Here is a 131202-nt window from a genome sequence, read left to right on the forward strand (position 1 = left end):
GGCTATACTATGACTGCCTTCGACAAGCAATACTATGACTTTTTTCGACATAATATACTATGACTGTTTTTTGACTTTTTTCGACATGCTATACTATGACTGTTTTTCACTTTTTTCGACAGGCTATACTATGACTTTTTTCGACATAATATACTATGACCGTTTTTCCCTTTTTTTGACAGGCAATACTATGACTGCTTTCGACAGGCAATACAATGACTTTTTTCGACATAATATACTATGACTGTTTTTCACTTTTTTCGACATGCTATACTATGACCGTTTTTCACTTTTTTCGACTGGCTATACTATGACCGTTTTTCACTTTTTTTGACAGGCTATACTATGACTGCTTTCAACAGGCTATACTATGACTTTTTTCGACATAATATATTATGACTGTTTTTTGACTTTTTTCGACATGCTATACTATGACCGTTTTTCACTTTATTCGAAATGCTTTACTATGACCGTTTTTCACTTTTTTCGACAGGCTATACTGTGACCGTTTTTCACATTTTTCGACATGCTATACTATGACTGTTTTTCACTTTTTTCGACAGGCTATACTATGACTATTTTCGACATAATATACTATGACTGTTTTTTTACTTTTTTCGACATGCTATACTATGACCGTTTTTCACTTTATTCGAAATGCTATACTATGACCGTTTTTCACTTTTTTCGACAGGCTATACTGTGACTGTTTTTGACTTTTTTCGACATGCTATACTATGACCGTTTTTCACTTTTTTCAACATGCTATACTATGACCGTTTTTCACTTTTTTTGACATGCTATACATTGACCGTTTTTCACTTTTTTCGACATGCTATACTATGACCGTTTTTCACTTTTTTCGACAGGCTATACTATGATTTTTTTCGACATGCTATACTATGACCGTTTTTCACTTTTTTCGACAGGCTATACTATGACTGCTTTTGACAGGCTATACTGTGACTGTTTTTTACTTTTTTCGACATGCTATACTATGACCGTTTTTCACTTTTTTCGACATGCTATACTATGACTGTTTTTCACTTTTTTTGACATGCTATACATTGACCGTTTTTCACTTTTTTCGACATGCTATACTATGACCGTTTTTCACTTTTTTCGACAGGCTATACTATGACTGCTTTCGACAGGCAATACTATGACTTTTTTCGACATAATATACTATGACTGTTTTTTGACTTTTTTCGACATGCTATACTATGACCGTTTTTCACTTTATTCGAAATGCTATACTATGACCGTTTTTCACTTTTTTCGACAGGCTATACTATGACTATTTTCGACAGGCTATACTGTGACCGTTTTTCACATTTTTCGACATGCTATACTATGACCGCTTTTAACTTTTTTCGACATGCTATACAATGACCGTTTTTCACTTTTTTCGACAGGCTATACTATGACTTTTTTCGACATAATATACTATGACCGTTTTTCACTTTTTTCGACATGTTATACTATGACCGTTTTTCACTTTTTTCGACAGGCTATACTATGACTGCTTTCGACAGGCAATACTATGACTTTTTTCGACATAATATACTATGACTGTTTTTTGACTTTCTTCGACATGCTATACTATGACTGTGTTTCACTTTTTTTGACATGTTATACTATGACCGTTTTTCACTTTTTTCGACAGGCTATACTATGACTGCTTTCGACAGGCAATACAATGACTTTTTTCGACATAATATACTATGACTGTTTTTCACTTTTTTCGACATGCTATACTATGACCGTTTTTCACTTTTTTCGACTGGCTATACTATGACCGTTTTTCACTTTTTTTGACAGGCTATACTATGACTGCTTTCAACAGGCTATACTATGACTTTTTTCGACATAATATATTATGACTGTTTTTTGACTTTTTTCGACATGCTATACTATGACCGTTTTTCACTTTATTTGAAATGCTTTACTATGACCGTTTTTCACTTTTTTCGACAGGCTATACTGTGACCGTTTTTCACATTTTTCGACAGGCTATACTGTGACTGTTTTTGACTTTTTTCGACATGCTATACTATGACCGTTTTCACTTTTTTCGACAGGCTATACTATGACTATTTTCGACATAATATACTATGACTGTTTTTTGACTTTTTTCGACATGCTATACTATGACCGTTTTTCACTTTATTCGAAATGCTATACTAGACCGTTTTTCACTTTTTTCGACAGGCTATACTATGACTATTTTCGACAGGCTATACTGTGACCGTTTTTCACATTTTTCGACATGCTATACTATGACCGTTTTTCACTTTTTTCGACAGGCTATACTATGACTGCTTTCGACAGGCTATACTGTGACTGTTTTTGACTTTTTTCGACATGCTATACTATGACCGTTTTTCACTTTTTTCAACATGCTATACTATGACTGTTTTTCACTTTTTTTGACATGCTATACATTGACCGTTTTTCACTTTTTTCGACATGCTATACTATGACCGTTTTTCACTTTTTTCGACAGGCTATACTATGACTGCTTTCGACAGGCAATACTATGACTTTTTTCGACATAATATACTATGACTGTTTTTTGACTTTCTTCGACATGCTATACTATGACTGCTTTCGACAGGCAATACAATGACTTTTTTCGACATAATATACTATGACTGTTTTTTGACTTTTTTCGACATGCTATACTATGACCGTTTTTCACTTTTTTCGACTGGCTATACTATGACCGTTTTTCAATTTTTTCGACATGCTATACAATGACCGTTTTTCACTTTTTTCGACAGACTATACTATGACTGCTTTCGACAGGCAATACTATGACTTTTTTCGACATAATATACTATGACTGTTTTTTGACTTTTTTCGACATGCTATACTATGACCGTTTTTCACATTTTTTGATATGTTATACTATGACCGTTTTTCACTTTTTCGACAGGCTATACTATGACTGCTTTAGACATAATATACTATGACTGTTTTTGACTTTTTTCGACATGCTATACTATGACCGTTTTTCACTTTTTTCGACAGGCTATACTATGACTGCTTTAGACATAATATACTATGACTGTTTTTTGACTTTTTTAGACATGCTATACTATGACCGTTTTTCACTTTTTTCGACATGCTATACTATGACCGTTTTTCACTTTTTTCGACAGGCTACACTATGACTGCTTTCGACAGGCAATACTATGACTTTTTTCGACATAATATACTATGACTGTTTTTTGACTTTTTTAGACATGCTATACTATGACCGTTTTTCACTTTTTTCGACATGCTATACTATGACCGTTTTTCACTTTTTTCGACAGGCTATACTATGACTGCTTTAGACATAATATACTATGACTGTTTTTTGACTTTTTCGACATGCTATACTATGACTGTTTTTCACTTTTTTGGACATGCTATACTATGACCGTTTTTAATTTTTTTCGACAGGCTATACTATGACTGCTTTCGACAGGCAATACTATGACTTTTTTCGACATAATATACTATGACTGTTTTTTGACTTTTTTCGACATGCTATACTATGACCGTTTTTCACTTTTTTCGACATGCTAAACTATGACCATTTTTCACTTTTTTCGAAATGTTATACTATGACCGTTTTTCACTTTTTTCGACAGGCTATACTATGACTGCTTTCGACAGGCAATACTATGACTTATTTCGACATAATATACTATGACTGTTTTTTGACTTTTTTCGACATGCTATACTATGACTGTTTTTCACTTTTTTTGACATGCTATACTATGACCGTTTTTCACTTTTTTCGACTGGCTATACTATGACCGCTTTTCACTTTTTTCGACATGCTATACAATGACCGTTTTTCACTTTTTTCGACAGGCTATACTATGACTGCTTTCGACAGGCAATACTATGACTTTTTTCGACATAATATACTATGACTGTTTTTCACTTTTTTCGACATGCTATACTATGACCGTTTTTCACTTTTTTCGACATGTTATACTATGACTGTTTTTCACTTTTTTTGACAGGCAATACTATGACTGCTTTCAACAGGCTATATTATGACTTTTTTCGACATAATATACTATGACTGTTTTTTGACTTTTTTCGACATGCTATACTAAGACCGTTTTTCACTTTTTTCGACATGCTATACTATGACCGTTTTTCACTTTTTTCGACAGACTATACTATGACTGCTTTCGACAGGCAATACTAAGACTTTTTTCGACATAATATACTATGACTGTTTTTTGACTTTTTTCGACATGCTATACTATGACTGTTTTTCACTTTTTTCGACATGCTATACTATGACCGCTTTTCACTTTTTTCGATATGCTATACTATGACCGTTTTTCACTTTTTTCGACAGGCTATACTATGACTTTTTTCGACATAATATACTATGACCGTTTTTCACTTTTTTCGACATGTTATACTATGACCGTTTTTCACTTTTTCGACAGGCTATACTATGACTGCTTTCGACAGGCAATACTATGACTTTTAATTGACTATTTTCGACATGCTATACTATGACCGTTTTTCACATTTTTCAACATGCTATACTATGAAGGTTTTTCACTTTTTTCGACAGGCTATACTTTGACTGCTTTCGACAGGCAATATTATGACTTTTTTCGACATAATATACTATGACTGTTTTTTGACTTTTTTCGACATTCTATACTATGACTGTTTTTCACTTTTTTCGACATGCTATATTATGACTGTTTTTCACTTTTTTTGACATGCTATACAATGACCGTTTTTCACTTTTTCGACAGGCTATACTATGACTGCTTTCGACAGGCTATACTATGACTTTTTTCGACATAATATACTATGACTGTTTTTTGACTTTTTTCGACATGCTATACTATGACTGTTTTTTGACTTTTTTTGACATGCTATACAATGACCGTTTTTCACTTTTTCGACAGGCTATACTATGACTGCTTTCGACAGGCTATACTATGACTTTTTTTGACATAATATACTATGACTGTTTTTGACTTTTTTCGACATGCTATACTATGACCGTTTTTCACTTTTTTCGACAGGCTATACTATGACTGCTTTAGACATAATATACTATGACTGTTTTTTGACTTTTTTAGACATGCTATACTATGACCGTTTTTCACTTTTTTCGACATGCTATACTATGACCGTTTTTCACTTTTTTCGACAGGCTACACTATGACTGCTTTCGACAGGCAATACTATGACTTTTTTCGACATAATATACTATGACTGTTTTTTGACTTTTTTAGACATGCTATACTATGACCGTTTTTCACTTTTTTCGACATGCTATACTATGACCGTTTTTCACTTTTTTCGACAGGCTATACTATGACCGTTTTTCACTTTTTTCGACTGGCTATACTATGACCGCTTTTATCTTTTTTCAACATGCTATACAATGACCGTTTTTCACTTTTTTCGACAGGCTATACTATGACTTTTTTCGACATAATATACTATGACCGTTTTTCACTTTTTTCGACATGCTATACTATGACTGTTTTTCACTTTTTTTGACATGCTATACATTGACCGTTTTTCACTTTTTTCGACATGCTATACTATGACCGTTTTTCACTTTTTTCGACAGGCTATACTATGACTGCTTTCGACAGGCAATACTATGACTTTTTTCGACATAATATACTATGACTGTTTTTTGACTTTTTTCGACATGCTATACTATGACCGTTTTTCACTTTATTCGAAATGCTATACTATGACCGTTTTTCACTTTTTTCGACAGGCTATACTATGACTATTTTCGACAGGCTATACTGTGACCGTTTTTCACATTTTTCGACATGCTATACTATGACCGCTTTTAACTTTTTTCGACATGCTATACAATGACCGTTTTTCACTTTTTTCGACAGGCTATACTATGACTTTTTTCGACATAATATACTATGACCGTTTTTCACTTTTTTCGACATGTTATACTATGACCGTTTTTCACTTTTTTCGACAGGCTATACTATGACTGCTTTCGACAGGCAATACTATGACTTTTTTCGACATAATATACTATGACTGTTTTTTGACTTTCTTCGACATGCTATACTATGACTGTGTTTCACTTTTTTTGACATGTTATACTATGACCGTTTTTCACTTTTTTCGACAGGCTATACTATGACTGCTTTCGACAGGCAATACAATGACTTTTTTCGACATAATATACTATGACTGTTTTTCACTTTTTTCGACATGCTATACTATGACCGTTTTTCACTTTTTTCGACTGGCTATACTATGACCGTTTTTCACTTTTTTTGACAGGCTATACTATGACTGCTTTCAACAGGCTATACTATGACTTTTTTCGACATAATATATTATGACTGTTTTTTGACTTTTTTCGACATGCTATACTATGACCGTTTTTCACTTTATTTGAAATGCTTTACTATGACCGTTTTTCACTTTTTTCGACAGGCTATACTGTGACCGTTTTTCACATTTTTCGACAGGCTATACTGTGACTGTTTTTGACTTTTTTCGACATGCTATACTATGACCGTTTTCACTTTTTTCGACAGGCTATACTATGACTATTTTCGACATAATATACTATGACTGTTTTTTGACTTTTTTCGACATGCTATACTATGACCGTTTTTCACTTTATTCGAAATGCTATACTAGACCGTTTTTCACTTTTTTCGACAGGCTATACTATGACTATTTTCGACAGGCTATACTGTGACCGTTTTTCACTTTTTTCGACATGCTATACTATGACCGTTTTTCACTTTTTTCGACTGGCTATACTATGACCGTTTTTCACTTTTTTTGACAGGCTATACTATGACTGCTTTCAACAGGCTATACTATGACTTTTTTCGACATAATATATTATGACTGTTTTTTGACTTTTTTCGACATGCTATACTATGACCGTTTTTCACTTTATTTGAAATGCTTTACTATGACCGTTTTTCACTTTTTTCGACAGGCTATACTGTGACCGTTTTTCACATTTTTCGACAGGCTATACTGTGACTGTTTTTGACTTTTTTCGACATGCTATACTATGACCGTTTTCACTTTTTTCGACAGGCTATACTATGACTATTTTCGACATAATATACTATGACTGTTTTTTGACTTTTTTCGACATGCTATACTATGACCGTTTTTCACTTTATTCGAAATGCTATACTAGACCGTTTTTCACTTTTTTCGACAGGCTATACTATGACTATTTTCGACAGGCTATACTGTGACCGTTTTTCACATTTTTCGACATGCTATACTATGACCGTTTTTCACTTTTTTCGACAGGCTATACTATGACTGCTTTCGACAGGCTATACTGTGACTGTTTTTGACTTTTTTCGACATGCTATACTATGACCGTTTTCACTTTTTTCGACAGGCTATACTATGACTATTTTCGACATAATATACTATGACTGTTTTTTGACTTTTTTCGACATGCTATACTATGACTGTTTTTCACTTTTTTCGACAGGCTATACTATGACTGCTTTCGACAGGCTATACTGTGACTGTTTTTGACATGTTATACTATGACTGTTTTTTTACTCTTTTCGACAAGCTATACTATGACTGTTTTTTGACTGTTTTTGACATGTTATACTATGACTGTTTTTTGACTTTTTTTGACATGCTATACTATGACCGTTTTTAAATTTTTTCGACAGGCTATACTATGACCATTTTTCACTTTTTTTGACATGCTATAACATGCCGAAAAAAAAGTTAAAAACGGTCAAAGTATAACATGTCAAAAAAATTCAAAAAACAGTCATAGTATAACATGTCAAAAACAGTCACAGTATAGCCTGTCGAAAGCAGTCATAGTATAGCCTGTCGAAAAAAGTGAAAAACGGTCATAGTATAGCATGTCGTAAACAGTCATAGTATAGCCTGTCGAAAAAATTTAAAAACGGTCATAGTATAGCATGTCAAAAAAAGTCAAAAAACAGTCGTATATTATGTCGAAAACAGTCACAGTATAGCCTGTCGAAAGCAGTCATTGGAAAGACTGTCGAAAAAAGTGAAAAACGGTCATAGAATAGCCTGTCGAAAAGAGTCACGGTAAAGCCCGTCGAAAGCAGTCATAGTATAATCTGTTGGAAAAAGTGAAAAACGGTCATAGTATAGCATGTCGAAAAAAGTGAAAAACAGTCATAGTATAGCATGTTGAAAAAAGTGAAAAATGGTCATAGTATAGCATGTTGAAAAAAGTGAAAAACAGTCATAGCATAGCATGTTGAAAAAAGTGAAAAACGGTCATAGTATAGCATGTCGAAAAAAGTGAAAAACAGTCATAGTATAGCATGTTGATAAAAGTGAAAAATGGTCATAGTATAGCATGTCGAAAAAAGTGAAAAACGGTCATAGTATGGCATGTCGAAAAAAGTGAAAAACGGTCATAGTATGGCATGTCGAAAAAAGTGAAAAACGGTCATAGTATGGCATGTCGAAAAAAGTGAAAAACGGTCATAGTATATTATGTCAAAAGCAGTCATAGTATAATCTGTCAAAAAAAGTCAAAAAACAGTCATCGTATATTGTCGAAAGCAGTCTTAGTATAGCCTGTCGAAAGCAGTCATAGTAGCCTGTCGAAAAAAGTGAAAAACGGTCATAGTATAGCATGTCGAAAAAAGTCAAAAAACAGTCATAGTATAGCATGTCGAAAAGAGTGAAAAACAGTCATAGTATATTATGTCAAAAGCAGTCATAGTATAATTTGTCGAAAAAAGTGAAAAACGGTCATAGTATAGCATGTCGAAAAAATTGTTTTTGACATGCTATACTTTGACTTTTTTAACATGTTATACTATGACTATGTCTCTTGCAAGACGGGGGTTTCCCACCTGGACATTGAACAGTTCATCAGAATAAACCTTGGACCAGCACTGCCGTGGTGTAGAAATGTGGGAGTATCTTTTGTAAGGTCTTTGTTCAGAGGGATTCAAATCTATAAAAAATGTCCTCGTTTGTCCCGATACGTTTTAGATATGTTATCCTCGGACATCTAATAAAGATGAGTGAGCCTCATAATGCTACTTAATGTAGCATTATGTCTTTAATTATCTTCATTATTACATCAAAACTTTGCTGTTTTCTTATCTCTGCTTATTTATGAACACATTTAGAAGCAGCTGCTCAGATTTGTACTTAAAACAAATGTATGCGCTAATAAAGGAACTTGGACCACAATTGGGTTTCATCATTGAATTCTTTTCTTTACTGCATTTGCACATAATTCACTGAACACACAGAAGTCCAGAACCATCCAATACATAAACCGACCGATGAAAACAAAAAAGTAAAAACAATACGTCTGTAATAAAATACACTTTTATGTCCTTATATGCATAATATAAAAACAATAAAGGAAAATATTTAAATTGCAGCAATTACTATTTACAAAAGGCATTTTCTTTTAAAAGAAAGGAACTTTTACAACTTCAGTACCTAAAATAAATCAAACTATTTGCAGGTCAGGTGCAGTAGTACAAAAAGGCTTCGATATCAGGAGAGTAAGGTGACAGTTTTACAGCAGGACAGAAAGGCGGGATAAGGCCTGACGGACATTAGGCAGCTACATTATCAAACAGCAGCACATTTAGCAGCCGCAGTGTAAAGAGACGTCCTCTGAGGATTCAGAGTGTCTGCCTGCACTTCTTCGAGTCACAGGAACAGGTATCTGGTCAGGCGGCGGCTCTGCAGTGACCCCTACTGGCCACTGACGGGGACCTCCTGAAACACAAAACACAGGTACTGTAACAGCAGAGCGACAACAGGCAGGCGCTAACGAGTCACGTTACGTTTCTGGCCTTACACATGCGTGATGACGGTTTGTGCTAAAAGGCATAAAAAAAAAAGAAGATGAAAATACTGACATTTTACAACCGCCTGCAAGCACATGCGTCTGACATCTTGTTTTAAAGGAATAGTTTGACATTTTTGGAAATGCTTTCTTTCTGAGAGTTCATACCGGTCTGTTTAATATCGAGCTAGAGCCAAGAGCCAGTTAGCTTAGCATAACACACAGAAAACAGAGCTCAGTCTCCTAGCTGTAGCTTTGTATTGAACAGACAGATATGAGAGCATAAGTCTTGGCAAGACGAAGCACATTTTCCTAAATGTTGAACTACTCCTTTAACCAAATGCCTCTTTCAAGTAGGAAAAGCTCATCATGCATCATCAATGCTGATTTTTCCACACAGTCACTTGAACACAACACGATACATTTCCAGTTTATTAGCAGGGTATTAAAATGTGACAATCAATTTAGCAACAATTAAGGCTCTTAATTAAAACTATTTAGGACAACTGTTACATGACATCACCTCCCGAAGCTTAAAGTTTCATATACTACCTTTTATCAAAGTTCAAAGATTTTTGTTCAAATACTGGTTATACAAGTATATGCTCCAAGATCGCTGATGTAACTGGTTAGAACTTGAAGAGATGAGGTCTTAAAATGTATTAAATTTAACTTCATCCATTTATTACATAACTGTTTCCAACCCAATAAACTGGCAAATCTGAGTATCTCACGATGATATTGAGGTATGCACTTCATGCAACGGATAAAACCAAATCATCGGGGTCTCATGCAGCAGGCCGCTCTCAAAGCCCGTGCGCCTCTACCACACTGACCTGCGTCTGGTCCTCCAGACGGGCCTCTCGGGCCAAAGAGGGTGCAGTGATTTGTCTACCATAAGTTCACACGGAGGATGAGAGGGAGAAGAAGAGTGATTCACAGACGGAGGATTTACCGCTACGGACAAGAACAGTTTGCCATTTAATATCCGGGGAAGGTCTTTCTTTTTTTTTTGGTAAACTCACCTCTAAATTGCCCCGGGCTTTCTTCAACACTCCGTGGGTGAGATACACTAGATAAGGGACAAATAACTTGCATTAAATAATCACAGATCGCAGTTTATTCTCAATTTACAATTATAAAAGTAGCAAATCCTCACATTAGAGGAGCAGACAATATTTGACGTTTTGCAGTTATTTGAAAGTGAGATGCCTCCTTGTAAAGAGGCCTCTTCACCAGGTCACAGCACAGTCAGATGAGATGCTCTTACACTGATCGATGATGACTCTTTCCATTCCCTCCTTGAGCTGGTTGGTGGTCCGGAGGCGTTTAACGGCTCCACTCAGCATCCTCTCCTGCTGCGACAGCCTGCTCTTCAGTCGGGAGATCTCGTTGTTCAGCAGCTCATCCTGATTTTGGGGAGGATAAAAAGATAAAAAGTAAGACGTGGCTCCGTGGGTACTTAACCGGATTAGGCAGATGCAGTGTACGTGGATCTGTGCACCTGCTGGTTGTTGAATGCGTCCCCTGCCGTGTGACCAGCTGGCAAAGAGACTCTCCAAACCAGTTTGAGCATCCGACCGGCCTCTTCTAAAACGTGCTGCATGGTGTTCAAGCTGCCCGACAAGCTCTTCAGATGCTGCTGTTCCATCGCCTACGAAGACGCACACATAATGGCATTAACGACAATTATTGGTTGTTAAACGAGCGGTATTAAAAACCTTTCGATTTCATACATTTCATTCGTTTTACACGCCACAAACTGCAACTAAAGCATCTCGGTTGTGATCGGCACCTTGCTGTCAGAGGCCTGCTGTTGGAGCGCGTGCAGACCGTCCTGCAGTTGTCTGTCCATGCTGCGCGACAGTTTACGCCCCTCTGAGATCTGCTTGCGGAGGGCGTTGTAGTCCTCGATCAGACCCAAAATGTGCCGTCCGCTGCGATTGGCCCACATCCGGTGGCCCGGCACCAGGCGAGAGGGAGCGCTGGAGCCGCTGTCACCAGAGCTGCTGCTGAACGACCGGCCGTCCACCTCGGAGTGAGCGCGACATTTCTCATCTGAAGAGACAAAATAAAACACTGTCATTAAACCACGCCAATCAGGGCTCGTATCCATTGATATGATTCAACACGATGAGGTTTTCTGACCAGGGAGCACACTGGTGTGTTCGTGGTGACTCTGAAATGAGTGACGGAGAGGATCGCTGCCTTCCCGACCCGGTGACCTGCCTCCTTCATCTAAGACGGACGTAAAAACCAGACTGATGTGACCTGGCGGGTTCTTGTTTACATGCTTCTGTTGACCCGCCACAGGTAAGTAGCGTGTGAGACGGCGCCTCGTGTTTACCTGGAGAGGACAGCAGGTAGTTGATGTTAATGGTTTCCGAGCGGTTGGGTCCTCTGAGCAGCTGCTCCTCCAGTCTCTGTCGCAGCGCCGTGTTGGTCTGGATGCTCCTCTCCAGCTGCAGCCTCAGGTGTCTGATCTCCGACAGCAGCTCTCCCAGGTCCACGGCGCCAGAGGGAGGGCCAGAGACGAGCTGCCGGGTCGCCTCGCCGGACTCTGCTAAGAGGAGGAATGAGTCTCTCGTTACAGAAGACCACCAGGAAACAGAAGCAAACCAGGACAGACTGTCACGTAGCACTGATGCTACATATAGTCTGTCTATTTATTCTCTTTTGCTTTCTGCAGTACCGTTGTGTTTGTGAGCTTCGGTCTTGATCTTTTCATAAACTTGCAGCTCCACCCGCAGGGACTGCAGAAGATGCTGTGAGTCAGACAGCTGCTGCATCTGTAGCTTCACCTCACACTGCAACCTGCGAGCAAACAGTGAGCACGACGCAACACAATCACAAACCACGAGCGGACTAGTGAGTTGAATCGACACCTCTCTGAAACAGCTTCAATGATGGTGGCATCTATTACTGGACAACTTTATTAGCTTTTTTAATGTTAGTCAAGTGCACTTCATAAAGAGTCAGAGGTAAAGAAAGGGAGAGGAGACGAGATCTGACGGCAAACCAGACTCCAGGTTTCAGGTGTCAGCGTCACTCGTCTGTGTCAGTGAGAGCACAGGGCAGGAGGTCACACTATGACATTATGGTATGCATGCATTCACGCGTTCAAGGATGAGCCGACAAACGATTAGATCATGTTTCCCAGTCATACTACTAGTATGGAATAATGGCAACAGTAATGGCTCTTTAGAATGGTGATTAGTGGCCTTGTGTAGTTTCGGGTTGCATGAAGGAGAGAAGCAATGATAGTGTGTGTGTGTACTGCGAGGAGACGTTTAGACGTGTGTGTGTGTGTGTGTGTGTGTGTGTGTGTGTGTGTGTGTGTGTACCTGTGCACAGACTCCTGCAGCTGGGAGTGTTCTTGGCCGCTGTGCTCCAGCCTCTCCTGCAGTTGGTTGTTCTCCTGCATTAGAGCTTCACACTCCCTCCTGCTCTGCTCCAGTTTGGCCGTCCGCCTGGCCAGAGTCTCCCGAAGCTTCTCGCGCTCCTTCTGCTTGTCTGGGGGAAAACAAAAAACAATTTAAAGTTAGTAAGAGTTAGTAAAGTTAAAGCTGGTTTTAAGCACAGAGGCAAAACAGCAGCAGCCAAGACGGAGCATCATGATCGTCTCTCTCTTTTTATTGGTCTACCGACTGAAAAGACGTGTTGGTGATTATGGGTTGAGGTGAATCAGTTTTTTTTACCTTTAGACACCAGGCAGAGCTGGTCCTTCAGGACTTTGTTTTGTCCCCAGAGGAATCGCACCTCATTGGCCAGCTGACCCTGCTCCTCGTTACCATGGATGAAGATGTTGGTGGCTGCTGAACATGCGCACAAACACTCTCATCAGGCAACAAATAAGAGATTTTACATTTTTCTACAAGCACATTATTGGCATACAGTACTCCATGAACCCTAAAGGTCACACTGACAGGGAGAGAGAGATGATTTCAGGCGCGTACCTGGATCTTTCTCCACCTCTGCTAGTCTCTTCTCCAGCTGCTCCCTGAGTCGGTCGTTGGTGTTGATGCTCTCTTCCAGGCGCTGTCGCAACACGCGGATCTCCTGCAGATGTTCTGCCAGCAAGTCTGACGGACACATGTGCACAAAGCTCAATTTAAGGGGGGCGCTTAAAGAGGATTTAGTTTCGCACTGCAAAAACATCAGACCCTACGTTTAGTTTGGAAGACAGGCTTTCTGGTAAAATGCTCCAAACCCAAGCCAATATAAACCCGATGACATCACCGTGCCACATGTTCACCTGCGTTCATCGTGCGAGGCGGTTCGGCAGCCTTCTTCTGTGAGCCAACGTCTCCGTCTCCTTTATGAGACAGAGTCCGAGGCCCTGACCCGTCCCGCTCGTGATCCTGCTCCTGATGGTGGGAGCTGGTCTGGGCCATGATCGAGCGATGCAGGTCCAGCTCACTTCGCAGGGTGGCGTTGAGGTCCTCGCTGTCCCTCAGCTGATCCTGTAGTCGGCCGTTCTCCCTCCGCAGGCCCTGCAGTCTGCTGGCGGCGTCCCTGTGAGCGGACGCACCGTCCTCCCGAGCTCCTCCTACAGGAGGGACGTCCGATCCCGTCCAATCAGAAGGCTGTCTCTGGCCTAAACATGCACAGGGAGACAACAACAGATAAATGGATTCAAAATGAAAACATATATTCTTTTTTTATGTGGTCTAAAGGGTATTTTTTAACATACTTTTTGACACTCATTATTAAATCCATAAATGAATACTAGTTCAGGTTCAGGGTTGTAGCAGTAAGGGAAATGTGAGTTTGGGTCTACAGGCCCCTCTCACATATCCACATGCTTCACTCGTCTCGGTAATGGCCTTCACTGTCTCTTTTCTCCAGGGAAACACAAGTTGCAGATTGAACCGGATAGCTGGCTCTGAATAATGCAACTTTAAGTGGAGGTGGATTGAAAGTGGACACCTGCTCTGCCCTTGGCCCGCGAGCTTTGTCCCGCGGGACGCCTCACTGCACCAGAATGGATCCGAGTGGAAAATAAGTGCTGTTACAGGCTGCGACTAGACCGGCCCGGCCCGTGGACAAGAACTAATCTCAATGATATACCAAACTGTGACAGTTACGTCTTTGTCTTGCCCTTTGTGCCCAATCACAAAGAAATGATTTATGTGATCGTTGTGCTTACTGTCGGCTTGATCGCCACTTTGCGTGGTCGGGCTGCTGTGGCAGGAGGAGGAGGTCCTGTCTGAGTGGCACAGATCAGAGTGGGAGCTGTGTTGGCTGCCGGGGCCTTCGCCTCTGACCTGGCTCTGCAGACTCTGGATCAGACGGTTCTTCTCCTGCAGCTCCTTCGTCAACCTGGGAGGAGGAGGAGGGGTTATGTTGACAGCTGAATTTGATCATCACATCATCTCGCTGGGCGGTGGGAGAGCAAAAACAATGTAAAACAGGGAAGATGATTACACAGCACCCGGAAAAAGAGACTTAGACAAAGAAGACTTGAGGTGTTCCCAGAGGACTTCAGCAGAAACACACAGCTGGAAAATATGGAGTTCACAGCAAACGGCATGCTGTCCGTCTGGATCAAACCCGCTCACAGGTCCAGCTGCTCCCTGGTGCACTCAGCCAGCGTGAGGTTCTGCTGGACGAGGAGGCCGACGTGCTGCTGCAGCAGCTCTCTCTCGCCCTCTAGCTCCAGACGCAGATTATCTATCTCCTGCTGGATTCTAGCCGGACTGTCAGGAGGATCTCTCAGTGACTGTGATCCCTGCTGAGGCTCCCCGAGACTTCCACACCAGTAATAACATAGATTAACATCTGTCGCTACCAGCAACTTTCATTTCTAATACGATGATACAAGGGTGTCGTTGAAAAGTCGACAACAAGTCAAAATAGAAAAGCTATTTTTTAAACCACAGATGCAATGATTTTACTATCGTTCTCCATCAAACAAAAGGAAAAACTGCACTTTTCTGGTTATTTGTTTTTCTGTCAATGGTAGGAAATAAAAATGTCAAAATATTGATGTTTTAAGCTTAAATAGCTTTCTGCATTATACACACATAAATTAACATTGACATTTAAATGTGTGTTCCCCTCTTCTGTCTCAGAGACCCCAGTGACCCAGTTGGGGCGCAGTGTAACCTTAATGTTTCGGCTGTCAATGAGAAAATTAGGTCAACAGCAGGACACTATTCAAAACCAACAACACACACACACCGCCTGGGGGTCAAGAGGCATTTGGCTGTTGGCTGGATGGAGGTGTGGGGGGGGTGGGGGTGGTGTCTTTAAAAGGGTCATGAGACAAACAGCACAGAAAACAACCCTCAAATCTCAAACATGGACAATATGACCCCAAAAAAAACTATCCCAGTAACCTAACGTGTGACAAATAAGAGCAAATGAAATGAGACATTGACAATAAGTGCAGTGTGAGAGTTTGAGACGCACCTCCGAGACAGATCCAGGGCCACCGCGTCCTCATGACCCAGACGAGACTCTCCTGGCACAGAGGGAGAAGATGCTGTCAAGGACCAGTCTGTAAAAATCAGTAACGAATGGCTGCTCTCTTGTGTTCATCACTCTCAGCTCTGCTGCTGCTGACTCTTTCTAGAAGCCTATTTCCATCCGTTATTTGCATGTGTGTTGGGTGGAGATTTGTGCGTTTTGGCACAGTGCTGTATCAAACATCAAACATCAAATCTACGTTTCTGCAGTGTGGTTGTGATTTGCAATATTTCCCAAAAAAAACAACAGGTGCAATTTAAGATCGTCGGCGCCACTACCTTTGTCCAGCCGTCCTTCGAGTCTGTCCAGGATGCTCAGGCTCTTGTCCAGCTGCTCTTTGACCGCCTCCCCCATGTAGTAGTCGACCTTGCCGGCCCGCAGCAGCTCCTTGAAGGCCTTGCTCAGCTCATCGAGCTGCCGTCGCTGCAGGGCTCCGAGCCTGCGGCTCTCCTTGATCTGCTGTCTCAGTTGCGACAGCTCCCTGGCCTGCGACTGCACCAAAGAGTCCAGTCTGTGGAGACGTCAGAATGGGGGCAAGCGAGGGGTAAAAAAAACAAAAACAAAGTCAAGATTAGATGTTTCTAAATGACTCGTATAATATTGACTTTGCATTGAGAGAGACTGTTGACCTTGCAGGTGATGCGGAGCGGCTGCGGGTCTGCTGCAGCTGTTCACTCATGCTTCTGTTCAGAGTCCTTTCTCTTTCCAGTTCCATATTCAGAGAGCTTGTCCTATCATTCATCGCCTGGTTCTCACCCTCCTTGTTCTCCCTTAGCTGCCCACCTCTGTAGCTCCTATCGGGGCTACGGTCCTCCCGCTGCGTCCCGTCTTGATCCTTGACAGTCGAGGGATCAGAGGCGTTGGCGACTAGGTCACTGGAGAGAGAGTTCCTACGCAGAAGACTCTGCATTTGGAGCATGAGTTTGGTCTGGTTCTCCAGCTGGAACTTCAGCTCCCTGACTTGTCCCTGAAGCCGCAGCGGGTCCTTAGAAACGCCGTACTCGTCATAGACCTGCAGGCTTTTCAGACTGACCTGAAAACAGACAGGAGAGCGTTCAAAGTTGACATGCAGTTAGTTAATTAACGTAAATACGGAGCATCTCTCTTATTACAGTCATGTACTGTTCAACGTGTCGAGAAATCCAATGCTTGACCGACTTCTTATGCTTAGTTAACGTTTGCTCAGCTATGATTGAATGATCATTGTTTCGGGGAGTCGTTAAGCGAAGGGTAAGTTGTTTACCTTGGCTGAGCTGAGAGCTGGGGAATTCGGGTACGGGGTGCTGGAGGTGGAGTCCAGGTTTTCGGTAGAGGAGAAGGTGGCCTGCTCGTGATGGGACGGCAGGCTAGAGGCGCTGCAGCTAGGGTTCACGCCAACCTCTAGATCTGGCAACACAACGTACACAGAAACAATCAACGGGAGGAACAGGGAAACGTTACACGGTGTGGAAAACAAAAAGGTGATCGTGCCATGTGAGGAAACAAACCATGTGAGATACAGCCGGACTGTGAAATAAGACAAGAACTACAAGTGAAAGGTTAATGAGTGCTCGAAAAAAAAGACATTCCCAAAACGTCAGAGTGGAAACATGCAAGAATTTGTCAATGCGACATATTGACAGTCCATTCAGATTTGGGAATAGTGCAGAGAAATACCAAGTTCAGACCAGTAGTAGAGAGTGTAGTTACGAGACCCAAACAGTGTGTTAAAGTCGCCTTTGTTCACTCCTCATGCAGACAAATAGAGAGAATCGATCCACATTTCAGATTAGTGTCCACTCAGCAGACAGACATGCATCGTCTGTCTAAAAGCCGTCTACCTGTGCTACTGCTCTCTTCCCTATCGTTCTCACTCTTGCCACCGGTTTCGTAACCCAGGTCCTGCAAATCCACCTGCACGCCTTTGTCATCCTGCTCCAGAGCTGGCGTTGGAGGCAATATATATATATGTCGGGTTAGGAAGGAATCATCTGTACAGTATCTCGTCTCGATCCTTTATGGTGTTCATGGTTCACAAAATGGTTTAGCTACAACACATTCATGCTTTTACAGAATCACTAAAATTATTAGAAATTTGAATTTGCTCATAAACAAATAAAATGCTTGAAAGCAGAGAAGTAAACTTTTACCTTTCCGTGCAGTTTCCGGTGAGGTAAGAGCAGTGGCCAGTTTCTCCTCCAGGCTTTTACACGCCTTCCTCTTCTCCCTCAGTGCCTTGTGGAGGGTCTCCAGCTCAACCTGGACACTTGGTGGTAAACCCTCGGCTTCCTGCACCGTCCCGTGGACCTCGCTCTCCTCTCTGCGGCCCCTCTCTTCTTGTAGGGAAGCCTGGAGATCAGAGATCCTCTGATGGTGATCACCGAAGACCTTGTAGAGGCGGCGGAGGTTGCTGTGGAGCTCTTGGTGAAGTTGTCCGTTCGTTCCAGATGAATGAGTGCTGCTGGATTTGGTGGTTGACTGGGTGGGGTTTCCCAGCTCCCGCCTCTCTTGCAGGGCTCTCTGAAGTTTGTCTAAATTCATCTGAAAGTCAGGACTGGTCTGTGAGGATCTACCAGAAGCCAAGGAGCCGGTATTTGTACAGTGTGCTGCCAGAGAGGCCACAGCAGACTCTGCTGCACCGAGGCAGTCCATCAGAACTTTGGTCATCTCCTGATTTAAACTGACATTATCGTAACCACCAGTGATGATCCTTAGATCCTTAGACTCCTTTTCCTGAAGTGATTCTGCTGCCATCTGCCTGGAACATTTACCATCCTGGTCCTTGTTGTTGCCATGTCGATCAGCAGCATCTGCAGCCCTCAGTTTCTCCTGCAGCTCTGCATTAAGCCTGTTCTGCTGCCACAGTGCCTCCTGCAAAGAGTCTGTGTGTCGTTGCAACTCCTGCATCGAGTCCTCTGTGTCTCCAAAACCACCTCTTGGGCTCTGTCTATTTGAAGATGCGTTCACCTGCTGCAAGGCTGTCTCTATCTTCAAACATAAATCGCTGATTCCTGTACTCCTTTCTTGGCTGTCGGTGGAGGCGAGTGCTTTCTCTGCCATGTTCAGAAGCTCCATAAGCTGGTTGTTGCGCTCCTCCTTCTCCTGTAGGGCCTTTTGCAGCTCCATGCATCTGCTGGCAGAACCTGTACATGGACTGGCGTGCGACCCGAATCGCCCCTGGCTGTCCAGACTGCAGGCAGTCAAGTAGGCGATGGTGGATTCTGCAGCCTGTAAGGCCTCCACGTACTGGCGATTGAGCCGGTCCTTCTCCTGGAGCTGAGCGCGGAGCTCTTCCCAATCAGCTAGCTGCTCACTTAGTTTGTTGATCAAGGTCTCTTTCTCCTGACACTCCTGGTGGAGAAGCTCCAGCTGAGCGAAGAGGGCAGCGTTGGCCTGGGCGCGATCCAGCGTTGTTCCGGCTTCTTCGTAGCCCTTGTCCGACTCTACTGGACTGCCGCTACGATGTGCATATGTGGGCGTGGATGAAGTGGATGAAGGGGAGGCGCTGTGCTGGGGTGACGTGGTGGAGTCTTCATGCAGCTGCTGGTCTGAACTATATACACCATCCAAATGAAGTGCATCAGTATTGAGATGGTCAGAGCTCACAGACTGCCTGCTGCTGCTGCTAGCCTCCACCCTCAGCCTCACAGGCACTGGGAGGCGAGATTTGGCACCATCCTACAATGGAAACAAATGGAACAGATATTGAAGACACTGACAATTAGACTTGATGCAGGAAGCATTTCTTCACACTCAATACAACACTTACCCCATGCCTTGTAACATGCGGCTTTGTACTCTTGCTGTGTGACTGGCCTTTAGTTTGTGGACTCTCCATCCCCTCTGCGGAGCTGACAGGGTTCTCCCCATCCGTCACCTCCACAGAGGCCTTCTCTCCCTTGTCCTTCGACAGATTGATGACCGCAGGCTGACCGTGTGACTCGGCCTGCAGTGTTTCCAGACTCCTTTTCAAATCAGCCTGTCCGTCGCTGCTGTTCCCCGAGGCGTCCGTGCTCTCTTTCTCTTTACACTCCGTAGATTTCTGTTCCTTCAGGAGACCTCGCAGCTCCGCATTTTCTGATCTAAGTCCGAGCAATTCCTCTCTGCAATGAGGGCAATCTGATTAGTTTAGTGTTCGAGCGACTGATTGATTCTGAGAGTGAAAACAAGGAGAAGTATCCGGACACCGCTAAAGAAAAGGCTCACCTAAGGTGCAAGACTGATGTGGCCCCACAATGAGTGAGCAGGGATTTAAGTGCCGTGACGTCCGTGTCCCTCTGCCTAGAATCTTTCTCTTCAGTGTCCAAGGTGTTGTTGCCAGACTGAGCATGCTCTCTACTCTGGCAAAGGCCGCTGTCCATACTTATATCAGCCAACAGCTTTCCAGACACCATCTAAAAAAATGGTAGTTTAGATATATTGGTTGAAGTTACGTGAAAAAGGGAATTCCCCATAGTTTTAACATTGCATTTCAAAAGCTATTCATTTGTTTCATACCTGTCCTAGTTGGACGTCTGTCTGGCTCTCTTTCTCCTGCATCCTGTTACTGTGAGCCACAGGCTGCGTCTCCTCAAGCTGCTAGAGTAATGGGATGGAGGCGAGTATGACACACATGGCTCGGTAAAAGAAAACTTAATGTGGGAACAGAATTCATAAAAACACTGAAAAGCAACAGCAGAATGGTATGACGTGTCTAATGTGGCATGGCAAAGAGAGAGCATTTCATGGGACACAGAGATAAAGAAAACAAACAAAGAAAGAAACAGGGACTGATTAGGAAAGGTGAAGGAGAAAAAGAGGATCTTCTACTAAAGACAAGAAACACACAGACATTAGTAACAGGCTAGACAGAGCAAAGGTTAAGATGTAGGTTCTAAGGTTAGGAAGGAGCTAATATAGGTGGGTGTTAGACAGTGACTCAGACACGATTCATCGAGGATCTGTGGACATACTGTGCAAACATCTGCTGATCAATGACAGAAAGGTGCCATTTTGGAAATAAACGTTGGCGCCTCAGCTTCAAGTACAACTCCCTCCATTTGCAGCTGTCGTTTGCGGACTCTAACCTGTTTCGAGGGGCTGCTGCCGCCCACGTCTTTGCCTTCGTTGTCGTAAGCGTCGCGATCCGACCTCTCCATCAGCGACGGCCGGTTCTGCAGCTCGTCGTTTACGGTCTGCAATCTGTTGACACGATCCTGCAGCTCCAGCACCTAGGGCCCAAACAAGACTCCTTTATTCCAATCTGCACGATTGTCTTCCTGCTTGTCATGTTTTGCCAACCAGCTAAAATCTACTGTTATATTCACAAGTTGGAAAAAGACCTCACCTTCTGCCTGAGCTCCTCTGTAGAAAGTAGAGACAGGCTGTCATCCTGCCCGTCTGCTACACAGATGCTCATGTAGGAAGTCTGGTCTCCGATGAAACTCAAAGTGTCACCTGAAACATATTTGAGTCACGTGAAAGACTCCCATCGACCAAAGCTCTGCAATAAGAGAGTAAGAGTATTTTTTTTCTAATCTTACCGCCATCATTAGCTCCACCAACCCCTCCTCCACGGTTCTGAATGGCTCCTAAGCGAGCCTGCAGAGAGGCGTTCCAGCGCTGTGCATCTTCAAGCTGATGTCTCATGCTCTGCAGTTCTTTAGGGTCAATCAGGTCCATACCTGAACAGATACACAGAGGGTTATATATACATACACACACACACACACACACACACACACACACACACACACACACACACACACACACACACACACACACACACACACACACACACACACACACACACACACACACACACACACACACACAGTATATTTCTGCGTAGGTAAGTGCTCTACGTCAGAACCTTTCTAACATCGTTTGACAATGATTCCCCTGCTGCTCTGCTGGTAGCTGAGACTTTGTGTGATCTTATGTGAAAGTGATTTTCATAGCTATAAAAACACTGACATGCACAGGTAGGAGGCACGTATTTTACGTATGATGTCACGCAGCTTTAGAGAAAAATTAAAAGCCCAAAAATAGAATTTGAAAATTCTTACTTCACGGCCATTTGAACCTGTGCAAAATCTAACCTTTGATGATTGAAACACTAATACTAAATGTCATGCAATTAAATAAATAAATAAAAACTGTGTACTGTGTATTATAATGAATATAAAACAAAAAAAAGAAATATGGAGATTCTCTCTCAGTGGTAATTACTGCAGCTACATCTGAGCCTGTTACTTACAGCTGACCTATTTATACACCTGGCTCTCTTCGGGGGGGGGGGCATGCACTTGACATGCAGACACATGCATGTGGACAGTTGCTCAAGTGATTTGGCTTAGACCCGGTGACACGTTTAATTAGTCTAAGCTGCGTCGTGATCTGTGCTGAACTACAACTGCGTGACGTCATGAGATGATAAACGTAGGATTCTTTATCAGAATCTATTTCAGCGGAGCAGCAGGAATAATAACGCGTGATTCTAAATCAACCTTTAATAGCACGCTTGAAGGTTGTTATATAATGACATGCTTATGCAATGAAATCCAACGCATGCGACAGATGTTTGGATGGGTTTGGTTAATAAACAGAGGGCTGTTAGAGAGATGATGCAATCAACAGACAACAACGCTTTAATGAGACAGTGAAAACAAGCAGACAGCGAGTCGAAAGTGACAGACAGGATGATCGGCCAACAGAAGCCTTTATTCACAGATATATATATTTATGAAAGGACAGACAAGCCGAGAAACAGTGTGAAGCGAGTACATTTAAAGAGCGATAGAGAAAACAGGAAGCTGTGTCTATTATGGACAAAACATGCAGATGAGGAGGTGATGATGTAAAGAACAGTGAACATAAAGAAGAGGAGCAGAAGGAGCCGGTGTTCATGCTGAATACAGTGACAGATTAAGAAGTGGGGATGTAGATTAGTCAGCGGGAGATATTATTAGAGGAGACAGGTGTGTTCAGGGCTGGGCAGTAATTCAACATGATAATAGATCATCTTTCAATGGAATTATATCTTTATAAAATCATATAGTGAGGTCTTAATTGATAAAAAACAAGATCATACTAACTAAAAATTCTCAGCATTATTGCTTTACCTTGTTATTTGCCTCCATGTGCTTTAGTTTCCTAACTCTTCTAAAAAAAAAAAAAACCTTAAATGACAAACATGCTCTTTCGGTTTATTTAGTTACCCTCGTCGTTTGCCACCCAGCGTGTTTGCACCGCACCTTCTCCGAGTTTGGCTCTGTGCGCCTCTCTCTCCAAGTCGTCCCTTAGCTCCTCGTTAGCTTTGATGCCGTCCTCCAGCTGCTGCCTGAGGAGCTGCACTGCCGTCAGCTCCAGCTGCAGAGCATGGAGACGCTGGGCGCTGCAAAGAGAGCAAGCTACTCAGAATAATCTTTTCCTTTTTTGCTAATCGCAACGACGTCTTTGTGACGGCGACCGTCAGCCCTACCTGTCCTGCTCCTTTACGGTCCGGACCAGGCTGGAGTAGAGCTGCTGTTCGGCCCTCAGCGCTTTGTTCAGAGCATCGTGTTCCTGTTGCAAGGCTACAAGGTTTGGCAAAGCCTTGAGGGAGACAGAAAAAGAAAGGGACGATGGTCTTAATGTGTGTAAAACATGTTTTCTTGTATTTCATTCAGCAGAAACGTTGGTAACGCGTTTAGTTTACTTCTTGCTGGCTATCTCCGCCGATTATGGTTCTCTCTCTCTGAGGGAGGCCTGGGAGTGATCTCTCCATGCCAGAGCCAATGACCTGATCCTGGGTATGATCGGCCCGACTGTCCCCTCTCTGACCGAGGCGCTGGTGCAGAACCTGCTCACATAAAACACAACATGAGAACCGCTAAGACGAGAGGCTGCTGCGTTCATTGTATTCAGGAGAAAAGCTCCTTCTCCAAAAGCTGCTGTGTGAGAATCGGGGAGCCCTTACATCGATGATCTCATCTTTGGTCTTCAGAGTGGAAGTCAGAGACTCAATGTTAGCAGCCTGACCTTCGTTGCGACCCTCCAGTTCGGATAGCAATGACTGTAGCTCCCCCAAAGAAATCTGCGCATAGAGAGAATAAAGTAAAGGATCGCACACAAGCGTCCTGGTTACTGACAAAGTAGAATGTTTATAACCAACTGACCTTCAGTTCATTCTCCCTCTTCAGTGCTCTATTCAGGGCCTCGGTTTTCTGTGCTAGCTCCTTTTTCAAGATGACGACTGTCTTCTTGGAGGTCAGAATATTCTCCGCATTATCCTCACTGCTCCTCCGGGACAGCTCAGCTTCAGCGCAGACAAAAATACAATCAATTGTGGGATCGATATTGTGATGTCCAGGGAGAGCGTTTAAAACCTGTAAAGGCCTCACCTTCCTTCTCGTCCATCTTGTGCTGCATGATCTGGATAGTTTGTCTGAGCTCCAGGACGTGATCGGGCTCCTCTTTCTGCCTCATCTCGGACAGAAACTGGTCCCTCTCCTGACCACGCTGCAGAAGCTTCTGCACATTTACAAAGACGACAAGTTAGCTCGAACATGTACAACTGTCACCTTAAACGCCGTCAAAAATGTAAAAGACAGAGAGGAGGAAATGAGTATTATTGGTGTTATTCTCCTTGGGAGTTTCCTCTCCTTGTTAGGCCTCTAAGTCGAGCACATTTTACAGCTGAGTGACTGCGTTCCTCCCGGAGGAACTTACATTGATGATGCTGTCTTTCTCGGCAAGAAGGGCTCGGAGCTCCGCCGTCTCTAAATAACCCTCCTGGGCTGTTGTGGAGCTTTGCTTCTCAGCGGTGACAAGCTGCTGCTGCCTGTCAGACAGCTGCTTCTTCAGTTGCTGAATCTCCTGGGTGCGCTCAGACAGCATGCGGTTGTAGTGCTCTGCAGACTCCTGGAGAGATGAAAGAAGGAAGCGATGAAGTTAACGAGCACATATGTTCATACAAATGGCTTTTTGGTAGAGCTGTCAATGTGAATAAAATGCACATTGTATGTCTTTATATTGTGTTTCTAAAATGTATTTTTTACTTCATAATAATTAATATGTTGACCTTGATGAGCTGGTCCTTGCTGCTGATTGTAGCCAGCAGTCCTTCCACAGCGCTCTCATTGTCAGCAACCAGCCGTTCTCTGGCCTTCACAGCCTCAGCCAGCATAGCCTCCGTGACCTTTAACCTCTGGCCCATCTGTTCAGCCAGGTCACGCGTGTGAGTCTGCGACTGGCTCAGCATTGATTCGGACATTTCCTACAAAAAAAAGGTTGACAGATTTAGAAACAAAACTACCGCAGAAGCATCTGAGGAAAGGTGTTTGTACGTGTAAAGTTCATGGGTCAGAATGGTGAAAATACAGCAACTAACCTCCATATCCTTCGCCTTGCCCTCCAGGGAGAGCTGCAGCTGGCTAATGATGGAGTCCTTCTCCCTCAGTGATCTGTTCAAGTTATCTTCTACTTCTTGCTTAGCTCTCTGCAGGTTCTTCAGTGTGTTTACAAGATGCTGCAGCTCCACATCCTTCTCCTTGATCAGACTGTCAAAGCTCTGGAAGGAGAGGAATGAGCAGAGAGAAATACCTCGGATTGAAGTCCAACCTTCCAAAACAATTTCATTACTGATTACTGGAAACGGCAAATGTCTGGCCTCAGTTTCTGATATTTTTCCCCTTCTTACGTTGATGGTTTCCTCGTTGTGGGAGAGCAAGTTGTTGAGCCTCTCCAGGTCTCTCTCCTTCTCTCTAAGAGACAGCTGCAGCTGGTGAATCTCATTGTCTTTCTCCTCAATGGCAGCAAACTTCTCATCCAGCGCTTGCTGCGAGAGAGCAAACGGAACAATGTCAGAAGCGAGTTACAGTCACTGTGGTGAGAAGAGAACACAGAAGGAATGCTTACCTCCAGGGCCTTCTCCTTTTCCTTCAGCCTGTGCCGCAGCTTGGAAAGCACATTGTCGTTTCCTGCTGGACTTTTGCTCTGCTCAAAGTCTCTGACCATGTTTATGTAATCCTGATGAACACAGACAAAACAACAATGTCAAAGCAACTACCTGCATATCTTCAATGGAACAAAAATATATATCTATGCATACATGCAGAGCTACATGGATGGTCCACCCATCCATGTAAACAAAGCACAGGTAGACATCACTCCACTGTATCTGAATGAATCCGTGTGTATGTGCTCGATGTCTTTGTGTCACCTGCAGCTGCTGCTCTTTATCGGCCAGAGTGGATGTGAGCCGCTGGATGGTGACCTCGTGGGTCTGCAGTTTTCTCTTGGTCTGATCCAGCAGCTCCTGGTACTGCTGCTCTAGAGCACTCTCCCTGTCTCCGATCTCACCGCTCAGCTTTTTGAGCTGATTGTTAAGATCCTGGAGGGGGGGGGGGGAGTATTTGAATGGTGACAGAAAACAGAAAGGAGGATTTAAAATGCCCGATGGCTTCGTTCTACAGACAATAACACAAGTGTATTTACTAGACAATCACTGTCTTACATTCAGGGCCTTGTCTCCTCTCTTCTTCTGCTGTTGCAGGTCCTCTAGTTCCACCTCCAGCTGGTCCTTCGCCTGCTGCAAGTCAGCCAGCTCTTGCTCCTTCCTGTCCAGGCCACGCTGTAGCTTTTGGGCTTCAAGCACCTTGGCATGATGATCCCCCTGGAGCTGGGCAAGCTCTGTTTGCTTTGCCATTAATAGATTTTGGTGCTCCTCTACTCCCTGAGGGATGAATTCATCAATGAGGTCTACTAAGACTACTTCTTTAGTATAATGTGCACACACAGAACAAGGAGCCATTAACATTCTCATATAAAGTCAAGGGGTTGGCTCTCTATAAACAGTGCAGGACTTGCCTGGTATTTCTGCAGCTGGGCCTTGTGCGCTGCCTCTCTAGCCTTGGCCAAAGCGTCGTCCCTGTCCTCAATCTCATGACACAGCTCTGCAATCTGTGCAACCAAGAACAAGACAGAATAGTGAGAGCGCAGATAGTTTAAGGCTTGTTGATAACTGTCTTTTTTATGACACCCGTGATAATATGAATTGTGTTAGTAGCAGTATAAGCCTTACCTGCTTTTCCTTTTCTTTGAAGACCTGAGTAAGCCCTTGGATAGTTTTGTCTCGCTTTAGAGCATTTTTCTTCTCAGAGTTGAGTTCATTCTCCTTCTCCTCCAACTTCCCTGACAGGGTCTGTTTACACAAAGAAGTGATGTTACACAAAGAAACCTCTCAATCTAATTAAAAAAAAAAACAGTCAAAAGAGCTAACTGTCCTCTCCATGTACCTTGTTTTGACTCTGGGTTTCCTCCAGTGTTTTAGTTAGGTTTTCATTGGTGCTTTTGATCTGCGTGAGCTCCTCAGTCAGCTGCTTATTGCAGGTCTCCACTCGCCTAACCTCACTCTGCAAATCCAGAAAACGAAAGAGAACGAGTATTAACAAAAGCAATATTAAGCAGCAAAGCTGCGGTCTGTCCCTGATCATTGCCAGTACAATAACATTCTGCCCAGCTAGGATCACTGAAATGAACTACCTTCACCACTCTGACAGAGTTGTATTCATCATCAAATTCCTCTGTAAGATCATGCAGAGACTTCCATTTTGCCTCTCTGTGTCTGTGCTTGGCTCGGGGGTTGAGAGGGCCTGTATTTAACCTCTTCAGGACGGGGATGTGGCTCCCTGCGGGGGCAGAGACTTGTTGCTTGGAGAGGCAGCGCAGGAGCTGGATCAGGTCAGAGATCACAGAGGGCTGACTTGAGGAACTGCGGAGCAGCGCTCTGGCCTGAGCCTTTCCTTCTAGGTCATCGATGGCACCATGTCTTGCGACAAACACCTTGGGCTCTCTGAGTTTTGGTTTGGGTGGAGGGCCTGGAGGGGTGTCGGAGGACAAGTCTCTATTGAGGGACTGCAGGGATGTGGAGCGACCTTTGATTCCAGGTCTAGGCAGAGTGCCCTTCCGTTGGACCAGGTCGAGGTACATGCTCTGCGAAGTGTGGCGCGTTCCTCGGAGACCGAAGTTCTTCATAGAGCCATCGAGTCCTGCCGCTGAGCCCAGCCTGCTGCCCCGGAGGCTCGGCCGCCCTAGATAAGCCCCTTTACTAACAATTCGATCCAGACTCACGCACCGTCTCATGCGATTCTCCACGAGACCACTTCCACTCTCCCTAAACGGCTGTCTTTCAGAGGCCAGCTCACACACGGCCTCATCATCAGGACTGCCCGCCCCAGAGGACCTGAGCGGAGTCTTGCAGCTGTTGCTCTCCACGTAACTCTTGTACAGGCTTGGGTTGTTTTTGTTGTAGATGTGGATGATGCACTGGATCAGGTGGTCCTTCTCCGCCTGCATCTTCTGAATCTGACTGTTGTGTTTGTCCTGCAGCTGGCCGATGTTGACGTCACAGTGCACCACCTTCTCCAGCTGGAACACACACTTCCCACAGAGGAACTCTCCCTGACCATCGCGGGTCACCTCCCTGCCGAGCACGTGGGACAAGATGACTTGTAGCTTCCTTTGTGGCGTTGAGCTGAAGATCCAGCGACACTGGCTTCCCACCAGACGAACGCCACATATACGACACGGGTCCCGCATGGCCCCTCAGATCTTTACATTCCAGATTCACCGACTTAGAACGAGTCCAGAAGGCCTCTCACTGGAGCACAAACTGTGACTTAACGGTCTTCAGCCTGCCAAGCATGGAATAGCCATCTATCATTTTCTCTCACTCCATCAGCAAGAGAAGCACAGAGGAGAATGACTGAGTGCAGAGCAGCGTAAGCCCTAAGCCCTCGATAATCCCTGCTCCCGCCTCTATTCCACTCTCCCCCACGCATTCAATCAGATCAAATCCTCCAGGACTGCTGCACTGATCTGTGTCACGGCCGGTGTCAGACCATCTCTAGAAAACCTCCTCCTAGATACCAGATCCGGGATGAAGATCGACCCCATACAGGTGCTTCTCCAGGGGACTTGAGAATATGGAAGCAGCCAATCACTCCTATAGACTCTATCCTGCCTGACGGTGCATCTAGAAATCCGCTTTGAGATTAAGAATCACATTCCATTACACCTCTATCCAGGAGAGGCCACTCAAAGACATCCCCGGTAGACACATTGTCCCCAATCTTTAAAAAATATTTTTGCTACACATGATGCAGCACATTCGTTTTACAGCACTGACATGTTGCGCCATTTTCCCTCTTAAATAAAGGATGGACATAAATAACTCTCAGACAAACTCTCCAGACAGCATGGTAATCCAGTCTTAACACCGTTGCCCGAGTCCAGACGAGGAGCCATGGAGCCTGTCCAACTAACGGTTCTCTGTCAGCCCAATCAACAGGGTTCACGTCTGATGTTAAGGATATGCATCATATTTAGTCACCAAACCCACAGAAGATACAAGCATTTAGCTTTTCATAGAGGATATGGATAAGAGAATTATTCACGGGGAATACCTCTAATAAAGGTTTGCTGTCATTTAAAGCATCATCGGAAATTGAGAAAGAAACAAAACAAGCGATGACCAAAGAGCACCAGCAGTAACTACTACACAAACTCCTTCCTTCACCAATAACTTATAGTGATGAGAGCTTCCTGTGAAACCAACATTAGACAACTCATTAAAGCCTCAAGACTACAACAACAAACCAGAGTGCTCCTCCTCTTTACTGAAGCAGGGGACAGAAATGAAACCACACCAGGAGGCACACAGAGGGAGAAAAAAAGCGAGTCATAAAACACGGCAAAGTACATTTCCTGTGGTTCAACAGAAGAACGCAGACAATTCTCTGAAGTTGAGAGCGCCTTAACACAGAGAACACGGCCTGTGTTCATCTGCTGGTCTGGGAGAGTGCTTGAGTTTCAATGGCTCGTCACATTTTAAAGGAGTTAGTTTTGCCTCAAACCAAAAGCTATTACTGGAAGCCGCATATGAAAGGATGACGTAAAAAGTCTCACGGTGGGCAAGACAGAATCGACGACAAAAGATCTGAAAAGCACGGATAACACCAACCTGATCGCCCGGTGTTGTTTTGTCCTTCTCTCTGTGCAGCTCGTCCCTCAGCGCCTGGGAAACAGACAGTCAAGAGTCATTCAAATGCCTTTTAATATTGCAAGTAGTGCACAATAGTGTCATTACATACTGTATGTACTCTCAAAACATGGCAACAAATGACTAAAAACATTTTGTAACTCTGTTAAATTAAAATCATTCGATACATTTTGGTATCATTACAGCATGAAAGCTCCAAAATTACATATTTTTAGCAACATATGAAAGTTTTACCTCAAGTTCCTGATCTTTCTTGGCAATGAGATCAGACAGCTGTTTAACACGGTCGGCTGACGGTGCATCCGTCTCTTGATCTGCACTTTTCTTCTGATGGATCAAAGCTTCTTGGTTCTTTAGTGTGATCTTGAGCTGCTCAATGATACTGGTGAGGCAAAAAAAACAACAACATTGGAAACATTTAGACCCCAATACAGATAAAAAACATATCCATGTGTCGTCTTATCTAATGTGTCCCTACTTGTCCTTCTCCTGCAGGGCCTGCTGCAGGTCTTGGACTGGGCTGGGGACAGGGACAGGGTTAAAGGTGCTCAGAGGACCCAGGGCTTGGAGCTTCTTTTCCATGTTAATATTCTTAAGCTTCTCCTGCTCAGCGATGGCTGCCATCTTGTCAACCTCTTCCTCGGCTGTTCGCAGAGACTGAAATTGAGGCAACAAAAAAAACAACAAGTGAAACAGTAAGACCTAGGGGGGAGGAAACAGAAAACGACTGCTCTCAGGGAGTAAAGGAAAGTAAAGAGTTTAGACTCACCTGTTCTACCTCAGTTATTCTCTTGTTGAAGGCCTCTCGAAGTGCATCCATCTCTCTGTGAGCTTGCTCTCTCACGCGCTGAGGCTCTCCTGCTTCTCGACCAGCCAGACTCTCCAACGCTTTCCTGAAGAAGATGATTAGTTCAAAGCTTTGATACATTTTCACCACTGGGCTTCCAAGACATCTTCCTGCCGACTAAGATCTTGTGTTTGTCTGAATTTAGCCGACACTGGACTTCACAACGGTGGGACTCTGTAGGGAAGGATACTCACGATGCGGACACAAGTAGCTCCTGTTTCTCTGCCAGGTCTCGCTTCATGGACTCCAGCTCCACCTTCAGCTCAATGTTCTATAAACAGACAACATTCAGCCCGTTATAGCACATCTGGAGAAAATCAAATATCACAGAATCTCTGACTAAATACCTTAATATCAATATCTTGGTGATACTGTAGGTTTTTACTGATACACAGAAAAAAAAACACTGACAAAAATATAAAGAAAATATATAAAATAAAGCTTGAAGTGTAACTATTTATGTGCTTTCACAAAATATTTACACTATGAGATTATTGCTAGATAATGATCAGTAATGTGGATATGATTACTAAGTGGTTAAAGGCAAAAAATAGAACAGATGTAAAAAATGACATCACTTTACTGTAATACAGCCTTTAAAAACCAGGATAAGACAATGCTTATCCAAAATCTAAGACGATATCTAGTCTCAACTCAAGATATCAAGATAATATTGATATACTGCCCGGCTCCATCTGGAAAACACTAGCACAAAACAGCGGCCATATATTCAAGAGATTCCTATAAATCATAATCCCTGATGGTTGCATTGCTAATATCACCAAATGAATAAATCTCCAGGATTATCCTGACCTGGAGTGTGTCCAAAAAGATACAATTCTTACATGACACGTCACCCCTCAACAAAATAGAAAAGAAGAGAAGAAGAAGAGAAGAAACACCAGCAGGAGATTCCATTGTTCTTACACCTCCCTCGTAAAAAAGAAACAAAACAACGAAAAGACAAGACAGCTGTTCTAGGATCATAAATGTGGGCTTTTGGTTGAACCAAATCCAGCTGTTGTTGTCAGTGATCTCAGTGAGTGACGGTAGGAAACACCGAGTCACACTGACCGCCATGCATGACAAAGACAAAAAGAGTTGAATGCACATCTTTGCAGAAGAAAGTGAATACATCACCGTTTTGAAAATGTCCTCAGTGGAGTCGTCACATTTCTGCTGCATGCGCTCCTCCATGAAGTAGATGCGCAGCTTCAGGTTGAAGTTCTCCTTCTTCAGAGCCGTGATTTGCTGCAGATGATTAATAAAAAAAATATATATTTTAATGAACAGGAAAATAACTGAACAACAAATATTGAAAAAGTTTCATCAAAACAGTTTAGTCTCTGACTTATAATTAAATTCACGTATTTATTTTATTCAATGATGAGAAAATAAAGTATGAAAAATGATTTGGGACAACATGTTTACATAGCAGAACAGGATCCTGTGGATGGTTATTGTTAAAATGAAGGGAGGCCTTCATACGTCTCTGTGTGTCTGTGTGTGTGTGTGTGTGTGTGTGTGTGTGTGTGTGTGTGTGCGTGCGAAGTTGACTGTGCATCATTGTGCTGCAGGCTCAGAACAGCATACATCTGGGAATGGGGGTTGGGTAGACTGTCAAAGGGAGGCAGTGGAAGTCTGAACCCGTCTGCAAAAGTCTAATCATGAAGCGAGCCAAGCAGCAAGAAGCCAAGGAAACATCTGAGCGTGCATTCCACTCAAACGCTGAAAAATAGGCTTCACCTCACTCCTCCTCACACACACTTCATCACCAAATCTCCATAAATGGTCAGTGTAGCTTAGTTTTAGACAAGACTGAGGATCGGGTTTAATAAATCACAATACCCTGTGTGTAGTGCTGGTGTAAAGCAGAGTGCAGAACCTTAGACTGACACGCTTTGTTTTCATGTAAAAAAAACATGAACTCACATTCTCATAGTCCTTCATGGTGAGAGCTTTGATCGGGGACATCTTGTCAGGGAAGGATGGAGCTGTGAAACAACAGATTGATACACTTTCACTTAAACCGACAAAACACACACACACACACACACACACACACACACACACACACACACACACACACACACACACACACACACACACACACACACACACACACACACTGTGTTCTCTATAGCGCAGAGATCATTCACTGCTTACAAGAACAACTCACTCTCCCTGTCTTCAGGATTGTGTTTATTTTAGGGAGATAAACAGAAAGCAAGAGTTCTTTTCACCGTAAAGGCGTCAGAGGTGAGACAGCTTCTGGTGAGCTGCCATGCTTAGACCAGTTGAAAGCAGCCCACAGCTGATCATGTAACACTAGTCAACACATTTCACAATACTAACTGAGGAGTCACAGTGTGACGCTCTGACAGGCAGAGCTCCATCACCCCTCACACTTTCAATATCAGTTTCTACATTTAAAGAAATGTTGCTTTATTGCCGTTGGACTGTCGATGTAAACATGAATCTAGATCTCTACAGATGGTATTTATCCCCCCTTTAGTTCCTGAATCTAGTATCTGACACGACTACAAAAGTCAGAGACTAGCCTTACAGTTTGATCTAAATTCTATGATTAAAGTAGAATTCTGGTTATTTTCAGCATGGGCCTCGTTATTCTCTTCATCGATTTCAGCACAGGCTTCATTTGTGTTAAAGTAAGCATAAGGGGGAAGAAGTACAGAGAGACTTCAGCTGATATGTAGGGTTATTTATACTAAATGTTTTTTTAAATATAGTTTCATTTTCATATCTCAACCTCAGACCCGATAGTGTCAGCACAACTCAGTTAGCTACTGAGCTAGAAACACATTTCAGAGACACAACACGAAAGCCACAGCTGCTGACCTAGATGTAGAAATCATTTGTTTACTGGCTTGTGTGTATTGTTGTAGCCCTGAGTGTATTGTTGTCACACTACAAGAGCAGGACAATGAATTAGAAACAGGATTAGCTAATTAACATCATACAGCTAATCCCTCGTCATCACAGCTTCGGGGACACAACCGTGGGAGGTCACAGCAACGATTCAACAGCGGTATTAATTAACACACAAGGGAGACACAACTTGAGCAAAGAACAAAAAAACAAAGAACAAAAAGAAAGTCTTACTGTACCTGTCATGCTGTCTGGGGAATATTCTCCAGCATCTATGGAGTCTGGCAGTCTGCAGCTGTGGACAAAATCATTTTGTTAGCGACGCCGCCTAGTCACCACAAATATTTGGGAAAAGGAATCAAAATCACAGAGACCAAAGCAAGCTCTCTATCAGTGCACACAGTGTAAGCGCACACTCTGAATATGATGGTTTTACATAAATGCGCCGTGTTTATGTATTACTCACGCTGGCCAGTTCAACTGAGCCCCAAGAACAATCCATAAATAGCTCAAGAATGACTCTTCATTTACATCCACTCTGGAAGCGCGTCCTTTCTGTGTGTGTGTGTGTGTGTGTGTGTGTGTGTGTGCGTGTGAGACCATGTGCCAGTGGCAGCCCAGCTCTCATGTTCAGACAGACAGGACGGCCGACAGAAAAACAGAGAAACCAGTGGAGCGAGAAGGCTTTCTTTGGTAGACAAGTAGACGTCTGTGGCTCTGATCAGCTAAGCAGCACAGAGTGATGGGACAGTGGCGTCACTCGCACCGTACAATGCACCAAACATCAGCAACACACATCTGGATCACAATGACACAAAGGGAACTAGGATTGTACTGACAAAACACAAATCTAGCATTTGCGCGTGTCAATGACAAAAACACGAAGTATTTGGGTCCAAGCTCATGTCGCTCAACCTCGACCCTCGTGTCTAATAATATATATATAATTCTAGCATTACATAACTAGGCCACTTCCCATACCTCCCCTGGCAGTGGAAGCTGCTGCCGCTGTTATAGTTCACCTCAGCAAAGACCAATGGGATTCTTTCCAGCATGATTTGTTTACGTTTCATGTCTACACATTGATACGTTTTATGTTCTTTGCATGTAGAATTTAGCAGATTGTGCTTTAGCTAAGCATCATCAACATTATAATAATAAAATGACTTAAAAGAATAAGAATAATATTGAAGGATGGGTGCACAAATGACAGTTTTGTGCACATTTTGTGCAACATTTCTATTGGTGTTTTGTATTTCTGTAGAAAATTTGATGAGTCGGATTAATATGACTTTTAATACATTTCTTCCAATTCAATTCTTTTTCAATACGCTTTCTGTGACTCATGAATATTCTTCTTCTAATAACACTTCCACAGTGTCAGCCTGCAACAATAAAACCATAATCACAGCGCTCTTCCCCATCTTTGTTTTGCTTTGACACAAAGTCAACACAACAAAGTTAACTAACATAAAGCACCATAATTCAGTGCAATACAGTGGAGACAAGAAGACTCTGTGCCAATTTCAACCACAAATCCCTTTTGGATTTACATCACAGTGGATGAAATTACTATTTTTGACACTGATCAACAACAACAAAAATAAAGAGTATTTTATGTCAAATCGGTCAAGCATTCCCTGTGATACACTAAACAATGGAAAACCTGCGCAGCAGGAGCACAATAATCCTCCACAACACACTGAAAGTCAGTGAAAATGTGTTGCATCACTGAGGTTTCATATGCTAAGCAACCCCTTCCTGTGTAAATGGAGAGGAAGCACCCTACAACAAGAGCCCTGATGAGAGTAAAGCATAAAACATAAAAATGTGAGACAACTTCAATAGAAACCGTCACAAATGAAACTCTCTCATACAGAACAGACGACATAAAACCACATCTGTCAGTGTTATTAACGGAGAAACCCCTGCAGCACCCAGTGGAAACAATGTAAGAGCCTGTAAACAGTGACTTCCTCTTTCTTCTCACTTTGTTCAATTGCTTATGACAAACATGGAAGCGGCAAGGCTCACAACAATATTACAGTTAATAAGAAAACAGCAATAAATGAAGCAACTAACAGTACAAAGACATGCTTTTTTTTTTATACGTCAAGGGTAAAATGAATCAGGTTTCAGAATTACCAAATAAGTAATTCACACCACACATATCAGCTGACATCTTGGATTACTGAGGCACGCTTACCACCTGGATCACCGCTTTAACACAGGACACAGCTGAGCTAGGTCGTTTAAAAAGGAGACGAACCAAGGGCACTACACACGTAAACACATAGGAGCTATAACTAGCCTTTCAGTGGAGCAGAGAGAGCTGTAGATCAACGTTAGATAAACTCTATCCAGCAAGTGCACTGAAGAGCAGAGCTAATAATGCACAGTTTACCTACCACGGTCACACTCTTCACCCATGGCACGTATAGCACGCGGGAAAAAAGCAAAACAAGTATGACATGTTACTCCACATTTTGGTGCAAAGAGTGCAGGGAGACGTCGCTGCTTCTGTCTCCACTGACAAAACTGGCTCTGATAGTTTCCGCTTTCTTTCACAATGACAGGTCAACAAGCCGACCTACCAATCACTGTCACAGCAACGTTCAACGAGCTGAATATGATTTCTAACGGAAAGAACTACCGGTAGTCTACACACGATTGGTATCTGCGCCAGTGTCTCGACTGCACTTTTCTTTTTCTTTTGGTCTCTGTTTCTGGGTTAAGTAAAAGTGGCAGCACCAAACTCTGATTCTTCTTCTTTTTTTTTTTTTTAGGTATAAATGCTATTATTTATTCTAAAAACCCATAGGTTACTTCAGCTAAAAGGTAAAAAACGAATTATTTGCATTAGTGAGAATACTGTTCTCCATTAACCAGCGTTAGTTAAAGTCAGGCTAGTCATTCAGTTGCTGCAGATAATATATTTATAAATAAACCAAATAAATAAATAAGTCTATGTAACGTTACGCTAGCTAAGGTAACTAACTACATTTACCACTAGCTACCTAGCGTAACTTAAGTTTTGTAGATAGCTAACGCTATGTCAACATTATTTTAGATGTTTTATCCAAATGTCATATGAACTAATAACGTTACCACCAACAAATAAACAAAAGCATTTTATTGTGAGACCTAACGATAACGTTAAAAAGCTATACACACAAAGGGTAATGACGTTGTGTATCCCACATTAATTACGGGTAACGTTAGTGCACTTAACGTAATTCAGAATAACGTTAACGTTATAGTAAATGTGTGATAAGTTGAGTGCTTATGTGTTGTTCCAGTTAATAGTCAGGGTCCGTGTAGCAGTAACTAACCAGGACATAGACGTTACCGCGGCTAGGTATAACGTTCTCTAACATGCTAGCGTTAGCTCGCTAGCTATAAGTAGCGGAGTTTACCTTCCATTGATGTCAACGGGGAGCGTCAAATCGGCTCCCAGGACGGAATCCATGACTGAGGCACACTTATCTCGTGTTCTCTCCAGAATAACAACACATTTTACAGACTAGACTTAACGCAAAGTTCAAAAAGCGGGACGGAATTCAAAATAGTCCAGGCTACCGCCATCACGATAAGGTAAACGTCACCATTGTGGACGTTGGAAACTGGTGATGCCTTCAGGCTGCGTGGGTAACATTTGAAAGTACCACCGAAACCCCACAGAAGATGCCTTAAAAAGATGAATATGACGATGTTCAGTATAAAAACACAGATTGTGTGCTATGGTTGTTTAAGAACCAGCCCATAAAGTGTTTGTACACGATGCTTAAATGCAAAGCTTATTGTTTACGACGTACAAATAAAGAATTTACGAGCAGGATAAAGGCAGCATGGAACAGGGTGGATACTGGGAAAAAGCGATTGGCCAAGACAAACACTTAAGGGAGGGACGTAGAGGCTCAAAAGTACTGAATTTGGTCCTTCGGTATCCAGTCATGTAGTCGTGTTACCGTCTGTCTCAACACACTTTTAAGAAAAAGGGGACGTGTGGTTATTTAGTCAGCCCGTCACTCTATTCATTCTTGGCATATATGCATCATCACAGTCTGACAGGGTTCATGTAACACAAAATAATACCAAAACAAGTATAGAGCATAGACTGTGTAGAGTTTGCAGTCTTGTTGCTTGTTGCTAAAGTGCGATATAAATAAGCAGCACACCGGTAATAACATCGGTTACTCGAGAGGAACATAGATTTGTGTCAAGTGTGCGTCATGCATCCTTAACATAAGTACACAAGTAAAAAAATAATATAACTTTTATCAGGGGTTTGGATCATGTTGTGATTGAAACTGAAGCAATACAAACTATTTGCCAGAGCGTCCTTTCAGTGCATGTGTGTGTGTGTGTGTGTGTGTGTGTGTGTGTGTGTGTGTGTGTGTGTGTCTTGTTGACGTATTCATCAGAGTATGTTTAAACATAATTTGTATGTGTGTGGCAAGTGTAATGGTGGGTGTTTCGCATGGTGGGACGGAATAATTAACACTTACTGCTGTGGGCTAAATATAACATTTAGTAGGGAAAAAAAGTGTACAGTAACGACTATATTTAAATATTCCATCCATTTAGCTGAGCGCTAAAGGGCTGAGAGATCTATAACTTCTTCGGTGTAAACTGGTGTAAACAGCTGGTTCAGCGCCAAATTCAATTTATCCAGAGAACAATAGCGACATCAAGCGGTGAGACTCTTCATTTCAACCGGGCTGGGGCACAGTTTCACGGTGTGCAATTAAGGCGTTAAATGGTCATTCTTTTATTGTAAGAATGTGATTTTATCTTGCTGATCATGATATATTTTTTTCTCCACAGATGCACGGTGTTAGTTTTTCATCCACCGTACAGATGTGCCTCAAAGCAGCTGTTGTACTTAATGTATGCAAGTTTCAGTCCTTTGTGTTGCACTTTGCACACAACACTCACTCTCTATACACTGGTGTCCAAGGCAATGGTGTGAAACACCCAAAACTCCCTTTTTCTCCAATAACTGGCTCAACCAAAGTAGGATTACCACTTGAGCAACGTGGGGCCCCAGACTCAAAGGGGCCCCAAAAGCCTCCGGTTACTGCGCATCAGTTGGTTTTGCTAATTTAACTAATTGCAAATTTGTTTACGGGATTAACACGATAAGTATAAGTACAATAGTAACTAAGTAGGATTCTGCATTATTTGGGAATTTAAGGTCCTTTCATGGAGATGAGCCCCGTGTCAAAATCTAGTTAAAAAACTATTAGTACTTTTGTTTATATTGTAGCACATGGTACATATTCTTAATACAGTTTTAGTCCAGCATAAGAGTACTGGTTGCGCTGGACTTAAAGAAAACGTTGCAGACAGGGAGGGAGGATTAGGGTCATTCAGGGCCAGACAGCACATTTTTGCCCCAGGGCCTCCCAACAGATTACATCCTCAACCCCCAACAACGCAATCCTTGTCATTTTAGCTGAGTATCCTGGGACGTGAGCTCTCTGTTGGGTCTTGATCTGTGTTTCTGATGTGACTGCTTGAATCAACATGGTGTGTATCTCTCAGCTGCACCAGTTACACCATGTCTGCCGTCACACAATCAAGCAATAACGTTTAACGTTTGTCTCCTAATGAAAGTTTCAAAATCAGTGGCCATCATCACAACCCTTGTATATTTAGCACACCATATAAAAGTATTCAGACACCACACCTTGGGTGAGCAGGATGTCGAATTTATGTTAAACATATACAATTGTTAACTGTACTCTGACTTTAATGCATTAGACTCTTAATAAATAGATCGGTAGATCCTTGCATTTCTTTTAATCTGTCTTCAAATATTTGTGTAAGTTATTTAAAATTATTTTACACACCATGTTTTTCATTTGATATGTTTGTGGATATTCCAGCCATTCAGCCACAATAGAAAATGAATAATCCACACACAAAGTGAAAGTATTTATTGAAGTAGACAGATAAAGGATGCTGGTGTTGTTTGACTGACTGCATGTGGCTGATGTTTCCAGACAGGCTTTAGTTCTAAAGGCAACAGAAAATCTTTGCTCCAAGTCATGTGTAAAAATGTGAGGTATTCTTAGCTCGTTTTAATGTCTACAACAGATTTACAAAAAGAAGAAACAATGTTCACATATTTGCATAATTATTTAAAACACAAGTTATAGAATAGCACAGAGTCCTGGTACAGTACATGTTTGATTATCATAGAGGAAAAACAACATAAAGCAAATGAACAAAAATTAAAAAAATAAAAGATAATTAACATTGAAATAAATTTGTTCTCTGGAGCCCCAAATTTACACATAAAAATCTATAAACTCCAAGACCAGTTGGGCAAACTGATATATAAAGTTGTCAGAATGAGTAGTATTGCTTCAACCAACAGAACTTGCTCAGTCAGCAACAACGTTAACAACATTAAATAACATTAAATTAGCAAGAGGGGATCGACTGTTTACAGCAAGGTTTGCACAATTATACAGACTTGTGACCAGCTACAACAAAGAGACTTTTATTGAATCAAAACTATCTCCACTAGTTGTGTTTCTAAAAAATATTACATACAGCTGTGTGTGTGGGGGGTGGGGGGGTGGGGGGGGGGGGGGGGGCTTTGTACAGAGTATAAGATAATTTTATTGTTAAAAAATACTTCAGACCCTGTGATTTATACTGGATACAAAAGGAGTAATCTGTTTTTAGTTTTTATAGTTATCTCTAAAATGTTTTTAATCAGAATACGCTTCGGACTATTAGGGGAACTATGTCATTTGGGATGGGTGTTATCATTATAGTGCATTATGGAAGCTATGGCAATATATTATATTGACTTTTTTTTTGTATTAATCTAAGCAAGCATGCACTATGAACATCAGAATATTTCAGCAAAGTGGTGTAATTACAGCACTATGGTTAGCACCTTAGATCATTTACTTAGCACCATGCGTTAGAGAGAGAGAGAGAGAGAGAGAGAGAGAGAGAGAGGATGGGACGGAAGATTCCTTTTGATTGGTGGACCCACTCTCCTCTCTCCTGTGGCTCAGTTGTCCTCTAAGGAATGCCTGTACCTGTAGTCTGTGGACTGTGAGTGGGCTAGAAGAGGAGGAGACTCCCGGTACCGTGTGGTGTCTCCTGTCTCCTATCCTCCTTAAGGAAGGGACTGATCCTCCATAGTTGTAGAGAAATGAATAAAACACTACTGAAAACTAGAGCTCCATACTCTTTTTTTTAACCTTTACAACCACAGATATTCTCCCTAATCATCAGTGGCATCTTGTTCAATAATGTATGAATAATAATAAGTATAGGAATAAGTGTTTAATGCACTGACTGCTCCATGTGGACGGCTTGTGTGCGTCAGTGTGTGGCTTCAGACGTCACCACTGAGAGTTTAGTTTTACCACATTTGAGATGAGACTAAAAGCCGTGAGCTCCCACTTGGAGCGCTAGTAAATACGGATGTGATCACTGCTCAATTTAAGCAGATGAGCCTGCCTCTGGATTCATTCACACGTGGGCAAGATACCATGGAGATTAGCACCAAAAGGAAAATAAAATGGCACCCCTGAAAAATCCTTCCATATGAGTTTAAAATATCAAATTATCTTCTCATTTTGTATTGCACTTGAAGATTATTTCTTTACATAAGATATACATTTATAAAAGTTAATAATAAGCATACATATATATATATATATATATATATATATATATATATATATATATATGTACATTTAACGGATCCCAATTACTTTAATTCTTCTCTCCTAACAGAACTGAATTCCTGGTATTTAAAAAAAAAAAAAAGTACACACAGTATACAGACTGTATACAGTTAAAAAAATAAGTTACTATAATGTCCGCTGATTAACTTGGCCTTGGTCTCCCTTCACTTAGCAATGTTTTCGAGAGATTGTGTGGCATAGAGCCTTTTTTTTCTCCCAGCGGGCGTACATATGGAGATCCTTCTTGAAGAGCTTGAAGAAGCCTTTGCCATATGGAGAAGCTATTAGTGCAAGAACTCCCCTGCTCCTCCAAAGCTCTTCTTTGGCCCTCCAGCCCCCCCCCCCCCCCCCTGTGCTTCCTCCCTCTGTGTCTGCAGTCCAATGGGAGTTTGGAAGAGTGAAGCAGGATCTGTTTGGAGGGAGGCTTGTACTCGCTTGGATTATTTTGCCATGGATTTTGGAGGAGATCGCTCCGATCTCCACGCCCCGCATGAGGGTGTCACCGAGGGCTGGTGATCCGTCCCTCCACGCTCAGAAGACTTCCACGGCAGCCCTCACAGGAAGCATACGGGACCTACTTCTAGGTGGTAATGTGAGCCAGGTGTAGTCTTGGGGAGGTTGTAGATGTCAACCACAGGGAGCAGAGAGGGATCCAGGAAGTGGAACACAAAATGGGTTTGGTGCCAGCGGCCATCTTTCACCTGAAACCCGGATACAACAAGACATGTTATAGTCTAAAACATAAACGTCTCAATCGGGGCTACACGAAATGTCAGGAATGATGTCAACTAAAGGGCAGTGAGCCAGAAGACATGTTGTCTGTCCTACCCAGCAGGAGTCTTCTATGACCTCTGGCTCAAGCTCTCCTCCCGCCTCGAACACCTCCCCACTCCACGATTTGAATCTCACAGAGCTCTGAGCGGCCGGCTGATCCTCAGCTGACCTCCAAACCGAGACGTTCAGACAGTGGATGATGATGTGCTGCTCCGCCTCCGAGCTCAGCAGGTGCAAGAAGTTCATCTGGACACGACCGACGCTGACGGTCGGCTGCTCAAACGGGCAGAAGAGGCGCCGATTAACAAGTCTGGTATGTACTCATGCGTGTAATATTTCTTTGAATTGTATAATCTTTGCTGATGTCATTATTGTGTCTGAAATACCTTGGATACAGTTATTGGTTTTAGGCAAGTCTGTCCACCTCCAGTAAAGTTGCAGGAGACTTCTATTGTATCTGACGAGCAGCCCAGGTTGGGGTCCATCCAATAAGTGCCTGAAAATGCAAACACATTTAATAATAAGTCTATCTAAATATGAAACTGCTCCCTGTGTCTGTTTCCAACACAACACACAAACACCCTCACCATCGTTTAACTTCTGTTCACAGCTGTGCAGGTCCCTGCAGATGCGGGCGGGGTTGTCCCGGGTGCCCAGTGGGTTCTTCAGGCTCTGGATCAGGTTACTGAGGTAGTGGAGGGTCTTAAAGATCTCTGCGCCCTGGTCCAGCATCGGCAGGTCCATCACCGGCTTATTCTGGAGTACAGAACCAAGAGAATGAGTCTGCGCTGTTCGCAAAACATTAAAAGATAACGGGCGACAATAGAGATGTTGACGTCACGCTCCACTAACCTCAGTCCTGAGTGGGGTGTGTGAATCCATAAACAAGAGACCGTCTTCCTCCTGCAGAAAATAACGGAATCTTAATTATCTCACCAGCGTCATTTCAGTTTATGTTGGATTTAGTTAAATCGGCAAACAAAACATGACTTACAAATGATAGCGGGATACGCGGGCGACCCTAAAGAAAAAAAAAGAAAAGGTTATTTTTTTGCAACTTGAAAATGACATTATGTTTGTTTGACAGCTGCTTAAAAGGTGGACAACTTACTGGAAGTCCAGGGAGTCCACGAGGTCCAGGAGACCCCTAATGAAGAAGAAAAACACACGTGCAGGATGAGGTTTTAATTAAGTGACCGTAGAAAATACAAATGATCTGCAGCAACAGAAAATGACACACTATGCAAACATACCTGTGGGCCTTGAAATCCCTGCGCAGAGAGAGAAAAGAGATATTTTCAGCATGGATATCGTCATTGAATCTGCTTTTTACACAGCGGACAATGTAAACAAAGTGTAACACAAACTGAAAAGAGGAGATGTGGTTAGAAATCGAGACTTACAGTCTCTCCACGATTGCCCTTCTCTCCTCTAGGACCCTGTAAAGAGATGTACGCAGTCAGTTGGCTGAAGACTAACAGCGGAGAGATAAATGTTAAAGCTGTTCTTAATCTGTATAATACATACTGCGCTTCCACTGGGACCAATAATTCCTACAGGGCCAACAACTCCTCCTCTGCCCTGATGGAGAGGAACAGGAGGAAGACAATGAAATAAGAGGTTCAGTACATTTCATCAGAGTAAGCTGGATCACAAGCCTACTCACCATCGTGCCCTGCGGCCCCTTCGGCCCCCGTATGCCCTTTGGCCCAAAGTCTCCTGGAGGCCCCTGAAAACAGCAGAGACACATATTTTAAAACACCCTCATCGCACACTCACCTGTTTAAAACGACTCCTACCTCCTAACTACATCTAGGTCTCGCTACGGAACATCTTACGCCCCCTAACTGTTTCCATACAGAAGACAATGTTTCCAGCTGTCTTCAAAGATTTTGGCGTTGGACTCTGTGACGTGATTTCAATAGAATCGATTCTTTTTTTTACAGCCCCTAAACCGCACACAGTTGGAATGTGTTTGTGGAACATAATGGAAACTTTGGAGATGGTGGGATTGTTACAGAAGGTAGCAACACAAGCAGGTGACGGGCAGGAGGTGAGGAGGACATTTGTTTGCTTCACAGTGTGCCGTTTGTAGATGGGATCCGGTGATGGGACCAGAACAGACCCTCATTTTGAAAGACTTGAGGACATTGAGTGACTCTCAGTGTTTCCTCACTGAATAGCTATAGATGAGCCAATGCTATTTAATTTGATGTATGTCTAAAATGGGATATATATGGTTGTATAATAGAAGACTGAGAAGTAGAAGTTAACTTCTTAGAGAGTAATCCACTTCCTGGACAGATTTCAGTGTGTGTAACGTTTTAGTCTGCAGTTTAGCAAAACGCTACAAACGCTCCATCGCCCTCCTAGACTGAGTTGTTCTATTTGAAGGTGAAGATTTGGGATCATAACACAGGCTGGTTTTTAATGGACGTGTGGGTTTGTCTGTGGCTGTTGTGGAATCGCATGAACATACCCGTGGTCCAAAAACTCCCAGGATTCCTGGAAAACCTGATTCCCCTGTATCACCCTGAAGAAGAATTAAAACCAACAATCAGTAACACAGAATCTCTGAAGTGAAATCATTCAGGGTATTGATAAGTCGTTTCCTGTATTGCATTTGCTACTCACAAGTTGTCCTTTAGGTCCTTGGTCTCCCTGTGGCCCTGGTAGTCCCATTCCACCTCTGAAGCCTCTTTTCCCTGGAGGTCCACTCTGGCCTCGAAGACCCTGCTGACCCTGGATGGACAAATAAATGGTGAAATGACTGAAGATCGCTCATGGAGAGTTAATCATCACTATACAGCATAATACTCATCCCTCTTACCTTTGGTCCGAAGGTCCCCTGCTCTCCCGGGAGTCCTGGACCGCCAGTTTTACCACGTGAGCCCGCTTTGCCAGGAAGACCAGCCTCCCCGTCATCACCATGCTCTCCCTAAATAAACATCATGGAGGCCGAATGAATACGATTCACCACAAAGATGAACAATCCGTTAACAGTTCTATTTTAGCAGGAGCTAATGATGGCGATTCAGTCAGCTCCTTGTCCTCAGAGCTCAACAGAGGATGAGGCCTTTGTTCAACTGTTAGATCTATTCGTCTGTCTCACCGGCATGCCTTTACTGCCATCTTTTCCCACGACTCCATCCATCCCGGGCACACCCTCCAGCCCCTCTCGACCCACCACACCTCTGGGACCGGAAAGACCTCCCGCACCCTGAGGAGAAGAGAGGACTCATCAGGAATCCGTCTTTCACTCGAGTCACAATCGTCTAGTTTAATCCATTTAAAGCTTTTGTATGGAGACAAACTCGTTAAAAGGCTGAGGTTATGCAAAACATCTGCAGAGTGAAAGTAAATACTGAAAGTCACCGAAGCCGTGTGGACGTATGGAGACTCGTTAACTTACCTCCAGTCCTCTGGTTCCTTTTTGTCCCGACTGACCCTTTTTGCCTTTTTGACCCTTAAGAGAGAGAAAATGTAAAATGCAATACAGACAATAAAATAGGAGTGCATATCATTCAGACCCCTCAAACATGCACACAAAAAGGTTTTGTTTTGACATCCTTACTTGATCTCCTTTGGCCCCTTTGGGTCCTTGTTGCCCGCGAGGTCCAGCATGTCCCTGAAATGACCAGTTTTGTTAATGAAAGCACACAAAGACAACCTGTGTGAGCATGCCTGCTGTTTGTTTATGTAGACCACACTGTGTATGGAAACCCCAAGTTTTGACACTCACAGGTAGTCCATGAGCTCCAGACCGGCCTCTCTCGCCATCCAGACCAACCTGACCCTGAGGAAGAGCAACAGAATATAAACCACACAAACCCAAATCAATTATTTTAAAATCGCTTGAAGTGAGGGTACTTACTTCATACCCCGGATCTCCTGATTCTCCTCTCTCTCCTCTGTCACCGGGAGTGCCCTGTTAAAACAACACATAAATGAGTTAACGGCAAATTAATTGATTCATGCAATCTTACAGCAGACGAGGACGGAGAAAAGTAAGTCAGGTGTGACTTACTGTGTCACCTGGAGGACCAGGAGGACCCTCTACTTTCCCATCATCCCCCTGCTCGCCCTGCAGATACAAATCAGAACAACGAACATTTAGATGTTTAATACACCGTATCAAGCTTTTAAAACGTGTTCCTGAAAGGTTTACTTTGTGCACGCCTTCTTTTAGATGCGTCTCACATGACTGGTTGGAAGCAAAAATCTAACAACGTCCCCATATGTGTGAAATCAGCCCTCTGTCTTTGTATTTGTTTTGATATACTGGGAACAGATAAGAAGGAAGAATAGGAGATCAGTGGTACACATAAAGTGAACGAGGTGTACCTTTTCACCTTTTGGTCCTGGAGGCCCCATGGGGCCCTGTGATCCCTGATGGCCCTGCAAAGACAGACCCAGGACAGGATGTTACGTGAAATGATTCACCGATGGCCATCAACAACATGCAGACACTTACTTATCCTAAAGTAGTCTTACCTCATAACCCGCAATACCAGGTTCCCCCTGTTGACCCATTCGACCAGGAGCTCCCTGATGAAACGTACGTGTAGTTTAGATTGCATTCAAACTTTATTAAAACAGTGTCTTCAAAAATGAGTGGTGAAATCATTACTGTTCCACTTTACCACGTGTCCTATGGTTCCTCTGGAGCCCTTCTGCCCAACGAAACCTGGCGGTCCGGTCTTCCCCACCGTCCCAGTCTCCCCTAGGTGACCTTGATGACCTTTGGCCCCCTAAACACACACAAAGGATAAGTTACAGAGCAGCTGACCCCATAGCATCTCCATGTCATTGCTTTGATTTTCTAAAGGATTAAGGGTGATTTAACGTTAATACCTTTGACCCTTGTTTGCCTCTTTCCCCAAATTTGCCAGGTTTCCCTTCTGGACCCTTTGGAGAGATGACAACATTAGCAAACAGCCTAAGAAAGGCAAAACATATGCGTGTATGGATTTGACCAGAAAGACAGACCACTTACTCTGACGCCGTTGCGTCCAGGACTTCCAGGTGGGCCCTCTTTTCCCTTTAGCCCGATTTCACCTTTTTCTCCGTTGTCGCCCTCCTGACCCGTGTCGCCTTTTTCACCCTGAGCATTATGCACATAAAGACATGACTCAATTTAAGTTTCTTTACCTAAAACATGTGATTAAGATCACTAGTGCAGCACATGGCTACGTTTTGGAGTTGGTGTCTCATATCTTTAATTAATTAGGAAGAGACGCCACCTTGCTTCCATCGGGACCAGCTGGACCAGCTTCTCCCTCTAGGCCGGACTCTCCCTGTCACACACAAACAACACACAAATACAAAGTTTAATGAAATGAACGGCTCCACCACGTTACAGATATTTGATAGAGTTTAATGGTGATGAACAGACCCGCTGTCCTATTAGTCCCTGCTCTCCGATGTTCCCAGCAGGTCCAATGGCTCCCTGACACACACAGATACAAACACATGAGCATTCTGTCTTTCTTGGGTGCTGTTTGATATTAACTATTGTAGTTTTAGACAGTCTTTTGATCAATGTAGGCATGCAACCGTTGAGGTAAACATGCAACAATATGTTGTCTCACCTTCTCCCCTGGCTCGCCCGGCAGTCCTGGTTCCCCCACCTTGCCCGGAGGACCCTTTATAAATACGTAGAGGATGGAGGAAAGGAAAATGAGTCTTTGGCGTTAGATATGTGCGATACGTCAGGAGTGAGGTCCATTACGTCATGAGAGGACAAGAGGAAGAGGACACCTCCGTAATGTGGGTTAATTAGTTTGATTGGACAGATTACTTCAATCAGAGAGCATTATTGATTCACTGGAGTAGGGTGAAAAACAGATGTCACATATTTAATCATTTAGTCTTCACAATACTCTTTGTGTGTGTGTGTGTGTGTGTGTGTGTGTGTGTGTGTGTGTGTGTGTGTGTGTGTGTGTGTGTGTTTGCAAAATGTCCCACCTTTTGACCAATTTCTCCTAACAGTCCCACGGTTCCTGGTGGCCCAGGGGATCCCTATGAGATGAAGACACATTTACTTTAGCGATAATCAGACCAAAAGCTGGAGATATTTCCCATTAATTAACAGCAGATCTTATACAATAAGTATGAAAAATAGAAAATCCCTGGCTGGGGTTTATTGTGGAAGAGCCAACTGCAGATACATCAGTAAACCATCTGCAAGCAGTTTGGCTCTGAATGCAAAGAATAACTGTCACTAATTATGCTTCTAAACATCGCTGCATTGCCATGAATACGTCTGACTCTCAGTGCATATGAATAATGCTCGCTCCCTGCTTGACTTGCATCCAGTCCAAACAATAATGATGGTATAACTGGAGTCATCTGTGTGGTCTTTAATTCACGTTTCAAAGAGAGCTAACGGCGGGGCTCAGAAGCGCATTGTCTCATCAGTGAAAGCAGCTGTGCGGCACAAGAGACGAGACAATGGAGAGCGAGGAGTTAAAAAGGGGGATTTTCAACAGCGTATATTAATAAGGGAGGATTCGTGTTTATAGGCGGTTGCTGGGAAACATCACTGAGTCCTCCTACTGTGATTGGATCTATCTATCGGTCTAAATCCACACTACTGTTAAAAAACTGTTAGCGACTCACAAAACTGTGCAGATGGAACTCTTATAGCTTGTAGCTGACATGATTTTGCAAATGTATATTGCCTATTAAAATGCTAACTGAACCACTAAACACATTTTAAAGTAAGCCTCTCTCATAAAAGTTGTCTTTACTACTGTAGGTACGTATGAAGTGAATTCCATTCAGCTGCCCGAGTGTCCCGTTGAGAAAGCAATAGGAATTATTATTAATAGCAGAGATCCATGTTTTAATGAATTAGAAACAGGAGAGTAATAGCCTGTGATCCGTTTGTACCAATGAAAACAATTAATCAACGAGCGCCTGTCTCTAATATTGACGATCCATCTTTTTAGTGTGCATTAAATAAAACCACAGGGAGGACAGCGAATATTTTTTGCAGCTACGGTTGTATCCATCATTGCAATAAGCACATATATTTTCACCGTAAGTTTCGGCAATTTAGCACTTCTATTAACGAGCCGTCACCCAGCATGCTTCACTCATGTGTGAAGCATGAGACAAGCCTCTGGCTGCTCTGGAGGAAACATTTAATACAAGCAAATATACTTTTAACAACTTCTAAAATATGTCTCATAAACATTCATGATGTTTTTGGAGCTAACAAGGCTGGGCAGAGAGAATCCAGGTGCTGTTTGTCGCCGAAGAGAATTTAGTAAAACTATTAAGTATGCTTATGAAAAAGGGAGAAAGAACACTGTAAAAGATTGGGCCTCAACAAAGATGATAGAAGGAGACAGAGGGACAGAGACTGAGGAAAGACATGTCAGAGGCAAAGATGCAGAGAAGATGAGAAAACGAGAGATTCATGAAACGATGGAGACGCAGTTGGAAAGTCATACCGGCTCGCCTGCTATTCCCTTGTCCCCTGGAGGTCCTGAGGGCCCTTGGATGCCCTGGCGACAGAGAGGAAAGTGAGTTCAGAATACATGCTCACACACCGTCTCACTTTCATTACACACTACATGCATGCATAGATTTTATGAAGGTTTTTTTAAGGTGATCCCATCAGCAACAGAATATAGCTACAATAAGAGCATGGGTTGTTTACTCATAGAACTTCTTTATCAAGTAGCAGATGCATTATGTGTATGTACGAGCAAAGTGAACTCACCGGAAAACCTTTAGGCCCGGTTTCCCCTGACTCTCCGATCTTCCCCTGCAGGGACACAGTAAGAAGAAGAAGTTAGAGGACAGCAGAATCTGACCAAACCTCAAAACGAAACAGGGGAAAGAGGGTTGTGGGTGTGTAGCCACTAAACTTGAACTTGGCCTTGAGTGTTACTAAACCATGTCTTTCTCCATGGCCGTAATGTATGGACCCTTCATACATTAGATTTACAAGCCTTTCTAGACGTAAAGATCGTTAGTATTTTCAGCAGGCATATGCCCAAATAATTTCCAGAAGTGGGGTTTAATTGCAGGCTGAGTAAATATTCTCAAACCCCACCAATGGGCCGTGCGTTCAAGTGTCACATGTGTAAATCTGGCCCGCAGTGTGTAGAAACCGTCCAAGGACAGTTCTCTCCTCCAAAGGTAATTCATTGTATCTGACCGAGGGCCTCCACACTCCTGGTATCACGTAGGTCCTCCAAATCATTCTGATGCTTTGCCTCTCCAGAGGAACATAACCACCAACAAAAAATATATGAGCGGAAGGAGTGGAAAAGTAGAAAAGTACCGCAGTGTTTTACCTGTGGTCCGGGGAAACCGATTTTTCCTGGAGGACCATCAGTACCCTGTGGAGAGAGGGGAGGATGAGAGACAGCCAAGGTGCTGAGACACTTCACTGTAGATAGATAGATATATATTTATTATGCCGGAGGATATAACTTTGACAGTAATAAATGCTACTTTATGGTCATTAGTAATGTGTCCGCACAGCTTGACTTTGTGAGTGTTTCTAGTTCCAACGAGGAAATTCCCCAAAAAAATGCACAAAATCATGTCGGATTTCTTACCGTCTTGCCCTCTAACCCCATCTCTCCTGTTGGACCGTCAGGCCCTATCGCTCCCTGAAACACAAGACAGCTGTCACTTCACCAACAGGGGTCACTGTAGCACAGCCAGACAGACACAACACGCTGTCAATAAACAGCTCCGAGTGGTGCGCCCATGCCAACAACAACCCAGTCTATGACTTGCATTATTAAACAATCAGGGCTCAAAAGTGTGGGCACACAGGTACGTACCGTTCACACTTAAAACACACACACACACACACACACACACACACACACACACACACACACTGTCAGAGCAGTCTGACTGTTTAGATTACATGGGTGCAACGGTCAAACATAATCAGTCTAGAGTGCTTAAAGGCTTGCTAGTCTAGTGAGCAGTGATGATAAATGGGAGGCAGGCAGTGGACCAACACGGTCCATCTGCTCTGCACCTGCACGACGTTCTGCTCTCCGCCGTGGAGGATGCCGGCTCCTCAGGCACCGTGATGCTCCACGGGTCCCCATAGCTAACGGCGATTATGAATAACAAGTGATTTTCTCGTAATCGTTCGATCTTGTACAGGAGAGAGAAAGATATAACATGACACAGCCACACAGGCGGCCTCGTTGTGCGAGCGGTCGGTGACAGTGGGAGAAGGCCGCTAGCTGTAAGTGCTGTAAGCCTATTATACATAAGAGCTGGATAAGCAGCGCTCATTAACATTCCTGTCTGGGGGTAACCTGCTACCTACTGCTCGCGTTTACACAGCCGGATTAACCGGTGTGTAGGTAAAATAGTTCACCCTGTCGGGCCACGGAACAACGCGTTCACTCAAATATTATGCTTCACCGTTAATTGATTGAGTTACGCTGATTTGTAAGAGAAAATTCAAAAACAAAGACAGAAAAGATTTGACCCAAAACAATCAAAAACATCTTTTAAGCTCAATAATAATAACTGCCGAGAGGGAGAGGCGATGAGATAAATGTGCTGTTCAATATGCAACACATTAGCCGAGGGTTTCTTGGTCAGACGTCACGAGGAGTTATTAGAGACAGAGCACAATTAGTCAGAATGGTGATTCCTCATGGCTGACATCCACAAATTAAAGCACAAGCACAGAAAGAAACAGAGAGACGATCGCGGCGCTAGCCTTCGTAGCCGGTCTGGTGTCAACATGCAGTTTTCTCTCTGGTCTCTGACTCCACAATATAATTCCATGTAAGAACACAGTCCGGTGCCAATGTTTCTGAGAGTGAGGCCAGATGTTACATCGCTGTCAACATTAAGGCTTTGTGGCTCAGGCCAACATCTCAAAGACATATGGTGTTTAAATCTGTGTAGCGGTTGTATATGGTCTCATTTAGCACGAAGATGTTTTATTCACAGTCGGAATCGTCTTGTGAATGGCAAAGCCCTTCATGTAGGACACCGAGTCTGAAACTGTCCGTCTGAATCCGAGACTTTATAGTATTTGAGTTTCACAGAGCGGATCACCCCTCATAGCGTCTCTTCATTGAAATCCGTTTGCTGTTTACTCGTAACATTAAACAAAGGGGGCATTTTGTTTGTCCAGGCGTACACATGAAAACTTTAAATTATTTGTTTTTGTGCAGACGCAGCTTGTGTGCGGTTGCGGGAGCGGGAATGAGACACGTGAGAGCGCGTATCTGCGGTTGTATTACATTTACATGAAGTCCTCTGGCTTGCAACGCTCAGGTTTTTCAGTTTAGACGACCCAACGTAAGTCACGAAGCGGCAGGCAGATTTACTGGAGCTGGAAGCTGCAGACCTTCCTATTAATTGGAAACACACCCTCAGACTGAGTGTGTCCGGGGCCAACCACAGCGGAGCCCATCTCTCCCGTGGACGCCTCAGATAAAGAGGTTCACTGCCGTGGCGTCCCACTTTCCAGCTGGCTCAGTGGACCGCAGCAATAAAAGGCATTTTCGAAAAGAAAAAAAAAAGCTCTGAAAAGGTCTGAACTCCACGAGGGAGCACATAAAGGACAGCGGATAATAGCTGAGGTGTATCAGCTGACCCTTAAAACATCCATTTAAATGCGTCCTGCTGACTCCTGCATCATCGCCGCGCTGCGGTCGTCATCGTCGTTGTCAAAAGTCATCATCGTCATTAATTACGGCCACTTTGGAATCCACTTTAATAGCCTTGGTGAACAATAATTCATTTGCTGCATGTTGTTCCACAAGCCTAGAATTTCTGTTGGTGGTATTTAGCAGCTAAAGCTCCAGCTGCTATTCGCTTGTTTTCATGTGTCAAAAAACACGAGTGGTTTTACGATTTCACTTTTGAGACTCCAACGCTGCAATTTGACAAATCTCAGGTGATTACTGGCGTCTGTATCGGCAGTGGATTCGTTTACTTATGGTCGAACGTTCTTGAGTTATTTTACAGTTATGTTGACAGACGTTTGTTTTCCCACAGAAGAACTGTTTAACTCGTTTTAACAGGAGAAGCACAGGTGTATCGAATAACACACACCAACATGGAACGATGCCAAAATGAATATAGTTATAGCTGTGAACTCAACAATGTCAATTCTCACTATGATAAATTCATTTTAGTTATTGTAGATCAGCATACAGGGATGTACAGTGCTGGCACAATGTGCATCGAGCCCACTGGAGGCTTTCAGACACTAAATGTCTACATCAGGTGGACGCTCTTGTGATGTGATGAAAACAGGAAAATATGAAGTTGGATTTCTAAAATTGTCACAGGTCCAAAAGCTGCTATTGTGTTTTTTTATGACTGATGTTTTATGAGTATGAAACCTCCACCTAACCAAAAATGAAAAGTTTGCTTTGCTAATCTCCCCATCAATCATAAAATTATCTGCAAAGCAACCTCCAGAACTCCACATTCACATTTTCCAGGCCATATGTCATGTCGCTGGATTGACGGAGGCTCTTTCCTTCAAGTAATAGTCATTGTTCCATTGATATGGAATAAAAAAATGATGTTTGTTTTACATCACCGGAGCTCTTCCTGCAATTACAATGAGCACTGACTTCTGAAGAAGACGGGAACAGACTCGTGCTTTGACTCTGAACCCGAGAGTGTGTTACGCGAGCGCCTGTGTCCGTTAGACACACATGACCTCAGTCGAGAGGCAGCTCCGTATCGCTTCATTACGTTCACCCGCCCAGCGACAGCAGTGGCACAAGAACGTGTATCTAAACTCCTTCATGATCTGCTCTGTGCTCTGGAAGCTGTTGACACGCCGACATGCAGAACAGCATGTTAACAGCTAAGCTGCAAAAACAACAAGGTGTGAATCTTCAAACTTACCCGTAAGCCTTTGGGTCCTCTGGTACCGGCCGGCCCAGCCGCTCCAGAAGAGCCCTGACAAACAAAGGAAGAGGGGGATGAAGAGGGAGAGAGGGGGGGGGGGGGGGAGGAAAAAGGGAAGGAGAGATAAAACGAAGGTTTACACTGACAGAGCACAGAGCCCCCAGGTTGTTGACCCGGGGGTGGGGGGGGGGGGGGGGGGGTAGCCTGACCTCGGGAACACACTATGGGGTTTGTTGTTAGATCTGTCACTCACACCAATTAAAGGGCCAGCTCAGGAATCCCGTCCTGCTGAACCCCAGAGCCCCGTATTTATGTTTGTTTTGGTGGCTCAGTTGGCCCCCACCTTCAACCGGAGCTCAGCCCGCACTCTGTCAAACCACACCGTGGCAAGGACAGGGCGAGGGGAGGCAGGGGCAGCTCCTAATTGGTTATAGGTGTTGCGCTTTTGACTGACAGAAGGGTAATGCGGGTTCAGCAGGAGGCTGTCAGCTCCCATAATGCTCAGAGGAACCTTCACTGCAGACTGTAGGTGGAGGTTGCTAACGCTACAAGCTACGAACTGCAAAAAAAGATTTCATACACGGATGCAAAGACGTCTTTGTTCATCTGTTCACCTTCTAGCTGTCGTCATTTGTTTGTTTTTTATCTGACACAGCCTAACTATACAGCTCATTGACTATTTACTATCATCTGCAAAAAGGATCAAGTGGAAAGAAGAGAGAAAGTGCAAAATGAGCGAAAGAGTGGTGACTTACTGGTCTTCCTGGTGGTCCTGTAGGCCCCGTCTCCCCTGGTGTCCCTGGGTGACCCTATCATATGTACACACACACACACACACACACACACACACACACACATAGATTACAACTGACACGAAACCGTATGATGGAAACAATACTACGATGCGCTAAGACATGCAATGTGACAGGTTTTAAAGACAGAAACACTGAATTCTACGTTCATATAATGTTTGAGGTTATAAACTGGATTTCAGTCGCACGCACACACGCACACACACACACACACACACACACACACACACACACACACACACAAGTACACACATACATCTGCAGAAAAGCTCTGCTCCAATAAGAGACAATGGGGAAAAGTGTAAAAGGACAACCTGAGGAGATGATTTTATATCTGAAAACATATTGCTTTTGGCTGTTTTTCTTTCTCCTTTATTGGACCTCGTTTTTTTGGCCGGACCATTTATAAAAGCATAACTATGTAACGAGGAGCATTTGAAGTCCGACCACTCGGATCAGCTGAGTGCAATAAAGTCGAACCAATACGCAAACCCACAGCACAGTAGGCAGCTCTGGTCTCATGCATCCACGGGAAAATAAATCACAACGCCTGCAGCATGAGCTCTCTGTTAGCGGCTACGACGTCTGCTGGTCAGCTCCCTTCACCACGTATGATGCAGCCTTTTCCAGAGGGTCTGTTTCTGTTTTGCAGCTGAGAGTCAGAGCAGACAACTTCCTTATAAGTGTGTGCACGTGTGTGTGTGTTTGTGTGTGTGTGTGTGTGTGTGTGTGTGTGTGTGTGTGTGTGTGTGTGTGTGTGTGTGTGTGTGTGGTCATGTCCTGAGTCAAATCCAACTGGCTGTCAGCCAGCAGGAAACATCTCTCTGTTTCAGTAAGAATGATGACTGAAGTCTTATCCACTCCAGCCAGTCATACAGTTTACATTGGGTCCTTATCAGACACAGTCACTGCATGACAAAAGCGGCCATTTGCTCTGTTTTGAGAGAGCCAGGTAGGTGTGTGAGAGAGGTAGAGTAAGACCCTTAGGGGGCACTCAGGTGTCCTGCAGACTGAAAACTAAATACGAACAGATGTCTGAAAATGGATCACCGGCTTTCTTCTCTTTTTTTTATTCTTTTCAGCGAATCCCAGTAGCATTAGGTGTTCGAGAATGAGAAGTCGGCACTTCCTGTGACCTTTAACTACCGTCAAGGAGGTAAATCACTGGAACTGGTTCCTCCTTTGTTTAAACCAAATGTTACGACTTTTTCCAGCTCAAGGCCTCCCGCCGAGTGCTAAAGCACCGCTTTAGAAAACATGGCTCTAAATTGTCCATGAGTTGATGTGCCTCCTTTCCCTTTTGGCATATTCTTACGGTATTGACCTAATCCCACACGTCAGTATATTCCCATGGGAATAACACACACATTTTAGTTTAAGATGACCATTTCTTAGCCTTTTCTTTTTGACAGAGCCAGAAAATCATTTGTGAGCATTCTCAAATGTTGTGAAACTTAAACCCCTCCAACCTCTCACTCGCTCCTCCTTGTTGTGTCTTACCGTTGTTCCCTTTTCTCCAGGTGGTCCAGGATGACCCATCTTCCCTCGATCCCCCTAAATGCACACGAGCACCACATTAAGTCTTCAAAGTCACCTTGTAAGGACTTAAATGAATACATTGAGAAGGAAAGAAAACGTTTTTCTTTACCTTCTCTCCTGCCAGTCCCGCCTCTCCCACAGGTCCGATGAAACCCACCAAACCCTGAAATACACAGACTCAGTGTTGGACGATTGAATGAATAGACATTTGGAAAAAAAAAAATAGAAGTGGCTATGTCAGCATTTCTTACTCGTTCTCCCATCGTTCCAACTATTCCTGCAACACCGGTCTCTCCCTGCAGAGATAAACATATCGTGAGTCTTTTGTTTAAAATAATTAAATTCATTATTTTTCATATTTTGAGCAAAAAGCAAAACAATTTGACTTTATTCACCTTAACTCCCTCCGGCCCAACCTTCCCGGGGAAACCTTTTCTGCCCATTCTACCCTGAAAGAGGACAAGAGTGAACAGTGAAGACACACACACACACTTGCCACTTGATGCATCATTAACATTATTCACAAATCCTCCATGAATATAAAGGATCTGCTTCCTGTGAGATGACAGTTTGAGGAGTGAGCTGGGAAACAGTCCACAGCTGTTGCAGCTCACTGAACATGCCGCTGAAACGTGCTATGGCGTCACATGCAGGTAATGCTGATGGGACGTTTTGGCAGCGCTGGGAAAGTGTTCAATGACTGTAATGTTCCTCTTGCACGGACAGTAATTCCCGGGGTTAAGAGGAGGGGGCTAAGTGCTTCTTTTTTTTTTTTTTTACCAGCAATAACTCCAGGTCAGAGATGTCGACGCCAAACTCCTGAAGAGTGACTCAACGATTCCAAAGTTTTACTCCAGAAAGGTTGGCAGCTTTCGTAAGACAGTACAGGCGAACGCTGTATTTCACTCAGAAGCACACGGTAAAAGCTGATTCTTGTAGTAACATGAGAATTGTTATGAGCTGTAGGATTTGTGACTTCTTATCACCTGGTTAAGATTTACGTTGGTGACTGACCGCATTGACCAAAGAAAGGAACAAACACTTAGAGAAAGAACAGAGATTGCACAAGAGAGAGAGAGAGAGAGAGAGAGAGGGATGAAGAGCAAGTGAGGAGGCGAGGGAGATGGTTACAAAAGAAGGGAGACAGAAGCTGAAGACAGGGTGTCATTCTGAGCGGAGCCGTTAAGCTAAAAGACAGCTGGCTGAGGAGGATGAAGTGGAGGAGTAGGACCTGTTGCACCTGGCCCAGAGATCAATCACAGCTCCTGAAGGAGTCATACATACACCACTTCCCCTCGGACGGAGGAGAGAAGGGGTCAGAGAATGAGACAAGTTGAGTGGGTTGGAGACAGGGGGAGTGTGGAGAGGAGGGGGTTGGAATGAAAGTGATTAGGAAGAAGTAAAAGATAAACAGGGAGGGTCTGGAATAGTGAAACAAAGGTTAGACTAGTGAGGTTGAAAGAGTGTCTGTGAGCGTAAATGTCATTTTTCTGTGTGTTTCTATGAAGGTTTTGAGAAATCAGCAAATATTTTATTCCTGCAGTGAGCCATTAACATCTTCTAGCACTTTATGGCAACCATAAATCTTACCACCTATAAACTTGGCGATGGCAGTTATCACCCCCTGGTGGCCGAGAGCATGAATTGCAGGCTGTCCTTCATCGCGAGAGCACGACCGTCAGGGGACAAAGCCGTAAAAAACAACCACCATGAAACTACAACCCTACATATCTTCAGCTTCTCTCCGATGCAAACCGAGAGCGATCCGTAACAATAACCTGATTCATCAACTCAGACAACATCAAGAGGAGCGCTCTCTTTGGGTCAACGAGCTTTTGAACGCACAATTAAAATCAAACTGCATACTTTTAAAGGCGTCCGAGACAACAAGTGAGTCAGACGTATTTTATAATAACTCCGCAGGCTGATATGACATGCAGAGTTACATTAGTGGGCTTCCACTGCAGACCGGGTGGCTAACGCCATGCAAGGATTTCATTGTTCTGCTAAACACGAGGCTGTGCATTACTAAGCATGGAAACAGATTCTGGAGTTTGGGTTTCCATAGACTAGGAGACATTTCTAACGCTTCCTGTCTCTCTCTCTTTGATTTCTTTACCAGAAACATACAGAGAATATGGAATGAAACCCTTATGATGCACACAATAGATGGTTAGATTGTCCTGCAACAGATTAAACAAACATGCAAACTTACATGAGCACACACACACACACACACATGCACACACACACACTATGACTAAACACATATGAATGCTATTTTCTCACAGGCTTTACTGGTAACAGTGATGCCTGTTATCAGCTCTCTCTTCTTCATTTCCACCAGCACCACATGTTTATCTTACAACTCACCTCCAGTCCTGTTGGGCCTGGTGGTCCGATCGGTCCCTCGTCTCCCTGGAAACAGATGATATTGATCTTAGCGTGAATTATGTTTTTTTGGGGGGGGGGGGGCATAAAGCAGCCCTCAGTAAAGAGAAGCCTTGTGCTGTAAAACTTTTAATGCCCATTGGAAGCTCTGTGGTTATTCTGATGTGGGCTGGCATATGGCGGTCTTACCTCCAAGCCCGGTACCCCTCGCGGTCCCGGTAAACCTCTGGCCCCTGGCTTTCCCTGCATGGGCAATAAGCAGTCAAATGAATGCTAATGTGTAACGGTAAATGTGTGTATTTAGCTACGTATTTTTAGCCATGGGTGGTGTGGCTTTTGGTCAGTCAAACTGAAATATCTCAACAGCTATTGGATTACCATGACATTTTGATTACAGTCCCAAAAGAATTAATCCTCGTGAATCCTTTCACACCATGATCAGGTCAAATTTGTTCGATACTTTGTACGTTAGCATGCTAACGGACTCAAGTAAGATTGTGAAAATGTTCAAAACATCAGCCTATTAGCATCGTCAAAGTAAGCCCTCACAGACCTGCTCCCATGGACTCTTTGTCTCGATCTGGTCTACGTTTTGAAACAAACCAGTTGATAAGACTAACTCACCTTTAGTCCTTCAAGGCCGTTCTCTCCCGGAGGTCCCATGTCACCCGGGAAACCCTGTCACGATCAATTAAATACAAAAAAATAAAGGTTTTCTATTGTCTTTCTGAAATGTAGACTCACACGTTCACAACGCAGCAATGACAAATACAAACCTCAGGACCCGGTGGTCCAGCTGTGCCGTCTGGGCCTCTCTCCCCTATCTTGCCCTGTGACAAACGAGAACACGAGAAACGTCTTATTGGCTTTCTTGCAGAGACGTACGCGAGGAGATCTTCACCCGCGTCATATCCGTCCATTCAATATAAGCCTACAGCTTGTAGAGCTAACCTGTGGTCCTGGTTTCCCACGGATGCCCGGTAGACCTGGACCCCCCTGGATGCCCTGTCCAATACAAACACAACACATCAAAAACTGAGACAGGCAGTCAGACGGCATTCAGAAGCAGAACCCTGATCTCTTTTTATAGGGGATCCGAAACATTAGACGTGCATGACTCTGCTCAGTGTGTCTGAGATCTCTTGGGACCACTCTGTCCTGCGATGCTAAAAGGGTTCGATTTTGCTTACACACACACACACACACACACACACACACACACACGCAGACAAACGAGGAGGGTTTACATAAGAGTTTCCATAAACTAGACTGCACACATCTGCTTAGGTCATTTAACAAAAGGCACATTTCTGCAACAAAAGTTGTGTAACTCTGGATGTGTGTGTTGGACGCAGCATGCGTGGGCAGAGTCTGGTGATTTATGTTTGTCCACATATGTCGGTGGACATGTGTATAGATGTTGGGGGGGGGGGAGTAATACTGTACCTTGTCTCCACTGTACCCAATCTCCCCTTGCTCTCCAGGAATCCCAAGATCACCCTGACGGAGGGACGAAGGAGTCGAACGGGAGGACGGACGAAAAAAGAGAGAAAGAAATAAAGAACATTAGGGAAGAATTGTAACTTTCTACTTCGTCAATCACATTCAGCTCTCTCAACAGACAAGACTAATCTGTACATTATGACAATTCTCACACAATGAGACGAGCTCGTCGCATCGGCCAAGTTCTTCATGTGGCGTCAATCTGTTTTATGATAGGCACTGACTCCAGCCTGTACACCCACGTTTCATAGAATGAGCCAGTATTCAACAGAGTAGTAATTACAGACAGTTTGTTATTTTAGCTCTGGTCTGAGTAGCCTTCATTCAAACGTAAAGTACATAATGTTTGGTGTATTCTTTTAATAAGACCGGTCATTAGAAGCTCAAGTGGATCTTTTATCTCCTCGAGGTTCAATCGTTGTGTTGCACATGTTTCTGGTCTAAGGAGGAGAAACATCAGCTGACAACAGCTAATGCAAAATGCTTCTAAGATATTACAGCTGGACTTTGCTTAAATCAGAGCTTCAGATTGAGAAACGTTCAGGCAGGTATCAGTACTGGCCTCAACAAGGTTCAGCAGGGTTTTGATCTACTAGATTGTGAATCCCTCCATTTAGGTAAAATCAAATGTTCCTGTTTCAAATCTTCAGTTTCTTCTGGCATCATCTTAATTCTTTTTAATTGTAACATCTTGCAGTTTTATGTATTTTAGTTTTCTTTTTGGTTTCCATTGTCTTTCAAACAGTAACATTTGTTTAAACAGGTGATTCATATTTATTCACTTTCTTGCTGATGGTAACATGAGAAGATTGATATCACTCTCATGTCTGTACAGTAAATATGGAGCTGCAGCGAACAGCTGTTTAGCTTAGCTTAGCTTAGCTTAAAGACTGGAAACAGGGGGAAACAGCTAGCCTGGCTTTGCCCAAAGGTTAGGAAAATCAACTCATTAATTTTTGTTCACACAAAAACTGAAATGTACCGGATTATTTCTTATATAATGACATAATGTCTTACTTAGTGAGCCGTTGAGGTGCTTGTAAGCACATTTTGTTACGTTTGGACAAAGCCAGGCTGGCTGCTTCCCTCTGTTTCCAGTCTTTATGCTAAGCTAAGCTAAGCTAAGCTAAGCTAAGCTAAGTGTCTCCTGGCGAACGGATAAGAGAGTGGTTTATTTCCCAAAAAATGTCAAACTATTTCTTTAAGTTTATTCAAAAGACCACCTCTTTGCTGACCGCCCACAGAGGAAACATATCGCACAAAGGATTTCATAGAAATGACATAGCAAGAACTGATATTAGTGAAAATTAGAGAAACCTGTCACATCTCATGCTTTATATCGGTAAAATCATGTGGTTGAGGGTGGGACCTAGTGAAAGCATGCTCTATGTCTACTGGTTGGAAAGAGATGGCTACAGTGGGATGCAAAGGAGTTCATATCCATCATCACATGCTGCTCAAACACGGGCCAATAACAGGAATATTCAGATCACCTTATCACCTTTCAGTCCTGGTTCTCCTGGATTTCCGGGCACACCCTAGAACAAGCACCGACAGACGGGTTAGAAAGAGACCCCCAAAACCAAACCTCACCTCAAGCAGCCCCCTCATGGGAACTAAAAACTGTTCTGTGCAAACTCCATTCTCTTGTATTATATGTGTGTGTGTGTGTGTGTGTGTGTGTGTGTGTGTGTGTTCGGCATTACCTTCAGTCCAATAGGTCCTGGAAGGCCCATTTCTCCCAAAGGTCCCATGTCACCCTGCCGCCAGAAGAAGGGACAAATAGAAAATCATGATTTAGTGATCACAAAGTACAGATAAACACATGTTTCAGAAACCCTTGACTTTTAATTAACACACACACACAAACACACACACACACACACACACACACACACACACTCACACACTCACACACACACACACACACACACACACACACACACACACACACACACACACACACGTTCTGTAAGAATAGGCCTCATTGTCTTGCTTCCAGATTATCCATACGGCCATCACATTTGCACGCAACACTAAACAATGGATGATAATATACGACCAAATTCAAAAGCTAAAGACTAGATGTTGCCGCCCGAAGCCAAGACTGCGTTTCATCCGGAGCCTGAATCAAATGATGTGGATGCAAAGACATGAATGCTGGAGGTAACATCTGTCCCACCACTGGAGAGCGAACCAGCGCTGGGATTCACGGGCCGGAGTCGGAGAAAGACGAGACTGCAGACGTAATGACAGGGGAGCGCTGGGTTTCATTTCATTCAGAGAGGACCAATTATAAACAGCGATTTAAGAGTTGATTTAGATTTTTCTGCTTTCTTGTCAGTGTGTGAAAGGAGGAGACTATATCGTCACAGCATCGCAGGCTGCTAGTGGTTATGTTCAGTCGCTGCACAGACCTACAGGGTGGCCTTGGCTCAGTGTGTTAAATATTTGTCTCTTTGTGAAAATTGTATCTGCATGTGTGACAACGGGTATGATTGAAAGGTTAAAATATTTCTTCTTCTTCAGCTGGGAAAACCTAATGTATTCAAATAAGATACGCATGAAGAAATACAATATATTACACTCACTAACGTGTTTAATTGAATTCAGATTTTGAGGTTTATTGTGAATGCATGCCACAGGGGGCGCCGAGTTTTAATTCCCGGCCAAGACCAGAACCTCTTCAACCTCCATTCTCTCAAAGCAGGCTAAGAGGAAGATCTTCAGAGAGCCCCTCTTCTTCTTCTTCTTCTTCTTCTTCTTCTTCTTCTTCTTCTTCTTCTTCTTCTTCATAAGTTGTCAACACACAACTCTTCAACTGTGGCCTGAAAGAAGGAAATCTCTGCAGTGCAGCCCAGTCCTGCTGGTGTGTGCACTGTACAGCGTACTCGATGCGGAGGATACGGAGCTCAGAGAAGAGCTGTAATCAGAGAGTCCTCCCGATTACAGGCCTACCGCCGCCACCGGTGGCCTAGAATAGACCGGGAGGAGCGGCAGGGACGGATGAGGATGGGACGCGACAAGAGGAACCGGGGAGACATTATAATCAGACGCAATTATGTGGCTGTCGTTGGGCTGAGCGGGCGAGGAGGTCAAGGTGATGGGTGATGTTCAAAAATAGTTAATGAGGGATTCTAGAGGAAGCAAGATGCCTCATTAAAGACAGATTGATTGATCAGTGGATCACTCTCATGTTTGTCACGAGAGGAACTTTCTCTTCCGTCTTGAATCCCAAAAAACATCCACTTTCACTTTTTTTGACATGTTTACAGTGGTACAGAACCTGCTGGTTAGTTTCCCACTAAAATGGACTGGCAGTGTAAATGATGATAAGAGCTAATTGAGGTTTTTTCCCCCCAATCAAGCAGGCATATTCTGTTTCACTTAAATACAGTCCTTTATACAGCTATGTATTTCTGGAATAAGTGTCTGGGAAAACAGGATGTTTAGACTGAGGGAAACACACAGAAAGACACACAAACTGCTACTCACAATCAGTCCAAGAACTCCGTTTGGACCGGGGGCTCCAAGCTCCCCCTAGTCAAGAGAGGAGAAGGAGGAGGAGGAGGAGGAGGAGGAGGAGGAGGAGGAGAGGGAATCAGTGAGATGAAGGGAGAGGGAGAAGGAGCAAGTTTCAGGGGTTATTGGCTCTTTTTAAAACAAACATGCTCAGAAGAGTGGCTCAGTGTTCATCACAGCTTATGAGAGGGGGCTGTGTGCATGTGTGTGTGTGTGTGTGTGTGTGTGTGTGTGTGTGTGTGTGTGTGTGTGAGAGTGTGTGTGTGTGTGAGGGGAAGGTAGAGGGGGATGTGATCATCCCACTGAGGCTGTTTTCAATCTGCAGGTTCAGTCGTAGATAGAATGTTGTCACGGATGACTTCTTATTGCTGTAGTAATCCCCCAACTCCTCTGCTAATGCTACAATGTCGAATATTTAACGGAAATATCTCAATGATTAGCAGACATTGTTTGTGTCTTTGTGACTTCCTCTACCACCACCATGAGGTTAACATCTGATCCCCTTACTCTTCATTTAGTTTCATTCGTTTTTTTAACCAAATACCTGCAAAACGAAGGACTTCCCATCAGGCTCAGCTGCAGGATATTTTACATTTGGTGCCAATTACCAAATATTAGCATGCTAGCAAGCTAATCTGAGAAGATGCATAAATGGTAAATATCATACCTGCTAAACGTCAGCATGCTAGCATTATTATTGCGAGCATGTTAGCATGCTGATGTTAGCATTTAGCATCGTCACAGAGCTGCTAGCATGGCTGCGGAGTCTTGTTTCAAGATAAAACATGGATTTTTCTATTTCTTTTTAAATGTACTGATGAGAGAGTCTTTGCAGGCAGAAGAAAAAAGCAAAACAAACTTGACAAATGACTCAAATGACAATTTGTTAAGTTATGTCACCTTCGATTTCATAAACCCTTTGCAGGCCTGCATATTATTCAAAATATACGCTTGCATCCAATTTGTCTTAGTTTGAACACTTTGAACACAACGAGCTCGTTAAAGAGCAACTTGCTTAAGTGTCAAAGTTTTCTTTTTAGAGGTACTTCTATAGTTGATGAAGTAGTACATTTGTCAGAATGACAATATCCAGAAACTGCTGAGCTCATATAAGCTGGAAACAGACAGGCTGGTAAGTCTTTACTCAAAACAACACATTACATCATTTAGTATTCTTGGATATCAACTAATAACACTGCATGTATGTGTGTGTTGGGGGCCACTTTACGTCGGTGGATGGAAAAGGTTTCATTTTAAAGCTAACTGGCTCCTCTTAACACTGAAAGTTTTTGAAAAAACAAGTGCCAAGTAAAATGATCGGGATGGGACGAAATTAAATACAGCAGTAAAAGTTGTCCGGAGCAAAGAGCGAACTTCAAATGAAAGAGAAAAAAAACATGCACGCTGTCGGCCTGCCAGGTGATTTACTCACCAGCACCGCCAACATGTCAGTAGTAAAACAGCAGGGTGTGTGTGTGTGTGTGTGTGTGTGTGTGTGAGTGAAACCACTGCACTTTGTGTGTGTGTGTGTGTGTGTGTGTGTGTGTGTAGGAGGGCTATGTGTGTGTGTGTGTGTGAGCACGTGGATCGGTTATGTATTTAGGTGTGTGACATACTGGCTCTCCATCTGGTCCAGGTGGTCCTCTCTCCCCAAAGTCCCCTGGAAACCCCTGAGGACAGACAGAGAGAGACTAGCTTTTATGTTCGGCTGCACACAATCAGTGACAATCCGACTCAGACATCATTAAATTTCATGGCTCCTGCACGGTTTGCTTTTACATATGTGCCATTTATTCTTTTTTGGGGGCCACTTTGTCTTCATTTACACGTCCAGCAGACACGGAGCAACATTGGCTTTCATTTGGAGTCGTGCTGTTTGGTCTCCACCGAGCTGTTTGGTGCCGGGCGGCTAGAGTACAGATGAACTTTAAGAACTTTTTTTTCGATGAGAAAAAGCTGCCTGCTGCGTCTGAAAACTACACTATGAGAGCACCGAGAGTGAAGCAAAACAGTAGTTACGACCAGAAAACCAAAACAATGAGCTGGAAGATGCCATAAATCTCCATAGAGTGGAGGGGAACATAAATCAGATAAAAGTAGTGAATAATAGGAACATATTTTGGTTATAGTCGCTCTATTGTACAGCAAACATTGTTAAATTTAATTGACTGTACAAAAACTGCCTCAATAATAAAAATCACATCCCTCAATTACAGAATTAAAGAAACTCTACAAATATGTCAAAAATTTACTTTTCATTGGAGAAGGGTTCGCTTAAATTATGGACCTTCAGAACCACAAACGTCAATGTAGAGTAAATCATTATGTGTCTAACTATGGAGTCAAATTTAAAAAAGGATGTTTGCACAAAATGCCGCTGACTGTTACGCAACGAAGAGTGCTGCTACTGTAATTGCACAGCAATTTTAACAATTTTGACTGAGTCAAACATAACATTAGACACAAAGTTATCTGAAATATGTACAAAATAAGAGCATAATTGCCCCATTATGTACATTAAACCGCTCAGCTGTAGGGTGTGGGTAGCCAACTGTTCTACTCAGGCTGAGTGCACTTTCTAAATGCCATAAGAGAGCCGAGCAATTACTCCGTCCATTTAGCAGTAAGCGGGATGCTAATCTGAGCTACGCTAGCAGTACATGGTGCCGCAAAAGACAAACCACATCTGCAGAAAGCAAGCGGGCCAGAGCATCTTAACCCCGGCTGTCACAATGACTCGCTGCTGCTGCTGCTGCTGCTGCTGCTGCCACACTGTTGCTCCACACTGTTGATTACGGCACAAACCTCCAGAAAATTGCACTTATTTTTGTAAAAGTAGAGTAGATGTTGTTTATTTTAAGCTGCGACTGGGCTCAGAAATAGAATCTGCTGACTAAATGCAACTCCTTGTATTTGAGTGTGGGATGAGTTTGACTTCATATTCAAATAACAATAAATCCTTGCGACTAATGGTTAATATTCACCTGAGCTCAGGTCACTTACGCAGACATAACTGCACCGAATGCTGTATTTGTACAGTGTCACAAAAAGCTCTTTTCTGTTCCTATTAGGTCATTGGATGACATTTGGGATCCCACCAACAGAGTGCATGGGACCGCTTTGAGGTTCTAAGAGATTGTGCGCTCAGGGAGAGGCACGAGTCCACGAGACATCTATGAAGCGTGACAGCGACCCAAAGGATGGATCGTACAGCTGTCAGCGCTGCCGTAACAACTACGGATAAATGTGGGGAAACCAAGAGCAGCCTTTGATGAGAGTCACGTGAGACCGTCTGCTTTTACACCATGTTCCTCCGCTTTGATATCAAATCGTGAAACACAGCAGCAGCGCTCGCTTGTCTCCTAACGGATTGATGTGAAAGAACTCTGCGACCGATGAGCCCGATTAAGTCGACCTCAAAAAGACAAACAACAGCCGAACCCTAAACAGTGTAACAAAAAGAGAAGTCAAGCCGAAATGCAGAACTGTTGGCGATGAACTTCGGAAACTTTTTTAGGCTCTCCGCTGCTTTAGATCTATTCCCTCATCACTCTTTGGTTGCAGCGGACCAATCGTGTGTGTGTGTGTGTGTGTGTGGTGTGTGTGTGTATGTTTCCTCGACAGAGCACTACAGCGCTGTGGTTGTGGTCATTAAAATGTCTGGCTGCAGTTCAGGTGCTTCTTCTGTTCTTTGTCCTCCATCAGGGAGGAGCAGGAGGATCTCTCAGGGATCATCTTGTGAGTGTCCTAGCTTTTCCACTTTCCATGCAGGAGCACAGAACTCAAATGACGATGTGTGTGTTTTCCACTTACGCTTACAGGTCAGTTATGGGGCTTTTGAATATTCAAAATAACAGGCATCTGCTACTCCTCTGCTGTCCTGTTAAGTTTGACTGCATGAACTGCAGAACTGCATGAATATTAATGAATAGCAGTGCTGCGGCTGTCATTAAATCATTCAGGATTTGCTTGAAGCAGGAAAAGACCAAGCCGTGATGACAGCACTTCCATGTGAAGACCTTTGGTTTTGCATGACCAGCGCCAGAACTGTGAAACGGCCTTAACAAGGTCTTCGTTGCAGAAAACTGTCTTGAAAAACTCTTCTAATGCAGCCCTGTTTATGTGGCGTGAACACACGAACGAATGGAAACACACGATCCGAGGCACTAAAACAAGATGAATTTGCTTCCACAGCTGCTTCTTAAACATCTGTCTAATTACAGAATGAAGTTCTCAAAAAGCTCACACTAAGCGGACACTCGCTCGCCATGTGTCCGTTGACTTTTTGGGTCTTTAAATGCCTTATTTACAGAAAAGCCAATAAGCAACAGCTGCAAAATGATCTCAGCCGTGAGTTTCAGGGCTACACACTCTTTCTGAAACTGACTTTGAACACTGTCTGACACAAACAGCAGAGCCGACGGCTTCCTCCAAATGGCTTGGCTCCATGCTGAGGGGGGACCAAAAGCCTTCCCCCCCCCCAACAAAAACCTTTTTCTTGTTACATCCAAGACTCCGATGGGCTGCTGGTGGGACTCCACATGCATTCAGGCTGCAGTTAACCCTTCAAGCAACCATGGAAATATTGAGCCGAGACAATGACGTGAATCCAGACCGTATAAGTTTCCCATGTGCAGCGTGGGTGTTGAAGTCTTTGCACCAGAAGCTCTCAGTATGACCCCAATAGAAGAACGAATTTCAAAATCGCCATCGGAACGTTGTTTGAGATCTGTCACCATCTCCCCCCACTGATACAGTCACAGTCAGCCGAGCACAATTCATCACACTTTGAAAAGATTATCTGTAAAGTATGTTGAGACAAAACTTTACCGGCCTACCCATCTTGCCCCTCTTCCCTGGTTCGCCGGGAATGCCCTGAAAATCAAAAGGAGAGAGAGGGAGAGAGAGAGAGAGAGAGAGAGAGAGAGAGAGAGAGAGAGAGAGAGAGCGAGAGAGAGAGAGAAAGAGAGAGAAAGAGAGAGTGAGAGAGAGAGAGAGAGAAAACAAAGCAGACGGGGGAAAGGGAAGGGTTCAAGAAAGATAGAAAAACAAAGAAGAAAGACAGACATTATATACAAACCATATCAAAACTAAAGCATAACATTCTTGGGCATAAGTAATTCAAGCCCAAAACACATCATTAAAAAGCCGTAAGCTTCTATCAACTCCTGCTTCAAACAGATGTGAGGAACAGCTGACTGCAGCCTTTCAAATAGTTTCCCAGCCTATTATGAGGGATTTAGGCCTCCATCTCTTACATATATATATATATATATAAATACATGTTATATAATCATCAGTTCCTCCTGGAAGAAGACACCATCTCTTGTTAGCTAAGGTATGTGTCATCTCGCTAACTGGCTGTCTGGCTGGCTAGAGAGGTCCTGATTACAGCCTGGCCTGCGCTGACGAAACCTCCCGGAGCATGTCATGAGTCGCGCTAATCGCTGCATGTTCTAGAGGCTGTACGGAAGGAGGAAGGCCTTGATGGGTTCAGGCAGTTCAAAGGCCCTAAGAGGAGGCTTTTATCATATGAGTCATCAACACTCCCACACGGCAGCACCTCGGACAGCTGGGGACCGTTTCCCCACTTTAGAACAACAACAAGACAGCTGAATAAAATGGCGAGAGAGAGAGCGAGAGAGAGAGAGAGAGAGAGAGGCACTGTTTTCCTCTCACAGGGCCCATTAGCTGGGTTCAGTTGGTCACTGTACATTTCTGCAATTATCGTGTGTGCTTGAGAGAAAATGCGCGTTTGACAAGAACTCACTCTTTCGCCATCAGGCCCGGGCAGACCAAAAAGCCCCGGGATTCCAATGAAACCCTGCAGGAGAGGAGAGGAGATAAAAAAGAGGAAGAGGAGAGGAGAGGAGAAGATGGGGAAAAAGGGGAGGAATATGGGATGTGAGTATTTGGACGCCATGAAAGCAGTAAGGAAGAACAGCAACTCCCGTTAGCTCTAGGGCCGGGTTTCAGGGGCCGAGGGTCCAGCATGGATAGGGTGGGCTTCCATGAAGAACCAAGCCATGAGGCAAGTGTATATGCCCATGGACTGCATGGTGCTGGCTTCCACGATGTAGTCCAAGGGCACATACCCTCACGCCAGGGATCTCTGAAGATAGCCAGGGCTTCACAATGAGCTGTCGGTGCAGGGGGGGGGGGGGGGGGGGGGGACACACACACACACACACACACACACACACACACACAGAGGGACACGAGCACAAACACCACAACAGTAGAACCCTGGAGGAACAGGTCGACGGTTTCAGGCGAGTAGAGCAGCTTTACGTGCGAACAATGTGGAGTACGCTGCAGAAGAGAGTGCAGAATATTTGGAAAGGTGGCTCAGGGAGAGAGAGGACTAGAATGCCTCCTTAAGACAGCAGGGCCTCATACGGAGCTTAAACAGGAAATTCCAGCCAGTGGGGGCAGGGGAGGCTCTGGAGCAGCCAGGGGGAGCTGATAAAGAACCTTTATTGGAACTCGACATAAAAATCCTTGTTTGTGTCCGTGAGCGTGCGTCTCTTTGTTTGTGTACTTTAAGGGTGCGTGTTTGTAGGCGGAGAGGCTGATCAACAGCCAGTCTTTCAGAAAGCGTCCATATACAGTAATATAACGCTTCTGTTACAAGTAAAGGCTCCTATGTTTAGCATACTATTAATAGCGGCACTCACTGGTGGGCTGAGTGAGTATGAATGTGTTTATGTGTGCAGCGGTGCACCAAAAGTGCGTGCATGCTCTCGTACTGTCACGCACGCTCTATGGATGTCGTTGCGTCTCCATGCGCATGCATGTCCTCATGCAACAACGGGTTCACAGCACAGAATACCAGCAGTGTGCGACTTCCTGCGCTTTCTCCCTCTATGAGCTCTATGTGTTCACTGGTCCTGTCAAAGCACCGACGTTAGTCATTCAGAAATCAAAACTCGAGAAGCACGTTTGAAGGGAAGACTTACCCGAACGCCTTTAGGCCCCAACGGTCCTATCGGCCCCGGCAAACCCTGAACCACAGAGAGAGGAACTTTACTTCAGCGCTTTACACTTTCACTGGTTTACACCTGAAACACGTGTTTTCCTAAAATGCATTGTGAATGTGTTTGTCATCGAGCATCACGGTGGCCAAAGACTGAAACCTACAGTCTATCAAACACATTTAAAAACGCCACCGCATTGTTTCAAATGTTACATATTCAGTTCCTAAATAAATGTGCAAATTGATTATAAAGACGCCAGTGAACCCACATACTGCGGAGGGGATGGACACAATAACAGGCAGTCCTGTTCAATGTTGTAGCTACGCAATAAATGAACCCATTCAGCCTCGTGGTGATTTCTGAGGCTGTAGCTTGTGATGTTGTTCTCTCGGACCAAATATTCCAATTCCTCTATACAGTGTTTACCCAAATGTTTTCCTCCAAGTCAGCTGTTCAGCATAACCTAATTCCACTTGGCCCTCCGCCCCTTACTATGGCCCTGACTACAACTGTACCAGTCACAGCAGAGGATTTACTGCACCTGCCTGCCAGGATAACCTTTGGCACCTGGGCTTCCGACTGGACCTTGCTCTCCCTGCAAGGAAGAGAGAGAGAGAGGGAGAGAGAGAGAGGGAGGGAGGGAGGGAGGGAGGGAGATGGGGAGGGTGGGTGATCAAAATTGCAGTAACAAAACACACAGACAGGCCATTCTGCACAGTAGCAGACATGATGAGACAGGGAGGTTTGATATGATGACTAACGATACAACAGCTAACGACTGTACAATGAGGAGATGAATGTGTTTTCTTGCTAAAAGTAACAAAGTATTATCCGCAAAATAAACTCTAAAGTATCAAAAGTAAAGTGCTAAACGTCCATGTGAAGGCTGTGCTGTGCTGTTATACATTATATTATTATTACTGATACATTCATGTGAACAATAAGCTGCATTTTACTGCTGTAGTCTAGAGAGGTAATGTTAGTTTTCAATGCATAATATTCTATAAGACGATCGTATGTTTTGACAGACAATCTTAACTTGTAAAGTAACTAACTGTTAAATACATTGAGTGGAGTAAAAAGTACTAGATTTGCTTCTGAATTGCAGCGGTAGAAGTATAAAGTACGGTACTGGTACTTAAAGTACTTGCATTCGATCGCTGCAGATTGTCCTTTTCTACCAAGTAGTATCCGTTGGATACCAGGACTCATGGGTGCTGCTGAACGTTGACGAGATGTGGTCTCTTCAGACACGCTAAATAGGAGTTGGTTTGTGTGTGTGTGTGTGTGTGTGTGTAGCAGGTTGTGTTCATGTATAACTTCCTTTGACACACTCCGGACGTGCAGCCACGCGCCCTGCTTGCCATTCCCTCTCTTGGATAAACACGGCGCATAATGCAGCCAGTTAAAGCCAGACAAGAATTTGGCTGAGCGAGGTTTTAGACCGTTCTCTGGCTGGCAGTGAAGCGGGGCTCTGAGCACAGCTCGTGGTGTATTACAGTAACAAAGAGCCATCGACACTTTATGCGCACCAGCTGGACTTTGCTCTCAATAGCTGCAAGAGTCCACACTTGCCAAAACGGTTGTGCTCATTACTCCGTAACCGGTGCCACGGTGATTCAGACTCAAGGCTGGAGCCGTGATGAGCAACAGCAGCAGCAGCAGCAGCAGCAGCTATGCTCTGTGGGAAAGAGGGGGGGCGTTCGAAAGGATGGACAGAGCTCACGATGGCGAGCGAGAAAGAGGACATCCTTCTCCGTGATGAGGAGTGCGGGAACTCCCGGCGCCGGTGACGTCACCCGGAGAACGGGGATTTACTTAAAAACCGTGTGACAATGAGGAGAATGTTCCACTCTGCTTTCCGTGACTCAGGCCTTTTTTCCCTTAACACCAACAGTAGTGTGAGCCGTCCCGACTGAAAATAGCTCTGGACACGGGGCTGGATGCTCCGAACTTAAAATAGTCCCTTTGGGCCGGACCAAACTGTCTCCTCCCACTTGTAGCAGTGAATAAAGGAGTTCATTGAACCGCTATGCTATCCCCAAAGAGAGCCAGATAGAGGAGGAGGAGGAGGAGGAGAGTGAGAGAAAAGAAGATTAAGATAGTAAAATGCTGAAGGAGAGGCTGAACATTTGCGGCAGGGAACGGTCCAGAGGAAGTCGCACAGAAGGGGAACTCTCCTCAAAGCTGCAGTGTGATCGTGAGCGTGTCACTGCTGGCCCAGTTGGCTCGTTCCCGTTTCTCTTCTCTCTGTTTTTCTCTCTCTCTCTTGGCGACGCTTTCTGATATCCTGGAGAGCATCGCTGCAGCACCGCACTTTGGCCAGAAGTCTGTCCTCACCAGTGCCTCATAACAGGCTAATCTAATCTGGCTACACTGCAAGCGACACACACACACACACACACACACACACACACACACACACACACACACACATATATATACACACACAGATGGAGATGATGACGACTGGCTTTTAAAAGAATGAGGTGGGACGGGACAATATGAGGGACCGGTCATCGAAAAGGGCCTTGATGGAGGACTCAATTACAGCAAAACATCTAGACACTCATGAAGGCATAAAGGATTGTTATATCTGTTAACAACGAACAACAATAACAACATCATCTTGGCATGAGTTGCAAGATTTGGGGATGTTGAACTTTTCCCAAGTGTGGGATTAATGGAAGTGTGAAGAATAGCAGCGGCGTGGGAGATCGACATCTACATGGTATGAAAGCCAGGGGAAGAAGGAATGGAGAGAGAGAGATACTTACAGGCTCTCCAGGGAGTCCATGTGGACCAGGGTAACCTCTCTGTCCCTAAAGAGACAAACACAAGAGACACGGTTGAAGCGTGTAATAACACAGAGGTAAAAGAAAACACTCAAGAAACGTGGAAAAACTCGACAAAGCAACAAGTGGAGTTCTATGCAGAAGTAAAATATGCACGTTAACGATAGCAGCAAGTTCAGCGCCATGTGCAAGGAATCAATCTGCACTGCTGTCAGGGGATCAGACTTTCCACCGGCCATGTTCATAGAGACGTTGTGCTCGCATGGCACGGTGAGGATATAAATGCCTTCCTGTTTGAGTCAGATAGCAGGTCCCTTCCTCCGCCTGCAGAGCGGACTACGACACGGAGGACAGCCTGATGTAGTGCTGTTCTGCAGTTCTGCTGACTCCGGCAAACACGGACCCCCAACAACGAGCGGAGAGAAGCTAAATCAAAAGTGGAGGGGAGACGAGTCTTTCCAGACCACAGCTTGATAGAGTGAGAGAGCAGAAGAGAAAGCGAGGAAAAGAGCTAAATAAAAGCAGAAGGGCAAAGAAAGGAAAGACTCCCGTTGTCCCGTTTTCCTAAACCACAGCTCCAGAGTACCGAGCCAAGGCTCCCTGAGTTCCTGTAAACCATCCTTTAGCCCTGACATCTGACTGCAGCGGGGGGGGGGGGGGGGGGGGGGGGGGGGGGGGGGGGGGGACAGCACCCCTCCTCTCATTACGTTAAATGATCACTCTTACTGGCTTACACCTTCATACCGGTACTTTAAACCGCCACCGTCAGCATTACGCTCCACATCCAGCACTTAAATATGTCTGGGTCAACAAGCCTGTGTAGCAAGTATAGCAGTTATAACTAAATGCATCTATATTTTACCTAAGTCTGCAAATATAAATCAACATTTTAGCAAAATTGTTGCAATTTTCAAGCAGGAGGTGCAATATTTGTTAAAGGTGAACTATGCGCGTCAAAATACTATTTTAAATTCACTATTGTTGAGCTGCAGAGATGTTCTGACCCAAAACATCTTCTTCTGCAGACTTTGTTTGGGACAGATCCCTGCGAAAATCACGCCACAATCATTTCAATATGCTTTTTTTAATGAAAAGTTCTGTCTCGCTATCGCCTCGCATCAACTGTTGCACATCATCAAAAGACCACGAGGAGGAGACGCTTGAAACTGGGATGAAAAGTCGTGATTAATACACAAACAGAGACGTCTCCTGATAGACCGCTGCTGCAACACCAGCAGAAACGTGAGCGTGTTTCCCCTTAAAGAACAGAACAGGGACGGCTGACATTTTGAACATTTCCACTTGATGTTGGTCTGTTGGCCGGTTCTAATGAAGTGTTGATGAGTTTGTCCCGGTCTCATTCCCGATGTCCATCTGTTGCCATGAGCCTGATAAATGATATGATCTGTGCATGGAAGCGAAGACAGGAAGAGAAAACACACACACACACACACACACACATTCACGCACAAAGATACATGTACGCCGTATTATTATTACACGGCTTACTTATAGTACAAACATGTGTAGCGGCTTATGTTCCCATGCTGTGCTGTGAGGTCCGCAAGCCACACACACACACACACACACACACACACACACACACACACACACACACACACACACACACACACACACACACACACAGTGGGTCCCGGGTATTAACCATACCCTTCCAACCCCAGACCAGACCATCTCAGATCCTTATCTCGTTCATAATGAGCTCGCTAATGAGAGCGGACCATTCCCACCGGCCCGCCTGTGTTTAGTGCCACTTGCTTAACAAGCATGTGTGTTTAATCAGATAAACCCACCAGAATTCCGCGGTAGCACCCCCCCCCCCCCCCCCCACTACGCCGAGGAGCGCCCCAGGGAACGTTAAAGTCCATTTGTGCAGAAATAAATTAAAAGACATGTTGTGTCTGCAGGAGACATGTCAGATACACAGCCACCACTTCACTTTGTGGGTGTTCAAATGAACCAAAGCCTCATGTCTGTTAACAACTGTACAACACAAATGATGAATGTGTGTCTTCCCTTTATACCCTAAACCCTTTTACCTCATTAATCTTTCGCTTCATCTTTCCGCCTCTCTCTCTCTCTCTCTCTCTCTATAATCCCCCCCTCATGCCAGATGATTGCTGGGAGCAATCGTCTGGCTCCGTGCATGTGCTGCATGCACAGCGATAACGTGAACCCTCCGTGCGGATGTCTGCTGGGCACAGACGTAAAGAAACACAATTTGGTTGAAATCTAACCTGCGGAAAAACATCCCTCATTTCATCCTGAACCGCAATTTTCAGCAGCAATGTTTGCTTGCATGCAGTTCCGCTATTAACTAGCAGCGCGGCGACGGAAGACAGAGCGATCATTTGTTGCTCCTCTCCTGAAACATGCCACAAAGCTGATGGTTGATTTGAATTCTCCCTTAATTGCGCCGACGATGAGCCTGTGGATTTGTTAGTTTGAACGGAGAGAGTGTGGTTTGGAGCAGGTCTCGGGGAGCTTCAGACAGATTAATGTCATACAATAAACGTTCTGGCATAAATGAGGGAGGCGAGTGTGATTAATACACTGTCTAGCCCCATCAGGGAAATTATAAAAGCTCATTCCGTGTATTTGTAGGATGTTCTTTTTAGGGGAAGGTCTGGACTTACTTTTAAAGGAACATTACCAGGATCAAATCATGACTAGCGGACTATCCACAAAGAGGATTAATTCCTCCATTTACAAACACAAATGTCTCACTGTGTGCTAAGAGGCAAAATGAAGAAAAACCTAAAGTCCTGGCACACATGTGAAAAGCACGCGGACGTGTACGCACTTCTTCTAAACAAAGCAGTCGTAGTGTGAAAGCCAGATGTAGGAAAGGACAGACAGACACAGTGGGAATAGACATCAGGAGAGAGGAGGATGGAGGCAGTAAGGCAAGACGTGTGGCTCGTAATGCGGCCTCGTCGTTGAGGTTTTGGCCCCGTGTGCGTCCCCTCTCCCTGACCCTGCCGACCATACTGAAAAGCCATTCGGAGTCTGCTCGGTAGAACAAATGTTGTACAGAGCGGAACATGCTTGGCTTGTCTGGCGGTGTAAAATCACACTCTCCTATCGCACGTTCAAAGCACCCCTGCTTTCTCCATTAAAGTTTTCCATGGAAAACCAGCAGCCAAATTCCAGAATTCCCGGTCGAAGTGTCAAGCTAGGGCTGCTAAAGACAGCCTGTGTGTGTGTGTGTGTGTGTGTGTGTGTGTGTGTGTGTGTGTGTGAGAGAGAGAGAGACAGTGAAAGGTGGAGGGGGGGAAAAATACAAAGCAGAACAGAGGAAAAGCTGCTGTTGTCCCGTTTTCCTAAACCGCAGTTTCACAGTAGCGAGGCGAGCGAGCGAGAAGATCCAGCTCGAGAGGAAGAAACAGAGCACGGGTGTTTCAGGGTGGCCCGCCACTGAGACGAAATTGCAATTAAAGTCATCGTTTTGCTTTTCAATTTCTGCGTCGACCTCGCAGCAGGCGGCCTCAGCGCCTCAGTGGAGAGACCTGAATCAGCAGATTACACGCCTGGGACTTTCCACCTGGAGCTGAACCTTAAAAACAGAACAAAACAAAGCCTTGCTTGTAGACGGCCTGCGCCACCGCAGAACCAGTTTGGACATTGACTCACGTTTCTGTCAATGTGGCGCAATGTGTAGGGCGTGTAGGATCGAGACTCATTAACGTCACCGGCGCTGGAGAACAGCGAGAGACCTGTGAGTTCTTGTGCGTTCTTCGGCGCAAATGGGTCCATCGGCCGCTCTGCGTTTGTGTACGGAAAGGAAGCCGACTGCTTGCGGCTAATTTGACAAGTTTCCTCCACAGTCGCCGTGTCTGTGGTTCACTGACCGATCCCTGAGGCATGCTGTGATGATGTCAGAGTGAGTGTTGCTGGAGATGCCATAGCAACAGCTTCCCCGACATGACGGTGTGATGTCATTCTGATGGGGCAGCAATAACGTCTAAGTTTCAGCTTCTGTCCCGGCCAGGTAATCTCAGCATTATTGCTAAAAACGATCATTTTGGGATAATCTCAGAGCGGTGCACACTCTCTCACCTGCAGCCACCGTCTCAACTTCCTGATGGGCCGTCAAATCTCCGCCAAGACTCATTTAGCTTCAAAGAAATCTGCGAATGTTTTCCACCAGCTTTACATTTTCCATTCTTACTGTGTGTGTGTGTGTGTGTGTGTGTGTGTGTGTGTGTCTGTGGGAAAGAGAAAGACACGCAACTGGACACAGAGACGCGCTGAGAAAAGCCGACTTCTAACAAAAGCCATATGTTGAAGTTTGAGGCAGCCGTCCAACTAGTGTCCGACGCAGTGAAGTCAGTGAATCCATGCTGAGGCGCTTCACACCTCCGCTGAAATGCACACAGTCTACCTGCTCTATTCAACCACTCAGCTGATTCTGCTGCTTTGTTTGACATTAGGGCTCCAAGACACCTTCTTCTGCCACCATGAGACCTTTGTTTACAACTGATTGCTTTAAGAATACGTGAAACAGATTATTTTACACAAGACAGTTGTGGCGATCGTGTCCTAAAATACAGTACATGTACATTTAACGCCAGCTATTCAACGACTTATAAGCTTGCTAAGTAGTTAGTTTGCATGCTAATGAGTTGGCGTTTTAGTTCTGTAACAGAGCTACTCTACGACTTGGGAATCACTGCTGCATTGTATCTGATTAATGTGTGTTTTATGCGCACACACACACACACACGCACACACACACACACACACACACACTGACAAGCATGCAGGAAAGCACGCACACAACCTGGAACATTAGACACACACACACACACACACACACACACACACACAACTCAGACTTTCCCCTCGGACTCCTCACTCCTGCTCTGTGTTCGCTCGACTCCTCTCTGTCCCACTTTTTCTTGCCTACAGTCATGAATCCCTCCAGTTGCGACTTGAGTAACATCTGAGACACTCTGGTGATTTTTGTGTTTTGAGTGCGTGATCCCGATCCTCGTTTCCCTGATGACAAAACCCCCCCTCCCCCCCCCTTTTCATCCCTCATGACATCCTTCCTGCCAACATTAAAACCTCTCTGTGCTGGAACCAGCCAACGCAGATGGAAGAAACGGTGAACACAACTCAAAAGGAGAGAAAGAGATGGAGAGAATTAAGGAGGAGGCAAAAGAGAGATCTTCGCAAAAATTAGGTTTAAATACACAAACAGAGATGCATTAAAACATCACGACAGACGCAATACAAAAACAAAAGGCTTATGAAATGGCGACGATGACTCGTGCAAACTTTCTTTGCTGGGCTTTCCCGAGCTTTTCCAGGGCCTCACTATTGTCAGTTTGGGGTTGTAAGGGCATTCGGGTGTTCTGTTCGGTCTTACCTTCCGACCTTCTTGGCCAGTCAGTCCCACCGGGCCGAGAATCCCCGAGTCTCCCTGGAAACGGAGAGCGAGAGCGTCAACAGGCAGCAGCGAGTGGTTGCACAAATAGCAACAATAAATGTGCGATGGAGCAAGACAGTGGTGAAAAGGGGGGGGACACACACGGTACCTTCTCTCCTTTAGGTGCTGGCCCAGGTGAGATGCCGGGATCTCCTTTTCTCCCCTGGTGAAAACAAAAACACAGGAGGACTTTGTGTTTGTGGAAGTCAACCAAAATGCACCTCTGTCTCTGAAAGTACGAACAAATCACGTGAACGAAAGAACGTCTCTGGCCTGCAAAGGGTTCAGGGGACAAAAGCTAGTCTCTGTAAATGCCACACTAGATAAAAGGAAGCTACTGTTAATGAAAAACAACAGGATTGAGTTATCATGTGGCTGACAGAGTCCCATTACAGATGCTCGTCTTAGACGCAGCGTATTCCGTGGGCTCAGTGCCCCTCCGGTCGCACACAGCAGAGCTTTATTGTCAGCAGGTAACAATAACGGGGGCCTCGGCACATCAAAGCCTCGGATCGGAAATTAGCCCCGCTGAGTGCTGAGTGCACGGACCCCTGCTATTTACAACTTTGTTTCATTCATCAACGATGAAAGGGCGGAGAGCGCAGTGCGCCCTGAGACATCAAACACTTCAGAGTCATTCTCTCAACACACCTGCCAGGTAGAAGAAGTCTGCCCGGCACCACTCTGTCGAGAACCTACCCTTCATTCACCGAAGGCACGCTTTCAAATATTTGACTTTGTCTACAGTAGTTTTCCATTATCACTCATTATTATTTACGTGCATCTCAAAGGAATAGTTCAAAGTTTTTTGGTGAATACTAACAAAAGCGAACAAAAAGTCCACGCACAAAGCGCACAAAGCGCACAAAGCTCACTACCTGCTTTGTTGGCCGGGAAAAGTGACTTCCAAGAGACTGCAGGCTGTCTGCTGCCTGCCAAGACAAAGTCTGGCACATAACCCGAAACGCAAGACCGCAAACTTTGTTTTCTGCATGGATTCAACAAACAAGATATAACGTGTTAATTAGTGAGGTTTAGAGGCGCTGGTGAGTTACTTTTGTTCATTGTTTTTGGGACAGAGCCAGGCAGCCTCCACCTCTACTGTAGCTTTACGATTTGAGCCTCAGCTTTGGATGTTGTCAACCCTTAGAGGAAGAGTTTGTCTGTGTGGTAAATATGAAACTACAGCCGGCAGCTTAGCTTAGCGTAAAGAAGCTAACCGGCCGCCGGCTGTAGCTTCATATTCAACATTAACGGACATTTTAAGCAAGAAGATGAGCAGACAGCAGATACTGGTGAGAGGAAGGTCGTAAAAAGTGAAGAATGCAACAAGGAATGATATAAATTACATCAGGGAGACGCGGATAAACACACTCCCTGTGGGTGACTTGGGGAGGTCAGGGCTCAGGGCAGGGCCTCTGCACAGTTGTCGTTTATGAAAGGCATTTTTATAATGCACTTTGAATACAGGTAGTGGTCCCCGCTATGTGCTCTGAGCACACAGTGCCAGAGGTCAAGGGTGTTTGCTAGAGCACACATCAGTGCAGACAATAAGATGAGGGATGCAGAGAATTTGTCTGGGTTAGGGTCATCTCCTGTTCTCACGTTAAAATCAGACAGATTTATTTGGAGTTCTCACTTTCCGACTTGTAACGTTTTTTTTTTTTCCCCCCCGGAGCTCTGATAAATCACTCCTACACCCGTGGTGTCCAACCACCCTCTCTCTCTCTCTCTCTCTCTCTCTCTCTCTCTCTCTCTCTCTCTCTCTCTCTCTCTCTCTCTTTCTGCTCGAGTTGCAGCACAAAAGACTCACTTTCATTTTGCACAGAAACAGCATAAACCAAACGCACAAACAATCACACACATTAGAGCGTGTTTGGGACTTAAATCGAGCTGATCTCCTAGAATCTGAACCACCTTGACGACCTTTAACTATAAACGGCAACGCGCGATGCAGTGGCGTCTGTGGAGTCTCAAACCGCTAGGTGTGACCGTACCGTCGTGAACTTAGATGGCCTTCATTCTTAAACCGAGAGGCTCCATTGCCCTCGCTGCTCTTTATGGATTCCAGCTGATACAGAGAAGCTGAAAATGTAACGCATCCTCATGGGATCGTCATCCCCCTCAGAGGCAGGAGAGGATCATAAACGTCTTATTAGATTAGTAGAGGAGATACATAATCATGCAATGGAAAAATCAAGGTGGCTGCGGGGGCTCTTGAAAAACAAAGAAAGGCTGACTTGTGATGATTAGTCAGACAAAGAGTGATGCTAGATACCTTGAGCCCGGGCGGACCGGCTCGGCCAGGGTTTCCGTGGGGACCAGAGGCGCCCTGAGAGAGAAAAACATAATCAGACGGTTATCGAGATCTCAATCAATCATCATATTGAGCCCATGCAGACTGTGGCTTTTGCTACTGTGAACGAGACCAGAGGGGGGGGGGGGGGGGGGGGTTGGGCGACGTCTGTCTGGAGAACCTCAGCTTTCATGCTGCTTTAACCTATTTTCCTATACATCAGCTGTGCATGTGTGCGTTGGGTGGTGAGGTATTTGGGGTTGTTGTTGGGGGGGTAGAAGCTTTCGGAAAATGGGGCTCTGTGGAGCTGCTTCACCATATGGATGTGGTTTTCCTGCCCCCTGTTGCCTCCGCAATCCACAACCCCCCACCCACACACACACACACACACACACACACACACACACACACACACACACACACACACACACACACACACACACACACACACGTTTGCCAGGCTTCTTAATGAGTAATGCAGATCATCTAGTATCATAACATTTTGAATTCCTCTGCCGGTGTGCTTTCCTGTCCGCTTTGGCTGTTGCTGAGGAAATGAACACAACTGTGTCTGAAGGCAAACAAAGCGAGATCTACAGTAGCGGCATATTGGTAACGTGAACCATCCCCCATCCCCCCCACCCCCCCATGGGACGGTTTAGCAGAAAAGCTTTGGAAGCCAGAGAACAAAAAGAAAGTGTTTTTTGTTGCTTTGTCTCTGCCATCGATCCATCTGTCTGTCTGTCTAAATGCTCTTCCTCTGAGTGACCTTTTTTCCGTGGATCTCTGACCTCGCTCCTGCCCTCCACGCGGTGTGGTACCCTTGGGCCCCCCGACCCACCCCCGGAGCGGGTCAAGGGTTAGAGCGAGTCAGAGAGGGCGGAAAAAGAAAAAAAAAAAAGAGCCACAATTGCTTTGAGAGCCAGGTCAGCAAGTTTCACCGATGAGTGAAAACAAACGAGGAAGCAAAATAGGTTAGTGATCCGGTCTGCGGCATCAAAAGAGCAACATCTAGCGACATCCAGACCGGCAGCTCTTTATCAGTCATTATCCGGGTTATACAGCTCAACTAAAAAAGCCCTTTGAGCAAAGTTCAAAAACAGACGTACTGGTCATACTGGTCGTGTGCAGACATGACAACATAAATGCCTTTTGCTGTAGCTGCTCTTCTTTTCAAAGGGTGCTTTGATGACACGTCTGATTCACGTGAGACAGGATTGAACAGGACGTTACGAAGTGTGTGTGTGTGTGTGTGTGTGTGTGTGTGTGTGTGTGCAGGTGTCTCTGATGTGAAACACTCATGATTTCCACACTCCAAACTGGTAAAGAAAAAGAAATCCAAATGACATAATAACGCCGTCTTGATGAGATCCGATCTTTTACTTTGTTACTTCTTTAAAACCTTCCTCCCACTCTCTCTCTCTTCCCCCTTTTCATTTTCGGTTTGCATTCAGCTGGCGTTCCCTCCAGAGTCAGAGTGTCCAGACAGTGTTAAGGGAGGCTGTCCGTGCCCTAAATAAACTTAAACAAACACGACTTTGTTTCAATTACATGCTTCAAAATGAACCCCGCGGCTTACCGCAGCTTGGGCAGCGCACTGGTAGGCACGGGGCTGGCACCGTGTCGTGTCTCCCCCTCTCTCTCTCTCTCTCTCTCTCTCTCTCTCTCTCTCTCTCTCTCTCTCTCTCTGTCGCACAACAGGTGTCTAATTAGAGAAGACCAGGGGTGTGGCGCACACAAGCTGAGGGCCATCAAATGAAAAACCGCCAACATCTGAGCAGCGACGCAGGGCGTTACTGTGGCTCCTGTGGTACTGACTCTGCCAGCTCTGCGCAATTCATCACGACTCGGAGTTGAGACAAAATGTCCAGAATCTAAAGAAACGACAGCTCCTAATGTTCCGTGTTCTGCTCCGAGGTGTATAAATATCTGTGCTTGGGTCTATAAACTTCTATATCAACGCCACATGTGCAACTTAAAGCCAAGAAAGGTTGTATATATATATACATATATATATATATATATATATATATATATATATATATATATATATATATATATATATATGCACTTGTGGATGTTAAATCTGAACGTATGACATCACTCCAAAGATTACATTCCCATACAGAATATTGTATAAAAGGAGGCCTTCTAATGGGGAATGCCGTAAACACAGTCTGACTTTCAACACGGGCTCGTAAAGGACAGTTTAATAAATGTATATACAGTCCCCGTATTAAAGATAAAAGAGGTTCTGTGTGATGTCGTGCCAAATGAGAGCCGATAAACTAACATTAGATCCAGAGCGTGTAAAACCACTGGACGTCTTCTTAATTAAAGAGCCCAGTCCTCACACACACACACACACACACACACACACACACACACACACACACACACACACACACACACTTTATATTCATGCCTCTGAGGAGTGAGGAAACATTTTTTCAGCGTTCGTTAAAGTCGCTGCCATCTCTGAGTGAAAAGAGCAGCGCTCAATAAATTACAGTAAAACTTCACAATAACAGAAGCAGAGCTGGTGAAGAGCCAAACCGTGTGAATTAATTTGCTTTAAAAGCCAATATTTTTAAAAGCTAAACACATCAGTGCAGTGACCAGAGTGTATGAAAAAATGAAAATAGTAAGTAGTCCAAAGTATCATTTAGGCATTTACAACAATAAGCCATGACAAGTTTGAAAATTACGATGGAAACCCAGACGGCTAACTTCATGCCAAACATTTAAAATGTGGTATTAAAAATGTGCCTAAAGGGAGGTTTCAAAAAAATAATGAAACTATGACTCGTTATTCTGTTATTACAGCAATGTTCCAGAGGGACAGATCCATACAAACACTTTACCTCGGGAAATATGAAGACCATTAAAAAGCTGATCTGTCGCCTTCAGAAGAACACTTCACTCATTTACTTCTTAATAGTTTCTATATGAAATGTCCATCTGAGATCTGAATTAGCTTCGCTTGCAGGTGAAGTGAGCTGGGGGGGGGGGGGGGGGTTCGTCGGTTTTGTAGGGGAAGCATGAGGAAAGATGGCCGACATTTTTTCTTCCCCTTCAGACAAAGACCCTTTTGACCCAGCGGGCTCCAGACGAATACGCGCAGCTCATTCTTCAGATAGATACCGACGTGTGCAGCCGCGACGCATGTTTCCTCTCACACCGTCGCCATTACACACCTACAAACGGACTCGAAAAAAAAAAAGGGCTTGGCCCGACTATTCACGGACACCTAGCAAAGGCTTCTTTACTGACAGTGGTTGCTGTGCGACGGCGCCTCACACTCACATGTGTGGGGTCAGAGGTGAAGGTTCATGGGTGGTGCTCGCTGGGGCTCAATGGTGCTCTGTGTGTCATCACGCTGACTTCCAGTAATCCAATGCTACGGAAGGTCATTCAAAAATAAAACTGGCAGGGCTCTCTCTTCAGCAAACACCCCGACTGGAATTTAGGTTTTTTTGACGTAAAAAAGAGATGATGCTTATGATCAAGTCACGCCGCGCCACCTTTGAGCCCGCAGCTTTAAGCGACCTGCAGCTGCATTCAGATTTGGAGTTGATGAACAAGTGAAAATCTCTTCCCAAAAAATAAAAGCACACACTCTCATCTAACCAAGAGGGGAGACATGCGTTTGTGAGTCTGCAAGTATGCAGCTCGGTGTTCGCAGCAACTAAACTTGATAAAATGCTTTTTGTTTACAGCAAAAGCTCCATAACCTGCCTCCCTCTTTCTACAGGCAGGTCATAAAACACGGCCACATATGTCGGCCGTGGGATTAGCGGCGCAGCATGTATGCGCTCTCGTGTGAGCGTTAAACAAAATGACCGTGAGGTCAGAGGCAGACACTGGCGGCGGGTTTGCAAGCAGACCTCTGTTAAAGTGGCATCAAAAACCAAAGGGCTTTACAAGTGCGTCTTTATTGAACGGGCTTGTTTTCATTGTTTGCACGTTGCAAACCGACCACTTCCACGGACAATGCCACAGGCAGCTCAACAGCTGCTTTGCCGCGGTGGACAAAGGCCACGTCTAAGCCGCCAGGATGCAAATCAAAGCGAGGTGATACATACTGCTGATGGATGGAGGTCAGCAGGCTGAAAGGCTTTACTAAAGGACAAGTTTGAGTCAAAACCATAAGTCAAAACCTGTCCGGGCTCCAACCTCAAATCACGGAAAGACAAATTCTTCTTAAGACCCTCATTATATAGTACGCAGAAAAGCTCCTGCTCGGTCATTCAAAAACAGTTCCACTCACAGAGTCACACTTATATAATGCTTGAACAAGTTCACACAGCTCTTTGTTTAGGCTTTTTTAAGCCCCTAAAAGAAGTCTTATTACAGGTACATTTGATTTGGATCATTGCTGATGCTGTGGAACTGCGACTAGAGACGGAGTGGGAGGCGCTGCAAAGGGCTTAAATAGCTTTAATTAGAGCCAGACAAAGACCTCCTTATACATCTGTAGTGGTGAGGGATCACAGGGACTTAACGTTTCTCAGACTCAGACAGACACAAACGGCAAGTAATAATAAAAAAAAAAACAGCGGATTTTACGGACATAAAGCATACATCTGATGGTGCATTCAGATTATTCTATAGTCTGGATTGACTGAGTAGCTTGTTTGTACTCTTTGTCAATTCAAGTGGTTCAACAACACAGAGAGTCTACCTGCATGCTAGCAGGCTGTGCAGCAGCGCTTTGAGCTATATGCTCCACATGCTACATGCACACAACGATAATGCTAACATGCTGATGTTGAGCAGATATAATATTAACCGTGTTCCCTATCTTAAGCACAGCTGGGGCTGACTGGTATGTCATTCATTTTGTAGGTATGTGGTCATAAACTTTGAGCAAATTAAAATGTTGACCCGATTGATGGGCACTAGAGGGAAAGTGAAGGAATCACCAAAGTTATTACACTTCATCCTGAGGGGAGCTTGAGTATCTTTCATGACAATCCGTCCAATAGTTGTTGACATACTTAAAAAAACAAGTCCGTCTGAATCCATGCAGAGGGAAACAGAGAGGACTCCTCCAAGAAGACCCACGAATGAAGACTTTATCTAGTCAAGTGGCCCCGGAGAAAGAGGCCTTTCATTGGTCCAGGATGGGGTTCCTATGGAGTGTTGGTGCAGCCTGCTGCAGCAGCTCAGCGAGGAGAAGAAAGTGCAGTGGAGCCATGTGTTGTCTGTCTGTTTACAGTGCTTTTATTAGGCATCCTGTGGCACAGCCAGCCTTTTTGAAAGGCCGTCTTTATAGGAGCTTTCCTGTTTATGCTCAGGGGTGGGAGGTCAGCACTCGCAGCCCCGTGCTGAATATGGTCAATCTGCCTGCATAGGAAAACTCTGTGTGTGAGTGTGTGAGTGTGTGTGTGTGTGTGTGTGTGTGTGTGTGAGCTGGGGTGATGGGAGAGATTAAAAGGGATGTGGGAGCTTGGCTTGGCAGGTTATTATTGTAACTTCATAAAAAATGGTCCAGGATTTTGGCCTCCAGGCTGGAAACACACAGATACAGTCCTGTGTGTCCGTCGTCCAGAGTCACCTCTCTCACTTAAGGTCTGTTTCATGTTTCAGCAACATGTGCGTCAGCAGCAGTGGCAAAAACACAAACAAACACACACGCGCACACAGAGACACACCCGCAGTGCACCTAAATAAAGACACACTTATTAACATGGCTCCATATGAATTAAACATCTTGGGGTAGAAGAACAGATTAAACCAGTTTTAGAGGGTAGAAATGGAAGTGTGTTTGATGGGGCTGGAGGTGTGAGAGACTTACCCGAGGACCCTTCTTGCCTGCCAGGCCTAGCTTCCCTGGAGGTCCTGGCAGTCCCTGAAGAGAGAGAGAGAGAGAGAGAGAGAGAGAGAGAGAGAGAGAGAGAGAGAGAGAGAGCGAGTGCATTGAGTGACAGCATTCAGAAGATCTTATTCAATACCTAAGCAACCCCCTCCCCCTCCCCCCCTTCTATCATGCTCAATCAAAAACCATCAGTTAGACGCCACAGTGTGTTTCCACAGTCAGAATCGACACCTCGTCCATCTGAAGTCATTCCATCTCAAGGTGATGAGAGTTCAGGCTTATCCGTCAGGAAGTTCTCAGCCTGTGTGGCAGGAAACCGTAGAAACACTAGAAATAACAGGTCATTTCCTGAGCTACTCAAGGCCCCTGTGTGGCTCTATCAGCCTAGCTCTCATTCGTTTTCTTTTCATAAAAAAAAAAAGAGGAAAAAGGAGAAGTGAGGAAAAACAGAGGGGCTAACGAGAGCTACCTGTAGCGCTCTGGGTCCTGAATCTGTAAATAGCGTTCTTCACTGTAAATGAATTACAGTATTTTTACGACGCTGTTAAATTTGATGCCTCAGATAACAAAGATTTGAGGATCTAGTAAAAAGGAAGCAGCATCTACCATAAAGAGCTCCAGCTTCCTCGGCTCCTTTTTCACAAGGCTTTGAACTTAAGGAGACAAAGCAAAAACTTCAAGACAAAGGTCTAAAGGTCGTGGGGGTCAGCCGTATATACAGTATATATTGTGTGCACAGCGTGTCCGTCTGTGATGTAGTGTGTCGCTCTGAAGATTATAATTGGCCCCCCCACCACCCCCTCCAGGACGACCTCCATGGTTGAGACCACCACCATTGCTACAGGTGGGGCGCTCTTTGGTGGCCTGAGGACCTGTCGACGTCAACACATGGTCCTGTCCATCTTCACACCTCCACCCCCTCCTTCCTTCCTTACACTTGTTTGTTTGTTTGTTTGTTTGTCTTTCCCTCTTTGCACCTGTCCATCGTCAAAGAGCATCGTTCTTGCGTGGAGAACGTGTTTGTTGACCGCTCTCCAGGACAGGGAGGTAACGGTCTCACGGAGTTCCCCACATCAGCACGCATTTTTACAATCACCACATTTCAAACACGGTCTGGTGGCAAAGGCTGTTTTCAGTTGTGAGGTTTAGACTCGCTGACTGTGAGGTAGTTGGAAGATGATTTGTGCCACCTGGCAACTTGAATCTGAATTATGTACTGTTCTGTATGATTAATTGTTTCAGAGTTTAAAAACAATTTTACTTAAATTTGCTTTTTTGGCTTCCAAACTACTGGAAAACACAGTAAAAATGTGCAAACTCCACTATAATCTTTTTTTTTTGTGGCATAATTTCAAAGTAAACTCCTTGAAAGTTCTGAATGTGGCAACATGTCAGTACTCAGGTTAAATTTAACTGAATACAGAAGCCTAGTTATGAGAGTTATACGAGTTTGGCTTTAAATCAGATTCAAACTCACAGCCAGCACAGCTCCAATTAAAAACTAATCAGATTAAAACTTCCAACTCTCACTTTCAGCAATCACATAAAACTCAAGAACATATAAATCACATTCAGGTGTGCATTGGAACAGTTTTTTTTAAAGCAGCAGAGAGGAGCCAAAAGCACTTCAGTTGGGGAGAACTTTGCCATATCGGTGCCTGTATTGGATGTTTCTCCTGGAAGCCAGAGTGCAAAAAATCTGCCCGGTGGAAACAAGAGTCCAAATCCCGATTGTGTCTTTCAGTAGGAGACTATTAATGCGTTCGGCAGCAAGAGTGATGAATGATAAAGCTGTTGGCTGAAACCTCAATGAATGCAATGCTTTTCATTGGCTCCTGACTTTCATATGTTTGTCAAAATGTGTGTGTATGTATAAGAGAGTGAGTGTGTGTGTGTGTGTGTGTGTGTGTGTGTGTGTGTGTGTGTGTGTGTGTGTGTGTGTGTGCACAAGATGAAAAGGAAGCTTGACTGGGTTCCTCTGGGATCTCCCGAGGCACTACATGGCAACATAGACACACACACACACACACACACACACACACACACACATATGCATACAAATACACACACACACACACACACACACACTTTGACATTAACCCCTCCAAAAATCTGTGTGAGTCTGAGGTAGTCTCAGCACCTGTGTCGGGCAAGTTCTTCAGTAAATGACCTTATAATTTACCTAAATCATCCTCCTACAACCAATTTCCTGTGGTAGATTACCTGCTTCATATTGAGATTGCAGGCAGTGCTTTCTAAATTGCAGTAATTTGGTTCAATGTAAGTCGAGTTTGGTGCGGACATCGGCGTAGATGCAAATTAGCCAACCCTTGACGTACCGCCCTCTGCAATCTACCGCGGGCAAATTACAGACCACTACAATGACTAAGGCCCACGTATCAAACGCACAAGGCCTGCTCACACCTGACGCTAAAATGGGTGGAGAAAAAAAAAGGTGAAAATAGATCTGCCTGCCTCAGTGTTTCCCGCTCCTCGGGATATAGGCCTGGCCTACTTTAGCGTTGAATTGGGAAGATGAATGATGGTGTTTACCGACTGCTTTGACCCTTGACCTAGCTTTGAAAGAGGGCCATGAGACCTCCACTGGCCCTCTATGACAGAGGAATCTGGTGCAGAGACGGCAAGGCGTCAGACCTGACACGTCACACACAGCCTGAAGGGTTCAGTGCACAGAGGAAGGAGGAAAGGAGGGAGGAAAAGGTGGGATTTCTAACTTTTGTGGGAAAAGGAGATCTACATTAACCTACTTATCTCTTTGATCTCTTATTTCCAGCCCCAGAGCACTAGCACCCACTTTACTACCATAAACCATCAACCTTCACCTTGAATTTCCAGAACCTTTTGTGCTACAGCCAGGCTATAGACACTCAGCCAAAAAGGGAACCATGACGCGTTAATCTTAGCTGTGCTACACTGGCACCTTGTCAGCTTCAGAAACTATTTTATGATGCTCTTTAACTGTATATTCCGGTTTTCTTCTTAAGTCGTCCGTAAGCTGGGCCCCTTTTTATTGCCATGTTTTTGTGTCTACCAGGAACGTATGCATTCTTAAAGCATGTAGCGTTAGCTAGCCCTTGATCAAAGTAGAGTGCTCAAGCACATGTATGCATCTGTTGTAAATTTACTTAATTTGCCTTTGTGGCAACAGACCAAGAGGTGCTTACCGGTGGGCCTGCTTCTCCTTTCTGTCCTATAGGTCCAGCCAGCAGGGAGAACTGAGTAGGTGGCACCTCCCAGCTCAGGAAGCCATCAGTAGCAGGTGGTGTTACAGGGTTGTAGGAAGATCTGGTTGGTCGCGGGGTGACTGTAGCCTTGGTGGTTTTGGCTTGCTGTGTTGGTTTGATGACCTGCTTGGTGACTGGCTTAGAGGTTTTAGCAGTTGCCGTTTTGGAGATTGTTGATTTTGAAGGGTTGACTTTGGATATCGTTGGTTTGGAAGGGACAACTTTGACAGAATTTGTTTTGGGTTTGGACGGAGTGGCTTTGGATGGCGTAACTTTAGGCTTGGGCGATGTTTTCTTGGCTGTGGTGGGTTGTGGTTTCTTTGGGAGTGCACCTTGTTCTGATAAGGCAGAGTCAGGCTTGGTCTTGGAGGGTTTGGTGCTGGTAGTGGCTGGAATAGTAGGCTTCTTCTTGTTGTCTGTTCCTGCAATTGCCTTTTTGGAGCTGTTCTGAGGAGTGGGCTTTGGGGGAGTGGGTTTGGAGGGTTTATGATTTGAAGCTTTAGAGGTGGTGGGTCTTGGGTTTGGTGGTTTAGTTGGGGGTACTCTTGTCCTGAGTGGTGCTGTGACAGTCTCAGTCCTGGCCTTGGGAGGCGGGGAGGCCAAACCAAGCTGGACTGTGACGGGCATCAAGGTTACCAGAAAGGGTGTAGGAATGGTCCCGGGTCTGGGTTTTATTGTTTGGGTGGAGGCCACATATCTGACGGCCGAGGCAGCAGCGGCGACGCTCCTGGCAAGGCTCTGCCTCGTGGTCTTCCTGGGCGATTCCGAGCCACCGCGTTTAGGGGTAGCGGCGGTAGCTGTGACGTTTGCTTCTCGTGGAAGGATAGGCAACAAGGGAGGAAGGTTAGGCCTGTATGTGTCAGCTTCCCTGCACTGTTTCTTAATGTACCTGCAGTAGTTGTGAGCTGCCTGTGCAGAAGGGACCAGGTCAAATTGGCAGATGGCTCCTTCAAAGTGTGCCGAGGCCTGCTGCTGGCTCGTCCTCCCCAACAAGAAGGAGCCCTGGAGCTCCGGAGCCAGTCCTTCCTCACTGTCCCACCCAAAGTCTGCATGAACACTCTGCTCTCCGCAGGAGGCATAAAGAGTCACTCTCTTTCCATTAATTCCCACCGCCAGTTGGTGCCACTGACCGTCATGGGGCTCATAGGGCAGTGCCACCGAGGCGTTCGGCCCCGTGTGCAGTACCAGATGGCCCGGTGTAAGCTGCAGACCGAGGAGGAGCTTCTTTCGGCCTGAGAGCAGGGTGAAGAGGAAAGCACTGTTGACGCGGTGCGAGCGCACACTCAGGACCAGTGCAAGGTTGGGCCAGATGGCCGCTGGGAAGACCGAGCGCAATGGGGTTTCAACGTGCGCCCGCTGGTTGAGGATGATCCCCGATCGGAATGGAATGACCCCTGCTGGCACCGGGTGCGACGGTTTCTCTCCCTTGAGCCCCAACTTTTGGAGGATGTCCACATCTGCATGAAAGGGAGAACGGCGTTAGAGGTGCAAACTATCATGGCAGGTTTGTCTATGAAGGTTACACATCAGTACAGTAAGAACATGAAAACTAGCATGTGCTCTCTTTTAGTACTTGGCAAGTATGCACTACAACTTCTTTCATTTTAAAGACTTAATTATCCTGGGTTTTGTTGATCATATTTCATTATAAGTTTGTTTTTTATGTTCTTATAAGCTCTGCAACCTCATTATAGAGAGGTGAAAACAAATGTTTATTATTGTATGTGCCCAAAATGTGTTGTCCCTGAACAAAACACTCATCACACCACAGTGAAATGATCCACGCTAGCTGGGAGTGAGTCACAGGGGAACATGGGCGGAATGCTCATCTCCGTTTTGTTGACTACAACTCAAGAACATGGCCACTTGAGCAACAATTACACACACAAACATTTACGGTGAGCAGACACGGATGAGGAACAACAGAGGGAAACTGTTAAACATCGTAAAGATATTAATAGGAGATTCTGGAGGCGTTGTGAGGATCAGCAACATGTTTCAGCTGTGTTTGCCAGCGGTAATGGTCGGATTGACTACACTGGCTCATGAGCCAAGTTTCCAATTACCTGCAAAATAAAACCAATCTACTTTTTTTTGTTGCTGTCACACATGACAGACATGGCAGCTTTACATCATGTCCGACTGGTCTTTCAAACAACTCAGAACAGCAGTTCACAAAGTAACGGAGCTCAAACGCTGCAGGGTGAAGAGATGGAGGAGAAAATAGAAATAAACACAAAGAATAATAAACTCCCTGAGGTTTGGAGGCGACCAAACTGCTTCTGTACGCCGTCTAGTGCGACTTAAGGCCAAAACAAATGACTATGTAGAGGTCCACGAGGACATAAAAGTAGGCTGATGATAGGGGGGGAGTATGAAGAGACTCTGGATAGTTGCAAAGAGACGCTGCGGTGGCCTTTGTTTCAAACGTCAGCGGGTTTTCAGCCTCACGCTTCTCTCAAATATGGGCAAGTAGTGGCATCGTTTGACCACGTGACTCTGGCGAAGCATAGAGCTGCTTTAAGCAAGACCACAACAGATGGCCTCAAAAATATTTCATGTTTATTGCTATTGAGGCCGGCAAATTCTTAACGGAGCTGCCGCTCAAACCCGAAATGTAAGAATAATGTGGCCATATTGTAACAGCTCCAACAAAAGGTTTCCGAGCCAAAGCATTGGTTATTAATTTAGCAGCCGGTAACGAGGTAAAGGACCTGATCCTCTCCTAGCAACCATCTGGCCCTTCTGAGGAAAGAGGGACTGTTGGACACTGTGTAGAGCTAACAATAAGTGTTTGTCAGTTTTGAGGCACAAGGGACAGAGTTCAGGTTCTAAATTTACATTTGGTGGCAAAATTATGTAACTTCCGCACCAATTAGCACGTCTGAGTAATTGCTGCGTTCGTTAAAGCACATGTGCCGTTTGCCGCGCCGATGTCAAGGCATGGCCTCTCGTTTTTTAAGGCTACAGGGGACGAATGAGCCGAAGGACATCGTCAGAAAAGCTCCCCTCTTCCCTGCTCCTCTCTGTCTTTCTCATCAATTGAGCCAGTTTGGAAATTCAGAACATGACCACAGGAACCACAAGTGAGTACGGCATCTCCCCGCCTGGAGGCAGAACACAGTTTCCAGCCTTTCCGCCAACTTTGACTCTCTATTCAGCGTTTCAGTCTCAGGGGTCCCCCTGCGCTCATTCTCTATATATGACCTGTGAGCTCAGACCCAGGCCCCTCGACGTCTTTATTGTCTCTGGGCTGAGTATGACCTGTGGTCACTGGGCCTTGCCTAATGGGGACATGCGTATAGAAGCCCTGCTTGTGAACAGATAGAAACGTGGCCACGCAATGCTGATGGCATGACAGAAAGTGGGAAAGACGAGGGGAAAGACCGACGGGACGTCCCAACAGTTGCTGCACTGCTAAAGCCACGGAGAGAAAGGACTTCAATGAGACGCTTGTCCTTCTATAATACAAGGCTGGCTTCATTAGACGGCTGACAGGGGGGGCTCAGACTTTATATAATTGCACGGAAAAAGAAAGCGAAGAGCGGGAATGTGATCCCTGGTAGTGGTGGTAGTGATCAAGGAATTAGACCGGAGGGAGGAAGCGGCTGAGTTCTCACATGCACCGTGTCAAACAAAAACGTAAACTAATCCGTCTAGTCTGGAATTATTAAGTGCTACTGATGCATACCAGGTTTTAAACGCACTCTAGTTTGATTTCATAGAATATTGCACTCACATCATTTAGTTTTTTTGCAAAGCCGCCGGTTCTTTATGTGCTTTCCATGCTCTGTATAGGGCTGTAGGGTTTTCCCTTGCCTCAAAACATTAGGGCTTTATGAAATAGCCAGAAGAAACAAGACCTACATGGGATATAGAGAGAGTTCTTCTCTCTGTGTGGTCTCTCCCTCTCTCTCTCTCTCCTGCAGTAAAGGACATCAGGACTTGGCAGTGAGGCAGAAGAGGTGCATTACATGCATCTCTTCTGTACGAAGACTCCCATCTCCAAACTCCCTTTATCTAAATACCACTGGCATTACTGGGGCATGCATCAACCATGTGGTTCTAGGTATACAGAACACTGAATGTATGCGAACACACACACACACACACACACACACACAGAAGGACAGACAGACAGACAGACAGACAGACAGACAGACGTGTGTTTAACACATGGCTGGAGTTCATAGCCTTGCTCTGTGCCAAGTCACTGGAGTAGGACAGAGAGAAAGTCCAAGGCTCTTCAGTCTGTAATGTTATCCGTCGTAGAGGATGAAGTCACCGATTCATTGGAACACACTCCAAAGAGCTCTCTTTGGCTGACTGGTCTATAGTGAGGAGCCGTTTGTGATGTGTGTGTGTGTGTGTGTGTGTGTGTGTGTGTGTGTGTGTGTGTGTGTGTGTGTGTGTGTGTGTGTGTGTGTGTGTGTGTGTGTGTGTGGAAAAAAAATCATCCCCGCAACAATACATCGCAAGAATTCTCACCATGATTTGTGATTTATGTGATTGAATCAGAGACGAAACTATGTGGTGAAATATCGTTTATTTCCGTTTGTTCTTCTAATTTTAAGATTTTGCTTTTATCTGGTGGTGACAGTAGAGCTCCATGCAACAAAGGTCCCTGTTCAGAATGGAGTCATTGTGGTAATATGTAATGCAACTTAAACTTAATGCAACTTAAACCTAATGCAGATGCTTAAAGTTAATGCAACTTAAACTTAATGCAACTTAAACCTAATGCAACTTAAAGTTAATGCAACTTAAAGTTAATGCAACTTAAACTTAATGCAACTTAAACCTAATGCAACTTAAACTTAATGCAACTTAAACCTAATGCAACTTAAAGTTAATGCAATTTAAACTTAATGCAACTTAAACTTAATGCAGACGCTTAAACTGCTTAAAATGCTTAAGCCATTATGTCATAAAAGTCTTTTTTTTAATTTACATTTAGTAAATGGAGTTCTTTTTTTTATCAAATAGAAAAAGTCAGCGCTTAAGTAAGCGTTGTAAGCGCTTATTAGAGAGCCATGACCTCGAATTTGGGGGAAAAAAAGGTTTCAGCCTTGTTGCAATGAACCGAGATGACATTTGGTTTTGTCGGCCGTCGGTTTTCAGTGGCCGCGTGTCGAGCCTATTGAACCCCCTGTCAGTCTCAATCATGATAATTGGAGTAGAGAAGGGGCCGATTCACTGAACTGTATCTATAACTCGTCATGCTTTTCGTCCGTTTGGTAGAAAAAGACGCTCAAAGGATCACAATCTGAAACAACGTCGAAAAACAGCCAAATACAGACGACATATCGTCACATTTTAGCTTGATGACGCACATAATGTTGGTTATTTACACATCAAAGAGTTACAGAGCAGCCTTATCATTCATTTAGTGCTGGTAAACGCTCCTCTGTGTTCTCCATCTGGTCGCTACATGTGTGTGTCGGCTGCCTGGTGCCGGGAAGGTAGTCTCCAACGGCTCGCTGCAGCTTTCCAGTGAAAAACAGCTGCCGGCTGCGGTTGAATATGACGCTATGAGAACGGTGAGAGTGAACCAGAGCTGTGACGCTAGGGAGGCAATCAAAGAGCTGAAACTTGCTCTGAAGCTTTCGTAAAGCAGAGGAAGCTGTGAGCTACCACTACGAGTAACCCCTTCCACCCCGTCACCCCGTCACCCTGTCACCCCGTCACCCCGTCACCCTGTCACCCTGTCATCTGATACATTGTTACAGCAGAACATACGTTCCGTCTCCTGAATGCTGTAAATCAAAGCGTAGAGACTCGGTGAGGAGCATGTCTCTCTGTAACGATCCGATCACTCCCACCGCTCGCTCGGCTTGCTCATGTGTTTACGTGCTTGGGCAATGACCAAATATGCAAAGAATAACCCCCCCCAACCCCAACCCCCCAGTGCTCAAATAAAGTTTACAGTTTTATTCCACTGCTACGTTTTTCGGTGAAGAAGAAAAGAGGGGATTAAGAGAAGTGGCTGAAATGAGAGAAGTGGAAGTGGAGGTCTTACCTTCAGAGTGTACTTGTGTAAGTCCCAGGTAACAAGTACAATATAATACGGTACAGAGCAATAGGGCTCTCCTGTTGGAAGAGAAGAGAGGACGTTAGGACGAGGCAGCGGTCACACATCCTTCAATTATTCAATTATTCAACTCTTTAAAAAGCTGTTTACTAGCTTCAACAAGTCAAACCATTATGAATGCTTTATTGTTTACAATCACAGAGTCTGCAGTTGTACGTGTGAATAAAGTTGTTGAGGTGGATTTTAGTCCAGGTGGTGACAAAGTCCAGCAAGTCTAAAATGCTTGCAACAGATCTGCAAAGCTTTAGTGAACGATTTATTAACCATTAATAAAACGTATTAATCCCTTCATGAAGGTCGCCTTTATATTGGATCTGCTTGCATTTAGCCGTCATTAGGAAATATCCTGCCTGTGTCTCAATAGACGACAAAAGACTCCAGTACTGTGAAAGATTAGAATATAGTAGAGTATAGTAATGTAGAATATAATAATCTGTAATCACTGTTTTTAGATCGCAGAAAAACACAAAGTGAAACAAACCCGGAGCGACCGATCTCTGCAAAAGCACTTACAACTTCCAAAACACACACACACACACACACACACACACACACACACACACACACACACACACACACAGCTTCATGTTGTTTGAGAGACAGAAATACTGCAGTAGACTTCTCCATCAACACAAAGCGGTCTCTCTCACCACCCTCACCACTTCCAGGTGAGGAGACTGATTGGAAAATGGACTGAGGGCTCAGCGGGGGCCTGAGATCCGGTGACAGGCAGGGGAGCCACTGTTTACCACTGGAGGTCATCCAGACACACACACACACACACACACACACACACACACACACACACACACACACACACACACATCGGAGGAGGAGGAAATGTGTATAGCAGCTGTAGCTGGAGGGCCAGAGCAGAGAGCAGGCAGTCGGGTCTGTGGGCTCCAAATACATCAGATGTGGGAAAGACGGGAACTGCTGTAAACATATTTACCTGCATCCCCAGGATAACATCTCTTCAGAAATACTTCTGCAAACAACTTCCGCACTAACAGTGGCAGCTTCCCCCACTGCTCTCAATGATTATAATCAGGGTGTGTGTACACATATCCGAGTGTGTGTGTGTGTGTGTGTGTGTGACGGTGTCTATGTCTGCCTGTCTCCCAGTTCATTGTTGCTAATACAGCTTCATCACAATCAACCCCACACACAGCTGGCTGTGGTTACTCAGGATGCTTAGTGAGTGTGTGTGTGTGTGTGTGTGTGTGTGTGTGTGTGTGTGTGTGTGTGTGTCTGTGGGTGTGTAAGAGTGAGTGTTTCTCTCCCAGACTCCCAGCTGGTTACAGTCTCATTCGTGTCTTATCAGCTGAGAGATCCGCTGACTGAAAATGAGTCATGGATGCTGAGATTATCTTTTACTGCAGCAGCAGTGACTCTGCTCCCGTCCCCCCCGGGCTGTTTACATCTGTGCAAAACGGACTGTGTTTCCTGGGAAACGGCGCTGTTTTCCTTGGCTTTTCATTTTGAAAGTTCTCGGTAGCTTGTTTAGATCTGCGGACGGGACGGGACGGGACGGGACGGGACGGGACGGGACGGGATGGGACGGGACGGGACTTTTCTTCACGTGGAGCACGTGAAGGAGGCGGACATCTGCACACGCACCCAGTCTGGTGTGGTTTTCATACCGCAGCAGTGAGCTCTGACAGGACTCCCCGAGGGAATTCTCGGCTAAGCTGAGTGGACAAAATACAGACCGAGATGAACAATAACTCCCCCGAAGTCGTCTATTAAAGCTCACATTTAAAAGAGAGAGGGGAGAAGAACGCTGCTGGAAACATCCCTCACTACTCAGTGATCTCATGATCTGTGAGTAGCACACACATCTCCTCTGCCATCATACAGTCTAGTCATCTAATGACAAATATGGATACAAAGGCACACTGATGGAGACAGTGAGTCAGAGTATCTGGATCCTCTAGGTATCTGGTGCCACATCGGACAATCTGCAGCAGCAATCGTCACATGGAAACGGTTGTTTCCTCAAAGCCAATGTTCTCTCAATGCATCATTGTCTTTATGTCTTTTCCTAAACCTACACACCCCCCCACCCACCCACCCCCCCACCCCCCTCCACACACACTCAAATAGCAGCTTGTCTGTAGGCCAGTGACCAGTCAAAGGTTGAGGAAAAACACATACACTGAGAAGCCACTATAGTTTCCGTTTCTTTTAACCAGTTTGGACTCTACTCACTGATTCCCTGAAAGGATTTCCCAAAGGTGATCCTGCCTCCTGAGCGCGCACACACACACACACACACACACACACACACACACACACACACACACACACACACACACAAACACACACCCAGTGGAAAATTCCTACAGAGTGGCTGACACTAACAGAGGCTGATGAGGAAGAGAGGGTCTCTTAAGACAAGTTGTGTACTTGAATGTCCATTATCTGTAAAAATCTACTTCTTGACCAATTTCTACTGATCCAATGCGCCTCATCAGTCCTGTTCCAACTGTTATAATGACTTAAAGCAGATGAACATGACATTTGTATGACACCCTGCTCTACTTGGACCTTATTGTTCATGTTAGAGCGAGAGGTTCTGACCCAGAAAGTATCATATTTAAAATATTAAACTCTATAGTTGGTTTTTCAAATATGTCTACACCCTGCAAGAGATGAATTGCGTGCAACAAAAAAAAAGCCAGGAGTGAGACGTAAAGGGCGACACCACGTGGACACGTGTGTGTCTGATGTTCCGTGAAGATGACACCTCGCAGGTAGACTCTGCTCGCGATCCACGCACATCGTATGCTACAGATGTTGTTGTGCCACTGTTGGGTAAAGAGTAGGAACCTTCTATTTGTCATAACGAACGATGGTTTTCTGTAAAACGTCCAGCCAGGAGCGATGGAGTACAGCTGACACCATTTTTGGCCAGCTTGCTTTCATGAGAAGCTTGGGGGACAGTGAGCGAGATCTCCGGACTTTCCTCCTCTACATCCCCCACTCTCTCACCACCTAATCCAGATGTTCACTGCGCAACAACACCACATATCGATCGAAGACAAGAACGACGCATGCGTGTTTAAATGAATGAATGCATTTATGAATGGAGGAATGACTTTTTTTACTGTTGCATGTACTTCCCTAAAATAGTCAACACGCAGCGAAGTGACGACCCAATATTTGCGTCAGTATATTACAACAGAATGTCTGTTCAAACCTGTAAACACGTGCATAAAACATCTGCATTGTGAGTCACTGACTAGTAAAAGCTCCACTGAGCTTCACAGCATGTCACTTGCAGATGTTCCTTTAAATATAATGATAAGTAATGAGGTCTGGAAAGCTGCTGCAGAAGTTCATGTCACAGTTTTAGCAGTAAACTGTCAGACACCTCGTCCACCTTAGGAAACATTCCCCCCTGCGTAAATGCGGCTGTGCGCACTCTGCATGCGTAAATGTGGAAACACGGAAAGCGTCTCACAAACGCGTGAGAGGATGCTGATGAACTACTTTGTGGGTCTGAATAATTGCCTGTTTTTGCTCAGATGAGTCAGTTTAGTAAACAAGTACATGACAAAGTTCCTGCATGCTCCCAAACAAAACATCCAAACACTTGAATGAACCATATGTTATTGAACAATCTCAATCTGTCTTGCACAAAAGTACAAGTATATATCAAAAAAAGGTATTTTTTTAAACTTGGTGATTGTGATTGGTCTATTTTGTCCATTTCATTGGGGAAAAACACATTTGGACAAATTGACAAATTGACTCTTTTTTTGGCAAAGTTGAGGTAAATGTTAAACAAATGACAAATGACAGCTATGGTCTCAACCGACCCCTCACAGAGCCGCAGTGGTCCCCGGTGGACACCGCTGCTACATGGTGAGCTGGACCACAGCCAGCCGGCACATCGCAGGTAGCGCACATGGGGGGGCATGCGGCTCCTTAATAACTCAGTCCCCGCCAGTGATCCGCCTCACCTCAGCTCTTTCCAACAAGCCTCTCATCGACGCGCACACACACACACACACACACACACACACACACACACACACACACACACACACACACACACACACACACACAACAACAACAACACACACAAGTCTAATACATGGAAAGAGTACTCACTTTGTGTCTAGATGAGAGGTTCTGCAATCTCTCCTTCGGGTGCCTAAATTCATTTGTATTCATTTGTCCTGGCAGTCAAAAACCTGACCGTTAATCACAGCGTGACTCCTTTGCAACGGGGGCAGAAGACACCGGTCGCCGTTTTACACATTTGACAAGCTTGGGATGAAGTTCCAGAGGAAAAAGCTCATGTTGATTTGCCTGTCAAGCCCGACATAAATTCCTTCTGGCAGGCTGGTTTGACAGAGAGTTTCCCTGTGCGATTGTCTGTCGATATTCCCCTGTGTTTCATTCATTTATGCCGATCCAGATTGAGGGACGCGCAGCCGGCGAGAAAGCTGGGTTCTTTTTGGAGGGGGGTTACGGAGTCAGGAGCGTTGGACTCATCCCTTTCCTTTTTAAATAGGCTTTCTGTGGGTAAAGCGACGGCGAATGCACCGCGCGCGGCCAGGTGTCAAGTTACAAGCCCAGCGGTTGCATCGTGCAACTACACGCCTCCCTCCTCCAGAGGGGGGGGGGGGGGGGGGGTGGCCACATGGATGTTACCCAGAGCCCCACGCACCGGTAAACCACATGAATGAAGCCCGGTGACACACCGTGGGCAGCGCCTCACACACGGACACTGCCAAAAACCAGGAACGCCTACAGCTCCTCCAGAGACTCTCCTTCAAGTACCGAACTATCCCTCAGTGCGTGGAACACATTGAGGGATAGTAAATCATGTAGGATGGCCTTGAGTCATCCCAGCCTCTTCTGTGAGGGAGAGACTGAACCTCAACGGAGAACTTTAAGAATTCACTCATCTTCCCTCTGAATATGAAAAGATATGAAACTGCAAAACACAATGATGTTTAAGATCTTGATGGTAGTCATTTTCTGGAAGGACCTCTCTTATTTTGTCTCTCTCTCACACACACACACACACACACACACACACACACACACACACACACACACACACACACACACACACACACACACACACAAAGTGGTTTGAACACAAATCTAAGGCCGCAGCTCATGCAGATATTCTTGCAGCATTCTCCTGCGTGAGATACGACTGTAGACATCTTGCCCATCGTGTTAGTGAAGAGTCGATGCAGAGGGTTCATTGGAGTCACGGCCCGCTTGCAGGACCAGGCCTACCAAAGACCCACACAGCCACCAGAGCCGATAATCACAACCTGACATCTGTTTGAGATGCTTCGTGAACAGAATGATGGGACACGTTTCGAGCGGTTCGGACGAAAACCTCTCCGAGGAAGATCTGCGGATTATCCAGAATAACAGGAACATGGTAGAGATGTTGCAGCTGAATTTCTTAATGGTCAAAAACACATTTGAGGTATTTCTGAGAAAACCACACCTGCTTGGGGCCTCAGCCCATCAACTCTTTTCTAAAAAAAGGACTCATAATTTGTAGCAATCCTGTTTTTATCGTAATGGAATCAAATTGAAGTGGATAATGAGTGGTTCCTGGAGTGAACATGGCCAAACACTCTTTGAATTGATATCACAGCGAAGCGCTTGTTCACGTGAGCGCTGCACACAGCAACACCAGCGGACAAACAAGTAGCCGAGGAGGCTACACGGAATAACGACGTTAGCGACTCGGGGTCCATTAGCGACTCACTCTTTGAGCGGTCGGAGGCCTTAAAGCGCTGAAAAGGTCGCCTTGATTGACACTCTGCGAGGGCGGAGCTGACTGCGTGTGTCAGCCAGGGCGATCGCTCCGCATCTCAGCCCAAGGCCGCTGGTGAGCCGGCCTCAGGGGCGGGTGCTAATGGACGCGAGTCATTAACATCCTCTTTACGGCCTCCTCTACACACTCCGTCCCTTGTGTTTCAGCGGCGGGTGCCACCCGAACCCTCCCATGTACTTCCAATGAGCCGCAGCGACTCTGCCCCCTTCTTTAAAATTACAAACTCTGCGCTTGCTAGCGCGCTCACTGCCACCCCTTAGAGCTTCTTAATTATGGTCATTGGCACCAAGTCTGAAAGCTCCCTTTATCCCCCCCCACGCTCCAGAAATAGGCCCCGCTGAAGCACACAGGCAGCCCAGATCAAACGCTCCCCATAGGGAAGGGGTCATTACTGGTGCGCAGGGCGGACACAGCCCAAAGGGTGCCGGGCCACGCCTCGAGCCCAAATTGCAGCCTCGGCCTGGTGAGGACACAAGACTGGTCTTTGATGCACGGCAAGAGCAGCAGCGGCACAGGCTGTTTGGATATCAGTGTTTACAGTGAGCTGTGTACTGTACATATAAACAACCAATACAGTGTTTTGCAGACTAAAAGCTAAGAAAATTGGGCGCTGGGCTCGGTTGGGTGTTCACGTGTTTCTCATGTTTTATATTTATCTGGATGGCGCCGCTGTTTTACATAAGTAGCGGGTTTAAAAGTGTATCCAGGTGACAAAGACCGTGAGCAGTAAAACATACTGACATGATGTCAAAATATCACGAGGATTTTATTAAACTTATTACCCTCTCTGAGGAGTTTTGACTTAAGGAAGGCAGCGTAGACGGCGGCTTCTTCTCAGAGCACGAGCGGACGTAAAATAAGCTCATGTCACCCAACAAATAAATAGGTTGTAAAGACAGTCACCTCTGTGTCGGTGTGTTTTCACTCCGGGCAGTGGCAGAGGTTATGGAGGTGGTGGCGGTGAACCAGACAGTGCTGTCTCTCTCAGCCCCACTGCACACAAGAAGACTGTTCATACAAGGAATGTGTGTGTGTGTGTGTGTGTGTGTGTGTGTGTGTGGAGCGGGTGAATACACACGTGCATGTGTGTGTGTGTGTGTGTATGTGGTTTGTGTTTTTCCTTTACAGGTGGTTGCGTCCACTTGTTTGTGTTCCTGGTTCTGTCTCCTTCCTGTGTATGGGGACGGTTTTGGGGGACGCACTGGGGGGTGGAAGGTGGTCAAACAAGCTCCAGTACGGTGAGATTCATGCTACGCTCAGCTCCATGTTAAGCTCTATTTTTAATTCTTTTTTTTGTCTATGTCACTCCCTACTCTACGCTGACCCATTTGTCTTCTTTTGTCTCTGTGCTTTTTGTCCTCCTGCTTCCTTTCTCTCTCTCTCTCTCTCTCTCTCTCTCTCTCTCTCTCTCTCTCTCTCTCTCTCTCTCTCTCTCTCTCTTCTCTCCCCCTGTCATTCCTTCACCACAAGCATTTCCACTGCTGGCACACCAGAGCAGACAGCCACCCCGAAAGCAGTGCCACAACCATAATGAGCATGTTGAGTTCTCATAATAACACCAGAATAACCCTGCTGGGGGAGAAAAGCTCTCTTTTTTGGGTTGGGGGGGGGGGGGGGGGGGGGCTCACATACCTGGCTACCCTGGATTCAGAGTGTCAACACCACACAAAACCAGGTTTGTTGAAGTGTGAAATATGGAGCTGAGCTTCCGGACCATGTGCCGTTATTAGATTGATTTCTGCGGTGTCTGCTGCGTGTTTTGGTTGAGGTGTTACTGTACAGTTACTGTAATCACAACACACAGGAGGCAGAACATTCCAATGTTTTTAATCCCATCATTTTACCAATCGCTGACTCCACTCCCCGTTGTGACATTTGGTTCCGAACGGTCGAGTGAATTGCATCCATTAAATAGTAATATATTACTCTGAGATATTGTGGGAGTGTGGAGGGGGAGGAGCCAAAGAAAAATAATAATACTACTGAAGAGGGCCTTGCTTTTTAGAAGAGGAGAACCATAATGTTCAGCCACCCTCCCCATCCTACTAACTCATGTACAGTCTGTTGTACTTTCCTGTTAGGAAATACTTTGTTCAGGTAAGGCTAACCCTGCAGGGGAAACATCTTCCACGATGTTACAGCTGAGCAGAAAGGTCCTGGGCTGTACAGCTCTTTTTTTCCTCTTTCCCTTCCCGACACTTTTTTTTTGTTTTGTTTGGGCAGTCAGAGAGAATATTGACACAGGACCAATTTGGCACCATCAGAAAGGCACAACGCACTAGGAAGTTAGTCCACAACCTGCGTGAGAATACGAAATATACTGTATAGACACACTGTAAGTGTTGTGCACAGGTACGCAATGCAGGCTCTCAGATGTGAGAGAGTATTCGGTTGGATCGGGGTGCCGTGAAAGTCTTGCTTTCGAGCTCCTCCCTCGGTAAAAGGTCGACCCTGACGGCGCGTGCAGTGGGCGAAAAAAAGCCCTTATTCTAAATTTCCCATTCTATTCACAGCTTAATGAAAGCCCACCTGAGTGTGCAATTCACCTCCAAAATCAAATTTCCGACTCTCTGTTTATAATCTCTCAAGCAGATTCATTCTTATTCCGGACACAAGGCTCTGTATTGAATTTGGATTGGGCCACCAGAGACCTGGGTAGCCTAAGTGGAAACAGCAGGACCCGTGAAACCTGCTCTCTCTGGCATAGAATCAGTGTCCAGATTCCAGTGATGCCCTCTGTAAAAGGACTTCATTATGCTCTCAGAATATGGACTACACAAATATTTGGCTTGGTCATTATGATGCTGTATCCACTCCCCCCCCAATGGAACCAGGTCCCACACCAGGCTCAGTGTTTCTGCATCCCAGAGATGGCTCACCCCCCCCCCCCCCCCCCCCCCCCCCCATCAGCCACTCTCCGTCTCCCTCCTGGCTCGAGCCAAATAGGGAGAAATGCAATATTTCCACAACAGTGCTGCGTTACACTGCCTCCAGGGAATCATGGAGCACTAGGAGTAGAACATCTATGTTTCTGATCATCAGAGAAGGTCGGTATTGAACATTTTGAGGATGAGCTCCCGTCACTCTGACGTTATTCACAAGTGGTCAGGAAGCGTCGCTCCTTCAGACCCCCAGATGCCTCCAAACAGATGGTCTTTCACTCAAATTACTCAGCTACCGCTCCACTACTCCCCTCTCCACCCGCACTCCCACCTTCCTCTCCACTCACTCACACACACACACACACACACACACACACACACACACACACACACACACACACACACTTCTACCCCAGACTCCACCAATGACCAGATAGAGACATCTTCACACACAAGGAGGGCTGCTCTCTATTTGATGCAGCCTCTTATAGGCGCTGCTGTAGATTTTAAAGGAACAGGTTCAGCATTTTGGAACGTCAGATATAGTTTCTGTAAACATCCTAAAAACCAACATTCAAACGGCAAACATTCAAGGCCACTTCAGGCAACAGTCGGCGGTGTGGAGGTGAGAAGGGAAGCAGAATTTGAACTCCTCTCTCCGCCTTTTGTTCATGCTTTACAGAACAAACTCTGCAACACTGTGAAAGTGTTCCAGGAGAGCCGTTATCTACATTTTAAAATGATTATCTCATCCCGCTATTCGTCAAAGAGACATTTCCCAAGATTGTTAAAAAAAAAGGAGGCTGCCTTTAAAGGAGCAGTGTGTGGGATTTAGCGGCATCTAGTGGTGAGGTCGCAGATTGCAACCAACTGAATACCCCTCTGCTCACCCCTCCCTTTCCCAGCATGTTGGAAAACCACTCAGGTAACATAAAAATGCAAAAAAGCTCCCTAGAGTCAGAAACATGGCATTACAACATGGAGAACTCCGTGAACAGAACCTGCTCCCTATGTAGATGTGAAGGACTGATTCTACGGTAACAAAAACACCAGGATTCACAGGTCCAGCTGGTTACACACTGATGAAAACACGGTTATGGATACGATATTCCATTTCCCCCTGAATCCTACTCACTGTTCCTTTAACTTTTCCTTCAAGCGACAGTGAGCAGCTGAGCTCCGATGAGTGTTCTGACCAGAACTGAGCACATAGACTGGAGGCCCACGGTTGGTCAATGCAGGTAAATGCTGCCGCTTGTATGCACACATTCAAATACACTTGTGTTTGTTTGTGTGCAGCCACACTGCACACTGTGTGTGTGTGTGTGTGTGTGTGTGTGTGTGTGTGTGTGTGTGTGTGTGTGTGGACTTGGTGCAGTTAACAGCCCTGTAAAGACAAACTGTTCCAGGCCGGTGGCTGTGCCTCGGAATCACTTTCAGATGGTTCTGATAATGTGATATTATCTAACTCACTGTGGTCACAGGAAATTGGAGAATTTTCCTATGGACCCGAGTCGCGGGGCCATATGACCCTGTGTGCCGTCCGCTCCACTGAGATAACTCCTTCTTCCGGTCGGTGACACAAGCCGTCACTGTTAGTGCGGCCGGGCAGAACACTTCTTCTCAGAAGAAACCCGGACTTGGAGGCTGGAGTCCTTACACAGCAAAGTGTGGCTTATTGGACCTCTCTTAGCCTGAAGCACAGTCTAATGATATCTCCCGCATTTATCTCAGAGCTTTAACAGATAAGGAGACTTTAATTTTTCAAATGTGCTATTGAGAAAACTGAATTCCTGCAGCAAAACAAGCCCTTTGGGCGATCCTCCCTCGATCGCTCCCATTTAAATGCATTTATTTCTAAATCTCCCTTTTATCAAAACCTCTAGGAAAAGAAAGATTGAACAGATTTTTGGGATCCATCCACTCAAATGGATCTTCTCAGTGAGGAGGGCATGAGGCTCTAACATGCAGAGGTGTCCCAGGTGAGCAGAAGGGCTTATTTGGGCAGGTTGTGCTCAGCTTTGTTGCAGCCGGCGGAGCGTGAACGGGCCAAGGCCCCATGCAGGAGATTGGCACTCTTAACTCCTTCCCCCCCTCTTCCCTGCTCTTTTCATACCTTCCTCTGCTTCTCTCTTGCTATTTGTGTGACCCTACCTCCACCTCCTGCCTCTCACATGCCACGAGAGGAAGCCAAGTTTTGGAGGGGAGAGAGAGAGGAAGAGCTTGTCCTTTCTTTAAGTCCAGCAAAACTCTTGCTGCAGCAGCCCCCAGGGCTATATAATAAACATTTAATTTCCTCTGGCAAGCAATAGGAAGGCTTATATCATGTAAAAGAGCAAGAATAGCGACTGAAAAATGCTCGTCATTCTGTGTTTCTTAGGCCGGGTTGCAGGGCTGGATCACTGCATGAAGAGGCTTTTCATTCTCATCCAGTTATCTTATTGCAAAGCGATAGAAGTGCCTTCATTTAAACAGAGCAAATGAAAAGGGACAACGTTTTATTCAAAGAGGTGAAACCCAAAATAAAGCACACAAAGCAATGTTGTACTTTAGCTCCGGGTCTAAAATGAAATATCTGTCTTTTGTGAGAGATAACTGCACCGTGGAGACATCATTTACTTTACAATTAAAGGCAGTCAAGAACTTCTCTCGACTATAATTGTTTTATATGACGATTTTGATACACGCATTTTGACGTTTGTTCCTAACAACTGCTTAAAAAGACCATTTACTAACCCTTAACTATTATTAAATGTTATTACAGAGTTTGGTTGGCAGATGGGATTTTTTTTGGAATACTATAATTTTCTTAAATCTGTACTTCTGTGCAGAGCTAAGCCAAGCCACACATCCCGTAGTGGTGGGAATAAAGACCACACCGATCTGTTTTATCTCTCCTGTTAGGAGACTTTGGGGAACTTTAAAGTACTTGGTGAGAAAAACCTTTGCTCTGTGCTTTTTCCCCCACATTCGTCTTCCATCATCTTGACACCTGTGATCCTCCCTAGTTTGAAAAATATTAAGGAAGCCACCCCATCCCATAAACAGGCCTCTAGCTGAACTTAATGGCCCTAAATGGTAATGTTGAAGCATGTATAAAAAAAACAAGGTATTAAAAACCAAAGCTTTGTGAACAGCAGCGATTGAATGAAAAGCCCCAAAAAACATGGAAAAAAGCGGAACAAAGCTGCTTTTGTCAGCTGGTGTTTTTTTTTCATGCCAGCGCAAAAAAAAAAGATGCTCGTCTGCAGCTTCGACAAGCTGGCACTTTCCTGACTTTCAAACGTTCATTTGCCAACCTTTGCCCGCTCATTTAGCATCTGAGCGCCCTTTGAAGTGGGCGCTGCATGAGATACGCCCCAGTGGGAGTTCCAAGTACATGCGGTAGCCTAAGGTGAGGCGTCAGACGCTGGACAGCGTGAGGACCACGTCGTTCAAGCAATAATTCAATACAGTGCTTTAATAAAGCAGGTATGTTTAAATGCTCTGCCTCCTCTCTGGCTAGACTAACACAGGGACCCTTCACACTCTCCTCCTCTTAGTGCCAGACTGTCAATTATTCTCCCATCAAACATTACCATTTGCATCCCCAGCCAAAACAAATACTAGTAATGATAATACTTAGGTTTCCTGCGTTGACTTGCAGTGCATTTAGTTTATGAAAGACAGACGTCTTCCACGCTGCCGCCTAACCATCACGCAGCATGTGGGACGGCCGGAGGACAAGAGGAATGTAACGATTCCATCAGACTGCCTTCTTATTCTTCTGCTGGACAGAGAAGCACCTCACCCCTTGATTCTTAGAGTTTCTGATCTGAGAGCTGCACCTTGATCTTAACCGGCTTTCTGCTCCCGTTTTCAAGGTCTGACGGTTGAATTACACAGACTCCACTTCCCTGGATTCCATCAACTTTTAAGCCACGCCCACAGTTTGGCTTTGAGGACAGCAATGTTAGTGTGTTGGTTGGTCAGCTGGTCCACTGCTTTGCTCCAGAGTAAAATATCTTAACTACTGATTTCCTGTAATGCAGGTTAATGTTGGTCAGGGGGAAATATCATAAACAGCTGGATGAATGAAATTAGTTTCAGATATCCAAAGTCCCTAAAGGTCAGAGTTTTCCTAGGGTGGAGTGAAGTAGTCGGTCTAATCTACCAGATGGACAGACAACTTTTCTTTATAGACATTCATTGATCCAAATCATTTTTGGTTCAGAGTGAAACGTCTCACCCGCTATGTGACGGACCGGCATGACATTCGTCACAGAGAATCATGCTCCCCACAAGTTGAACCCTACTTTGGGTGCTCCTTGACTTTCATCTTGTGCCATCATTGAAGAATATTCAGTTTTGAAGGAATACTGATTCCACCTCTGGTTCCAGGACTGTTACTGACTCAACGGCTCGTCTGTTTGGACAGATGAGCGACGGCAGTAATTCATGTCCAATAATTCAGGTTTATCTACTATATCAAAGGGAATGAATCTAGACATCATGACTCCTAATACCTGTAAATAATAACCCAACAAAGGCAATTTAACTTTAAATACAATTACTACATAAACCTCGGAACAAGGAAATAACTAAATCATAAGCTACTAAAGCTGCATCTAAACCAGAGGAAACCTGCATATCAATGATGTATTGGAGGGATATGGCCTCCACATGAGGCCAGCCAGCTTCTTTGTTCTCCATAAAGGGTTTGACGCAGGTGAGCTGGCTGCCTTTATTGGCTCTGAGGCTCCGCCCATTGACGCAGGTGAGCTGGCTGCCTTTATCGGCTCTGAGGCTCCGCCCATTGACACAGGTGAGCTGGCAGCCTTTATTGGCTCTGAGGCGCCGCCCATTGACGCAGATGAGCTGGCTGCCTTTATCGGCTCGGAGGCTCCGCCCATTGACGCAGGTGAGCTGGCTGCCTTTATTGGCTCTGAGGCTCCGCCCACCCAGGAGGCAGGTAGAGGAAGATTAGAGCAGGAGGGGTTTCGCTGCAGTCATCAAGTAAAATGGCCAAAAGTTTAGCTTTCTGACCAAACGCCTGCTAAACTGAGGACATTCCCACCGGGCTAATAAGCAAACGTTAGCTAAAGATGGGGAACATTGTAAACATCACCTGTTAGCATGCTGATGTTAGCATTTAGCTCAAAGCACTGCTGTGCCTCGGTGCAGAGCCACTAGCTTTAACTATTGGTCTTGTTGTTGTTGTGCTGTTCTTGAGAACCCACAGACATAAACAGCAGTTCCTCTGTCTTTACACCTTATTTTTAGTGCTTTTACAGTAAGATAAGTGAAGTATTTTCACGTTGCAGGAGGAATGCTCAGCAGCTCTCCCTGTGAGCGCATATAAAGGATAATGATACAGCAGAACGGATGCAGAGACTCTGTGAGAAAGCAGGGAGCCCGACACGATGTGTCCACAAAGACATCTGTGAAAAGGACTGAGGGCTTTTGGGTCGGAGGACGACTAAATGTTTTAGTTGATTAAAAGCACCGCAATTGCTCTAATTTGTAGAGGATGTTTTTTGCAGCTTGTTTGTCGCTCTGACAGCTCCTATTCCAATTGTGTTTCATCATCCCACGTCTGATAAACCATAACCAAATATATAATGACAAGAGTCAAGTCATTATGATATGAAACACACAAAGACTGTTCGTATCTGCCTGCAGTGCTCACATTAAATCTGCATAATTTGAAACGGTTTTATGACTCAATAAGTCTTGGTGTCTGGAAATGATCATTTTTTAAAACTCAAAGCTTTGAGGCGAGTAATACATCATCAACAGATTTAGGAAACAATCACAACACAGTGTGAATGACTAGAATAGAAAAGAGCTTGTTCCACAGCATCACTGTAACTGCTTCTATTGCACATTTCCACCATTTTTAGGTCCCAAAAAAATCCCATAAACCAAACAACCTAAAGGTTTCCATGCATGTTCAGTGTAACATACTTCTCTGTTCTAGTAGAGTCACATTTCATGCACTCTGACTCGTAAGCTAAAGGGTGAAACTTTGGAGAAAATGTCCTGATAGGAGGCTTGCTTGTGGTCAGAGTTGTATATACTGTGGTAACGTTCTGGTCAAGTTAAATTGACTCGTAGCACGATAGAGCATAAACTACCACAGTAACAGACACATCAGTGCTAATCCCAGTTTCTGCAATGAAAGCTTTTCTATGAGTCACATTTTTGGAAATGAACCCGTAAGGTTAACTCTATATCAACTCTATATCAACTCTATATCCAGTTCTATCTTCAGGTGGACACGTTTTGGCTTTTTTTTAAATCCAAAAACTTGACAACTATTGGATGGATTGTCATGAGATTTGGTACAGACGTTTGTCTTCTAACGCCATCATAAGTTCAACATTTAAATGTATGCAGTACTTTAGTGAGACATCCCAGTCATCCTCAGCACTCAGTCCTTTGTGCTCAATGCTAATTAACAAATGCTGCTCTTCTGCCCTCACTGTGTGTGTGTGTGTGTGTGTGTGTGTGTGTGTGTGTGTGTGTGTGTAGGTGCATCGCTACGTAGCAAGCTAATCACGCTTCCAACTGTTTGAAGATCTGAAACGGTACAAACAGAGTATTGGACAACACATACAAAGATTAAATAGTGATCAGAAAACAAAGATAAGTGAATGCATTGTTTAAGTTGTTTTTAAGCAGGTTTCTGTGTACTTCTTCCTGCATCTTCACAATAATCAGCATCTCCCTCGTCAGCTGAGACTTATTAAGCACTCCGCTCAAAAGAAAGCCATGAATCTCAGCTGACAGTCCATTCATTGATCTGAGGCAGGCTTGTCTAACCTCTGGCGTATTTCGAGACATGACATCAGCTCCCGCTGTGATCCTCTACATGCTGGTGATGATACACTCTGTACAATTAAAGAGTGAATCGCTCTTTCTGTCCAGGCTAATGACAGACAGGAAGATTCTCCTACAAACAAACAAACCTCTCAGCGCTCATGACCTGCTTTGTGTCGGACTGGACTCACACTGCACACGGAGCCATTTTTAATCCTGGCACATGTGACCGACTGGAGGTGGAGTGACTTATACTTACATTGAATACAGTCTCTATGCGCCTCTGTTATTTCTGTGGGAGGGAGGGAGTGAGGGAGTGAGGGAGTGAGGGAGGGAGGGAGGGAGCAGCATTTCCAGTGGCAGTCATCGAGCGCTGGCCCTCTCGGAGAACAGGAGGCTGTGAAAGGCTTAGGGCTCCTTGCGTGTTCGAGTAAACACCCTCTTTGGTCTGGGACCCCTCCAAGGGTCAACACACTGTTACATCACAAAAGCTGGATTCATGGTTAGTCGCTCCAAGGTCTAGAGGAGGAGAAGAAGAAGGGCACAGTGCTCTTTGTCTCTTTTATATGATTATCTTACTTAGATATCTCCTCCCATTGTTATTGTTGTGCCTCTAATCTCCCCCTCACTTCCTTTCTAATTAGATGGATCCCTTTTCTTTCATTTCACGAGGCAGCCTCGTTTCATGCATTATAATCTTTCCTGCCTCTTCATTTTTTTAGCACCCAACCTGTCACTATCTTCCATTTTTCCTGGATCAAGGAATAAGCAGCACAACGTTTGCGATCTTTTACGTGGAGGTGGAAGTGTGGGAGGAACGAGGAACCTGCTTTGAACGCGCCGAATCTTATCAGGAAAACTGAAAACATGCATCTTTCAAAGCGTAGATTCCATCGATCAGCCTGTGATGCTGGAGGGTGACGGGCCCACAGAAGAACAATGCTTCCTCTGGTGGTTCTCTGTGCACAATGCATGCTGCAGAATCACTTCAGTCCATTCAAGATCTGCAGCAGTGGCACAGAACACAGTTAAATATCCCAACAAGACGTCTGTAAATAAATCAGAACAAGATGCGTATGACCTTTAAAAAACAGTGGAGAAAAAAAAAAATGCAATATTTCCAAAACAAGAGTCGAATTAACAAATCCAATCCGATAATCCGCTTACATGGAGAGGGCTTGTTAACTGAAAGTCTAATAGTCGAGAGGACAGAAAGAAAATTAGAAGCCAGCAACAGCCTACTATATTTTTCTTTGAGCATATACAATAATTAACTTTATATATACGTTCCCAAACCCAATGCTTAGCCATCTCCAGCTGTGTATTTTTGGTGCCAGCAACCAGGCGGAGGCCACTGTCATTTCCCAACAAGGACTCAGTCTCTTATGCAGCCTCGTCTCATATGAAGCCTTCTGGCTTAAACCGCCACACTTGTCCCAGTAAACCAAACCTTAATTACAGGCTCGTCTAAAGCTGGAGTCCGTAAAAAGAGCCTCTGGCCACTTCTCTGCGTCTGTGTCTATTTACTATATCTTCTTTTCTGAGTTCATGCGCACTTTTCTTTTATATTTCTCTTCTCTTTTTTTTTGTATCCGGTTATGGGAGAAAATGTTATTTCATCCATAAAAAAAGAAAGAAAAACTGGCACCCGGACAATTGTCCCGTGCTGTTTCTGGTTCCAGCAACTGAAATAGAAGATAAGTGTGCAGTTTATAAAGATTTCACTCCTTCCTCCTCTCAGAGGCAGGCAGGATGCAAGCTCTACTGAAATCCCGGTGGGGCCGGCTTTTTTTTTTTTTTTTTCATGGCCTATTTTGAATGGGGCCTTTCTACAAAACTCATTAATATCATAGTACAGTCACACCTATATTCGCTGGCTGAACTTCCTGCAGAAATCCAAACAGGTCAGAAAGAGACAGATGGACTTTTGAGAATTCCTCGTGTTTGCCTCCCGCTGGAACAGCGGGCCTGTGTGGAGCCGGGGCTCTGCCTTATGAAGGGCACTCACTAAGGCCTCACTGAGACTCGCTTCACAGAAAGCATCCATCAAAAGGCTTCATTTAACCGGAGATGAAAGATGAGCCTTTTGACTCCTTCCTCTGCCCCGAGCCCGGCCCGTCCGCTCCCTCAGCTGTTTACGCTCCGACACGTAAACACGGACAGCGCCTCCTGCCTCCTTCACGTGATGAAAAAAAACGTGGGATCAAACGCTCGCTCTGTTCTGCACCTGATGTGAACACGTATGTTTCATACGCGCTCGCATGTAGCAAACCTGCCGCACCACTTTTGGTCGTTTGCACACTGATGTCAAACGTACCTATAGAGAGAGAGAAGGATGACAACACACCTGTGAGCCTGAGGGAACATGTTTTATTCTTGTTTTAAATGAATAAGGAATTTATTCTCAAGAAGACAGTTTAGAAATTAGATTATGTCTGTTATTGTCTCAATCCTGCTGCATATTGATGTTACATCCAAATCAATATGATTGACTATACTTGCAGTAACGGCTGTTTGCTCACTGCCAGAGGTCAGGCCAATGCCTACATGGTAGCGAGCTCCCATTGGTGTGTGTGTGTGTGTGTGTGTGTAAATGAGTAAAGCTCTTCTGATAAAAACGATATAAATATAAATATATATATATATATAAAAAACGTCCACTTAGCACTATGTATCTGCTAAACAACATGAAGTAGACAGCAGTATGTATTGGTTGCTTTACACTCATTGTGTGTGAACTTAAAATAACCACGCTTTCTGAATTGCATGCTTTAGCATTGGGACATATCAAATCAAATGTTGGTATACTAAGTTGTATGGTAGCATGGGTATTAGAATGCACAGTAACAATGCTTCTCTGCCACCTGTAGAGGGAGATTCAGGTAAGCGGATGACGACCTGCTCTACCTATATATTTCCATGTGTACATACAGTCATTTTCATGACACACCACAACATTGTTTATGATAATCCGGGTGTCCACATGGCGTCCACAAGGCGTCAATCAGTTGGTGAACGTATGGGGAGACGTTAATCCAGAGGCTTCAGGCGTCCAACAACCGTCTGGTGCTTCGAACTCATTTACTTTCCACATGTGTCACGTCTACAGACTGGAAACAGAACCTTGAAATCCTGCATTGTGCTTTGTTAATTAGGTAGCGTGTTGCAGTGCTGGAAACAACTCCACCATCCAGGTTTTTTTTTTTGTCTGATCTTTTTGAAAATGTTGCAGTTGTCGTTAAGTTGCCACGTGGGAACATTTTGACACAGATCACAGCCTTTGGCCTCCGACGGTCAGAGGGTTGAAACGTGCGACATGAGATTAAGGCTCGTTTACTGAAACGAGTACATTCAGCATCCAACGCGCTGTGTTCACGAAATCTTCAACTTTGTACTTATAAGGGTGGAGCCCTTCCTGCCAATAAAGGACTACCTTCAGTCGGCCACAGGGTCAGAAGGAATGCACACGGGCGTCCACACTGTACCTATAATACAGTGTGTATGTATAACATACACTGTAAACATGCATCAAAGGAAGAAGGGACACCGCTGAGGCTAAATATTGCAACCCTTGCTATAAGTCACAACTCATACTTGTACTCTTACATGTACTTGCTGCATGTATTTATATCTCATCATCATCATCTTGTCATTTGCCCATTTTCTCTGTTCTACGTTTTAAACTCCATAACTCATCCAGTTTCCATTCCCTGTTATACATCCTCGGCTCAGCTTGTGGTTAGTGTAAAGAAAACACCAGCTGGACCGTCCAACCTTCTTGTCTTTTTGCAAAAGAACCACAATATATGAAAAACCTTTGTGATTAAAAACACAAAAAATGAAATTGTAAACTTCCATCTGTGTTGCTTCCAGTAACCGTGTATCTTCTGGTAGTGTGACACGTTTTCTTTAAAATAAAAAAAGAACATACATGGTTCAAGGACCGTACAACAGGGTGAATATGAAATATGAAATCCTGCCTCATTCATGCTTCATCTTCATCCTGTTCCTGACATAAAGTAATACCTCTGATTAATCACATATTCAAACAAATATACACCTGGATAGCTTCTCTCATTAGAATGCTAAATGGAAACTTTCTTTTTGCTTGAGGTCTCTCAGCCCAATCCACGATCACCCGACGTCCTCAGGGTCGATGGTGTCGGCCTGTCGGGAAGACTTTCAGACTTTGGAAAGCTACGTCGTTATTATTGTCCTCGGGACAAGAGGAGTGATCGACATTGTGTGAAACGGGACGAGTGACCCTGAGAATGAGCCGTTCTCCCGGCAGTGGGCAGGTTGTCATGGATGAAAGCCACGATGAGATGAGTGAAGACCCTTTGACTTGAAAATAGAGAAGCACATCCAGCATTCTTGACATAGCAGCTGACCAGCGAAGGAGTGGACCGGGCAGCGGCATCACACGGGGCCCTAACGCATCCACGAGGCCACAGGAAGCGGACTGTGGCTCAGAGCGCCCCGGTCTGTCCAGCGGCCTCATGCAAAAGGTTGTGAGAAAGAGAGCAATGAAAGTGAGAAAGCGTCTTCCAGGATTAAAAGAAGAACGAAACGAGGGAGTAAATAAGAGGGTTAGAAAAATATGATAATCCTAAAACCAGCTCTCTGGACCCTGATCCAACGGACTAAAGAATTTGGTTCAAGAATAGAGCTCGAATAGCTGAGCACACCAAGTCAGAGCTATCATTACAGGAAAAGACAATGGACGACTCAGACCAGAGACTGGATATGCACAGACAGCTGTTAACGTCCACTGAAAACTCCTTCAAATAAAAATGAAACTGAAGAGGAATTTCAGTAAAAAGACAATAATAAACACGAGATAAAGTTCTGGCAAGAAGACCAATAAAAAGTATAATAAGATCCTCTAGATCCCCGCAGATAAAAGACACCAGTAAAAGCCGCTGACTAGCAGAAGCTGCAAATCTCAGGGCTATGAAAACCTCCCTCACAGTGAGGGAAAAGCAGCTTACTGCAGCGCGTCTCACGTCTGGCTGGTTGAAAGTCCTCCTTGAAACAAAACTCTATTCAGGTCAGATTAAGATCGCATTCTGAGGGAGGACAATGAGGCCACTGATCTGGGGCCAGCAGAAATAGAGAAGATTGCTTCACTGACCTCAGCTTGAGGTACACTTTCCTCCAGACGCCTGCCGTCGCTAGAACCCAACCAGAGGGTTACAGACACTGAAGGTAAAGCTTCCAACCACAGGCCTTTGTGATCAGAGCGAAGGAAGTCCAACTGATCCAATCACACGCTGAACGTATCAGCTGAACAGTGAAACACTTCTTTGAGTGCATGTATACTTTTAGAATGAGTGTAACATTAAAGTACTTTATTAGTTCATGGCAACAGTTCCCTACAGCTGTTTATGCTCAGCGGGGCGGCAAAGAGGAAATGATGTCACGTGACCACAAGACGCTTCGCTCTCCTGACTCACTGTTTAAAAGGACTAGTTTGATATTTTTGCGCAGAGAGGACGATTAGTAACACATGTCCATTATATACAACGCCTCAGTCAGCTGTAGCTCTGTCCAAAGGTAACAAAGGTTCACTACTTAACACGTTCTCTCTCGTTTGTTTAAACCGTACAACGACGGAGATGTAAAAATGACATTTCGTTGTTTAAAGGGCCGTTGTGTCCTGGACTGTTTCTTGGGTTAGAGCGAATGCCAGATGACCACTGTTAACGGCCAGTAAACACTTTGATTTATCAAACATGAAACAAAAAGGGACGTAACGTCTTTCCAGTCGTCGCGCTAAACTCGGCTAATAGGCTGCGGCTTCATAACGGACAGATCTGACAGTGGCATCAATGTTCTCAGCTATAGCGCTCCGCTAGAAAATTAAAAAAAAAAAGCATATTTCACAAAATGTTGGAACTTTTACTTTTACCTTCAGGATCTACAACCAAGTAACTGCCATGCTGAGGGAAAAGATCTACTATGTGAGGTTTGCACCACAAAATGACACATAGTCACACATAAAGAGTATACTAGTATGAATCTGTGGTCAGTGTGCTCTATTGGATGTCTAAACCTCAACCACAAACGCTAGGTTAGGTTTGATATACAGACCCCACATACATGCTTAACGACAGCTATCCTTGGCACGTCGTGGATGTAGGACACTGACATCCTGTGGAGCTGCTGAGGAGGAAGCTGTAATGAGACGTGTTGCATGAGAAGATGGTTTTATTGGGAATTCTGGTTCTATAATAACTCATATTACAAGTCAAGCCTCCCTGTTCAACACTTGTGCTCTCTCTCTCTCGCTCTGTCACTCTTTCCCTATTCAGATTCATGGGAGGGAAAAGCGCCAAATCATATTATACCCTTTTACTAAAAGTGTAGTATATACATATTAAATATTATTAATATTGGCGTGCAAATGAATTATGAAAAAAAAGTCAAAAATGATCTAAATTCATCTTCTGTCATCTTAATTGCAAATTAAATACATGTTGGATTTCAATGCTTTTGAAAATGAAAAACTAAAATGAGTTAGCACATATTAGTAAGTAGCTGAAGGTGAGCAGTGGAGCATTAGAGTTCTGGCAGACATCGTGATCATCTGGCAGTGAGCATACGACCACATGACTCCACCAGAGCCCATCAACAAATACACTACACGTCTCTAATAACGTGAGATCTGATACGCTCCATTACAGACGGAGTCTCCACCCACCACTGATCCTGACAGCAGGGACTGAGGATCCCTTTGATGCATCATTCAGTGCCTCAGTACACGGACAGGCCCCGCCCACTGGAGTCCAACTACAGCAGTACTAACAGCCAACCACCTGCCTGACGTGTACGTTCAGGACACCAAGAGCCTTGGAAGAACTCTTGGACATTTGGGGAGCGTATAATGACTTAAAGGAGTTTCTACTTTGCAATTACATAATTATTACGTGCTTTTGTGTTGCTTATTGTTTTTTAAAAATGGTGATTCCGATATTTTTAGCCACGCTATCATCGCGGGTCTTTCAGTTGGTTACAGACTATAAAATGGGTGCCATGAAATTTTGAACAGTACTTTGGTTTATGCCCAGGCGGCAAACTCTGGTACTGAAAAGTGAAGCCAATGCGGAAGTGCCTTCAACTCGCATTCTTTGTACTGGCCAGCAGGGGGCGACTCCTCTGGTTGCAAAAATAGAAGTCTATGATAACATGACCCTACTTCTCACTTGATGTATTACCTCAGTAGTTACTACCTTTAACCCTTTCAAAGCGTTCATTACATCTTATTCAGTGCTGGTTGTACTTAATTCCAGCCTTTTGCGTCACTCCTGGTTGCAGAAAACCAAGATGTCGACGGCCAAAACGACTAACTCGAGTGAAATTTTAGCGTGCTAACTTGCTAAACTAAGATGGTGAACAAGGTAAACGTTATGCGTATACTTAGCATCAGCATGTTAACTTCATGATTGTAATGTCTGTGTGCTAAGGTTAGCATTTAGCTCAGAGAAGCATGGCTGTTGTCTTGTTAAGTCCAAAATTGGTAACTAAAATTGGTTGTGTTTAAAAAAAAAAACTTGGATTAACACAGTTAAATGCATAAAAAAACACATTTGAGATCCTTTTATATATATATATATATATATATATATATATATATAAATACCCGGGAACTTTCAAAATTAGGATGATGGCTATAAAGATGTTTTTATTAGTTTGGCTTCTGCTGGGAGAATTTGGACTGATGACGTCGTCTTTGGCATTTCTACACATTGTGTTCACCTGCATCATAAACTCAGGCTACAGACTGACCGTCTCCTCTCTCGACGTCTTCAGCTGGTCCCCGTTTCAGACCTGTTACACAGAAAACTGTACTGTAATATTTTATGTTTAATGTACTTGATTTCATCCAGATGGAGTTCTTTTTTTTGTAAAATCAGCCAAAAGCTATTGAATGTATAATTAAAACACAAGCAGTCAAAAGCAAACTGCGCTGTACGACAAGCACAAACTACTGGCTTGGCAGAGTTACCAAAACCTCGTTGGAAAGATTATGGAGTTTACAAAAAGGGAAAGGAGAAGAAACCACAGATGTCGTCAAAAGAAACAGCGGGTTTATCCTTGAGGTTGCTGCTTCTACGTAGATGAACGTGGGCTGCTGGGCCACATGAACACTGAGCCTTCTGATCTGAACATGAAAACTCACAAGACACTATAAGGACCGTACACTCATGTGTACCAACGCACACTGCGCGTTCTCATGAATGATACATGTGCACACACATGCAACATCAAAATGACAGTCATTTCTTTTCATCAGTTGGGACGTTAACTCCCGCCGACCCTCCCTCTAAATCAGTGGCCATGGCTGTGGAGCCCCAGACCTGTTCTGTGGGTGTAAACAGTCTGAAGAAGATGTTTCTCTGCTGTGATGAGTCCTTCTCTGCAGAGATGCGCGTCTCTGAGGGGAGGCATTCATTAGAGCGCTGCACCACCCACATGCAGTTTACCGACCCCTCGACCTCACATTAACAATCTCTGCAGGCTGTGTTATGAGTGTGTGTGTGTGTGTGTGTGTGTGTGTGTGTCTGTGTATGTGTAGGCATTGAACTGTACATGCGGTTGGGGGGGGGGGAATCCTGATGGCTTACCCTGTTTCCACTTTCTCTTGGAAAGTCCTTCCAGACCTCGAGAGCCAGTAGGTTCTGTCAACGACTTTGTGTAAAAAAATAACTGCACTGACAAATGTTTAGGCAACATTCTCAATTCCATAAAAGCAGTTTTGGTCTTAAGTAAAGTGTGGAGACACAACGCCACGAGTGAGACCTTTTCGATGGACCGCATCACGAGGGCCAGTTATTCAGGAAAAGACATTCCCATACACAGAAACGACATTGTGAATTAAGTTTGTTGTCGTTGATTACGCATCAAAAATAAACTTCAAATGAGTCCGCAGACGTCTGTGTGAGTGATGAGATCAAATAATGATTTATCGTGCAGTTTAGTTTTGTGGGAGCCTATTATTTTGTAGGAGACAGGGTAGCAGGTCTGGATGTGAGAGGCCAGGGAGCACGTGGTGCTGAAGCCATGACTGGAAGGTGTTGATGCTAATTAATCCAGATTAATCCTGCAGAGCGATCCCAGTTTACACTGATGCATGGCAGACAAATTGTTGCTGTGACTGGTTTACCAGCCAGAATGATTGCAGACGTGCTGAGCTGTTGTTCTTTGAATACCTTAGTCTGATGAGGTGCGACAGGCAGCCGGGGAGAGCCTTGCAGACACAATGGAACCTGGCCAAGGTGGAGCAGAGAGTCGAAGTGAGAACCGCTGGCAGTGAAACAGACGAGAAAAGATCCATAGAACATCCAAACATTTCGTTGGGTCGGCTCCCGGTAGCAGGATGAAGGTAAAATGTTCCCTTTGAGGAACATAAAGGAGAAGAGCAGTACTTTAAAAAGGACTAAAGAATAAAATCCTGCAGAACCAATGATCACACCTTTGCAGTGAGTTCAACGAGAATGATCTACTCTAAAACAGTAGGGCGACACACGCTTATGTTAATACTTAAAATACTGAAAACAATTCTGATTCTGTTAACTGTTCTCTGGTTATTGATTATTCCCTGATAGGCCATTACTATTTTAATGTGCACAGCATTTATGAGAGTTTTTACTCACAGGCTAAATCTAAAATCAGGGATAGGATGTGACTCATGCTCGGCACTAGATGTCCTCACTGGTACGGGGAATTTGATAAACTATATCTTCTCCTGGAATTGATGTGTCAAACATTACGATATCCTAAAAATCCATATGAATGGTTGGTCCTAAACTGCCATAATCATGATAATTAGACAACTATTTAAAGAAATAATATGATGCTTGAGCCGGAAATATTTCCAGAAATCTGTATTTGGCAGATTGTGATGTTTAAACTCTACTGATGATTCAGAAGTCAAAGAGGGCTTACTTTTAACATGACCATGTTTCCACGTATAAGAATAATTGATGCTCTGCTATGACCCCTTTAATACTAGATTTAGTGGGTGTTTAGGGTCAGGGTGTAAAATTATGAAAAGGTGCAAAGACGACCAAACACACAATTATGGGACAGAGTAAGAACGCTGAACCCTCACTCCTAAAACGGCCGCACGCAACAACACTGTGCTCCTCATAAAGAAAATATGATCAGTCCACAAGATCCTCAGAATCACCGACTACTTCCAGACTAAGCAGTAAACTCCTGGGAGGAACCAAACGGTCCGTGTACGTTTTGATAGTTGGTTTTATCATTAAATCGAAAAAAAAGAAAATACAGAAATACCACGTTTTCCGTTTTTGTTGTCTGAACAAAACTCAAACAACGAGCCGATTTAGTTTGTTGCAAATCATTCTTTTATAAATAAACGTGGGCCGATGGGAGTATGTTAGCAACAGTTGACTACATGCAGTTTAATATTTATTTATCCATCGTTTGATGCAGTATCGTTCATTAATATAGTTTAATCAAAGTCATGTGTGTGTGCAGAGTTGTTGCTTGAATGAACTCAGCATCGACTGCATAAAGAGACATAAACGTGTTTACCATTTCTACCACTAGATGGCAGTATAAGTGTATTTAAACCATAGATTTAGTTGTATTTACCTGTGTCTTTGTTAATCTAGGTTATTGATACAGATGTATTTAATGCAGGTAATATTATCTGATATTTGATGTTTATGGTTAATCAGCACTGATCCTTTTTTTTATTTGATCTCTTTCATCTACTTGAAAGTAGATGAAATAAAATACATTCATTCAATACATTCAGTTGTTTTCTGCTGCAGGCTTACTTGGTCTGGTATATGACCAGTAGTTTATGGGGGTGAATGTTTAAATGCAACCTTTAAATAGATACGTTCACGTTTACTATTATCACATACAGGCTCACTTTATCTGTAGCCTTTCAACTATTCAGCTCTCACGGATTGTATCATCGTGATATAAATGTGACTAATGTGGTATTAAGCTAATAATAAGCAACAGTCATTAGTGACCTCATAGTATTTTCATTACTCATAAAACATCACCGCATCAGTTAATCTGGGGATTTTGTAAATACATTTGTTTCATATCAGTGTTCAATATGCCTGATATCTACTGGATAGAAACCTCAGTTGGATTGTGATGATCACACACAGACGTCTGACAGCAACAGGAAGCCAGAGGAAGACTCTCACAGCCTTCCTGCCCCCAGACGTATCCCGCTGACTGGTAAATGAGCAACAGGTTAAACGTGTGAAAGGACTTTACTTGACTGTACTTTCAACACGGTCAGCGGTCTGAGTTCATTTCATACCTGCAAGTAAGACTGTGGCGCCATCTGCTGGCAAAACTATATCAGTGAATAAAAAGTGAATGAAGTTACAATACTGCCATCATGTGGAGATTTTTCAGGCGACATACATGCATCATTCGTGTCACTTGTTTTTAGAAATATATCGCAAAATGCACCACAAAGTGATCGCCTCACTATGTGCATATATAGGTGCATATTAATACCAATTCAAGAATAAAACAGATTGTATTGCTTCACAAAGCTTTTGGGTGACCGTGGGCTCCTCGGTGTCATCCCAGTGGCAAATAAAAGCCCCACATGGTACTCAAGGATCAGAAAAGACACATTTACTCAGTGAAAAATAAAAAGCTTTTGCAGCAATGAAGAGATATAGATTTGGGATATATTAATTCTGCAATCTTTGCATGATGCAGATGGATCGTGCAGTGATTCAAGTTTAGTTTAGTTCATGTCTACGGTCTTTCTAGTCATTATTTTACATCTAAAACAACAACAACAATGAAACTGCTGACACGTTTTATTGTTGGTTGAACCTTGTATTTATGCTCTGGGTCAAGATTGTGTGAAGTGTAGTTTGCCAACATTATCTAGCCATCTGGCTAACATTAGCTATCAGCTCATATTAAGCTAGTTAGCTGAAGAACTGAGTCAGTGGTTAATGTTGAATGAATGAGTCTGCTAGCTAATGTTGGATAGCTAGATAGCTACTTTGTTTAACTGCCTGGTTCTTAAATTATGTTCTGGCCATCATGATCATGTGATGGAAAGTTGGTTTATGTTAGCATTCGTGAGCTAGCAAACACCCGGTTGGTCAAGTCTAGCTAACGTTAGCTAACTTTGTTATATTTAATTCATTGTTCGGTCAGAAGTGGCGCGAAAGTGCGTAACATTAACGTCAGTGTGTAGTGTACGAGAGAGAGAGAGAGAGAGAGAGAGAGAGCCTGACAGACCAACTCTCATACGTCCCCACAATGACAAGTACAGAGACACAAACTCTCCCTGCCAGTGTCCCAAACCCCTGCCTTGTCTCTGTCCCACCCCCTCTACTCTACACCCGGCCCAACAACACGCTGGCACCTCCTGATACATCCACACAGCCAGCCCTGCCCATCCCAGCTGTCGTCCACTCAGCCTGAAGAGCAAGCTCCACAAGTGGTCCTGCTGGCTCACTCTAATGGGAAATTCCTGGACACAAACAAGCTTTTTCCTGGTAAAAAAAGTCCTCTCTAAACATTGCAGCACCACAGGCCAGGCATTGAAGCTGTTGAAAAAGGAGACCCTCAAGAGCCCTCAATACATGGTGATCCAGATCCACACAGGAACAAATGACCTGCACAGCCTCCGTAAGGACACTGCTGAGGCAGTGAGGAAGATGGCAGAGCGGGCCAATAAGGAATTCCCTGACACCAGCATTGTGATCTCCACCCTGCTGCCTAGGACAGACATCCCTCCTCATGTCATCCATGACATTAATATGGAGATCAGAAGCCAACCCAATCCACCTGGCCCTCCACCCAACCATTGGCACCTGGGACCTCCATGATGGACTCCATCTACACAAAGAAAGGATGGGGATATTTGCAAAGACCCTCAAAAACACGGCCCTGGGACAAAATCCTTCCACCCCCTCCTTTATTAGAGACCATCCCAGAACCCCCAGACCACCCAGATCTTCCAGAACTCCTCCCCTCCACCACCCCAATATGAAGCACAATCAGAGGAGACCACCGGTAAATCACACATTTGGTTAAGGTTAGATCAAACCCTGGGCATAACTGATAGGGATCTATATCTCTGTGCTATTTACATACCGCCAGTAGATTCTCCTTATTTTGAAGAAGACATTTTTGAAACTCTTCATTCAGAAATCGCCTGTTTCCAGGCGCAGGGAAACTTCTAACTGGTGATCTAAATGGACGAACAGGAATTGAACCTGATATCATCGACCCACAGGGCAACAACCATGTGTTTGGTCAGAATCCCCTATTTACCACGCCAACCATCACCCACCGGAACAACCTGGACTCTGAAATAAATAAAAGTGGCAAGGAGAACCTACCGTTAACGTTAACGGTAGGTTCAGAGGGGACTCTTTAGGACGATTCACATACTCCTCAGCTCTTGGATCTAGTGTAGTAGACTATGCAATCACTGACATGGACCCCTCCACTATCAGTGCATTCACTGTCAGACCACAACCAAATAAATATGTTCTTTAAACTCTCGGGTCAAATGAATGACACACAAAAAGAACCCAGTAAGCTGTTTAAATGAAATCCTACTTACAGATGGGCCCCAGACAGCGGAGACAAATTCATCATGGCCTTGAACTCACCTGATCTGATAGATGACATTTCAATATATCACCAAAATCGATATATCCACACCAGAGATGGTGTAAACAAGGCCATTGATGATATCAATATGATATTTCACAAGGCAGCTATTAAAGCTGACCTTATAAGACAAAAACGGAAGCCTGTTAAAAGGCAAAACACCGACAAATGCTTTGATCAAGAACATCAGAAAAGACCTGAGAAAAATAGCAAATGAAAAACATCACCAACCGAACAACCCAGCCTTACGCATTAGGTACAATGAAATTTTAAACACATATAAATGTACAATTAGGAACAAAAACTAAATTATACCTATAACCACGAAATAAATAAATAAATAAAAAAAAATAAGAATAAATAAAAAATAAATAGCATTGCTTTTTAATTATTGTCAGTGTGTTGAGCAAAAGCTTGTCGGTGTTAAATTTAACGTGACCGTGTCCTCTCAGTAAAAGAGGACGTAAATTTACGTTGTGTTGTTGTTTAACCCTGGAGACCACATTGTCAAGGAATACAACCGGACAAGAAGTCTGACTGACTCCTCACGGCAACAGATGGTTAACCATCCTTTCTGCGGACATGCCTGAAACTCTCGGGTATTTTTGATGTCTTATCTTTGAGTACATATTTCTTCTACACATGTGGAAAAATATAAATATTATAGGAATGTACCCAACACAGAATTGTGTGACTGGGATTTGGCTGTTTAATACAAGGATTTGTTTGTTTTCAGCTCAGCACCACACTAAATTGAATTATCTGTTGTGTTAAGACATCAGATTCTCACAATGGAGAAAGGACATTTTAATTTGGCATAGCATACAGGATTCTCACTTTTTTATTAAGTGGCATTCTTCAATTCTTATTGCTCTGAAAATTATTGTAAACATTGCCGTTAATAGACTGGTCCACTCTATCCTTATCGAGACGTCACCACCACGACATGTGAGAGATTTCAGTCAAATAATATGGTAATTAAATCTATTTGACCAATTTATTGTTCCCCTTAGTTCAACGGGATCTCATAGAAATACGTGTAATAACCACAATCTTTTAACAGCGCATCACAGTGGCACATAATGTGTTTCATAACGTGTTGCCACCATCAATGCAATATAGCGTAAGGTTTTGGCCACAAGCTAACGTTAGGTTTCTTAAGCCGAAGTTGTTAGCCAAAATTACAACTTTCGTTGGCAGATTACATTAGCCGTAGCTAACTAATTTTGCTAGTCGTGCGAGTTGGACAATAATGCTTGCCAAGACTGATTTGTAGGCTCATGGAGAAGATGGACAGGCCACATGGTTGTATTTAATGTTAGTGTGATGATCAGAGTATGTCTCAAGCTCAGAGATAACAGACCAGAGAGTGAAGTTGCGAAAAAATCTAAGTAAAGAGAGCAGAATTAGACACATATCATAAATGGTCAAAAACAAAAGGTTTAACAATACTACAAACTATTACAGGACGCACAAAAACAGGTTTTCGGTTTCAGGAATCACAGGAATAAACTGACAAAGGAGCTCTGCTCTCGTCTACGGAAATGACTGAGACAATCTGGGGCTTGATTGGTGAACAGCTGGGGTTTAAGTACTCGGGAGGTCTGAGGACACAGGTGCGGAACAAAACAGGCGGGAAACTAAACAAAGACAGGAAGTAAAGTAACGGATGAAGCATGGGTAGGTGAATAACAAAATAAAACAGGAAGTGAACTCAACAAGAGTTCATGTGAGTCGTCACAGTTAGTATGACACAAGCACTGTGTATACAATTCCTGTTTTAAAATGAGTTTGATGAGCTAGGAACATTATATTGTCAACTGGAGGCAGTGTTTTTAATCAATTCATGGCGCTTACATTAGCTGGTTAGCTAGCTAGCTACAAATGATAAAATCTGCCAGCCATAGATGTCAGAGCTGCCAAAATTCATAGTAACCACTACCTCTGTCTGAAATCAAGAGCTGTTTCAGTTATTATTGATAAATTAAATGTGCCACCTTTTTAAATGTGCCACGTGAGAATGGAAAAGCTTGACAGGCATAGGAGCGATTAATGAGGGCAGGTTTTAGCGGCCATTTGATCAAGATTTTGATTTTGATTTTGAAACCCACAATTGATTACAGCCAAAAACTGAGATTTCAAGATATTTCCAATACCCCAGAACTATCTGTGTTCATAAATAAATCATATTAATTAAATGAGTTAGTTTCCTGTTTAACGCTGAACGCTATGACCAACAATAGATGTGCAGTAGCTGTGTGGGGTGATTTCCTGTCTTACCCGTTACTTGTTGATTGACATGTAGAAAACAGCCGCGCTATCTGGGTCTGACAGGCATGAATGGATCTAATTTCCATATGTAATTTTCATTCGAATGTAATATTTTGTCAAAATAAGTAAATAGGTTACGTGAATGGTCTGGGGGCGACCCAAAGCTGGACCGATCAGTCTAAAGAAAAGGACAAATAATAATAATAAATAAATAAAATACAATCAAAACAACAATTACAATTTAAAAAAACAACGATAAATGAATAAATAAAATAATATTTAACCCGGTTGGCCTGGTCTGACTGATCCTTCTGTCCTGTTCTGGAGCTCCCTGACGGTGCCCTGGTTGTGGTTTGCTGTCAGTGGACGGGGCGTTACTGCCCCTGACTTTGTTTTTTGTTACGTTAAAAGCACATTTTTATGGATGTTATTATTTTGTAATTTGCCCATTCAATTATGTACATTCTTATGGTCTTTTCTTTCATTTCAAAAGGCTCAAGCACGCACCCACACACAAACACACACACACTCCGAAATCACACCGTTCTCCCATACACTGACTATATGATGATGTGGATATTGCGAAGTTATCTAGCTAGCTAACAAGCCAAGTTAACGGTAGTGTTGGTGATGTACATTAACAATACCACTACAAATAAATGACAAACTGCGACTGTTTTGACATGTAAAATTATCTTTAAAATTGACAAATTGTACATTTACAACTGTACATATTTTTCCCGAGTTAAGGTCCCATGGGAGCAGCGGAAAGGGGAGAACTTTGCCTTCCTATACGACGGAGCTGATGACCGCTAGCTACGGTAACTTGGGAAATGGTGATATTGGGGATTAATTTACTATCAGACCACAAATAAGACAGGATTATACCCCACGGTCCGTCCTCATGCTTGGATCAAGTCTGCTTTTTTGTGTATTTCTGGAACCAGTGTTAGCGTGAAAACACGGTGGGATTAGCAAGTTAACGTTAGCTAGCTAACTAGCCAGCTGCTGACTGAGCTGAGCTGTGACTGTAATGCTACACAGTGGTTACTGTTAAAGTAAGAACTATACACTATGGGGAGAGGCGAAGAGGGGGGCTTGATTAGCGGCGTTAATGTTCTTGTATTTCATGACTTAGATTAGTCCCAAACGGTCGACTCTATCTCAGAATTTGCATGAAATATTAAGGCTGATTTTTAACAGTAGACAGGTTTTTTTTTAGCTATTTTCAACCATGAAACGTTGATTTAAAAAAAAAAAAAAAATCATAAGAAAATGTCAATATTAACACCAGAATTAATGTGTTTCATCACAGTACAGGCCCATACGGGACATTCCACTGTATTATAGAGGCCTGGAAGGTATTTGAAAGACTTGGTTCAAATTGAAGATGCTTTTGAGTTGCATTATGGGAAATACAGGATCCAGCGTGTTTGAAGCTTGACCCATATTAGAGAATACAAGTTAGGGTATGTCGGGAATTTGCTGCTTTGATTTTTACAGTCAATTGCTGTGTGCATCACAATATCTCCTCATCATATGAGACAAAGTCTTTCATCACAAGTCAGATCTATTCGTACATCAGGGAGCATTATCTATGCAAGGCTTTACCCAAGTATTCTCACAGAGCTTTTTGATCCTTCCAAGCCTTTGAGAATTAAACACACTTCAGTGTTTTTGACTTGGTTACATTTCATAGAAAAAGACTTTAACTAAAGATGAGATGAATACTTTTACTAGCCTTTTCAGATGCAAGTCCAACATCTAAGGTTTTTATTTGATGTATTCACATCAAACACTGTGTATAAAGTGAGAGATACAAAGATGTGTTCGTCGTCTCCACTAGAGGGCAGCAGTTCAGCTCCATTTTCCGTCAGACGCTCAAATCCATCACATGTCAAAGTCTCAGTCTCAGTCTAATTTCACTCCATAAAGCCCAGAGCAGTGGAGCATTGATGAGGTTCTCCCATCCCCACACAGGATCTCTGGGGCTCAGCCGAGCTGTTCCAAGCTCCGGGAAGATATATAATCATCAGTATATTTCACAATATTTTTGTCTGAATAGCAGCAGCACATACAAAGCTACTGCTGTGCTTTACATATTAAATGGAGTATTTCCATTTTCTGCTACTTCATACTTCTAATCCTCCATAATTCAGAGGTAAATATTACACTTTGTATTTACATCAACAAAATGTATTTGATGCATTTAGTCACTACTTGCTTTGCGGACACACATCAATAATACAAAAATATAGTCAACAAATAAATGATGAGGAATTGTTACAGGTTAAGATAAGACTTTATTGATGCCTGAGAGCAAATTCACAAGCTACTCAGTGTTATAATAAGTCATTGAAATTAGCCACATTCACATTCTTCATTATTTCTTTAATCTGCTGACAAAACCCAGCTACCCTGGTGGGATAATCTCACAGATGTGACTTCCCACTCCAGTCACAGCGACTGACTCAATCCCAAACATCCATCAGCAGCTTTAAACTGTTCAGCAACCTCTTATCATGAATCACACCACCTCTCCCACGTCTCCTCCACTTGCTCCAGTCTGCGTCATCAAATAAATAAGAAAATATCCAGTCAGTCAATCTCTTCTCTTGCCATCTTATTTTCCGTTCTTCTTCTGGCACTTCTGGAAGTCATTTGGCTTCTCTTCCGTCTCACATTTTATGATTTTTATTGCTGCTATTCAAGTACAGCACGGACCGAGAGCCATCTCATGTTGCAACACATTTTTGTTCAACCTAGGTTGTCTGAAAATTACACAACTGGAATGAGATTCTTCTGTGTGCAACTCTATTTACCAAACTGGGACTGTGCTGCAATCATCAATTTTTTTTTGACATTTCCCTGAAATATGCACCGTAAGCATTACCTCGTCTCCCCAGAG

The 131202-nt window shown here is 44.2% G+C and overlaps 2 protein-coding genes across 11 annotated transcripts; both read right to left on the minus strand.

Annotated features, from left to right (window-relative positions):
* Positions 1-9222: 9222 nt before the first annotated feature.
* Positions 9223-37616, minus strand: cdk5rap2 (CDK5 regulatory subunit associated protein 2). Of its 10 annotated transcripts, none has more exons than XM_068706694.1 (51): positions 37461-37616; positions 34284-34339; positions 33088-33149; positions 32296-32406; positions 31350-31426; positions 31078-31201; positions 30787-30965; positions 30543-30690; positions 30270-30323; positions 27544-27660; positions 27330-27449; positions 27116-27208; positions 26763-26981; positions 26469-26639; positions 26165-26275; positions 25947-26084; positions 25638-25817; positions 25329-25523; positions 24977-25168; positions 24649-24778; positions 24424-24563; positions 24225-24341; positions 23964-24107; positions 23748-23860; positions 23521-23660; positions 21808-21948; positions 21612-21721; positions 21352-21495; positions 20783-20863; positions 20492-20679; positions 20055-20388; positions 18436-19963; positions 18127-18228; positions 17550-17692; positions 16936-17339; positions 16585-16817; positions 16250-16301; positions 14985-15157; positions 14091-14432; positions 13792-13917; positions 13534-13650; positions 13180-13348; positions 12528-12649; positions 12183-12398; positions 11984-12073; positions 11631-11893; positions 11340-11489; positions 11106-11244; positions 10861-10907; positions 10672-10726; positions 9223-9765 (listed from the first exon to the last, which is right to left on the minus strand). In XM_068706694.1, the coding sequence occupies exons 1-51, from the start codon at positions 37511-37513 to the stop codon at positions 9632-9634; spliced, it is 8787 nt and encodes a 2928-aa protein (XP_068562795.1). In that variant the 5' UTR covers positions 37514-37616; the 3' UTR covers positions 9223-9631. The 10 variants fall into 10 exon arrangements, with proteins under 10 accessions (XP_068562795.1, XP_068562792.1, XP_068562794.1 ...); XM_068706691.1 differs by having other exon boundaries at positions 20783-20860; positions 23485-23660; XM_068706693.1 differs by having other exon boundaries at positions 13534-13647; positions 23485-23660.
* A 4173-nt stretch (positions 37617-41789) lies between these two features.
* On the minus strand, positions 41790-101355 carry col27a1a (collagen, type XXVII, alpha 1a). Its single transcript, XM_068706701.1, has 61 exons — positions 100986-101355; positions 96795-96865; positions 90716-92232; positions 87510-87563; positions 81692-81745; positions 79523-79576; positions 79354-79407; positions 73941-73985; positions 71705-71758; positions 71146-71190; positions 69957-70010; positions 69017-69061; positions 65803-65856; positions 64160-64204; positions 62371-62424; positions 62158-62202; positions 60608-60661; positions 60113-60166; positions 59938-59991; positions 59786-59839; positions 59351-59404; positions 59144-59188; positions 57166-57219; positions 57022-57066; positions 56880-56933; positions 56732-56785; positions 55175-55228; positions 54417-54470; positions 51119-51172; positions 50852-50896; positions 50272-50316; positions 50000-50053; positions 48507-48560; positions 48131-48184; positions 47935-47988; positions 47783-47836; positions 47536-47643; positions 47394-47447; positions 47183-47290; positions 47034-47087; positions 46884-46937; positions 46567-46623; positions 46414-46467; positions 46282-46335; positions 46114-46167; positions 45952-46005; positions 45652-45759; positions 45370-45477; positions 45174-45281; positions 45019-45072; positions 44206-44268; positions 44067-44120; positions 43943-43978; positions 43793-43810; positions 43651-43686; positions 43534-43560; positions 43392-43442; positions 43127-43295; positions 42926-43035; positions 42594-42812; positions 41790-42466 (listed from the first exon to the last, which is right to left on the minus strand). The coding sequence occupies exons 1-61, from the start codon at positions 101036-101038 to the stop codon at positions 42320-42322; spliced, it is 5301 nt and encodes a 1766-aa protein (XP_068562802.1). The 5' UTR covers positions 101039-101355; the 3' UTR covers positions 41790-42319.
* Positions 101356-131202: the final 29847 nt, after the last annotated feature.

This window comes from Cebidichthys violaceus, unplaced genomic scaffold (genome assembly GCF_023349555.1).
Source record: "Cebidichthys violaceus isolate CVI_PGR_0920_01 unplaced genomic scaffold, fCebVio1.0.p SCAF_12, whole genome shotgun sequence".
Lineage (NCBI taxonomy): Eukaryota > Metazoa > Chordata > Actinopteri > Perciformes > Stichaeidae > Cebidichthys > Cebidichthys violaceus.

Excerpts from the sequence above, each read along its gene's own strand:
- cdk5rap2 (XM_068706690.1), bottom strand. The coding sequence starts at position 37,513 with ATGGATTCCGTCCTGGGAGCCGATTTGACGCTCCCCGTTGACATCAAT. Across the intron at positions 12,399-12,527 it reads CGAAGCTCACAAACACAACG|CAGAGTCCGGCGAGGCGACC; the intron begins GTACTGCAGAAA and ends TCCTCCTCTTAG. Across the intron at positions 11,894-11,983 it reads ACACACCAGTGTGCTCCCTG|ATGAGAAATGTCGCGCTCAC; the intron begins GTCAGAAAACCT and ends TTGTCTCTTCAG.
- col27a1a (XM_068706701.1), bottom strand. The coding sequence starts at position 101,038 with ATGAATTTAGGCACCCGAAGGAGAGATTGCAGAACCTCTCATCTAGAC. Across the intron at positions 81,746-87,509 it reads CAGGCAAGAAGGGTCCTCGG|GGCGCCTCTGGTCCCCACGG; the intron begins GTAAGTCTCTCA and ends TTTCTCTCTCAG. Across the intron at positions 45,073-45,173 it reads AAGGACCTAAAGGACAACTT|GGTGATACAGGGGAATCAGG; the intron begins GTGAGTAGCAAA and ends ATTCTTCTTCAG.